This window comes from Leptinotarsa decemlineata, unplaced genomic scaffold (genome assembly GCF_025532065.1).
Source record: "Leptinotarsa decemlineata unplaced genomic scaffold, Ldec_3_MD MMD2_tig00002974_RagTag_RagTag, whole genome shotgun sequence".
NCBI classification, from domain to species: domain Eukaryota; kingdom Metazoa; phylum Arthropoda; class Insecta; order Coleoptera; family Chrysomelidae; genus Leptinotarsa; species Leptinotarsa decemlineata.
Window position 1 is genome coordinate 9,623,082 of NW_027412578.1, and position 144,179 is coordinate 9,767,260.

General features: G+C 35.8%; 1 protein-coding gene across 1 annotated transcript; it reads right to left on the reverse strand.

Annotated features, from left to right (window-relative positions):
• Positions 1–5,240: 5,240 nt before the first annotated feature.
• Positions 5,241–89,654, reverse strand: LOC111502325 (uncharacterized). Its single transcript, XM_074177421.1, has 4 exons — positions 89,339–89,654; positions 18,208–19,898; positions 11,676–11,890; positions 5,241–9,161 (listed from the first exon to the last, which is right to left on the reverse strand). The coding sequence occupies exons 1-4, from the start codon at positions 89,373–89,375 to the stop codon at positions 8,963–8,965; spliced, it is 2,142 nt and encodes a 713-aa protein (XP_074033522.1). The 5' UTR covers positions 89,376–89,654; the 3' UTR covers positions 5,241–8,962.
• Between the last annotated feature and the right edge of the window lie 54,525 nt (positions 89,655–144,179).

Here is a 144,179-nt window from a genome sequence, read left to right on the forward strand (position 1 = left end):
TGATTATCGGTTGTCTTCTTGCGGTTAAGACCAAAAATCAGCCTTGAACTGCAGTTGTAGCGCGTCCTCGCCCTGGATGTTGTTCGGCTGGACTGCCAGTTTCACGGAAACGCCGCCACAATCGACTGATAACACTTTGGGAGACCCCCAAACGAAGAGCTACATCATTTTGTCGCATGCCACCTTGAAGAAGCCCTACAGCTCTATTCATCTCAGCCAATGGTAAGTGATGGCGTTCCATGTTAAAGCACAATATTTCCAGTTTAATTGCTGAGCAAGAATTGCATAGAATGTACAGACCCGACACTTTCAGATTATTCATTTTAACCGAAAACCTACAGTTTGTAAAAAACTTGATAAAAAATTAGTTACCGTTTTTGCAGGCTTTGTTCAACCCATAGAAATCTACAGGGTGGTCGAGTGTACCAATTTAATCGAAATTAAACGACCTCATGCATTTATTTTTATGATATTTAGTATGTTATAAAAATATCCCTAGACTTTTCCGATATGTGTATATCCGCGCATGGATAGGTATAGTTCTGGCTATAACTCCTAGTGACATATGTAACAACCGCAGGACAAATAAAAAAAAATAAAGCGCTATATTTTTTTTATAAACGGTAAAAGTTTATTCATTTAAGTGTCTAATGAGTGTAATTCTCTGATTTTTAGAGTGGAAGGGAAATAACGTTTTGGCACATGAACTACTTAAATTATAGTATACTTAGATAAATATAGGCAGTAAGGGTACTCCCGTAATATTGACGATGCTGTGGCAGTTATAAAGAAAGGAATTGATCGTTACATAGAAATAAATGATATTTTTTTATAACTTTACACATATATGTACACTCGGTTATCCACACATACACATATATATATATATATATATGCATATACATACATGCACATATACACATATATGCACACATACAAAAACTGACTCATACACAAGCAAAATACCCTAATTACACTGGTCAACAGAATTTCAACTGTTTTTGTCACATGAAAACTTATATAAAACTTTGAACCTACTAGGGTCACTAACCAATATTGTATCAATGAAAAAAAATTGACACAACAAGTCTTGACATCAAAGCATATATTTTGGTGAAAATTACAAAAATCAACTATACTCAGAGAAATTATTACTCAATGTACGATATATTTTTGAGATTTTTGTGAATATTTGTCTTCTGGTAGGTCCCCCTACCTATTAAGTAAATGTCCTGATAGAATATCTTCCCTTGTTCGTCACTCACAGCACCCAAATCTAGATGAGAGTCAAACATACGTATTTTTTAGGACACATTACGCCCCAAAGTTTTATCTAACATTATTAGTTCCTCTATTAAGTCTTTGTGTTTTCCCCTTTATGATTTCCTGGTAAATTTTGGACAAGACTCACAAAACAATTCCAGACGATTTTTTCCTTGTCATTAAGTTCTTCAGAGCTCTTATTCTTCATAAGTTGTCGTATTCGTTAGCCTACAAATATTCTCCCTTCAATTTTCACGCCGTTGAGTTTGGGAAATTTCTCTTTCAGATATAAACATCCACTGACATTTTTGCGCATAGCTTTTACAAATTTTTTCATCAGACCGAGTGCAACGGTGGTAAAAGTATGTCATCAGGGTTCACTAAAGGCTTATTTTTAACATTACGGCCTGGAGTAAGTGACTCACGCTTGAGCCACATTTCATTTTAATAATGACTTTTTCTGTCTCTGCTGTCCCATTCGCAAATAAAACAGCAACATTTTGTGTAATCAACATGTAGTCCAAGCAAATAATAAATAACTTTCAAATCGCCACAAATTTTCCAAGCGTGTTCACTGTATTTAATTTTTTCAAGAAGAAATCTCATATTTTCGTCTCTTTCATATCAGAACCAAGAGCAGCAACACTGCTTTCAAACTAGTTTTTGAGGAGTCAATGAACAGTAGCTAGTGACTTGGATCATATTCAAAATTCAATAAATTCATCACAACACAAATATCATTACAATGGACTTTAGGAAAATAAGAAATTTTTCTATCAGGAGAAAGTAAATTCCAGTCCGTTAATCTAAACCCCAAAAGCTCAGCCTGTTTATTTAGACAAATTCAAATTACGTACTAAATCATTTAAATCACTTTGTGATTTTGCACTTTGGCACTATGTAGGATGGATCTGTTGGTCGAAGATAAGTTTGGATACTGGATAGTATGTTTGGACTTCGTTGTAATGCCTTTTATTTTTGTTTGACTCAAATAAAAGCCCAACCTAATAGGAGTCTCACACACGTTACACAACATTTATCTGGGACCCAGAATTTATCTTGATGCTGCACAGTAAATCCAAAATATTCTCAAAAGTACTGTTCAATTAATGGGGTGAAATTTCGACGCTGAAATGTAAAAGATGATTCTTCAAACACATAAAAAAACTGTCAGGGCTAGTAGAACACTTTCGTTGCATATTTGCGATGTACTTAACGAAAATAAAATGTATGTTAGCTGATGCTATAGCTATACAGCCGCCTAAATAACGTATATTAGGTCAGAAATGAATATATAGCTGTCACAAAAAAACTGGATGTGATTGAAACAAAATTATTATATATTTATAATGGGGGTAGGCCAACAAAAACAAAACACATCACAAAGTTTATGTGACAAAAACACTGTTAACCTGTGTTATTTTTGAGGTCGATGATCTGGTGGATACAATTGCGACTTTGACTGCCTATCCATTTTTTAACTTTTGATTTATATAGCCTGAAAGAATTCATTGCTTTGAACTGAGGAGAAAAAATATTGAAATTTCTTGGCCCCAGATAAACATGGCTTCTTTGTCCCAAACTTTTATACATTCTAGGGACCAACACAATTTTATTATTTACACGTGTTGTTGAATGCTATCTCCGTCCATGGTGATTTGGCAAAACACACTGAGACAGAAGTAGCTTCAACAAGATGGCAGTTATCAATTGTCAAAGTTCGGGAGTTCCTGTTGCAAGGTATTTTACAAGTGACTAAGGAAGAAAAAACCGTTAACATCTGCGTTTGATGAAAGAGAGCTTTCGTTCAGATGATGGGTTGAACCAAGATATCCATACATGGCTGAATGCTGGGGTCCGCTTTCGATTTAAAAGTTGTTGAAAACCAAGTGGGATAGTTCTGACATTGCCCTCAATATTTCTGTTGATTATAGTTGTTTCTTCATAAAGGAAATCGCCAATACTATTATTTTTGGGCAACCTTCTTGGGAGTACCCACTTCCCAGTTGCTTTTTCTTTGAGGAAATAGCATTTTTTCGGTCTAGTCCGGAAAGTATGAACTTCCGGACATTTTTTCTCTTCTTCTGTTTAGGAGCCCAAACAACAGCTACCAATGCAAATCTTCAGCGAAAGTTTCATTTTGAAGTTGGAAGAATATTCAGCATATAGTGACAATAATGAAATAAAATTTATTGCTTCGAAAACGCAAGCAAACAACTTGCCAATTTCATATAGTTACTGTTCTCGATTCGCTCTAAATAAGTGTCATATCAACTAATCGGATGCCAATCAGTGTGTTTCAAAATAATAAAAATAATAATATTTATTCAAATTGTTGAACAGTTGAACAGTAAAGCATTACAATAAACATATACATGCAGTAACAAGGAATGCGTCTATGTATAACTAAACATGACAGATACCAATCTGGGCATATAAAGGTGATTAACAATTATTTATCGAGAGTAATCATTGAAACTCGTCATCGGTGTAGCAGTTTCTTTCAATGAGATATTTTTTCAATTGCTTTTTTATTATGCAGATATTCATTGAGTCCTTAATAGAAACAGCTAGCTTATATAGTTTGGGTCCAAGGTATAGGATAGAGAGAGATTCGGTGGGGATTCGCTATCGCCTCTAGCTCTACTTGCGTATGGGTGGTCTTGTTGGTTTGCCCTAAATTTTTCTCTATTTTTATAAACGTAGAGACACATCTGATGTATACAGGGTGTAACATAGGTACGTTAAAATATTCAAATGACATATTCCTGAGACAATTTCAAGAAAAAAAGTCTATATGAACTTGTGTCCGAAAATGCTTCGTTTCGGAGATACGGGGTGTTGAAATTGAATTTTTGGTTCGCTTTTTGAAAATAACTTTTGCAAAAATAAGTTATTTGCACCAAATTCGGTATCCGGGGTTTTTTTGACGTGGGAAATCATAATTTCGTATTAATTTTCATGTAACATCTAGAGGGCGCTGCGTACGCTGTCATTATTAATTTCAAATTGCCATAACTTTTTTGACAGTAAACTTTTGGTACTTTTCATGAAAAAACCTAATTTCCACACCTTTTCCAAGTAAAAAAGGTACACTTCCTCATTAACGCTGGAGGTTATCGTTTTCGAGATATTTACAATTTTCTATATCAATGCATTTTACTTAGCTCCTAGGGAGCTAAGTGAAGTTGCTGAGAACATTACAAAAACTAAGTATGTGATGGATTTCGTTAAAATAAAGAACTTTCTTCTATAATATGTTTAACGAAGAATGATTCGTTTTCGAAATACATATTGTTGAAATCTGCTGAAATCAACAAGACATTTGGCAATGATAGTGGTAATGAACGCATTGTTCGACGTTGTTTTGCGAAATTTCATTCGTGAGATTTTAGTCTGGAAGATGAGCCCCGAAATAGTCGACCTACAGTAATACAGAACGATGATTTGAGTACCTTGATGAAGACTGACCCATCACAAACGGTACGTGGGATGGCGGAAGAGCTAAGTGTCAGCTCCCTTTCGATTTTTGATGGTTCAAAACGTATTGGAAAGGTCAAAAAGCTTGCGAAGGGGGTGCCCCATGATTTGAGTGATCGACAGAAATTGACACGTTTCCAGTTCTGTTCTTTTTTGCTTTTGCGCAACCAAAGTGTATTATCTACAACAGGGGACGCCAAGCAAGCAAGAAAAGCAAGAAAAGACCATGGTTGATGTATGGTGGTCAGCGATTGTTGTAATTCACTATAATTTCTGCAATCGGGCCAAAAAATCACAACAGAGTGTGTAAATTGACGAAATCTACCGAAAATTGCATCAGCAGCATCCATCAGTGGTCAACAGTAGAGGTCCAATCCTGTTTCACGACAATTCCCGTCCGCATGTTTCACAAATCACCGACCAAAAAGTTAACAAATTGAGCGCCGACCATAGCAACCTCTACATTCGCAGGAACAACAACAATAAAAAACGATTCGTTCTATTATAATATGTATAATTTCTGGATGAAGCTCGTCCTCGTCAGAACAATAACTTAATATGACATACATGAATAACAAATATGGTTCAAGTGTCAAGTAAATTCGTTGCTTAACAGGTGAAAATGATAATAAATTACAATAACAACAATTATTTCAATCCTAACACTAACTAATTCTAACAAAATACTCGATATTCCACATCGCAAATTATAGACTGAATAACATTAACTCTTGATTCATTTGTCGAAATAATAGGGATCAAACTGAACATTGGAAGAAAATTTGTGTAGAATTATATCATGAGTTGTTATCCAATTCATTGGAATATATAACAATCGAATCGAAATTTTTATTAAGTACTCATATATGGCAAATATTTTCATACCAGGTGACTGAGAAATGCATTAAATATATTGAAGGTGAAATAATGAAACTGTTTTCTGGATTTTCAAGACAATTGACAGTTGACTTAGATATGACCTTCAGAAAAAGTCTAAAAAATATTTTTTTTTCAATTGGAAACAGTTTTTTATAATTTTATTCGAGTCATCCCCCATTTCCACTATGTACAGTTGTTTTCATGTATTTAAACTTTACGGCTGTTCTTATATCCTTCAGATTTAATAAGTCACTCAGAAAAAGGTGAGGTGGAAAGTTCATTTCAAGTTGCAAGAGTCCATGAAAGATGTCTCTAGCCTATTTAATATATTATTACTAAACGAATTGAATAACTGTTGATTCATGGCATGATGCTCCTTCATAGCTGAAGGTGTTTTCAATTTTTTCTCAAGTGGATTGTTAATAGAAAAGTGAAATATTGTTTTTCAACGATTGTTTTTATCGATTACGTTTAATATTCATACATTTCAATTATCAGGCTTTCAAAGCTTCAATTCAACTTTTACTACATAAATCACAACAAAGTCCAACAAAATCGTTAAGATTGTAATGACTTTGAAATGACTTTGTCTCAAATCCTATATAAATTCATTGTGATTTTTCATCTGTAGCAAAACAATGCAACAATGTTTGAAATATCATATCTATGCAATTTTTTCAAATTCATATTAGATACTACCTACAAGACTAATAATTCTCATCCATGTGAGATCAGTGGAATATGCATAAACATAATTTGGTTTTCTAAAAACTCCTCAAAGGACGCCATACCTCTCGAAATCATAGTTCTGGATTACGTTAGGAAAATTATAGAAGCATTCTTTGAGTATTCAACAGAAAATAAACTGAATGAAAATGTAACCCAACATTTAATTTAGTACACAGCAGTTTTGAGTTGATTTAAAATGACATGTGAATTTCATTAGTTCCATTGCCTAATATAATATAAAATGATTTGCAATAATTTTTTTTATAAAATCAAAAGCTGAAAATAACAATTATATTAAGCAAAAAACGAAATAATCAATGAAATTGAAATGAACAGCTGAAAATAACAATTATATTGAGCAAAAAACCCTGAATGAAATTACAATAAAATAAAATACAAGCAACAATTGGAAATTGAACGATAAAAGATCGTACGAGACCCTACTGCATCAATTGAAAGGAAATCTCACCAGAATTTAAAAAACCACCACCACCTTTTTTCGAAAAAGGAAAGACCATCGCTAACACCGCACCACAGTAAGCCCCCTCACTTGTACAGATTACCCTAAATCCACGAGAAGGGTGTTCCACTCAGATCGATCATTAGCTCCTCCACAGATTCAGCTACTTGAAACTTGTCCAGATGTTTACTGCGAATAATAAACCATTCCAGGAAAAACTTCATCTTTCATGAAGGATTCAAAACATTTTGTCAAACTACTAGGGGCAATCGAAGTCACAGAGCAAGATCAACTGATCAGTTTCGACGTGGAAAGCCTCTACGCCAACGGTTCTGTTGAAGAACCACTTCCCATAATACAAAGAAAGCTATCCAAAGACGGGCACCTGGAAGATATAACGAACTTAACCATAGAAGTAATCATGGAATTACTAGGATTCTATGTACGAAACTGCTATTTTTCACTGAAGGACGAATTCTTTACGCAAAATGAGGGACTGCCAATGGGATCGCCACTTTCACCAGTTATAGCCAACATATATATATATATATATATATATATATATATATATATATATATATATATATATATATATATATATATATGGGTTGGTTTGAAACTCTGGCCGTAGAAAAAGCCCACAAGAAGCACCTGGTTCTTAATAGGGAACCATGGGAATACAGAACTAGAATACATCAACAGCGTACGATCTTCCAGTCACAATGGGGAAGGAATACCGAACACCCACTCACACGGGACAGTATCTGAACCACGAATCCAAACACCATCAACCGACTAAAAGAGAAATCATCAAGACTCTAGTAGACCGTGCTTTCGGGCTCTGTAATACGGAAGAAGGTATCGAGAAAGAAGTGAGCATCATCAAATATGATCTTAAATGAAATGGTTACTTCAAAGTGATGGTGTAACAGGCTTTAGCTAGAAGACAGCAAGAGCTCCACAAGGAAGAGAAGCCGCCACAACCAGTACTTGTACTCCCCTACATCGAAGGATTATCGGAAAGGATAAGAAGGATTGGGTCCAAGTATAACATCATAACGGTCAACTGCCACCAAACGGTCAGCTCCTGCTAAACCGGAGAAGCTAAGGAGAAAAGAGGGGATAGGTGAAAGCACTCGTATGACCTATAAATAGTCATCTCCTGGAGGAATAAGTCCAGTCATCATCCGAAAACGCTTGCAGATACTAACAATCGGAACGAGGTGAAGTAACTTGTCTTGAAATTATTTGATATTCATTTCTTTCTTACTGTTCAATTTTCAATTGTTGCTTGTATTTTATTTTATTGTAATTTCATTCTAGCGTTTGTTTGCTCAATATAATTGTTGTTTTCAGCTATTCATTTTAATTTTATTGACTCTCTCGGGGATTTCAAATCATTTTATATCGTATGAGACAATGGAAGTTCGAACTGATGAAATTCACTGTGAGACATTATCAACCACCTTTAAATAAAATGCTGTGTTGAATGTTGGAAAACAGCAAAGCAAAGAAAATCTTCGACAGAACATGTCGAAAAAATGATAAAATGAGAGGAAAGTGTCAGCGAATTAGTTGACAGGAATATACAGTACTACACAAATTAATCAGTGAGCGAGTGAGAAAGCAATTTCTGATTTGCGTGTACAAAAGTCGACATTTCATTAGGTAGTCCTGAAGCACTAGAATTACTTGCCATCCAGTCTGTGTATCAGTTGGTGAATCAGTTCAAAGGGAAAAGTTGGCGATTTGGTTATAAGTGCTACGTATATCAATTAACTCTGGTACTAGAATATGGAAGTACTTCAGGAAAACCTGTAATTTGAGCAAAAAAAGTGATATATTACAAAAATTATCTTGGCAAATCTTCTCTCACCAAAATTAACAACAAAAGAAAACCAATTGAATAATAATACTCGTATACTGTTGGTTTACAACTGACTGGTTAACTTTCATTCGGAACTATGATTGGAATGGGTCGTGACAGAACGAATGGTTTCCGTTCCAATTTTTGGCATTCACTGAATTTTGTGGGGGTTTCACTTTTGAGGACTTTGATACATTTTTATTCTGGACCACCGTTGTCCTAGGTATAAATAAAACTCAGCGTTGTATTCACAGCATTATCACAATCCCACAAGTTCACTCTATCTAGTTTTCATTGGCATCTTCGATTGTCTCCAGAGTTTCTTTTTGGTATGGATTTTTCGTAGACGAATCAACTTTTTCCGTATCTTCACTCTCGACATCCTGTGATTCTTCTGAATCGCTTTCTTCGCTAGAGTTTCCTTTGCCTTTCTTCTCTTTCCTCATTTTCTCCTCCATTTGTTGAAACTTGAGGGCTAGATACCTGCAAAAGAAAGTGAATTATAGTACGAAAACAAGCAAGGCAAAAGGGATATGTATGATATGTATGAATCACTAATTTGTTTTCTGACCCAATTCTTGTGATTTTTTTCAAACAGAACACAAGCAGTACAGGAAAATACTCAAGACGCTTAAATTCGTTCTCAAGAAGTTCATTCCACATACACACAGTTCTCCAAATGAAAAAGTTCGAGGTGTACTGAGTTTAACCTCAAAACGATGAGCAGCCAGAGTCGGTCGCGTATTTCTGATATGTACCGCTCTTGGTGGAATCAAATGTGCCAAGTGACTTGAATACCTCCGGTGAAAGTATCTATGAAAGAGAGACATATCTCCAACCTTTCTTCGATGTTCCAGTCTATCAAGTTTGCAAGTGATGTTTGAGTCCCCATTCAGGCGAATGGCTCTTTTCTGGATGGAATGCAGCAGCTTCAGGCTATGCTTAGGAGTAGCTCCAAAGAAGGTCTGATCTGAGCTTTATAAAGCATCAAAAGTTGCTGAGGTGTGTACTGTTTTCTGGTTCGGGACAGTGCTCCAAGCTTTTGAGAAGCAGCCTTTGCAATTCCAGCGACATGATTGTGCCAAGACATATTGGTATCCAGTTTAACCCCCAACAAACTTCATCGAAGCAGAAAGCTTCGGTGAAAACTGATGCCTGGGTTTTCGTGGCATCGAATTGAACCTTGGTACTTACACCCCAATTCGAAATCACCTCTAGATCCTCATTGTATTTAAAATATTCTCTCACTTCCCGCTGAGTTTTTCCATAACAGAAGACGATGAGGTAAACAAGGATAAAACTCGCTATAAGAATGTTTTTGACACATCCTGCATTTATTAGATTATATCTTTAACTTTGAAATTCAACATAATATTGTTGTGTAGTCTGAATATAGTATAACTGAAACATGGGTCTCAGAATGGATCTTTGTGGAATGCCAATTATTATCACGGAAATCTCTGAATGTTCATCTGGTAGAACAACCTGTTGATGACCATCCAAATAGGAGGCAATCAATGAGCCTGTTTCCTGAGAATAGTACAGCAAACGTGTCATGAGAGGCAGCACTAGTAGTAGAGACAAACAATAAACTATTCACATGTAAAACAGTGTTATTTACGTAATATTAACTTATTATTTAAAAATATAAATCTGATATAAAAATTATTTTGTGCTAGTATAATGCCAACAAAGCATTGCTGTTTTGCGAATTGTACGTCGGATAATCGATACCCGGAAGAAAACGTATTTTTTATACCATTTATAAAACCTCACAATAATGAGGTTAGATGTAAGAAATGGATACATGCTTCGAGGAGAGTGGATTTAACAGTGCAAAAAATAAATAAACATTCATATGTATGCTCTAAACATGAAATGAATAGTAAATTTTTCAAAGTTAATTACCATTGATTAGAATGAGATATAACCTCAATCGTTTATTAAATTATATTCATTATATTTAATTAAATTTATTTCATTACCATCTATATTTGATTCATATTTCACTCGGAAATAAGTCTGAAATTCATAATTATTTTAAATTTCTTTTAATACAGTTTGAATCTACCGCTACCCTTTTACTAGAGTCTGTATACTAACCTGTCTATCAATTCATTTTTTTTCCAGTTACTTTTAAATTACAGCATGCAAGCCAACGTTTTAATGTTACAACATTGTTTTCCTTTACAGTTGCAAATTTTAGTTTTGCTCCAGGAATATTTTCTTCTGTTGAAAACATTCTTTTTCAATTGTACTTTACCATATATTTATATGAGGATTAGGCAGTGTTTATCCCTACCGAACTACTAGCGCTGCTAGTGAGTGATTTTTTGTACTTCAGGAAAAGGTTCATTGAAGTTGTATGCCTCTTACTCCATAAAATTATAAGTTATTCAAAAGATTGTTATGCATGATGTAATCGAATGCTTTTCAGAGGTCCAACACAGAAGCAGATGGCTTCAGACTTTTGTCGAAAAATTTTATGATTTCCTCAAAGTTATTCGTGAGGAAATGACTAGATGGCCGCTTGAAGTTTGAAATCAATAGGTACTAGGATTTTTCAGTACTTGTTGATCTTCTATCTGAAGAAAAATACTTCGTGTAGTTGAAGTAAACGGTATTATTCACACTAAAAGTTGTCGGCACTCTCAAAGGCTAGAAAACCAATACATAGAAATTAATCGGCTGCGAAATAGTCCACTTGGACTGAAGAATTCGTGGTTTGTATTGGAAGAGTCATAAAATTGAATTTGAAGGGAATGCGGGAATGCGGTGATGGTTATCGCCGTCGTGTTCAATTCAGTTCAATGTTGTACAAATATAAATTTAATCAGAAATGATTATTGAATAACGAATTTAGTTAGCTCCCTAACTATATTATTAAAGGGGAGCTGTGGGAAGGTAGGTTGCACTATACCGTTTACTTGAACTATACCATATCGTAGCTATTGATATAAAATTGAAAAAAAAAGAACGTTATATCTAAGAACTTACTTGTCAACTAGTGGTCCAGAGTAATCTTCTGGGAATTTTGGCGATAAGGGAATGATGTACTTGTAGAGCCTCTCGTTGAGTACGTATAGTTGAGCTGTACTAGAACATTTGACGTTGTACCACCAATCACAAGTGAGCGCCACCTGGCTGAATATCGTTCCATTTGGACATAGGAATGATGACTGACCTCCATTCAAGTCACAATAGTGCCAAACCTGGAAATATCAATTTCGTTATACATTTGGTGTAACTCTTGAATAAACACTAGTATTACTGCTGGGCTCGCGAGTAAAAGGTACAGATTTCAAACGACAACCTACATTTCAAATGAATCTATTGAAAATAGTTTTTCCACACTAGAACAAATATACTGTCTCTCGACAGTTCCTAATGTTATTCACTACTTGTTTTGATATCTGGTATTCCCCTGTTTTCTATCTGTATTTAATAAACTACTCAAAATGAATAACAGAGATACATCCTTAAAATCCAAGAAGTAAAAAATAATATGTATTATTTCATGATAAAAACTTCTGGTGTGTACTCCATACTAATTCTTATCATGTTCCATTCGGTTGTTGTTTACTTTTTTACTTTTTTTTGTACTTTTACCTACAAAATCATTAATAGCGATTCCAGAGCTTGGAATCGCTACCAAATTTACGGCCTAGTAAAAAGAGCCCTTTATCCCAATCGACAAAGGGCAACAACCCGCAGAGAAGATCGTTTCTTACGACTTTGGGCAATTAGGGGTCGCACCGATTCTGCTATAACTCTGCAAAATCGCCTTATAGAAGCTACGGGAACGCAAATTTCGAACCAAACGATACGAAATCGACTTCGCGAAATACAACTCCATGCAAGACGACCTGTTAGAGCCCCTAGATTAACTCCAGCTCATCGAGGAAATCGTAGAAACTTTTGTCAAGAGCATCGTAGTTGGAATTTAGAGCAGTGGGCCAATGTGATATTTACAGATGAAAAAAAATCATGACGGACGTGTTCGGGTATGAAAATGTCCCGGTGAACGCTATTTGGATGATTGTGTGCAAGAAATTGTTCCATTTGGAGGTGGATCGATAATGGTATGGGCTGATATAACTTTGACAGGACACACGAACCTTTTGGTATTTCGGGAATTGACTTTAACGGCTGTCCGTTACATAGAGGAGATATTGGAACCTCATGTCGTCCCATTTGCCCAAAATATGGGCGCTGGTTTTACAACAAGATAATGCTAGGCCACACGTAGCCAGGGTCGTGAGAAATTTCCTTCAGGAGCACAATATTAATGTCAAGAGATGGCCAGCTAATAGTCCGGATCTAAATCCTATTGATCAGCTCTGAAATGAACTGGAAAGACGTTTGAAGGATCATCAACCCTTCCAAAATCTGAACCAACTTGCAGATGCTCTTTTGGCGATTTACGAGCAGTTACCACAAAAAATAATTAGAAATTTGGTGGAACTGCCTCGTCGTTGTGCCGAACTTCTTAGAGCCAGGGGTGGACGTACTCACTATTATTGTACATTTTTCTTCAAGGACATGTCTCTATATTCATTTTGAGTAGTTTATTTAAACGAGCAAATAACGAGCTGTTTGGAATGGAAGGGGTTATTGTGACTCTGGTAGAGAGGGCAAGACGTATCTGCTAACCAAAGGACTACAAGAGAAAAAGTGTCATCTGAATAATGTGTTTCTGGGTAACAAATATAACAACTCCGAAATCAACCGAGTCTCATGACCGATTCAGAAACACTCCACGGTGACACAGAAGCGAACGGCCATTGGAAGAACTTTTCTGTCCTACACAAGCGGCGTGACGGACCGAATTCGAATGATTCTCGAGAAACATGGAGTTAGGACCACAAGCCCACATGATCAGCAGAAGATCCCAGGGATTCATTGAATACACCAGGAGTATACCGAATACTGTATGGTTGTGGTCCGTTTTACATTGAAATCACGAATGGAAGCGTTAAAACGCACTTGATTGAGCATAAAAGAAGTTGCTGCTATGGCCACACAGATGAATCGGCAGTTGCAAGTTACAGAACACGCTCTCTCAGAGGGCAACCATGACATGGCTTTCGAACGCACGCATGTTTTTGATAAAACCGACGAATTTTTGAGATCGTACATATCAACAGGTTTCTAGATACATTTGGAGGTTTTGACATCGAAAAATGTGGAACATCTATGAACAGCCACAAAAGTAGAAAACAGGTGAGTATTGGATATCACAATTGGTTTACAATATAACACAATAAGAGACCACTATCTTGTTGGTTCATCATGCTTGGAAGATAACACGGAGAAAGTCCCACAGAAAATAGAAACTGTCCCACCTCGTCTACATGGCTTAGCAAAAGTCCATAAAAAATGTTCCACTAACACCATGTCATGAATGAGATAAGTTCACCAACTGATGAGCTGGCCAAATTCCATCGCAACCACTCACTGAAAAAAACAGGGTTATTCTTTCAATGATTTGGGACATCTCATTGAAAAAACTATAGATATGAGGTTAGGTTTAGAAGAAATACTAGTGAGTGGCCCCCTAGTACATTATGGTTCCGGTTAAAGACACTATACGGCTAATTGGTGCTGTATTCCCAGAAGACATAACAGCTCTGTTCGCTCATTATTTGTCATCACCAGGAAGGTCTCACAGAAATCTGAAGCTATCCCACCAGGTCTATATGGCTCAGCAAAAATTCATAAAGGAAATGTGTTATCAAAACCATGTCGCAAATGCGATAAGTTCACCAAGTTATGAGCTAGTTGAATCCCTAAACGTCTCTTCTGAAGCCGCTCTCAGAAAAACAGTTATCCATCAATGACTTGATACATTTCATTGAAAGGTCCAGGAGACCTATCAGTGAACTTCCACTTGGTCTCCTTGTATACGATGATTCCTACCAAAAACATAGGCTTTTGTATTCCCAGCAGACATAACCCCCTTGTTCTGTAACTGTTAGCTAAGCCCAAAGAGTCTATAGTCTGTATCTTCAGCCTAACCTTCAGGTGCGGGTTGACCTACATTCAAACTACGAAAAGAAGTGTAAGTTTCCTGTTATATTAACACCACAGAAGTGCTGGAATGGCTGGCCAAGACTGGTTTCATCGCTTCATGCAAAGGAATAAACAAATAACTATTCGGAAGCCGGAGGGTCTGTCAAGGGCAAGGATTTATGGTATGTAAAAAAAAGAGTGGCAGAATTCTTCAATACTTTGGAAAAAGTAGTAGATAACAACAATTTAAGAGGAAGACCTGAATGTATATACAATGTAGATGAAACGGGGATTCTGCTTAGTACGCGCCCACCAAACATTATAGCCCAAAAAGGTGCTAAGATGTTGTCAGCATGACCAGTGTTGAACGAGGTGGAAATGTAACCGCTTGGAATCAAGCTGCCACTGTTGACAATGCTACGAAATACTTTGAAAAGACTGGAATATTTCTACGAAACGCGAATGCAATTCATGACCACAAGTTCATCGGTGATCAAGAGTCGGATATTATGGAGTCCCAAGTCCAGTCCACAAGTTCCCAACAACTGCAGTTGTAAGTAGATTATACCAGTAGCTGATACAGTATCAGCTGCAAGTTCACGACAGTCTGAGAAACCTCAGTCTTCCACGTGAGAAGATGAAGAAAGAAAGAAAAAGAATATGAAGAATAAAGCAACACCTGGGATAAAAACAAAACAGAGAGACTGTCAAGTACCCCAAGTCCAATCCACGAGTTCCCTACAAGTGCATCCACAAGACCAATCCTCAAGAGTAGAACAAGTACAATCAAAAATAAATGTACTAGTCAAAGTCACAAATACGAAACCACTTGATATAGTACTATCTACAAGTTCGTAACAGTTTGACGAAGTCCAGCCTCTCACCTGTTCAGAAATGATTAAAGAAACGCTTCCATCACCTTTGAAGTCACCAATTGCTTCTGAGAGAATTCGTGAAGGTTCAAAACCGGTTTTGCATTTGACATCACCTCAGAGTAAGACTACTCTTCTCGAAAAAAAAAAACAAAGAAGAAATTTAAAGAAGCCAATAAAACCAAAGAAAATAAGGAAAAGGCTATGGGTGAAGAAAATACTATGAAGAAGATGAAGAATGAAGCAACGAAATATTTGTTCATCCACCATTAGAGGATTGGATTCAGTGCAGTGCTTGCGAAGAATGGTGCCTTGAAAAATGTGGTGACATGGGGGGGGAGGGGGGAAAGGACGAGGATTAAAATTGATCTCATTATTAATTTTCTACTGATTCTAAGTGTTGAGTAACTGAAAAATTTGTGTGTACGATCAGATTTACCCCGAAAATTGGGACGATTCAGATATCTTTCTTTTTTTATTTTTTTAATAGCTAATTGAGAGAATTTATGGATGATTTAGGCTTTCAAATGTTTATTTCATAGCTGATTCATCAGCCATGAAACAATACTCAATACTCAAAACAATACTCAAAAATTCACATCGTGCACTTATGTTTTTTATTTCAATTCATTTGTATCAATTACGATCAATGATGTTCCATTGTCACTTCAGATAGATTTTCAATGAAATACAATTTAAATTCGGCGAATATTTCGATAAAGCACATATTTTATCGAGTGTTCATTGCAAAATGGTTGAAAATTATTTTGCACTGGGAAAATATTTTCGTTTTCAAACACAACCCCAATGTTTAGTTTCATTAAATGTTTCATATTTTCAAGTATCTCCAATATTCGAATGCATGGAGTAATTTTAGTTCTGATTGAACTAAGTGAATAACATTATTGAGAATTTTAGCAAAGTAACAAACTGTACCAGAAAATCTAGAATGTTCGAGGTTCAAGAAATAACAAATGTTACAATCAGTTTCCAAGTTGAATGATCACATAATAAACATTTTCTACATTCACTTTCACTTCAATTAATATAACGAAAATAGTTTATGAATAATAATATTGCACTGAAAACTGAGAAGAAAACTGAAGGAAAGTCCACCTTGTCACTGAATTACCGAAGGTAAGCAATATCTGAACACCCAAAACTGAATCTACTTTGGTTAATCAATTAGTTCTGATGACATCAACTTGTTTGAGGAAACCCACGTTTAGAAGACTGTTACATTTTTGGTGAAAGGGGGAAGCTCTTTGTTTTGGTTTTAACGATAGGTTACCTTTTATGTTTCGGGTTTTGGCAACCCTAGTGTTGCAATCTGGTAACTGACAGATCTATCGTAGAGTTGGACATTTTTGAGCTTATACGTATTCAGATCGTTTTGACATACGCACGCTATTTGTGTTGTTTAAAGTAACTTAAAAGATTTATCTCGGCCCAAAAATGGAATTAAATCGAGAACATTTTCATGCGATTATTTTTTACAACTTTCGACGTGGATTAACTCAGCAACAGTGCATGGAATAACTCAATTCAATTATTGGCGATGAAGCTCCATCAAGGACCAGTGTTTATCGATGGTATGGTGAATTCAATCGTGGTCGTACTTCATTCTAAGACGAATTTCGTGAAGGTCGTCCAAAATCAGTTGTTTTTCCAAAAACCATTGATGCTGTGCCGAACTGATATTGCAAGATCGTCATGTGACCTATTATGAGCTTGAGACAACCTTAGGCGTTAATGGGACCAGCATACATTCAATATTGCCTAAACATTTGACTGTGGAAAAAATTGTTCGCGTTGGATACCACACAATTTGTCAATCGCTCAAAAAAGGCTCGTGTCGATTAGTCGAAAGAAATGCTCAAAAAATACGATCGCGGTGCTTTGAAACACGTTTATGGCATCGTGACAGGTGATGAATAGTGGATTTACGCGTATGAGCCCGAAAGTAAACAGCAGTCGACTGTGTGGATGTTTCAAGATGAGCCAAATCCAACAAAAGTTGTTCGAGCATGAAGCACTTCCAAGCAAATGGTCGCCTGTTTTTTCGGAAAAACTGGACATGTCGCAACCGAACCACTAGAACAACGCAGAACAGTCAATTCTGAGTGGTACACAACCATTTGTTTGCCAGTTGTCTTCCAAGAAATCAGGAAAACCAACTGCCGAAGACGGATCACTCTTCACCACGACAATGCGAGGTCTCACACATCGGCTCAAACAACTGCATTTTTGAGCATCCAAAACATGGATTTGATGAATCATCTGCCGTATAGTCCTGACTTGGCACCGAATGACTTCTTTTTATTCCCGCACGTAAAAAACAAACTGAGAGGTCAACGTCTTTCGACACCTGAAGAAGCGGTTGCTGAATTCAGAATGCATGTTTTGGAGATACCTCAATCAGAGTGGCAAAAGTGCTTCGACAATTGGTTCAAACGCATGCGAAAGTGTATAGATCCTCATAGGGAATATTTTGAAAAACAATAAAGTGATTTTTGATGATTAATATTTGTTTTTGTTTCTCTAATCCCGAAATATAAAAGGTAACCATCTATAAAGTATGTCAATTTCATCTTCGAATAAATACAACTAGTAGTTAATAATATCAATAAAAACTGTGCTCTCACCTGACAATTAGTATCTGGATCACCAAAGAACCCCTTATATCTCTGCGTCTTACAATTGAAAGTAGTCTTTGGTATGGTCGATAGAGCAGGATAATCAACTCCAGGCTTCCCAGGAGTCCCACCATCAGGAGTGTCTTCCGGAAAATGCTGCCCTACTGCTATAGGCAAATGAGCTAGGTCCCCACCAACACCAACCCCTGCCTCGTTGCTTATACCATCATCATATTCGGATGAACTACTATCTTGAACAATAATTGGTTTCGAAAGCTTCTGCTGCTTCTTAAGAGCGTCAAGGATCCTCACTAGGGTCTTTATACTGTTGTCGATGTTATCCGCTGTGAGAGTTTTGGGTAGAGTGTTAGTTGACTGGAGATGACTTAGAATCTCTGCCAAGCCTGGAGAGGTTTTTGTTGGAGGTGGTGCTCCGTCATATTCTTCGTATTGGACGGATACTAGTTGCTTCTGAGGAGCGTCATGGTAGTCGCCATATTTTGGAACATCGGGGTATCTAGATGACTCTGGATATTTATTAGAGGTTTCTGCAGTTGGTGGAAGAACATGATACTCTTTATATTTCGGTTTTGAAGGGGTAATATCTTGGTATTTTGCAGGAGCTTGCAATGGTGGTAGAGCAGCTTGGAACTCTTTCAATTTTGGAGGAGAGCCTAGTTCATATTTGAGTGGATTTTCTGATGAAGGAGTGTCTTGGTAGTCGTCGCTGTTAGAAATAACGTGGTACTTTGGAAACTGCTCGTACTTTGGTGTTACATACCTTAGCGGTTCATTATATTGCTCGCTTGGTGGTGCTACTTGAATGTACTGCGGAACTTTTTGTGTATTATACCTCTGCTTCTCTCTGAACACTGGTTTTCTCTGAATAACAATTAAAGGGCGCGGTTCTCGATCCTGAGGAGGCACTGGCACAATGATGAATGGTTTTCTTGTAACTTCTTGGTATGGCTCCAACACTGGATATTCCTTCTGACCGTAGTTCTGTTTCGAAGCCAAATGCTTTGTTCCCTCCCGCAAACTCTCGAAGTTCTTCGCGTGCTCGTACTGGTTTTTCCCCTCTGCACTTGGTATGTCAATACTTGTGGCTGTGAACGTCTCAATTGTAGTTTTCGACGGTCGGAATATTTTGAACCTATTATAATTGACTTGCGGTTTCAGGACGTATCGTTGTGGCTGAATGGGGCGGTTGACTTGAACATAACTAGGCTCCCTATAGTTTTGCCTCAGCTTTAATTGTGCCAACTTGTCGTATATTTCACTATAATTCGGAACTTTGTTTTGCGGTACGTATTGAACTTCGACTCTTGCGGGCGAGGGGTTTTGGACCATCGGGCGAAACGGGCCGGGAATGGCGTTACTTTCCAGGAAAGGGGTGAATTTGTGCTGCGATTGATACAGGGCGTCTTGGCTGTTGTGGTAGTCATCGTAGTTGTTCACTTTTTTCTGGACGAAGCGGTATTTATCCATAGGGGGTTGGTAAGGTGGGCTGTTGAACGACTGGGTTTGATAGAAGTTGGTGTATGGGAGCAATCTTTTATGTCTTTCTGATGCGGTCAGCGTAATGTTGGCTAGTTCAAGTTTTTTGGTGTCGCTCATTTTTGTTGCCATGACGGATATGCTGGAGTCTTCAGGTTTATCATGGTGGATTGTTGTTATTCCTGTTGATCGAGATGGATACCCTGAAAGTGGAAATTAAGTTACAGTGGTAATATATACCTATTGGAAATAACGTTTGAAATCAATTCTTTATTTTTCATTCATCACTAAGTGATGGGTTAATTATTTTAACAGAAAAACAAATTCGAGTGTACAAGATATAGAAATTGAAACTTTCCTCTGATCAGGTGTACTGATCAGGATCTCTGATTAGGATTAGTTTGCAAAAATTGAAGAAATCATTGAAACCATATCAAGAGGTTTCATTTACTATAGAATCGTTTCGGAAGAATGCTCATGAGTAGGGTTAAGTTGAAAAACAGCTTTAGCTGATACTTCTACCTTACGTCATGAGGTCTTTTTCAATTAATGTGAATACACGTAAAATATTCTGTATCTCTTGTGACGAATGAAGTCGATAACTATTATATTATTATAACACATGGACTGAAAAGTCTCGGATCCAAGAAAGAAAACTGTTTTTTTTTGTTCAAAATTGGCTTAATTCATCAACGTAATCTTCACCAAGAGTCACACAATCATTCTAGCGCCGTTGTAACATCTCAATACGTCTTCTGTAGAAAGATTTATCTTTTGCCTCGAAATAGGCCTCACTTTCAGCAATAACCTCTTCTTTCGAGCGAAATTTCTTATAGATGAGCATTTTTTCAAAGTCAGCGAACAGCCAGTAGTCGCTGGGAGCCAAATCTGGCGAATACGGTGGATTTGGGAGCAATTAGAAGTTCAATTCATGTAGTTTTGACATAATAGTAGTCATGAAAAATTAAAACTTCCATGTTTTTCACCACTTTTATCGGTAACTATCGTTATTGCAGTTTCGTCCTATATTGACATATCCAAACTAATACAATAAAACTTTTTGTATAAGTTTTAAATTGGAAAGTTACATCGGAATGTGATATAACCAAGTTCACCAAATTGCATAGTTATTGAAAGTATATCAAGTTTTGATTCTTATTACACAACTAAAATGTTGTTCACTTCCTTGCTCATACGTGGGAGTACTTTTTAGCTCCATTGCAGCGTCACACTACGTATTTTCTCGTAAATGGAACAGATTCCTCGATTGAACTGTATTTGATTGTGAAATGTAAACGAACATTTAACGTTCTCAGGAACAGATGAAAGGCGATATTCAATATAGTGTTTCATATTCATGAACTTAATTTTCACAAATGTGAATGTTATGTATCGGAAAACGGTTGACTTTCTGTTCGAATGATATGATAATTATTTGTATATACAGTGTCACACATAAAGTTCTCAACATGTGGTAGGTTTTTTAATCAAAAATTCATTTAAAATTTGATTCCGCAGTAAATTTGAATTTGAGAAATGATGAAAAAACACCTCCTTTCCTTTTGTCATGTGATACTTCAAATTTGACGTTTTCTTCGAAAATCTTCAAAAAACTATGATTTTTTTGGTAACTTTCGAAAAATGACATAGAAAAATATAATGTTCATCAGTAACTTGAACATGATAATGCCTATCAAGAGCATCGAATTTTATAGATACTCACCCAAACTTTTCGAAAGCCAAAATCTGCCTTCTTTTTCACAAAAAATGATCTATTTCAATACTGAACTGAACACGTTTTCATAGACGTTCAACAGCAAGCCGTCTCTCAAAATTTCCTTTCGAAAGCAGCAAGTTATTCCTCAATGATATTTCAGGATTTCCCCGAATGTTTCAGACTATTCCAGAATGTTCCAGACTATTTCCGAATATTCCACCACACGTCAGTGGTGGAATATTCTGGTATGTTGTGCTAAGTGGTCAGAAAAATTCGTAGGCTAACACATAGATGGCACAAATAGTATCGAATCTATATGATTTTTAGTCAACCCTAACTTTCAATTGACACGTGTACAAATTTCACAGCTATCGGATTATTACATTTCATCAGTTCGGACTTCCATTGTCTAATATAATATAAATTGATTTGAAATCCCTGAAAAAATGAAAGATTGATCGAAAATAACAATTTTATTGAAACAAAAAACTGAAATTACAAGGAAATAACACAAGCTATAACCAGAAAATAAAAAATTGAAATATTAATAAAAGCTAAAAATTAAAAAATATTATTAATAAAAATGAAAAATAAAAATTAATAGATTCCAAACCAAGTTACTTCACGATATTTCGATTGTTAGTATCCACAATCGTCTTCGGGTGATAACTGGACTTACTCCTCTGAAATATGACTATCTATAGATCATTCGTGTGCTTTCACCTTTCACCTATCCCCTCTTTCCTCTTTCGGCTTCATTGGTTTTAGCGGGAGATGACCGTTTGGATGGAGTTGGTCGTTTTTCGCTTGATAAGAGGTTTCCATATGTTACGTATCTCTACGCTAGCTTGACTAAATGCGTTGTTGGACAACATATACGCGGCTTCTTTGAATTTTCTCCTGAACCAATGTTCCTCCTTGTGGATGATTTCAGCTTGAGCCCACTTGATATTATGTTGATGAGTCCAAACATGCTCTGCTATTCCGGATTTGCCGGTTTCTCGTCGTTGTGTGTATTTCTTGTGCTCAGCAATGCGAACTTTCAATGGCCTCTTAGTTTCATTGATGTATGATTCTCCGCACCCGCAGGGTATCCGGTGAATGCAATTCTTGGAATCGCAGTCTGCGTTTGGTGGCCTGGTTTTCGTGAGGCTGCTACGGATAGTGTTCCCAGATCTGAAGCAGGTCGTGATGTTATACTTGGACCAAATCCTTCTTATCCTTTCCGATAATCCTCTGATGTAGGGGAGTACAAGTACTGGTTGTGGCGGCTTCTCTGTTAATTACTATTTTGAATAAAATATAAAACTGATTTAATAACATTCAACATTTAATAACAAGTATTTTTATATATGTTTTTTAATTTTCAATACTTGAAAACAACGCAACCGTAGAAAAAGTACAATGTGCAATGCGGGAGAAAATTACATATTTCTCAACAAACTTCTGCGCTCGTGAGAAATATGTCGTTTTTCTCACTTATTGTATAATAATACTATTATGCGTCAATATGTGATAATGGATCAAACATGGCACCATCATTTTACACCAGAATCAAAACAATCGTTATTTGAGTGGATTGCACGTGGTGAATCGACTCCAAAGCGTGCAAAGATCTGACAGTTGGCTGGCAGGTTATGGTATCAGTATTTTGGTAAGCACATAATATTCATCGACTATCTTGAAAAGGGGAAAAACATCAGCGACGATCGATTGAACACGTTTATTTTCTATTAATGCTGGTAAGTTAGTATTACATGTGGATTTATGTGGTGCCCTGCTGTAAGCTAGTGCCTCTTTAGGGGTTGTGTTGAGTCACAAAAAACTAATAATTGTTTTTATGTGTAGCTCAATCAAGGTTAGTGGTTAATGTGTTCATGCTGCTGGGTGTATACGTTTGGTTTTCGTAGGTACAATGCTTTTATCCTGTGTTGGTCGGATCAGTGGGTCTCCTCTCACTCCTTGGGCATTGCTGTTATTGTACATGGGTAGAGTTATCCTTAGTGGAGTTGTAGCGAGTGGTTCGGGTACAGTTGCAGGTGGTTCGTTGGCTTTTTCAGGTTACGGCGGGACTTGGGGGATAGGTGGAACTATTTATTTCTGGTCTTTTCTGGCAGTGGTCTGTCCTTCACCTGATTGCTAGCGGGAACTCGTCTAGGATGTCTTGGAACCTCTCCGGGATATCCTCTAGGTCTTCTAGGAGACTGAATTGTAATCAAGTTCACTAGTTTCCTCTGTTCATCTCTTCTGAATGGAAAGGTTGATGAGGAGACGTGTTCGTGCGTTTTGTCTGTTCCAATTTGTTTTGAGTGCGGAGTCTCTGGTTCGTACGTAGGTTCCGTATAACTTTCGTTTATTGCGTATTAGGTTTACTAACTAGGATCAGAGTGGTCTCTTTGTTGTCGTAGTCTATGATAAGTGTTTGTATTTTGTCGACTTGTTTGTTTACTTGTTTGATGTTGTTGAGGGAAGGTCTGTAAATTTGGGGTAGTGTCTGGTTGATGAGTTGTTGGAATTGTTTGATGTCGGTGAGTTTGTGGTTTTCGTGTGTGATTGGGATTTGGGTGTCTAGGGGTGTTTTGATGAGGAAAGGGGAGGGGGTCCGACGTGATTTTGTCTTCAGTGTAGGCTCGGTCGTCCACTGTTTCCATTAGGTTCTCTGAACACAGGACATGGTTGATGACTGAGGCCCCCTGATGACTAAAGAACGTCGGATCCTGGCACGGAAATCTGTATATGTTGTATTCGAGTTAGTAGTTCATGGGTAGTCTTCTGTTAGGGTTGGTGTTGATGTCTCCGAACTGGGTGACTCTGAATCAATAGCGAGTATTACATGGCGGGCACGTTTGTAGAAATGAAGCGCTGTTTCATCAAGGCAATGCACCGTGTCACAAATCAATAAAACGATGACCAAATTGTATTAATTGGGCTTCGAGTTGCTTCTTCATCCACCATATTCTTCAGATTTGATCCCCAGCGACTTGTTCCTGTTATCAGTTCCCGAATGAATGCTCGCTGGAAAGGAATTCAGCGCCGAAAAAGAAACAATCGTCGGAACTGAGGCCTATTTTGTGGCTGAAGATAAATCGTACTAGAAAAATGGTACAAAAAAATTGTATGACCGTTATAATCGTTGTATCGCCAGTGAGTATGTCTACTACCTGAGCAAAGTTAGTACAGAGCTTTTCTTTATTGCCCCCCCTTTAATTTTTTGAACAGGTCAACTCAAAAAATTGAAATTTGGGATGATGAAATTAATGCATGAATACTTCATTTTGACGTGAAATTGACAGATGAAACTTCCAAGATAGAGACGGCGCTATCTGAGAAAAAATTTAAATGGAACAGGGGTCTTGTGACACATCTTCCTGAAGCTCCTGACAAATGCTTCACAACCCTAGAATACAATGTCAATATCTTCACCTACTACAAAATGGCGGAACATTCAATAATTTCCTGAAGAAAAACACATCAATATCGATATTTCTGGAAATATTCCTCTTTATCTGCCATATGGCAATTCCAACAACCCGATAAGGTCTGCTGAGTTATTTTTTGTTTATGAAAACGACAAAAAATGTCAGTACGACAATGAACATCATTGTTCAATTAGAATATTCTCATTCTCATTCAATATTCTCTTGTATAGAAATTCACAAAAAGCCCCAGGCCATCCGTCCATTCCGGAAGAACAGCAAGTGCAAATAATTGGTGAGATGGTAGTAAATCCTAAACAGTCTACTTATTCCGTCGCGAATGTTTGTGAGGTGTCACCTTCTACTGTGTGGAAACATTTGAAGAGGAATAGGTATCTGTCTATCTGTTTTTGTTTAAAATCTGTTTTTCTGTTAGTCAGCTGTCCTCCATATAAAACTAAAATGGTACAGCAATTAACTAAAGATGACTCTGATCGAAGAACAGAATTTTGCGAAATCATGATAGAAACCATTGCAAGGCATCCTACCTGTCTCCACAACATTTTTTTAAACGGCAATGTTCACAGACAAAATTGCCGTTATTGGAGTGACACCAACCCAAACGTTTTCCGGGAAACGCATACCAATATCCAGAAAAAACAACTTTCGGGCAGGAATATTGGGAAACCATATTGTAGGACGTCTATTCATTGATCGAAATCAAACAGGGAAACTGTATTTGAATAAGATGGAAACTACTGTTGACCCTCTCATCACTGAAATCGTCGAAGCGAATCCTAATTAATTCGATATGAATATTGTATTCCAACAAGATGTAGCACCGCCACATTACTCCAGACAAATAGGAAACTATTTGGTTACTACTTTTCCCGGTCGTTGGATTGGCCCTCGAGGTCTTACAGAATGGCCAGCCCGCTCGCCAGGTTTCACACCTTTGAAAGGATTTGGAAAAGCTGAATACACTTATTTGAATTAATGAATCGAAGAGGTTTTGTATTAAAGTGTATAATATTTTAAAATTCTTGCAAAGCGCTTTCGACTTTCGTCATCATCAGTGCTCACCTGAAAGTAAGTGATCTAGTTGAAAAGGGAATTTAGTGAAATTGAAGTAAAATTGAAGTAAAATTTTTTTAAGGTTAAGAAATTTGGAAAAATTGTTTGAGATTACTTACTTGTCAGGCAACAGGAAGTATCAAGATAAGTGAATTGTACATTGTAATGTTTGAATTATATAAAACAAAATAGGCTTATAGCCAAGAAAATACATTTTTGGATTGAGGCCATGTGGTTCAGTCAAAGTATCTCATGAAGGACAACTTGAGACAGAATGTGTCAAGTGTCATGTTAAAATAATGTACAAACTTGAGGAGTGATCCATTATGGGTTTGATTGAATATGTAGAGGAAAAATATTGAATAAATTATATTAATAAACTGTGATTAATTAATAATTCATAATCCCCTTATGAAGGGGAAGGAAATCTCTGTTTAAGTTTACTTGAGTATTCAAACAATGATCATTGTTGGAAAATTCTTTAGAAATCTCCAACTCTTCAAACAAGTCAAGTTTAAGGAAATTTTTATTATCTATTTTATGTAATATTTTGGAATTTATATTGGGACTAAAGTTGTGATTGTGAAATTTTATGTGGTGGCCAAAAGCAGATTTATCAGGTTTTTTTATATGTTCATTAATACGAGTGAAAAGAGGTCTACAGGTTCTACCAATATAAGATGCTGAACAATCAGAACAGTTAAGCTTGTAGACTCCACTTCTGTTTAATTTGTTGATTTTGTCTTTAGAATTTACTAAAAAGTTACTTAAGTTGTTTTGAGATTTAAAGGAAATTTTTGTACCAGGTATGGTATTTTCTATAAATTTGGAAATAACAGTACACATGTTTTGATCAAAATAAGGTAAGGAAAAATATCTCACAGAAGGTGAATTAACTAAGGTGGTGGAGTTAAAGGCCAATCTTTTATCTTCCAAGGCCAACTTCAATTTCACTAAATTCCCTTTTCAACTAGATCACTTACTTTCAGGTGAGCACTGATGATGACGAAAGTCGAAAGCGCTTTGCAAGAATTTTAAAATATTATACACTTTAATACAAAACCTCTTCGATTCATTAATTCACACCTTTGGACTTTTTTATGAATTTGAAGCAAAAGGTGTACGAAACTGAACCTGCTTCAATATTGGATATATGGCAGAGAAAAATAAATATTTGTAGAGATATTGACGTTACTGTATTCGATAATGTTCGGCGTAAAATATCGGATATTAATGTGTTTGTCTTCAGGAAATTATTAAATGTTCCGCCATTTTGTAGTAGGTGAAGATATTGACTTCATATTCTAGGGTTGCGAAGTATTCATCAGGAGCTTCAAAAAGATGTATCAAAAGACCCCTCTTTCTATTTGATTTGTTTTCCCAGATGGCGCCCAGTCGCCATTTTGAAAGTTTAATCTGTCAATTTCACTTCAAAATAAAGTATTCATGCATTAATTTCACTATCCCAAATTTCAATTTTTTGAGTTGATCCATTCAAAAAATGAAAAGAGGAACATTAAAGAAATGCACTGTAATCTTCCATTTATTTACATCCTTATATTTTTCCAACAAAATTCATCACAGGACAATGTATTGACAAGTATCTTTTGAATTCAATTGAATCATAGTATCGTTGTGCTAGTTTAATGATGTATTCTTCATTTTCCAACATCAAGATTGCTCTGCTGGCGGCCAAATGGTTCAGTATTACATTATAACTTTGAAATTACTGTACCGACTTTATTAAAACAAGCCATTCGCCAATTTATTCGAAAGTATCGTAAACTTTTCGTTATTAGATGCATTACAAAACTGTCTGGAAGCTCATAAAAATCCATTCAGTCCTTTCACATAGTTATAATTTTTATAGATACTTTAATGCTGCACTAAATCTGCAGAATATTGTAGAATAAGGGTAATTATAATAAAATTTCAGAATGATGGAAAGCAATCACATATAGCAGGGGAGCCCACGATGCAAAATAGGGATTTACTCGAGCGACATTGAGACATATTAGGTTGCAAAGCTTAGATGATAAGAAGAAAAAAATGTTATATAAATACCTTTTCATCGGTGGGGGAAGCGGCCCTAGAATTTTAAATATGTAAAAAAATACTGTTGCATGGACAAACTCGAGCGCGTCAGATATTGATAGCATCAATGTTCTACGTATAAAAATGGATGTTTGTTGGTTGGTTGGTAAGTGATAAACTTCTACATCGCTCAGCCGATCGTGATGAAACTTACATGTATAAGTCATTTTTCATAGAGAAGGTTTTTAGGCTATCGATTTTTCTGTAACTCGCCACAAGATGGCGCTTTAGAACAATTTTATGAAAGCACTGTTCCATAACGCTGCGCACGCCTAAGTTCGTTGATTCTGATTCTGTCAAAACATTAGAACAGCAGCGATACAGCAACATAGTACTAGTTTTTAATAATGTTGGTATTTAAATCTGATCGCTTGCATGATGTGGGTGGTTGTACGTAAGGGTTAAAAGTGAAAAGAAAAAAATGTAATCAAGCGCATCAGATATTCTAAAGGGGTGTTGACTGCAACAAAAAAAGCTCTCGCGGCCATTATTATAATGTTCAAAAAAAATGTTTTAGACATGCTGTTTCATAATCTGACGATTATCTGTAGAGATTCGCTTAATCTGACAAAAACAATATTTTTTTAATTTTTTTTTAATTCTTCGAACTCAATTAATTGAAAAGCTCAAGAAATAGCATGCAAATAAATAAGTGCATGTTTTTTAAGTAGAATACTTGTATTTATAGGAAAATAAATAAAAAAAAATGCTCAAAAAAATTCAATTTATTATAATCAATTGATTAATTAATGAAGAAAGAAGAAATGAAACGTTCTATGTTTTTTACTACTTTTATTTGTAACTTACGTTACAAATAAAAGTGGTAAAAAACATAGAAAGTTTAATTTCTCTTTTCTTCATTATGATTTCCTACCATGTAGTTACGGCTACATCCATCAATTAATTGATTAATTAATTATCTTCATCTTCATCACGAACGAGTCTCTGTGATCAGCTGTGATGGCGTCATGGCAACAGAATTCAGAGTGGGGACGGAGTGAGAGAGTAATAGATAGAGAAAAAGTGAATAGAGAATAGAGGAATAGAAACTCGGAGAGGGAAATATAGGTATCACACAGCTGCACGCATCAAACTCTATCGACGAATTTTTGTTATTTCGGCTTGGGAAAATTGTCAGTTTATATATTTTACGTTATCTTTAAATATTTTCTTCAAAATAAAAAAAAATTAGCTACGCTCGAAAATGTCGAAATGAAGTTATTTTTTTACAACTTTGCTGCCCTCCCCTTTCTTTACGTCACTCTCAAATTGTCAGACTACTGGAATATACACATTTTAGCAGGTGATTAACTCACCCTTCCTTAATCTGACGCGCTCGAGAATTTTTGATGATCAATTTTTTTTTACTAATTTGAGCCTTTATCCCTCACAGGCGGCCTTATATATGAGGCTCATATTTGGTGGAGGTACTTGACCGGGTACAAGGTATCTTGTATATTAATCTGCCGCGCTTTAGTAAATCTCGAAATCCCCGCTTGGGCTCCCCTATGAATAGTGATGTAAGCAATGCTAGTTAATTTTACGCCAATTGTTTGAATGACGTAAATCAGGACTTCAGCGATAAATATAAAAACTGAAAGAATGAGAAGGTTTTAAAATTCCGTTATATATTTCCTGAATATATGAGACATTTGATACCTATAATGGATCATGGATTTTTCAAACTAGATATCTGCTGTGCATTCTATTTTGTTCGTGATAGACTATTTTAGTTGTGCTACAGTAATGAAGGAACAAACCATTGATTTATTTCGTTTTAGACAAATTGAAATGAATATTATCTGACCATTCTCTTCTTCTTGAAATTCGAATACCCCATAAATTATTATAAAATGGGGGTGGTAATTTTCGTCGTCGAAAAAATAGAGACAAACATTATTTTCTTCATAACTTGCTTATTATTGGTGAGAAATTTTCTAAAAAAAGAAATGAAGGTTTTTGTAAGTACTTCATTAAAAGCTCCATGAGTTTCTCCCAAAAATGAATTTTTTTCAATTACATCACGGTGAAACTTTTCAATTTTTGACATTGTGAATTGTCAATTTTCAAAATTGCTCAAGTAGTTTTTGAGTTTATCCACCATGAATAACGCATCTTTTCTCTTTATAATATCAATTCGGACTAATTTTTCCTAAAACGCCTGATTGCGTAAAAAATAAAAGATATTCCTTTCCAACGTTCTTGGTGTTTTTTTATTCAGTGAAAATTCTGAAGCAATTCTGAATCCATCCTAATTCATTACCATTTGGATATCTTATTATACTTTCCGAAATCTCTTTAATCAAGGAATTACTCCAGAATGATTCCTCTGGGATATTTTCAGACATGCATACATTTCCATACCTATGAGCCATGTATAGATATCTGTAATAAACTTGAGAGGTTTCAAATTGAGTGCTGGACCTTTAATTAAAACCCAAGATAATTTTTTTTGGTGGAATTTGCATTGGAGATTTCTGTGAATTTCGTTGAAGATGAACAAAGCTCTGGGATCAGCCCTCATTTGAGATGAATTCAATCATACATTTTTTGGTAGACGACTAAGTATTACGGAACTCGTTACATATTTGTTTGACATGATACTTTCATAATTTTCCCAGTCATAATCAGAAAAAGAAGTAATAGATAGATGGTACTTTATTTCCAACAGGTGTACACCCAGTTACAAGAAATGTTGAAGAAAATATACTGAAAAAATAACATTCAATTCAATTAAATTCACGTATTACATATTGACAAATCACAAATGATATTAATAATATGAATGAAATAATATAATCAGATTCAATTGACATATTATAAATGAATTAGCCTTCACAAGGTTGACATAAAACAATTGAAAATTATATATATATAAAAAAAAAACAGAAAACAGTACAATAACATATTAGTATATTATGCAACGATCATGTAATGATGGTTACTAAGACACGAGCATTAACCGGGATACGAAATGAGCCGAAGGCGAGTTTTGTATGGTATATGCGAGTGTATTAATAACCATTACATGAGAGTTGCATACGCTATTTTTTCTAAACCCGATAAATAATGAAAAACTATAAATATTATATTTGTATTGAACACATTTACAGTAATTAACTCATAAGAAAACTATAAAGATTCTAATTACATTTATATTGAATATAACAATTGTAATTAATCTAATCTTTTAAAAATATTGGAGTCGATGGTGTTCCTTCTATATCGCTGTTTTCAGACATTTTGATAATATAGGTAGGTAATATGAAAACTGATTTTGACAAATAAAGCAATTAGTTACTTAGGTTAGAATCTAGGACAAACAAAGGAACAGGATTCTTGATTGAAAAATTATGGGTTTCTATTGGTTGATAATCTATATCGTTATGAAAAATCTGTATCATAATGGATATCATTATGAAACGGATTATAGTCATATAAGTGTATTGTTAGAGTACGGGTGTAGAAAAAATTCATTATAACATTAATGTTGAATTTCTTATATGATACGCCCCTGTCGTGTTTTATGACAACTGTCATGATGACAGAAGGAAAGATTGTCAAACAACGACAGTTAGAAATATTGGTTTTTGTAACTCCGTAAAATAAACATCCATTAATAATATGCAACAGCATTTTCAATTACCAGAACCAGCACAGTGGTAGCGAGTGGTAGCGATAGGAGTACATAATTAACGATACAAATACAGTCCACTTCAACAGCAAGGCACTCCAGCACTACAAGATTATACAAGTAAAATCAACCGTTCAATAATAACTGTTCAAACGCTCAAAGGTGCGAGTTCGTTTCCTCCTTTTCATAAAAGAGGATGTATGCATCTCCACTCACAAGCTATTTTGGTGAAATTGGTGACACTTGTCAATCATTGTATTCGTGCCACGTGCCGGTATAAGGATGTCTGCAGGATGCTGTATAATGTCCGCTGTAGGTAGACCCACTGTGATTCAAAAGTGCATATAGATTATAACGACAAGAAGTCATATTGCTGCATAATTGTTCATATCTAATTCATCTACAGGAAATCCATGGCAACATTCAACTTGCCTTTAAATCTTTCTGTTAGAGAGAATCTTTCAAAATGAGATCTCCCCTACCCAAAAAATCAAACCACAATCACGTGTTTCGGGCTAATTGACCCTCATCCACGTCCCATCCGGTAAATGAATCCTACAAATTCATATCAATGAAAAATCTTAACCTCAACTTCAATATTTGCGTTGTATTCTGCTGACAAATAGAACTTTTCCAGTTATAAATCAAACAATAACACGTGACATTCATTAGAACTATGCCAAACAATCAGAGCTAGCGGTGAGAGGCGTAATCCCTTCCAACATAATTAGTGCGCGTCCGGTGGATGCAACTGAATCCAAACAAATCCGACGATCATGACTTGCGGCACATCTCAATCGTAGTTTACACCTTTGATGATCAATGTTTACATGCATCAGGCGCTGGGTGGCAATCCAAAATGTGCCAAAATGAAGATTTATCGGGAGACCCACAGTTGTATTTTCTAACGATCGTATAGATAGATAGATATTTATTTACCACTTTACATACCTTATGATGCACTGTTTGGAACCTTGGGTGTAGTAATGAATATTACACCAAACCGTTGTTTTAACACCTCGACACGTGTTTCGATCACCAAGTAATCATCTTCAAGAGGAAGATCAAACATCTTTTTCTTGAAGACGATCACTTTGTGATAAAAACACGTGTCGAGGTGTTAAAATAACGGTTTGGTGAAAAAACTCCAGTAACATTCATATACTTTACATACCTTTGGTACATTTGTAGCAAGTCAAAAATTATAATTGAAGTGAATTAAAATTATTTAAAATTTCTGAATTGTGGTATATTAGAACGCACTCTAGCGACAAGTGTTAATTGAGACAGTGCGGGAGAAGGAAATATTAAGAGTTGTTGGTTCACAGATGGATCAAAAACACTTTCCGGTTCTGGTGCAGGTGTTTTCAGTCGCAGAACCAGGACAGAGTTATCTACCTGGCTAGGAACTTATGCGACTGTATTTCAAGCGGAACTTTACGCTATTGAATTGTGTGCGGAGAGATTGGATAAATCCAACCTCACTCACAAGTCAATAAAAATATTCTCGGATAGTCAAGCGGCGTTGGAAGCTCTTGGCTCCCACCGAGCAACGTTTAAATTGGTAGAAAACTGCCAAAAAAGACTCTCCTCGATAGGAAGACTAAACAGATTGTCTCTGGTCTGGATTCCTGGCCATACTGGCCTGGAAGGCAATGAAGCTTCTGTATCTCTTGCAAAGGAGGGTGCTGCAAGCGTCTTCATTGGACCAGAACCTGTCAGTGGTATCGCTTTGGGCTTTGTCAAACAAACACTTAACACCTGGATAGCAAGAAGAGTTATGAGGTTCGTTCCAACCAGCGCCAGAAACAGTTTCTGACAGTCAGGATTCTGCGCAGTAATGTGATTGCGTTCCAACGTGAGTTTCCAACCATTAATAAACTATCAGTTTTCTGTTCCATCCAAGATTCAAACCTGTTCGAAATCTATCAGAATGGTTTGAGGATTATCTTCTAACCATCAATCTGACGCATGCGTATTCCGTATTACTGTTTCTGTTTTATGTTCATGCAACTTACAAACAACATAACCTGCAAAAATTGTTATAAAATAAATTATGTATTTGCTGGCGCAGGAAAAATTGGGAATTCTTTAAGTGAACCTATAATATGAACATCTTCAATTACAGAAATTAATTATTGTGGTGACCTCCCAGTTCTATGTTGATAAGTAAATAAAATAGAGATATAAAATACTGCAACCTTCTTTTACTCTCCAGAAATACACTTGATTAGATTTATTTTTAAAGAATTGAAGGGGTTATATTTTTAGGAGTGACATTCGTTGTGGAATGTTTGAAATACAAACTGAGTAGAGAAAAGTATCTTCTGTATAATTCAGTGTTCATATAGAAGTATTTGTTTCGAAAAAAATATTTTTTCTTTCGTGTAATTCAATGTTTATATGAAAGTAGCTGTTTCAGGAGGACATTCTTTCAGTTTGTGTCTGAAAGTTACTTCTTTGCATGATCTACACATCTATGTATAGAGTTACTTATTTTCAAATTGATTACTTCCTTCCTTTCTTTGGAAGATTCCCTCATCCCCTTTTTTGTATTAAGATGGAGTAGTAGAAAGCCAAAAACTTTCTTTCCCAAATTATTTTTAAAGTTTATGTTGAAATTCCATGCCAAACTTCAGTTGAACTATCAGCTGTTCCAATCAGAAATTTCAAATTAATCAGAAACCAATATTTACCAGACATGCGCGTTGACAACGATTTACAAACAGTTGAAAATCTGTTTGTGACTCAAGGTTGGAACGAACCTATGGACTTCTGGCAGAATCTTCCAGGATTGGTTCTTTCCCAGGCGTTTATTCACCCTTCGAAGCTTGATTCCAAACAGTTGTTGGACTACAGGGATGAACTACGACGTCTAACAGGCCTTCTTACAGGTCACTGTCATTTGAATCATCACATGCAGAGACTTGGACTGTCGGAAGACAGTGTGTGTCGTCTCTGTCTGGAAAATGATGCAACTGCAGAGCATATACTTTGTGCCTGCCCCGCTGGGGACCGAATCAGGTTCTTTGAGTTCGGCAGATCCGTACTCTCACCATCTGACCTGGAAGATCACCCACCATACAAACTAATCGGCTTCGTTAAGAAGCTGGGTTTATTTGGCCGAGTGTGAATAGGTGTGAGCCACAATAAACCCTTGTGGGTTGCGGTGGAGGGTCGAATAGACCAACTCACTTTAGACCTACCTTTCTACCTAATTGAGACAGTTGACACTTGATAAAGGAAATAAAATGGTGTACGGGACCACATGTTCAAGTATTATGTGAAAGGTAAAATTCAATAATAAACACTGCTTCCTAATAGTCGATATTTCACTGAATGAATCACGAAGCATTCCAATTAGGCTAGAACCTACGGACAACACATTAATTGTAACTTATAAATTCCATATGAGGTATGGCGCCATGCCCTCAAGTCGCTCGTGCTAAATATCCAATGTGGCACGTGATATGTGGCACGTAGCGACATCCTGTTGGAACCACATGTCGTTGGTGTCCAGATAATCTAAGAGCGCTGTGTGTTTGTGGGACTTAATAAAACCCCACAAGAAAAAGTCTAACGGAAGGCCAGTTCACATCATCTACACATGAGATGACCATGCCCTCAAATCGCTCGTGATGAATATCCAATGTGGCACAAGATGTGTGGCACGTAGCCACACAGTCCTGTTGAAACCACATGTCGTTGGTGTTCAGATCATTCGATTCTGGCCAAAATAAGTTGTAATCATCGACCTACAGTGCTCGCCGTTGACAGTGATGGCCTGGTCAACATCGTTCTCATAGAAATATGGACCGATGACGTCGCCAGTCCAAAATCTACACCAAACAGTGACTTTTTCGAAATGCATTAAACGCTCTTGGATCTCATATTGATTGATATCGTCCCAAATTCGACAATTTTGTTTGTTTCCATACTCATTCATCCAGAAATGGGCTGGTATCTCAATCGCGACAAAAGAAATAACCAGGAAAAGAATTTCTGGTAAAAACATAACAATCTGCACTGATAGCAGATAAGCCCTATTAGCCTTGAACAGACAACGTGTTACCTCAGGGCTAGTACTAGAGTGCCACCAAGATTTAGCCAAAGCCTCGGTAGATAATAACATGATCCTGAGGTGGATTAAAGGGCACGACAGGAGTAAAGGTAATCGCATTGCCGACACTTTAGCCAAGGAAGCGGCTGGACTAAGAATTTCAGGACCCAGTGGCACCTACGGCTTGATTCCCTCGACAATTGCGGAACTAGCCAAACTTCACACCCATGCCCAATCCCTAAAGAGATGGGATGAAATCAAAGGATGCAATCTTGCCAGGATCATCCTGGGGGACCCTGGGAAGCTGGCGCCGAAGAAATATCTGGCGATGATCAGGAAAAATTTACGCTCAACAGTAGGATTTCTGACTAGCCACTGTCAACTAAGGAAGCACCTCCACAATATGGGGCTAGTGGACACACCTCTATGCAGAATGTGTGAACAGGAAGATGGAACTGTCAGGCATGTCTTATGCGAATGCCCAGAGTTATCGTCAATAAGAGAGTGTGTGTTCGGCGAGTCTTGGCCTACACCTGCCGATATAAAGGAGATGTCTCCCTATCCACCTTCCTGGACAGGACAGGATGGACGATGACCTAGAAGGACAACTCCTTGGAAGGATGTACAATGGGTCACATGTGGCCTAAGTGCTGTGAGCCTACACTATCCCCCCTACTTCACAGATGGACCCTATTCCTGATATTGTTCGTCATTGTCTATGGTCGTTTACCTTCTATTCCTGGGTCAGTTGGATTTTGTACGGGTGCAGGCCCAAGCCGCCATGCAAAATACGCCAAGTTGTGATCTGCAAAAGGCCGAACTCTTGTGATCGCCGCAAAATCGACTGTCTCGGATTCTCCTGTACACTCTCACAGACAGCAGCGATGCTTTTGGCAGATCTTGCGTTTCGTCGACGTACGGGTGTTGGACGAGCATTCACTGAACGATTATATAACAATGGTGAAAAGGGCGAAGTGCGCGGTACGTTGCCTAAACAAAACATCCATTTTGACAAAACAATTTAATTATTTGCACGTGTTGAATGCTTCATCCGTCCATGGACTGAATAAAGGACCAAAAATTTGATAGATGTAACTTCAACAAAATTTCCGTTATCAATTGTCAATGTTCGGAAGTGTCTATTGGAAGACCCGTTATCAGGAACTGCACACCGCCGATATACTTTTGAATTCATATCCAATAATAGTTATCACCAAATTTATGGAACAGTTTTCAGTGTTTACATGTAGTCTACTCGAACGTGACGTCACACTTTGATGTGTTTTGGTGCGACCAACTTATAAGTCAGTGTGTATATATTTTATCCCAAACTTCTATTTTTCGCAGAAATATGATATACGTTGTAATCTAATATATAAAAATGGATGTTTGTTGGTTGGTTGGTTGGTTGGCAAGTGATAAACTTCTACATCGCTCAACCGATCGTGATGAAACTTGACATGTATAAGTAATTTTTCATAGAGAAGGTTTTTAGGCTATCAATTTTTCTGTAACTCGCCACTAGATGGCGCTGTAGACAATTTTTTGAAAACACTGTTCTATAACGCTGCGCACGCTCAAGTTCGTTGATTCTGATTATGTCAAAACATTGGAACAGCAGCGATACAGCAACATAGTACTAGTTATAATATATTTTCCAACATTAAAGTGCAGTATATCAAAATCTACCACGTCTAGTGTATATAGGTTGGCGAACAAAATATCCAGCTTATACTCGACTTTTGAAGCAAATTTCGTAGGATTGAATAATGATACTAATAATTTACATACACGAAATTAGTATCATCATTTCTAGTATTATGTAATTGCTGGTTGGATTTTTATAATAATGTCAACACTACATGTCTAACGCACACTAAATACCGATCGTCTGTCTGACACGAGAGGAGGAGCTTGCCTTCCGCTGACGTATGCGCGAGAGAAAGGGAAGCCAGACAAACTGGCGCCGTTACACGTCAGGTAACGAAGAGGTTTATACTCCCATAACAAATTATCACTCCAAAAATTCGAAATGTTTTTGGATTTTTGCGAAAAATTATTTCTCTGGAATTCATACCTTGGAGAACATTTTAGAATGCTAACCCTGTGTCAAATTACAGCGTCTAAACGTCTCCTTGTAAGTATCGCCACAGTTGAATAAATTACAATACGTTGTCACATTTACAGTTTCTGTAGCAGACGTACGAAAATATTCCTGGCCTATAGTCTTCAAGCGGACAATCTTGTGAGCAGTGAATTGTAACAAGAGTTACGTTTATCGTTTTTTCTTCGGTTCACGGAGTATGGCTGTAATAAAGCAGTGCGTTTCAGATTGCATGTGTGTCCATTCACCTTGAGTACCATACTCGATTGGTACTTTCTTTCCTGGTGCCCTATATTGTATCAGATTTCATTAGAATGCTATTGAAACACGTATACTATACGCAACGAAAATCTTTTGTAAGTACCTCAACACAGACTGTTCAACGTTCAGATTGATCACAATATAAATACATTGTTTGTTTGAAGGTGATTGACAATGTTTCATGATGAATTTCATTAGTTCGGACTTCCATTGTCTGATATTATATAAAACGATTTGAAATCCCATTACGTCTTTTGTGAAGAATTCAAGGCATTTTGTCGAACTACTAGGGGCAATTGAAGTTATACAGCAACATCAACTAATCAGTTTCGACATGAAAAGTCTTTACACCAAAGTTCCGGTCGAAGAAGCAGTCCAAATCATACAGAGGAAGCTATCCGAAGACGGGGGCCTGGAAGATAGAACGAATTTACCTGTAGAAGTAATTATGGAATTACTAGGATGATGTGTACGAAACTGTTATTTCCAACTGAAGGACGTATTCTTTACACAAGATGGGGGAGTACCAATCGCTACTTCTACCAGTTATATAAAAATATGAAGTGGTTCAAACTCTGGCCATTGTAGAAGCCCACAATAAACCTCGTGTCTGGTTAAGATACGTTGACGACACCTTCATAATATGGAACCATGGGAATACTGAACTAGACGCCTTTTTGAAACACGTCAACAGCGTAAGACCTTCCATCACTCTCACAATGGAGAAGGAAGTCCACAACGAATTGTCATTCTTAGAGGTATTGGTGAAGAGAACCAACACTAAGTGGGACACATCTGTATACCGAAAACCCATCCGTACGTGACAGTATCTGAACCACGAATTCAACCACTATCAATCAACTAAAAGAGGAATTATCAAGACTCTATTAGACCGTGCTTTCAGGCTCTGTTATACGAAGGAAGGCATTGAGAAGGAACTAGACATCATCAAAAATGATCTTCAATGGAATGGCTACTCCAGAGCGATGGTGGAACAGACTTTGGCTGGAAGACAGCAGGAGCCTCGCAAGGAAGAGAAGCCATCTCAACCATTACTTGCACTTTTCTACATCAGATATCATCGGAAAGGATAGGAAGAATTGGGTCCAAGTACCATTACCAAATTCCAAGTACCATTAACGTAACATCGAGTGGTCCCAAGCTGAGATCATACACAGAAAGGAACATTGGTTTAGGAGGAAATTCAAAGAAACCGCATACATGTTGTCCAACAATGCTTTCAGCCAAGCTAGTAAAGAGATACGCAACATATGGAAACCCATAATCAAGCGAAAAATGGCCAACTTCCGCGAAACGTCGTGAAATAACTTGGCCTGGAATCTCTCAACTTTTTATTTTTAATTTTTGTTCAATTGCTTTATTTTTACTTGTTATTTCATTTCAGGTTTGCTCAGGTTTTGCTCAATATAATTGTTATTTACAACACTTGACAACACTTGACAATAGAAATGGCACTTCTCTACCGGATATATGCTAGTAATATACGCGAAGCCAACTAATTCCTAACAAGATGAATACGACAAGGGACTCGCAGGACTTTCAACAACAAAACAAACTATACGCATTGGAGCTCCTAGTTGAGCATTCCGTTATAATTGACGAAGCAGTGCGAGTAGGGTATATAATTGCTAATTAACGGAGTGTTTCTGACAAGTTTCGTGATTCCACACTAAGCATACTCCCCACAACAATATTTATGTCTTCCAGATTTCATGATTGTTTGTAAAAAAAATAAGTTCAGTTCACGTTGTCAGTCAGTTTGATATAGTTGTATGGTTAATAGAAAGTACCGAAAGTTCGTAAGATGAAAGTTTATATGACAATTTCCTTATTTTGTTTGAAACAAATAAAAAGCAAACGTAGCTTTTTTTACTTCTTGAGCAGTCTGTTATTTTTTATTTTATGAACGAATCTTTCAACTACCTACACCGTAGGTTTTGGTAATTCCGTATCCAGCATGTTATTACCCGGGAAAGTAGTTGTTTTCCATCAACCAGAACCTACGGTGTAGGTATTTAGAGATGGCTATTTCAAACTTTCATTCTGAAATATTCATTTTCTAGGACTTACGTATCTCTCAACAGGCACATTCAACAGGCACATAAACTCCACGAAAATTACACAAAAAAATGACTACAAACTCGGCTTGAATTAGACGAATAACAAAACCCCGATTTTTTTTATTGTAAATGGGGTTTAATAATGATGTTGAACATTTTCAACATTCAAAACAAATTACACAGGCTTTTCTTGAGCTGTTGCTTCACCTTTCCCAGATTTACGGTTCACTGCACCTCTCGGCTTATCTACGTCATTTCTTCCACCAGTATCTCCATCCAATCCCACATCGATATCTATTTTGTCTTCCACGGTAGCGTTGGTAGAGCTATTAGCAACGTTTTTTCGATTTAACGTCTGCAACCGCTGCAATACGTTTCTGCACATCCATTCACAGGTGTTTACTCTTTGGGAATATATTTTCTCAAGGTTCATGTTTCAATATCTCTCTGATAATTTCAACACTGACAGACGTGTAGCAGCTTGGACGCAAGATGTTGGGAGTTTCAAGGGTCTCATACCTTTTCTTGTGAGCTTGTGGTGCACAAGCGTGCTCTTCTCAACCTTCTGTGTGTATGTGAGAACAGTTCTCTGGCGTCTCCGATCTTATTTATTTGTTTCATTAGCACCCGTGGCAGGTCTACCTCTATTCCGAAGAAAGCTAAATTTATCTTTCTCGACCAACGCTTCATCTAGCTTGGGTGTTTCTTCGGATTCGTCTCATATATTCTCCAGAAGCAATTTTTCACTAACACTGAAAGTATGCAGTCCGTAATTGACACAAATTCTAGCCCGGCACTCAAAAAATGCCCGGTTAGGCATCAGTCCCATTTTCAAAGAATCAAGCACATCTTTTGCTGCTATCAAATGATATTGCACATTATCCCATTCATACGGAAGACAGAGGAACGCCAGCTCAGAGCACCTCGTAACCCACTAGATGGGTTCTCCATCGTTCAAATCGAGCTCTATTTGTAAACTCCTATGGATGATATCGGCGTATTTCCTATAACAATAACCAATAGGTTATTGTTATAGTCCAAGAGTCCTCTGTGAAAAATAGAATTCATTGTTCTTGCAAGGTTAGTTCGTGGGACAACCAAGTCATCTCTTTCTTTTGTATCGTATTTGTGTATCTGATGGTTATATGTAATAAACTCATTGAAGTAATGTGGTGCTTTTCCAGTGAGTATTTTGAATATGAATATCATAGAAAAATATTGTAATCTATCTTTTACTGTCATCCAATTCAGAATATCAATCATTGATAATATAGGAGTATATTTATGGCATTTTAATAAAAGGGCATTCCTCTGTTTTGTAATTTTTGTAGAGTAGAGATAGAATTACCGTCTAGTAATGATATCAAAGTAGATTATTGTTTTATAAACAGTCAAATTAGATTGGAATGTTAATTGTCTACTAATTCTAGTAAAGAAAAACAATTTTTCAGAAATTTCATCACACATATACTGGAAGTGTTTTTTTAAGTTCAAAGTATTATCAACGATGAAGCCTTGGTATTTGAATTCTTTCACAATTTCTATAGTTTCGCCGTAGATCTCAATATTAATGAAGTTGATATCAATTAAGTTATATTTATATTGTGTTGTCAATATCATAGCTTTCGTTTTAGTGGTATGCAGTTTGAGTTTGTTTATGTTCAAAAACTTCGCCACGTTTTCAAAAGTCAAATTAAATTTGCGTACAGCATTATGAATATCAGAGTCGTTTGCTGCAATCACAGTATCATCTGCAAAGAGGTTGATGAATGCACAGTCACTAATAAAATTTATGTCATTCAAATAAAGAATGAATAAAACAGGGCCAAATATACTCCCTTGGGGGACCTCGGTATCAATTGCTTTTTGGCTCGATAGGACGTTGTTTATTTTAGTACATTGAGATTTGTTGATTGAATAACTTCTGAACCATAGCAATACCCTACCAGTTATTCCATAGTACTCTAATTTTGATAGCAAAATAGATATATCTATAGTTTCGAACGCTCTTTTGAAATCCAAGAATGCTGCTACTACATATTTATTGTCATCAATTGACAGTTTTCATTCAGACAAAGTGAGTTGAAGAGCAGTTTCACATGAGTGTTGCGATCTAAAACCTGATTGATCCTCCATCAAAAGGTTGTTGTCTTCGATATATGTGCATATTTGGTTATGAGCAGCTAACTCTAATACTTTTTCTAAAGAAGGCAGAGTGTTTATGGGACGAAAGTTGAAGGCTTCATTTGCGTTGTAAATTTTAGGCACAGAAACAACTGTACTAATTTTGAGTTTATCTGGAAAGTGCCCATTTATCAAAGAAGTATTGACAAAATCAAGAAGAACGTGACCTAGTACCGAGAAGTTACTCTTGAAAACCTTGTTATTCATTATATCAGTGTTACACTCATCATCCATACATGAAATAATTGACTTCAATTCCTTTAGTGACTAACGTTTGAAATCGGACAAATTGCATCCAATCACTTCAATATTTCCACATGACCATTGTACAGAAGCCGAAATTGTTGCTTTGGTATCAATAAAAAAATTATTAAAGCTTTCAGCTTTGTCTTGGTCTAACATCACTCTCTGTGTGTCAAATACAATTACATCAGGAAGGGGACTATATGCCTCTACGCCGATGACACGGCTCTCCTCTCATCTTTCATGGGTCGGAAGCTCGAGATCGTCTACATGCAACGTGCATTGGATGACCTCGAGCGCTGGTACCTCGAATGGAAGATCCGAGTGAACCCGGAAAAGACTAAGGCGATAACCATGGGAAGAACAATATCTTCTCCGGCCAGAAAAGTGATAATCTCTGACAAGCGCGGGTAAAGGACCTTGGTCTTCTGACAGACCGTAGGATCACCTGGAACCCGCAGCTAGTCTGTAACGCTCTGATCAACAGAAGATCTAAAATGAGCCGTAAAAACAAAATTACCATCTACAACACGATGTTCAAGCCTGTCATCATGTATATTTCAGGTGTCTGGAGACAAGCGGCTCCGTCTAACATCTACATTCTGGAGAGATTACAAACTAAGCTAATACGGATGATTGTGAATGCTCCATGGTTCGTGCGGAATGAAGCCATCCGCAGAGATTTGCAGCTGCTTTTCATTAAGCAGTCTATTCCGTCGAGGAATCGACGAGTTTTTGATTGCGCAGAAACTCACGAAAACCCGTTAGTTATATTGATTATAATACTGTAGACGACCCCTCCCCATATAGAAGGCCCCGACACTCTGTCGAATGAGGCTCTCATGTCCTCCGTTAATGGGTGAACAATTTTTTTCATCCAACCCACTCCAGCCAGGTAGGGGTAGACCGTGAAGGGCGATACTGATGTCTTAGGATTCTCATACCGCCACCACCTCTCAGTCATGAATCCATTTGTCCTTCTGACAAAAATCAGCCGCAAGAGTAATGGAGCTAGGCTTCAACCTGTCTAAACTGAAAATGACTTTGAACTATTGACGTATACATCTCCCAAAGCTTGTCTGCCGTATATCTAACCTGACGTCTGCATGTTGTTGATCATCAGTTTCTGGATTTTGACCTTGCTAGTCCTTGGATCAGATTTTTTTAACGGTGAAAAGAATTTTGGTACTGTACGCTATAGATTCAGACAAAAGTTATTCATTCACGACTGCTTCTAGAAGAATCCCGGATCTCTCCAAGTTCCCCATCCTAGAAACAACGTAGGAAAGTTGATGATTCTTGAATAGACGAAAGTAATCTGACGGTTGTCAAAGTCTTTTTTAATTTCTCGGCAGATTTTTCGTGTAGAGCCAGTTTTCCTCTTCCGTACAGAATAAAAAAGACCATGGCCAGTATCTTGGTATAATCAGGTGAATCCTTCTTGAGTTGCGATAGAATATCGTCTAGCTTTGGCGCTGAATCTTGATTAGATTTTGCTTTTACTTCATTTTTGTCACGTTGGGGATGTTTCAATCTTAATAACTCCTCCTTCAACACGTCAAATATCTCTTTCGATAAAGAGTCCATTATGCCAGGAATTTGACACTGTGATTAATCATTTGATTATTCATGAATAATAAAATAAGATCGATTCACTGATTAGTTCTTGTCTGAGTTTATGTTTGAAGTTACAATATTACAGAAAACATCAAGAGTAAAAGTACTCAGTCATAATCTGACTCAAAAAAAAGAGATCAAAATCGTGACTGTTCTAATTCTATAAAATGGAAAGGAACGTATCAAGGAAGTTTATTGAATACAATTACTTAATACACAAGTAGTAATCCACAAGAAGTGATTATATAAATTGAAAGCAAATTTAATACCGGTGAAGGCTTAAGAGAAGCGAAATAAAAATTTCAGGATTATCTGACCGTCTTGTACAATATATGAGTGATCTTGGCTCGAAAAATCTAAGAAATATGCAACTTCCCGCGATTCTGACCTTGACGCTTATTATTGAAAAATCACCGACACATTAATATTACCCGAGTCTTAATTGCGAACTCCAATCGGTATTGGTTAATTGATATTTCGTAACGTGCGGTTTATTTCAGCCACGAAATTGCATCAGCGCGATTTATTCAATTCCGCCTAATTATATATGACGCTAATTAAGTTGAAGACTTCCTGAATTCGATCGCTATATAGTTACAGCTTGGCAAATCTAGCTGTGACTCTAAATTTCCTTCACTGGGTCCTGTTGTCGGTTGGAATTCGTCTTCAGAGATGCGGCGGACTCTCTCAAGTGATGTTTTCATTAGTCTTCTTTTTGTCGTTGGTGGTGGTTGAAGCTTTTACTCAGATGACTCAGGTTAGCCTCAGGACCCCAGAAGGTCTTCAGCAACTCAGGAGGTATATCGGATTCCTTTTAACTGTGGATCATTCTCCATTGGTACCACGCAAAGGAATGTGAGTACCTGACTGAGAAGACACTCACGTTAAAGCTTCTAGAAAGACCTGAGTGGTATAGTCTATTCCCAATTGATATGGCACTACGAGGGGTGTTCATAATCACTGCCCGGCAAATGAGAAATGTATATACTACCAGTGCTTTTATGTTCAAAGCGTCCCTGGTACAGTCATACACATTTCTTGCCTGTGGCCCCTAGTCGCTCGAATATAGTAGAGGAATAAAGGCTTGGCTAGCTGGACTGGCTGAATACTAATTTTTTGTCCGTTTCACAATATTTCTCTATCAGTGCCTTGAGTTCGTGGGGTTAAGTGAGGTAGTGAGTGGTTTTGCAAACCGATTTTTGAAAACTTTTTCTAGAGATCAATTACCCTAATACCAAACTAATATTTTTGCACTCGACGCCCGTTTCGCTAACAAGGTTAGCATCTTCAGGAGAAGCAAATTGATACTGAATCTAAAGACAAGGATTAGCTGTTTATATGCCTAAAGTTTTTTGGTCCGATATAGACTTTGTTTAAATGATGATTATCCTAATTGATTTTTCGGTAATTAACTAGTGGAAGTACTACCTGCAATTTAATTTGTCAACATTAGATTAAAAAGCGGACAAATTAATTTGCAAGTAGTAGTTCCTTTAGTTAATTACCGAAAAATCAATTTGGATAATCATCATTTAACAAATAAAGTTCACATCGTACCAAAAAACTTTAGGTATATAAACAGCTAACCCTTGTCTTTAGAGTCAGTAACAATTTGCTTCTCGTGAAGATGCTAACTTTGTTAGCGAAACGCGCGTCGAGTGCAAAAATATCAGTTTGGTGTTAGGGTAATTGATCTCTAGAAAAAGTTTTCAACTTCTACACCAAAGGTTCCAATATCATCTTTTATACCGATTTTTGTGAAAATCTTAATGTTTTTGGGAACTTTCATCAATATGGCTTTATGGAGACCTTTTGAAACAAATGATGTGAGGAATCTGTGTCAATCGACAGGGATGAAAATAAGAACTTACATGTTCAAGTTCAGCGAGTAATTTCAAATATTCATGAATGCTTGAAGGAGGAAAACTGTCACACTTCACAAAATGCTATTGTGAATAGATTATGCGAGTTAACGAAACTATCTCGTTCGACAGTTCTTCGAGTCATTAAACTAGGGGATGTCATTGAACATGCAATGAAACGAAAACAAAGGGATAAAAAATTCGCAAACGTTGATGGTGCTACGAAAGATGTGATTCGGCGAACAATCTATGGTAAATACCAAAAAAATGAAGTACCAACCTTGGAAATGATTTGGTATAAATTACTCGACTATCCCGATTACAATTACAAATTTTTAGAAACTCTGCGAGGTGTCTTATTGTCTTGTGGTTTTAAATATAAAAAATTGAACAATCGGATGGTCATAATGGAATCGACACGCATTGATCTCCGACAAGAATATTTGAGGTAAATGAAAAGCTACCGAGAATCCAGCAGACATATAATCTACCTCGATGAAACTTGGTTGTTAGACACCCATGATGTTGTCAAATATGGCTGGGTATACGAAACCAAGTATTGTGCTTTGAACACACCTTCTTCAACGGAAAAACGTGTTATAATTTTGCATGCCGGGAATGAAAGTGGTTTCGTACCTAACGTTTTGCTTCTGTCGGCCAGAAATATAAAATATATGACTGCGGCTTTATTCGAAACCTGGTTCAGTGAGCAGCTTCTCCCAAATATTTCTCCAAACTCGGTTATTCTTATGCATAACGCTTCGTATCATTCTCGGTTATTGACTACAATACCAAACAATGACACAAAAAAAGCAGATATTGTTGATTTCATGCGGAATCATGACATGGAAATACCCGAAAAGATTCCAACGAAAAAGGTATTACTGGCGACCATAAAACAACGTAATTTCAAAAAAGAGTATATTATTGATTCGATGTGTGAAACACGTGGTCATATTCTCTTACGTTTGCCTCTATACTATTGTGTGTTCAATCCAATTGAAATGCTTTGGGCTACAATGAAAGAAAGCTTGCGGAAATTTAATCAGTCACCGACTTTGAATGCTGTGGTGCTTGACAATATAAGGCGAGTGGTGAATGAAGAAGGTAATAGTGATGTGTGGAAGAACTCTGTGGCCCACGTTATGAAAGAAGAGAACAAATATTATGTACAAAGTTCCATAAATTCGATCGTTATTCAACCCGATGATGATTCCACCTCATCCGAATATAGCGAAGAAGAATTTTGATGTTTCTAGCAATTTTGTTGGTCTCTATTATTTTGTAAATATATGTTTGACGAAAATTCGGTGTGATTATTAGTGTTTTCATAATATTTTGGAGTTTTCGACTCGGAAATCAACTATCTTGAATTTCAAAGTTTTTCATAATTACCCACGGTGGAAAAGTTTAGTTGAGATAACTTTTTCATGGGGTGATCAATTGCTATGATTGTAAGAATAAGTAACTGAAAAACCACCACTGAAAAATAATATGCCTACGCCTATGTCGAGGCCGGAATTCCTTCTCTGTGCTGTTCCAATTGGTATTGGAAATACTATACTATGGAAAACTATATAGGAAGGCGATGAATGCAGAAATATATGAACAATTCCAACTGAAATGAAGAGGAATGTGAGATAAATAAATTTTGTCTACCTGCACTAAGCTACATACGTATTAGGCCAATTATTGTATCCAATAGGGACGAAGCTTAACTACACCTCCTCTATCACCTCATTGCCTGCAGCTGTAGACGACACGTCGAGCATGAATACTTGCAGACCTCAAACCTGGAAATAGCTTGGACACATATGAATTATTGTTTGTGAAGAATGAATATAATAGTTATATCAGTATGTGAGTAAGAATGAAAGTAGACGTTTTTTATTGGAAATCTGTGTGGAGCAATGTATTTTTCAAAGTATATCAATCAACTCCAATCATCGATCATGATTTCAATGTACAGTTACAATGATTTTGATGTGTTATTAAGACCGTGATAACCATTGTTAAGTAGGAATGAGTTGGTTGGTTTGTTCTACCAACCAACATCCAAATTTCGTCCGTTGTTAATACGGACTATTCTATATGAGAGAAAATCGAGTATTCAGTTAGGTATAAATATCCATGGACAATAATTACTGAGGATTCTTCCAACGGGGACTTGTAAACTTTGACAACTGATGATGGCCGTCTTTTTGAAGCTACATCTATCAAAGGTCTTTCAATCGAAAAAAAAATGATGATATCTCACACACACTTTCTTTTATTTAAATTTAATGATAGCGTTCAATCAAAGACCCCAAATATGTATTTTTGAATGAAATCTCCGGTCATTTTAATAGGTGTAGATGTAATTCAAGACTCAGATTATATTCGTAACCGACACTTGGAATAAAAAATGGTATCCACACAAACTCCATTACGGAATATAAGAGTTTGTTGAAGACATTAAATCGATATCAGTCGGTTGAAACTTCCATTAAGTGTTATCGAATTCCATTTGGTTTTGTGGTAATTGATCAATTTCTAAACCCCTAGCTATGCCCACAAATAATTAAAGATGTCATCTCGTGTACCAGAGCGTGTTACGGACTGATTCAAATTAATTCACATTCTACCTACATAACCGATCTTGCGGTTTCGATTTGTAATTTGATTACAAATTACCAATCGAAGTATGTCGAAAGATATAGAGTACGCAAAATGATATTATAAACTTTGTTTTCTCGAGTCAGTTCTCAAATATCACTACGAAGGCGGTAGAAGGACCACAACTTTTTTCAAGAATAAAATTCAATAGAATTTCAAATTGTAGATTGAATTTGTATGAAATTTCTAGTTTATTGTACCAGTCGGCTATGGTAGCCCTGGTTGGTGGCAACGAGTTTCGTGTTTTCAAACTGAATGCTGTGGTTTCCTTCACTGAGTGCGGGCTCCGCCACAGCCAACTTGACCATTTGATCTAGTCTGCAGTTTGTTACATGCTCTTTCAGCTTTGTTCCCATGGATCTATTGGTGGTTCCGATGTATTCCATCCCACAAGTGCACGGTATGCGATAGATCCCTGCTGCTGATAGTGGGTCTCTTTTGTCTTCGGCCAACCTGAGACTTTGTTGTATCTTCTTTGTGGGTTAGAAAAAACCGGTTTGATGTTATGTTTCTTAAGTTGTCCATTTATGTCTGGTACTCAAGAAATATTTGGTAGATACGCACTTGACATAAATAACTGGGTGAAGGTAATCGCATTGCCGACTCTTTAGCCAAGGAAGCGACTGGACTAAGAATTTTAGGACACATTAGCACCTACGGCCTGATGACTTCGACAATTGCAGAACTAGCCAAATGTTACACCCATGCTCAATCCCTAAAGAAATGGGATGGAATCAAAGGATGCAGCCTTTCCAGGATCACCCTGGGTGACCCTGGGAAGCTGGCGCCGAAGAAATATCTGGCGATGACCAGGAAAAATCTACGCTTAATAGTAGGATTTCTGACTGGCCACTGTCAACTAAGGAAACACCTCCACAATATGGGGCTAGTGGACACACTTCTATGCAGGATGTGGGAACAGGAAGATGAAACTGTCAGGCATGTCCTATGCGAGTGCCCGGAGTTATCGTCAATAAGAGAGTGTGTGTTCGGCGAGTCTTGGCCTACACCTGCCGATATAAAGTAGATGTCTCCCAGCGACCTGTCCACCTTCCTGGAAAGGACAGGATGGACGATGACCTAGGAGGACAACTACTCGGGAGGATGTACAATAGGTCACATGTGGCCTAAGTGCTGTGTGCTTACACTCACCCTCCCTACTCTACAGATACAGAACTGGACAGACAACTGTTGAAACTATAAATATGGAATGAGAAGCTGTGGCAGGGAGTCTGCAGGTATGCCCATTTGTACGAAAATCGAAACACAAAATTAGCTCAAAAATATGAGAATTTTCAACTTGAAAAAATCATCGTAGATCCGAATTACTAGAAAGTATTTAACTTCTTCAATGATATATATCTCTGCTTAACCTTGTTTTAGTTACGACCTAATTCCCCTCTGATCATGCCTCCAATTAAACGACTCGAAGGTATTGGTTTTTTATACCATAAATCCTTGAAATGGAAAATATAGGTAGATTTTTAAATTGATTACATTGCATGACAATATTCAACTGCTGTCTACCAATATAGTTAAGGAAATCATTATATCCTTAGATGTGAAAGGATTTCTATTGCCAATGCTTGGATGGATATAATTTATGATAATAACATATTTTTTGAATTTTCTTCTCAATTTCAAATGGAACATGTCACTGAACATACAAATCATCTGCAAAGTATAACCAAGATGAATTCTCACGTCTGTCATTCAGTCCTTGCTTAGCTTACGACGTACTTTCACAAAAAAAAACTCTTTGATAGCTCTAGTTCGTGATCTGTTCCCAGATACACTTTCAGTAGTGATATCACTCAATAAAATCTGATCGAAGCAAGTACTCCGGTCACGAATTGTTAGTTTTATATTGCGCCAGCATAAGTTTGTGTCATTATAAAATACTCCAACGTTTGCAAAAAGAAAAGTTATACTGGAGGAAATGCTTCGACAAATTGAATGCATCTCGGGATTGTCATGTTTGTTTCAAAAGTTTGTTTGCACTTGGTTTCGTCTACCCAGCCATATTTGACAACATCATGGGTGTCAAACCAAGTTTCGTCGAAGTAGATTATATGTCTGCTGGATTCTCGGTAGCTTTTCATTCGCCTCAAATATTCTTGTCGGAGTTGAACAATGCGTGTCGATTCCATTATGACCATCCGATTGTTCAATTTTTTATATTTGAAACCACGAGACAATAAGACACCTCTAAAGATTTGAAATTGTAATCGGTATAGTCGAGTAATTTATACCTAATCATTTCCAAGGTTGATACTTCATTTTTTGGTATATACCATACATTGTTCGCCGAATCACATCTTTTGTAGCACCATCAACGTTTGCGAATTTTTTATTCTTTTGTTTTCGTTTCATTGATGGTCAAATCCCCTATTTTAATGACTCAAAGAACTGTCGAATGAGATAGTTTCGTTAACTCGCATATTCTATTCACAATAGCATTCTGTGAAGTGTGACAGTTTTCGTAATGTTATCATTTGTTTCGAAAGGTCTCCAGAAAGACATATTGATGAAAGTACCCAAAAACACTAAGATTTTCACAAAAATCTGTTTAAACGAAGAGATTGGAACCTTTGGTGTGAAAGTTGAAAACGTTTTCTAGAGATCAATTACCTTAACACCAAACTGATATTTTTGCACTCGACGCGCGTTTCGCTAACAAGGTTAGCATCTTCAGGAGAAGCAAATTGATACTGAATCTGAAGACAAGGGTTAGCTGTTTATATACCTGAAGTTTTTTGGCTCGATGTGGGCTTTGTTTGTTAAATGGTGATTATTCTAATTGGTTTTTCGGTAATTAACTAGTGGAACCACTACCTGTAAATTAATTTGTCCGCTTTTTCATCTATTGTTGACAAATTAATTTGCAGGTAGTTGTTCCACTAGTTAATTACCAAAAAATCAATTAGGATAATAATCATTTAACAAACAAAGTCCACAGCGGACCAAAAAACTTTGAGTCCACAGCGGACCAAAAAACTTTGGGTATATAAACAGCTAAGCCTTGTCTTTAGATTCAGTATCAATTTGCTTCTCCTGAAGATGCTTACCTTGTTAGCGAAACGCGCGTCGAGTGCAAACATATCAGTTTGGTGTTAGGGTAATTGATCTCTAGAAAAAGTTTTCAAAAATCGGTTTGCAAAACCACTCACTACCTCACCTAACCCCACGAACACACGACACTGATAAAGAAATATTGTGAAACGACAAAAAATTAGTATTCAGCCAGTCCAGCTAGCCGAGCATTTACTCCTCAATTACATACTAACTATCTGGGCGACTAGGGGCCACAGACAAGAAATGTTTATGACTGTACTCTTATTTTTATTGCCGTTCCAATTGGAAATGGATAGACTATACTCTATACATTGATGCTGTTTATTATTTTCAAAATTATAAATTTCTGTCTCCCTTCAACTCATTTTTATATGATGTCGTTGAGCGTTTTGGCCAATCTTTCTCTACGAATTCAAGTTGAACCGAAGCGCCGCCGAAACAGCCCGAAACATGAACCAGGCATTTGGCAACGATAATGTTTGCAACATTTCGTTCCGGAGATTTCAGCCTCGAAGATGAGCCCCGAAGTGGTCGACCTACAGAAAGCCAGGACGAGGATTTGATGACCCTGGTGGAGACTGACCCATTACAAACAGTGCGTGGGATGGCGCAGAAACAAGGCGTCAGCTCTCATGCGGGTTTTGATGGTTTGAATCTTTTTGGAAAGGTCAAAAAGGTCGAAAGTGGGTGTTCCATGATTTGAACGATCGACAGAAATTGTCAAGTTGCGAAGTCTGTTCTTGTTTGCTTTTGCGCAACCAAAAGGATCCTTTTTTGGATCTTCTCCAACATTCAGGACAGTGGTTGGACACCGATGAGCTACTCAGGCACTTCACAAAGGCGAAAACCCACCAAACATGACCGTTCCTGTTGGTGGTCAGCTGTGGTGTAATCCACTTCCATTTTGTTTAAAATTATTACTATTGTATATATTGTTATTTTTTAAGGTGGTTGACAATGTTTCGTGGTGTATTTTATCAGTTCGGACTTCCATTGTCTGATATAATATAAATTGATTTGGAATTCCTGAAAAAAATTAAAAATATTAACCGAAAATAACAATTTTATTAAACATAAAACTGAAATTACAAAGAAATAACATACAAGCAACGACCAAAAAAAAAATGAAATATGTAAAAGCTGAAAATTAAAAAATATTATTAACAGAAAATGAAAAATAAATATTAAGAGATTCCAAACCAAGTTACGTCACGACGTTTCGATTGTCGTATACACAATCGTCTTCGGGTGATAACTGGTTGTTGCTTGTACGTTATTTCTTTGCAATTTCGGTTTTCTGTTTAATAAAATTGTTATTTTCGATTAATCTTTTTAATTTTTTATCAGGGATTTCAAATCAATTTATATTATATCAGACAATGGAAGTCCGAACTGATGAAATATTGTTTTCACTCGCACTATTTCTGCCATTATGCCGTTTTGAAGTCGAATCGTGGGATACAATGAAAATACAGATATTTTTGTTTCAAAAACTCAAAAGACTGAATTCCAAAGCTACACTTTTAATTCTCTTCTGGGTTTTCATTTCTATAACGTGCAATCAATTTAACTCTGATTTTCATGAAAAAAATAGCGCATATCAATGTTACTCCTCAAATATGTAGCCTTGAAATGAAATAACGGAATCAATGGAGCGGTAACGAAAGTATAAGATTTGTTGGAAAATTACGATTCATTAGATGTTGCCCAACTATAATTCCATATCGGAGCAAACCAGAGTACTTAAACCCATTTGGTACCATTACGCGTGCCAATTATGTTCTTTGACCAATAATTTATTATACCCGTGCAATCGTATACTTCAATTTCACAAAAAGGCACATTCATACGTATCGCGCTTGGCTGACATAAGATTAATGGGTGGAAGAATGCGATTGATTTCAGATACAGTTCATTATTCCTCTCACCGTACAGAAGTGTTCATCTGTATAACTTCACTTTCATCTCATTAACGCCTCTAATTTGCATTATGGACTGTATTTCAGTATCAAAAAAATAAATTGTACTCACTATATTTTATTTTAAACTATATTTTATGAATAAATAAATTTCATGCTACATACAGGCTGATTCACGGTGGATGGCACATTAGACGTTTCTGGTGAACCAGACAACGGATCACTTTGAAAATTTAATGGAGGGCATATTCGGACATTCTCTAGCCAACTAAAATATTTTCGACAATGCGGTGTTGCCGCTTCTATTAGAAAGCAGTAGCAACTTTGTTTTTCAAATGGAACACTCTGTATATAATATTATTTTTGGAATCTCCAACAATTGCCCGACAACTTTTCTTGATATTTCCCTATACCTATCTGTTACCGTTTTCGAAATAAAAATTAATTTCAATTTTTTTCTTCGAAAATCATGACTTCTAAAAATGCCGATATCTTTTAGTTAAGAAGTACTATGATATCGAAATTTGGTTTGGAGTTAGGTGATACTTGGACACTTCCCACACGTCAGCCTAATCTCCGTTACTTCAATACAGGATGGTAAAAAAATACAGTTTTTTCGTTTGCTTGAAAAAGTTGCTGAAATTTGATTATTTTAAATGGAAAACCCTGTATATTATTGAAAATTCGGAAAGCTGCTGAAATTTGCTTTCTTTCTATGTATATCATACCTATACCTAACTAGTCAAGTTTCGGACTTATTTTGGACAATTTCACTTTATTTGTGAAAATGTCCCTTCAGAATGGTATTTCCATTCGGTATTTGGTAAGCAGGCCATGATTACTATTTGACAGTAGCGTTGTGACATTCTCCTAATAATATCGACATTTTCGTCACTTCAGAAGTTGCAAATACCTTCAAAACGATGAAACAAAACTATTCAAACGAAGTTCTTATGAATTTGTTTATTATTTTTGGACAGTGTGACAAAATTATCAGCAGAACATGTAGAAAGTTCAATGAAATGTATCCGAATCTACCGCCAATGAACCTCAAGAAATTTATACGAATTCAGAACAATTTCAATATGTTTGGATAAACTTTAAAAAAGCACCAAGAAACTTGAAATTGGAAATATTGATATGAATAATTATAAAAAAGTAAAACAATCATGTGGAATATTTCAAAATATGTTCGAATCGCTGGCCGTTCACTTCCAAGCACTTTAAAATGCGGGTGTTGACCGCTTTCGTGGTGGCAGATCTGATTTCATTGGGATCCAAATCTTCAAATGTTTGGGAAATTCTTTCTAACAATTCATCTCTCGAACGCACGGGTATTTTGTAAACTTTTTCTTTAAACATTCCCCACAAATAAAAATCGAATGGATTAAGATCGGGTGATCTCGCTGGCCAATTCCATGGTCCCAAGCGCCTCATCCACCGGTCGTCAAATAGTCTATCCAGTTCTGCGCTCACTTCTCTTGTGCAATGTGCAGGAGCTCCGTCTAGTTGGTACCAACAGTTTCGATAATCTTCGAGTGGCAGATTATCCACGAAACTGTCAACAGTATTCTCCAAAATATTCAGGTAGCTTCTGGATGTTAATGACTCCTCGTATATCACGTACCTCAATTTGTTGTCCATCAACATGCAGAAGACATTAAAACTAAATTTTTCTTGAAATCCGGCTTCTTTTGTGACGTGAGGATTTTCACTGGACCAATAATGACGATTTTTTCTATTGAAAATCCCTTCTCTCGAAAATTTCGATTCATCAGTCCAAATAATTTTATTTAAAAAAAGTGGATCTTCTTGAATGCGTGTCAACAACATTTCATAAAATTCTACTCTCTGTTGAGGATCTTGAGGCTTCATTGCTTGAATTTTGGTGAATTTATAATCATGCATTTTATGTCTTCGCAAGATTCTTTGAACCGATGAATATTTTATACCCAAATCTTCTTCAGCACTTCTTATCGATGACTCGGGAAATGCGTGAAAATATGCTAAGACATTAATCTGGTTGTCTTCGAAAGTTACGGGTCGAGGCAAGTTTCTTGGTGCTTTAAAAGTTGATCCAAATGCATTGAAATTGTTCTGAATTCGTATAAATTTCTTGAGGTTCATTGGCGGTAGATTCGGATATATTTCATTGAAGTAACGGAGATTAGGCTGACGTGTGGGAAGTGTCCAAGTATTACCTAACTCCAAACCAAATTTCGATATCATAGTACTTCATAACTAAAAGATATCGGCATTTTTAGAAGTCATGATTTTCGAAGAAAAAAATTGAAATTAATTTTTATTTCGAAAACGGTAACAGATAGGTAAAGAGAAATATCAAGAAAAGTTGTCGGGCAATTCTTGGAGATTCCAAAAATAATATTATATACACAGTGTTCCATTTGAAAAATCAAAGTTGCTACTGCTTTCTAATAGAAGCGGCAACACCGCATTGTCGAAAATATTTTAGTTGGCTAGAGAATGTCCGAATATGCCCTCCATTAAATTTTCAAAGTGATCCGTTGTCTGGTTCACCAGAAACGTCTAATGTGCCATCCACCGTGAATCAGCCTGTATATTGATTTATCATACCGATATCTAATCCATAAGACCCGTGGTTGGTGTCCAGAATTTCATAACGGACAAACGGGGAAAACTCTTTCCCTTAGAATCAAAGAGCAGATTGGTAGTTTCTTAAATGTTAAGACCAATTTCACATTTGCAAAACAATAATCCACTGAACGATCAAATAGAATTGAATTATTTTCCTTTGTTGAATCTGTTTCTAATGTGAAAATTGATAGTTTATCACATGTCTGTCTAATAAGTTAGTAAAACTTTGTGAAATTATAAAACAACGATAAAAATGAAAACATCAATAAACATTAATTGGCGCTCCGGGGCGACTTCATTGATTCCAGTGGCGCATTTGCTTTTTCAGTTGCAAAAAAACCCGGAAAAACCTGCAGCACCACATAATCTGAAGACCTTGATCTGTCAATGTCCTCTCTCTCAAAAAACAAAATGTAGGGTGTCTCCAGAGGCTCCAATAGATTCGAAACAACGCCACAACACTATATAAAAATTAATTTAATGAACTGATACATCAAACTGAAAAAATATGCTAAAAAAAAGCAAATATAAACAAAAAATTACCAATCAAAAAGGTAGTCAAAAGCATGTATGAGATCATCGATCTCATTACAGTTGAAAATAATGGCTCGTGAATTTGATATTTCTGGGGAAACTGAGGAATCTTCTGAAATTCGTGATAACATTTCTACTTCAAGTCACACAATGTATTTTTTCCACCAAGCAGTAAAGTGATAATAGATACAATAAATAACCCCAATCATAAAAACTTCCAGATGAGATTAAATTGGGGACGAAACCCTCAAAAAAATGTCCTTGAAACAACTGATTGATAAAGTCCTTGTTTCTGCTCATTTTCAGAAGTTCTAGAGAAAGGCTTTCATCAATCTACTACATAAACGACGAAGTAAATCAGATTTCAATAATATAAGTATTAATAATAAAAATAATAATATAAATATATCATATCATATCATATCATATCGTATAACATGAATATTACTGAAGTTCCGTTATTTCAACACCAAGACAAGTGTTTCGATCACCAAGAACCTACCTGCATCATATCCATCATATGCAGGTAGGTTCTTTGTATAACGTAAATAAGCATCAAGAAAGGAAATCAGGAATTTCTACCCCAAGTAGGAAAAATAGGGGTTCAAAGGTTGTATTGAATTTCGTCAGTTTTGAAGTTGGAAACCTGAAGTTTTGTGTTAATGAGAAAATGTAACTATTTGTTTAAAATGGTATGTCACGAAACCAAATTCTACGTGGACGAAGCCGCAGGCAACAACTAGTCATTGATATTTGTCTCCTCAAGTCTTCACGATTTTACAGCTTGCGCCGCCTTTTCCTACTCATGATGAGAATTGTTTGGAAGGATGAATCATTGGAATAGAGATTAACGAACAATAATAAAAATGTGAAACATAGTTTCTACGAGCCAAACTGATATAATCTCGGGGAGAAAAATATCAGTATATCCTTGTTTACTGGTCAGTTACTCGGAAAACTTTATCAAATCGACTGATAATCATTTCGATAGACGACAAATACTATCCTAGTGATACTGTTGAGAGATTTCCAGTTCACTTGTCGTTTGCGGCAGAACGTCAATACTCTTGTTTTCGTAAACTCTGATGTGAAGCTCAGCCAGAGTAAAACTAATTATTTAATAGGATGGGAATTGTTTGAAGCATGAATCGTTTTGATGTAGATTAACGAACAAATATAAAGCAACACTGAATCATAACTTTTATGGAGTATGTTTTGATTATTCTACTATGTTTTGGATTAATATTATGTGCGAAGTTTCAGAGTCCCTTGTTTACAAAACAAATGATTTAATATTCACAATTTTAAGCTTGCTATTCTATGAAAAATATTAAAAACAACGGCTGTTCGATTCAATATGAATTCATTTCAGTATTATCTGGATGGGTTCGAGTTTTCTTTAACACCGTTCATATATATATATATATATATATATATATATATATATATATATATATATATATATATATATATATATAGTTATTATTTTTTTTATTTTTTTAATTTTTTATTTTTTTATTTTTTTTCCCCAATATTTCGATAAAATTTATTATCATCTTCAGGGAAAAGCTACAAATTTTGTATGATGGTAATACACTATAAAAACTTATTGATATGAAAGGTCACACTTACTGTGAGGTGAGGTTGGCCGTGTCGAAAAAAATGTTATATTTAAACAATTGAAACATGTCAATATAATAAACAAGTCACTAAATAAAAGAGGTTGACTCCTCACAGGATACAAAGAAGAATATTACATTAAAATTTTATTAAAAATTGTTGATTGTTTCAAAATTATGGATTACCAGAAAAAGCCATGAGGTTGAAGAACAAAGAGAGAGACACAAAACAATTGACACTGTCAGCTGTCATGTGATTCAGTTTTGAAAGGTGTGTTTGTTTGTAGATGATAAGCCATGGAACAAAAGAGAACTGATTATGGTGCAAGTGTGATCAGAGACATCTGCTGTTCTGTAAGTAACTCAAGGAGAAAACCCCAAAATCAAATATGTTAATTGATTGAACAACATCCTCATTAGTCTTTAGGAGAAAACAAGTTAAACCCTGCCTTAGGGAGGTTGGATTTTTTTGTTGAAGAGAAAATGTCTGAAATTTATGAAAATTATATTAATGAAAAACCAGAATTATTATTGGTTTGGAATTCATGTAGATTTTTGTCAATGTCTAATAAAAAAACATAGATTTCACTGAGGTGATCAATGTCTGATCTTTTGTTGAGGCAATTATCAGATTGTAAAATAAATGACATTTCCAAAAACAATCTTTTAGATGTGTTTCTTTCAGTTGATAAAATTTTTGTTGAATTATAGTCCATTTTATGACCTTCTTAGGACACATGGTTACTGAGAGTACATCTCTCAGGATGTAATCTACTATCACTTTTATGTGAACTAATTCTGTCTTTGAGCAATCTTTGAGAGTAACTTGTGTTATAAGAGTACACTTCCGTTCTGTTGATCGCCCAAAGAAAATTCCTAAGTTTTGTTCTTAACTAGTCAGCAAATACCGGCCTTCGACTTCATAACAACCTAGAGAAAATCCAACACAAAGAATATTACCTGACGTAACCCAAATACAGGCAAATTTACCTAAAGTACCTGCAGTACCTGCATTAAGGCATTCGAACCGCATAAAAGGACAAACAAGAGGATAACAAGTTCAGTTTGAGTATAGCCTTGAAGATGATAGCACGACCAGCTGTCGAAAGAGCTCGCATATAACAAATAGGAGTTATAAAGCTTCAAATCCAAGATGGCTTTCAGGGAGGAAGACTTTTTCCGACTTACTTGATACTTATCTTATCTTATAAGACCAAAATTTTACAAATCCTTTATAAGTTGTAGCATAAATGTTATTCCGATGTATGAGCTGTATTTATGTGAAGTTTCATCTAAATCCGTTCAATCGTTTAGGTGTAAAAGAGTCACAAACATACATACATACATACATTTATCAATCCTTACAAACATTTACATTTACAATATCAGTATAGATATAGAGTTACTAAGAGTGTCATTCATATTGCCTTACGAATATTTCGTTAACACTGTTTTGAGTGATAGATGATTTTTGTAGCCCATGTGGTTACTTGTTTATAGACTAGATCAATTCAGTTATTTCTGAAAGTACAATGGAAATGTTTGCTTCAATCATGAGGTTAGTGTCGTCTGTATGTACCAACTATATGTGAGGCCATGAAGATACTTCATTAGATCGTTAGCATAAATTAAAAAGAAAAGTGGTCCCAGTATAGATCTTTGAGGAACACCCTGTTTTATTGTTATTGATTGACTTTTCACACCTTGTACAATGACTTGTTGTTTCCAATTTTTTCAGAGCTCTGCATAAGGTGCATTGCGTTAATAACTATGATTCTTTGAAGCGTACAATGAAGGACATGCGGTTTTCAGTAGGGCGTGCATCGAATTCAACAAAAACCTCGTTTCGGCCGTTTTCACTTTTTCCTTAATAATGGATTATGTGTTGCAAAGGATACCAATTACTTCGCGGAACGTCCTTGCCGCATTACACGATCGCATTGTAGGCCGTCGCACTGAAGACTTCCGATGAGCTCCTCGGAGAAAGTGATGACCTCTTGATGGGTCTTTCTGGTTCGAAAAATGTACGGTGTAGAGCTCACACGCGAGAAGAACTCGTTGCGGATTGGATGAATTTTTTGTCACAGCGTTCTGATGGGAAATTTCAGATACAAAAAACATTTCTGCGCTTTCAATAATAATAATAATGATAATAATTTATTCATCGATCGAACAAATTACAGGATTTGACGATGAAAGGCGAAGTTGAGATTACGGTGTTTGAAAAATGATGCAAATTGATGCAAGCGTATACAGGGTGAGTCAACAAGATCCATTGCTATCGGAGGAAACAATTTTTCGAACTGCTTAAATTTTTTTTCAGATATATCGATGAATACCATCTTTTGAAACTATTTTCTCGCATAGTGGGTGATTCAGCCGAGTGTGGTCAACCAAAGTTATATATTTTTATATAGAACAGCCAGTATATGACTACGTCTTCGGATTCCATATTTTTTTATTTTTGTTTTCGAATTTCCATTGCAGCATTGCCAAGTATTTTGCAGTCAACATTTTTTCAATTCACCACCCGCATGTCTACAACAATTAAGTGGATTTCTTAAGGAATAGTTAGTCAACATCACTATGATAATTTCTAGATCCTCAACTTCCGGAAACAAGATGAAGGGTGCTCGGTAAAACCGGTCAAGTTTCATTCATTTTCAAACAGACATAATTCCCACTTTTTCAAATGAAACACCCTGTAGTTTTTTATTTGCATGAAATGTTTCAACATTTTACTAAATTTTTGATCAAAAGTATACTATACGAAAAACAAATATTTTATAAATTATACCCAGTTTTAATCATTGTTGTAACCACAAAAAATAATTTATTTATGTTCAATTACTCAAAAATGTTTCAATTTGAACAATAACACCTAAATATTTTATTGAATAGGGCACTCCAAAGAGTCCAAAATATGTTTAAAATTGCGACCATTTTCTGTAACACATAATGTCAGTATTTTTTTATGAATTCTCTACACGTTCCAGCATATCCTCTGGGATTTCCTGAAAACTCTAGTGATTCTTTGTTTCATGTCTTCTATAGATGTTGGAGGAGTTTGGTAGACAATCTATTTGATAAAAATCCATTTTGGTCAGGTCATGTGATCTGGGTGTCCACGCCACAGGCACACCCCTACCTATCCATTTTTTATTGAAATGATTGTTGAGGTATTCCCGTTCCTCAGTTTTGAAATGTGGTGGTGCACCGTTCTGTTGTAGCCACATTCTAAGTCTTGTTCTATATGGAACCCCGTCCAAAAATTTGAAAACTCATGCCGAAGAAATCTTACATATTTTCTTCCAATTAGATGCCCATCCAAAAAATACGGACTGACAACTCCTTTTCCGAGAATTCCACCCTATGACCAACGCTACATTGTACATCCTCCCAAGGAGTTGTCCTTCTAGGTCATCGTCCATCCTGTCCTTTTCAGGAAGATGGGCAGGTCTCTGGGACACATCTCCTTTATATCGGCAGGTGTAGGCCAAGACTCGTCGAACACACACTCACTTATTTACGATAACTCCGGAGCCTTCTTTGCCGTCTGTGTTGCCTCTTTATATTTTGCGAGTCTGAGTTAACAATCATAATCTGAAGTGGATATTAATGTCATAGAAGTTGATTGAGATTATTGACCATTCCCAAAAGAGCAATCTACGATTATTAAGTGTTATAATTGAGAGAAAGCTCCTAAACATGATTTTTCAAAATCAGGATTGCTGCGTGATGTTTTCTCCTACGAATCCACCATAAATCAGCGAGTCTCCTCCTTCTCGCTATCTCTTGAAATATTTCCAAGCGAAATCGTTCGCAAAATCATCAAAACAAAATTAATACATTTCAATTCGTTGGACACCTGTTGTTGATATTTTATGCCTTCAGCGACTGGTTTCCCGCTATTTGCTATCAGAAGTGAATTTCTCCTGGGTATTGAAAAATGTGGACCACATTTTCACTGTCGCATTCATTGCCGGTTACCTGCAATTATTATTTCAATAGGTCTCTGTCACGAACATTCAAGTTTATCGGTCTGAACTTGATTTCTGTTGAGCGGGTTTGATTTTATCTTTTTGAAAAAAAAATGTGTTATTGAGAATAATACTTTCCAGACTGGTCCGTTTTTTTGCGATTATCGCAATAAATTATGTGGCCATCAACACTGGTATTCCCCAGGGATCCATATTGTCTCCAACCACCCTCTTTTTCTTGTATATCAACGACTTATTGGAAAAACGAAGAATCCAATATATTGCTTTGCTAACGACAGCACACTTGTCTTGTCATTTCATTTGGATCCCAGAACACCGATTGCGGATGCACATCTTCACCATCAGCAGAAGATTGCATATCTCAATGAGGATCTAGAGGTGATTCCGAGTTGGGGCATCGTTTTTTTTCCCAAAGAGATAAATGTCTCCGAACCTATGTCATGACAGACAATTCCGCTTTCTGCTTCGTTCTGTTTGTTGGGGATTGAAATGGACACCAATTTTCTTGGCACAATCATGTTGCTGGAATGGCAAAGGCTGTTTTTCGAAAGCCTAAAACACTGTTACGAACCAAAAAACTGTATACACCACAGCAACTTTTGATCTGTAAAGCTCAGATCAGACCTTCTTTGGAGTATTGTTTTGATTTACAGAGCTCTGCTCCTGAAGCTGTTACATTCCACCAACATGACTTGCAACGATTCTCAGATCATTCAGGAGTCCATCAAAAGAACTGGATAATACAATAAGATCATCCAAGTAACATAATTTCAGCACATTACTGATACCGCGACGAAAGCGATCCATGAGACGCTGAAAAGTCATTGGAGCTCCTTTGAGACCAAATGGCGTCCACAAATAACGAAAAGTTCCGAAGGGGGTAACGAAAGCAGTCTTGTCACGGTCCAAATCGGCAACGATGATAACCTGATCTCAAGTTAATAGTTGACATGAAAAATGGTTTTTTAGCCGCGTGCGATAGATCGTCCATCCGAGGTAACGGGTAGGAGTCTGTAGTTGTGATCACGCTCAATTTGCGATAATCCACGCAAAGCCGCGTATCACCGTCTTTTTTTGGCACTAACACAACAGGTGCTGCCCATGCGCTCGCATTCTTCAATGACACTTTCTCCTATGAGTTTATCCAGCTCAGTTCATAATGTTTCCTTCTTGGCTGGAGACATTCGGTAAGGAGGTAAGGTAATTGGTGTGTGATTTCCAGTATCTATATGATATTCCGCGTAAGGAGTTGGGTTTCCCCTCAGTCGGAAGCTACTCTCTCTTATTTTCAAAAATGCATTGAGGCGGGTTCTTTCATTTCCAGGAAGCGTTAACCCCTCGTCGGCTCTCGAATTCTCACAGGTCGAAATTTCCACATGTGATCGGATAGCTTCTTCATAAAATAATCTGTTTCGAGTACCCACGTCTGCAAAATACCAGACCTGGTTGTTATACATCCAGAATTATTTTGGCAGCTGTTAGAAAGTCGATACCCAAGAGTGTTTCGATAGGTGCATTAGGGAAAATAATGAACTTAGAAGGTACAGTTGACAATATCCTGACGGCTCTCACCTTTGACGTGGGAGATGCCGGAGTTATAGATCTTTGCATCTTGGATCATTTAGGGCAATACATAGATATTGCGTGTGGGAGAGATAACCAGGATTCCCCTCAAGTTACTAGACCAATAACTAAAAGTGGTATTTGTTTTTCCGGAGAAAAACGAAAAATAGTGAATAAACCACCTAGACAATTTTTCAATGACCATCTCAGGGAGCTAAAGAGACAAGTTCAGGCCGTGGAAGTTGTCTCAGATTGCACAGGCACTGATGTAGACAAGCTTGCTCATAGGAAAATTAAAAATCACTACCTATCTTTCAGAAATTACTGCAGCAAAAAGAAATGCGTATGGCAATTTTGTTGCTATTTCAAATGATAAGAGTAGAGTCTGCTGAACGAAATAAAACAAAATCTCATGTTTCTCCCAATGACAATACAATAACGGCAAATGAGTTCAATAAATTTTTCTCTATGGTTGCAAAATACATCATTGAGAGTTTACCTCAAAGTCATCATGAAGCGATTGATTTTTTAGATCCCAACTTGAAACCTCAGCATTCATTTTTTCTTGAGCCAGTCACAACCAACGAAGTGTTGTCCGTAATCAAAAATCTAAAAAATTCCTCTAGCTTTGATGTATATTTTTTAAATAGCAAAATACTGAAGGAGATAATGGAAGTGATGATAAATCCATTGATGGAACTGATTAACATTTGTTTTACTGATGGTGTATTTACCGATGCCTTTAAAATATCCAAAGTTATTTCTATTTTCAAAAAAAGTGACAGATATCTTTCTGACTACTACAGACCTATCTCCATAATACCAATTGTAGGAAAAATCTTTGAGATCATTCTGAAAAATCGGCTGTATTGTTTTTTTGGTAAATACAACACAATTCACTGTTGTCAATATGGATTTCGGACTAACTGTTCCACGGTCCAGGCGGTAAACAGAGTCGTGAGAGGAATAGTTGAGGGCCTTGAGACTGGGAAGTTAACAGGTCTCACACTCTGTGACTTATCTAAGGCGTTTGACTGTGTCTCACATGAGCTGCTGCTGGCAAAGCTCGAGCACTATGAGGCAAGAGGAACCCCACTGAATCTCTTGAAGTCCTATTTAACCAACCGTCAACAAGTGGTATCTGTCAACGGAACTACTTCGCTACGACCATGGCGTGCCACAGGGATCCGTACTTGGACCATTGTTGTTCACCATTTATGTCAATGATATATTTCATTACTTGTTTCCGGATATGTGTATTGCATTTGCTGACGATACTTTATTAATAAATTCGCTTTATAGTCGACTTGTATTCAATGAACTTATGACGACCACTACCTCTGGAGCAAGACTGTGGTTTACGATAAATAAACTCAAAATGAACAATGATAAGACCCAGCACATCATATTCTCCTCTAATAAAAACATTTCGAATGGATCCACTGCTAAACTTCTGGGGATAACTCTCGATGATGAATTAAAGTGGAATAGCCACATAAACCATCTATGCAATAAACTGTCTAGCCAACTATTTTTGCTGCGTAAACTGAAAAATATTGTGAACAAAGATGTGCTATTGACTACATACCACTCCCTCTTCCATTCGCATATGAGATATGGTACCATTTTATGTGGAAATTCTAGTCATTCAAGTTGCAAAAAAGGGCATTGAGAATAATTGAAGGTACGCGCTACGACCAACCTTGTAGGCCACTTTTCATCGAAAATCGAATAATGTCACTTCCTTGCATCTATCTATATCAAACCCTTATTGAATTGCACAGAAATAGGGAAAATCTAAAGTTGAACTCAGACTTCCACAACTATCCCACCCGATATAATAGTTAAGGTGAGTCCAAACAGGTTTAGACTAAAACTGTCTTCTTCCAACTCTCCCAACTTGAATTTGTACAATACACTTAATGAAGGCCTAACAAAGATCGGCATTTATCTTTTTAAGAAAAAAATTAAAGAAACATTGAGTGAACATTGCTTTTATTCAATAGATGAATACATGACCTACACAATTCACTAGTCCATTGCTATACATTCACTTTCTTTTTTTATATATTTATTTTTTCTATTTATACATGTATATGTGTACTGTTACTGACCTGCTACTCGTGTAAGTTATTCACAGTGTAGTCAATAAAGTTTACTTTACTTTACTTTCCTCCACTTTACTTTACATCCTACTTTCACATACACCAAATTAGTCAATACATTTTCGTTTCTGTCATTTCCATCAGCAAGTTTGACAAAAATTTGTTTCTCGATGAAGAGTTGACCTTTGCTTTTTTTTATTGTATATCAACGACTTAGTGAAAAAAATCAAGGACCCAATAAATTGCTTTGCTGACAATAGCACACTTGGATGGATGTATGGATTTTATGAAAATGAAAACTATTACAGATGACTTATTTGGCGCAAAAATCTGAAAAATCCTCTACCTTGTAAAGAAAGTACTCTATGTTGAAAAGTACCATTTCATTGAAGAGAAATGTGAATATAGCCACTTTTCTAGAAGTGGCTTATTTCTCTAAAGGAAGATTGTTGATTATGGAGTAAAGATATCAGAAGTCTTCAACAGCGAGCAGATCAATAAATTCATTAGGGTAACAAATAATGTAGACGGAAAGAACTAACAGAAATGTCAATTCATCTAATGAACGACAAGAAATATTGCATGTGAAAATATCAGATTCTAAAACACATATTGAGAAAGCTTTTGTTGTAATTGAGCAAGGAAACCTGCTACAATGTTTATCTTTTTGGCCATTTCATATTCCACATAACAGATTATTCGGAAATCTCGAATTAGAAATTGCAGAATTGCCAATACCATTCAGAACTTATCAGATGAAAACAATTAATATGTCCTGACTTCAACAAAAAGCATTTAAATATACCAAGCATTTCAAACAAATTGAAACTCTTCAGTATCAGCTGTTGCTCAAATTTTCTTATGAATATCAATAATAATAGCCAGTTGAAGCTCCTGGCGAGACAAATATCGTCAGAAAAGAGGAGGAAAAACGGATAAAATATCGAGATTTTCTCTTCGAACTCCGCAGACTCTATCCAGATCACTCTGTCAAGATGGTTGTTCTGATTATCGGAGTCCTTGGGGGAATGATGCCCTCTCTACTCTCGAATCTTGAAATCATACCGGCAGAAACATTAGCCGCACAGATGCAGAAGGCTGTCATTCTTGTCTCACTGCGCTTGCTCAGGGCACATGATTCTCGGACCCAATGATCACTTACCTCACCTCACCTATAAACACCCTGTTGAAATCCGAACCGCACCCCCAGGACATGATGTTCAAGGAAATATATGAGAAAGCCATTGCATAATAGATGCTCATCAGACTTTTCTGATCTACACAGTTTTTCATCTGCTTTATTGCAAAAAATGCTCTATTGAGTTTCTTGCAGACACCATTAATATGAGAGTTCCAATTCAAGGCTTCATCCACAATTGTTCCTAAAAATTTTACTGCTTGTGACATATCTATTTCATCAATAGAGAACACTGCAGCTTGAGTATTATTATTTCTGTTATACAATTTCATTGTCACTGATTTTGAGGTGTTCAATACTAGTCGGTTACGTTCACACCAAGAAGTGAATTCATCGATAATGTTACTAATTTTGGTTACCACGTCGTCCATAGTATGTCCAGTGACTGTAACAGTGGTATCATCTGCAAACATCGTTATGTGGCAGTCCCTCACATATTCAGGCAAATCATTGATGAATATAATAAATAATATTGGTCCTAAAACTGAGCCCTGAGGAACGCCCAGTTCAACAGCATACTCATTTGACATGGTGCCTCCATATTTGACTGACATACAGCGCCCCTCCATATAGGAGCCCAACCATCTAAATACATTGTTTGGAAGAGCAAGTCCAATAAACTTATAAGACAGAAAATTCCATGACACAGAGTCGAATGCCTTTGACAAGTCAAAGAATTATTTAATTATTACAAGGTTCATCAGTGGTTGAATAAAACACAATTAATAGGAGAACACTAGAGTATATTTCAGTGCTTCTACTTTAGACACATAAGAACGACTGACTAGTTATATTCCTATCATATTTTTATCTTCACACCCCAGACCTATTCGAGGGCATTGTTAAAATCCATTAATATAAGATTACGGCGAACGTAGGAATGCACAATCATTATCCTAAATGAACATGGTCATAAGTAAGTAAGACCCCTCAGTTTTATTCGTTTCCCTTGACACTTATCAGGTCAGCTTTCTGGGAACGTAGATTCGTTTTTGTACATCATCTGTTTAGATACATATTTTAACAAGAATAAACTTATAACAAAGTTACCAGCGTCCAAGTTGGAATATATGTTGCTGAGAAATTGATAAGAGGCTGTTTCTATGGAATGAGTTTTCCTGAAACCATGCTGGTTGTTACATAATATGTTGTTGATATTTCTACATACTCCCTTATTCTGGAGGCTACAATTTTTTCATACAATTTTGAGAGCGAGCATAGTAGAGATTTCCCTTTTTAAAAAGGGGAATTACTAAAGCCTTCTTAAATTCCTTTGGGAAGTACCCTTGTATGAAAGACTGGTTCATCAAATAGGTAAGTGGATCAATTATATCACTGATTATATCTTTAACTGTAATTATTGATATTTCATCAATACCTGCCGACGTCTTATTTTTCATTAATGAGAGTGTCATACATTTCAGATTCTAATATAGGGTCAAAAGGGTGTTGGATACTGATATTCGTACTACTGGTGCAGAGTAAGTTTAAATTCTGTCCAAAGTTGGTGGCTATGATAGATGTAGCAGTGTTTGAAAAGTACTGAGCAAATAATTCAGATGTATTTTGCGCATTCCCAACTGAGTTTGAATTATAGTTTCAAGTAATGCCCTCCTCCCCAGGATCAAAATGCAATGGTTTCCCTAGTTCTCTATTTATTATTTTCCATATCTCCTTCGCTTTGTTGGCTGCATTCCCAATTTTTTTAGAAAAATAGTTAGTTTTATTCTGTTTGATTGATATAAATGAGAACTAGAATATTTCTGCTGATATCTGTTTGAATTTCAATATTCAATACAAGTAAAAATTGAAATGTTTGAAATTTTGTTCAAGAAAGAGATATAGTAAAGAAATATGTCTTTGTGATTTGTCATTTCAATAGTGTACGCAACATATCCGAATTTTGTCTACTCGTCCATGAAACAGTATTTCCGGACTTGTTATTCAAATTACTATTATGCGACTTTCACAGTATCAACTACACTTTATTAATCTCGAAAACATCCGATACCATTGATTATTGTTTATTCAGCTGAAAACATATTATTAACGTCAATATAATTTCCAACGTCCGTCAAGTGATAAATCTTTATTGATCACCACACGTGACAAGCTGTTGAAGAAAAAACGAGCCATCTATTTCGCTCACCTTTCAGTAAGTGTGTCAGCATGGCAATGCCAATCGATTAAGAAAAAAAAATACCAAATTAGGTGCGAATTCATTTTGATGTACCTCCATTCTCGTAGTTGCCATATGTCGATTTGAGGAAAGTTGTTGATCAAGCTACATTATCATGTATGCTGAAATTAATTCAGTAATTATTTTCCATAGATATGGATTTCAGTGTCTATTCAATTCATTAGTTGGTATTAATTGCGGCTGATGAGCTCAAGTAATGAAGATGAATCTATACTTATCAATGGAAATTTGTTGGATTGATTTCAAAGGATATGGTATATGTTTGAAACTGGCTGACAATGTGTTTCGACGAATGTTTGGACTTCTATCGTCTGAAATAGAGTTTGTTATAATGGAAAAATGAATGAAATCGAATTGAAAACTAAAAATATTGAAAGTATCGAAAATAATTGGACCAAATTATTTCAAAACACAAGTAATGTAGAAATTAGCAGAAATGGATAGCAAATAATTGTAATAATTTGGCAAATCATTGAAGTGAATTGTTTACAACATTCAATCGATATTATACGTATTGTTATTATTTTTTTCATTGAGAAAGGAAGGTTTTGTCTTTCTACTTCTCCATCTCCATACAAAAAAAAATGTATGAATCTTCGGAAGAAAGGAAGAAAGCGATCAATTCCAAAAGAATCTCTACAAAATAACTACACACCTTTGTATAGAGTTGACTTTAAAATTGATTGTTTTTTTCCTTCCTTTGGAAGATTTCTATATTTTTGTATGAAGTTGGAGAGTAAGAAAACCAAAAACATTCCTTCCCAAAAATTATTTTCCGCTGAAAGTATACCACTTTCAATTCACTCAACATTCCTATGGCTGGGATAAAATCAAATGAGCGAATGAATGTCATTATGATGAGTAGATATAACTCATTCGTGACATATAGTTGTGATTTTATGAATTAAACGAGTGCTTCATCTTGTAATGTTATTCAGATTGATGCTGAAGAGACAATAAGGAAAGTTTCTCATTCCGAAATAACGGATGTGAACCCTTGAGGATGACAGCAACTCAAGTATATGGGATAAGAGAGAATCGTGGCGTATTCCCTAGGGACGTCGCTACGTTAGTGAGTGGGAAAGATACCTGTGCGACGTGATCGATGCATAGAAGGATGGAATGAGTATCGGAGAGATTCAGTTGAAAGATAGCAACGCGGTTGAATCATGGTATAATAATGATACTGAACGAAAAATCCCACTAAAGAAAAAACATGGCGGTATTCAGGGCAGCGTTAAAGAAAAAAAGCATGGCTGCCAACGTAAAAGAAAAAAACATGGTTGCTATTAAGATGTACAGGGTGTGGCAAAAAACATGGTAGTTTAAAGGGGCTCTATCGTTTCAAGGTGTGCTTCTTCAATGCATACAAGGTGTCTAAAAATACGCCATTTAAAAAACATGACAGTTTATCGGGGTCTATCGTTTTAACGTGCGATTCTTCAATGTGTACAGGGTGTTTCAAAATACGTCATTTAAAAAACATGGCAGTTTAATGAGGGCCTAACGTTTTAACTTTCGATTCCAACGAGAAGCTCTTGAAAATGGGGCAATGGGGGTAACCTTTGATGCTTCATAAAGCTCAGGTCAGACCTTCTTTGGAGTATTGTTCTCATGTATAGAGCTCCGCCCTCAAGCGTAGCCTGAAGCTGCTGATTTCCATCCAGATAAGAACCTGATTGGACACACGAACATCACTTGCAACCTTGATAGTCTGGAACATCGGAGAAAGATTGGAGATTCGTCTCCCTTCTTGAGATACTTTCAAGGAAAGTGTTCATGTGATTTGGCACATTTGATTCCACCAACAGCGTTACACATCAGAAATACGCGATGGACTGTGGCTGATTATCGTTTTGAGATTCAACTCAGTACACCTCGAACTTCAGTGTTCGAGAACTCTTCCATTTGGAGAACTGCGTTCATGTGGAATAAACTTTTTGAGAAGGTTTTTCCAAATGGATATAATCTCCAGCGATTACAAATGAATAGGAAAACGTGTTTTTTGTATAAGTCAATGTTCGTACAGAAGTAGTTGTCCATAAAGTATTTTATTTTTCGTGTTATTCGATATTTGTATGAAAGTGATTGTTTCGAGAATACTTTTTATTCCGGTTTGTATCTGAAAGTCATTTCTTTGTAGGAACTACACATCTTTGTATATATTTTACTTCAAAATTACTTGCTCTCTTTCTTTTTTTGGAAAGTTCTTATTTTTTTCGAGAAGTAAAAAGCCAAAACATTTCTTTCCCAAAAAATGAATCCCTCTTCTATTTATCCCTAACTGATTGACAAAATGCAATATCAATTGGTTAGAAGGTTATATTATTTTTGAAAAATTGATTAGTTATCGAATATGAATTATTATTCTAGCTCTTAACGAAACATATCATGAATCATATATCAACATTTCTTCCTATAGTATTCCTTTACACTCTATCCTTCGAAAACCCCAAAAACCCCAAATAAAAGAGCGGTACCCGATGAGCTACCTCAAAAACTGTGCTGAATATATTGCATTACCACTTCACATGATCTTTAATAAATCCCTCAAAGTGTATTTCCTTCAGGATGGAGAAAACTCATATAATCCCAATACTAAAATCTTTCTTTGTGCAATACGTGTTACGAATCACACGTTAGAAGGTAAGACCTCGTTAGTCCTTAGCTCGCACAAGTTTCTCAACTTCTGAGAGTAGTCGTTCGTATGGGGGCGACAGTTGAATAACGGAAAAACAGATTTAAAACAGATTTTTTTAATTATTATTTATTTGTTGTCAAGTTCAAAGAAAATAGATATCTTTGTTATCATAGCAAAAACTTTTGAATCCATTATATTTGGAAACCTGTTCTTCGTTAAGCGGTCGGTAGCCAAGCGAATCGACGTGGGTATTTTGTTCACTCACTCGAATTGACTGCCGGTATGGCCGGTGGTTCAAGCCCTAGTCTGAACCATCGATTTTCACTGGCTATCGTTCAACTCGTGTTAGCAATCACACGTTGAAAGGTGATACCTCGGTAATCTTTAGCTCGCACAAGTTTCGACTTCTGAGGGTTGTCGTTCGTAGGGGTGCGACAACTGGTTAACAAAAAAGAGATTTTAAACAGAAACAGAACATGGCTTCATGAAGAAACGATCAGGTGACTTCAAACTTATTCACCTACACTGAATATATCCCGCATAGCCTCCATGACAAACACCAAGTTGACGCTATTCACAACGACTCCAACAAGGTATTTGACAAAATCGATCACTCAGTTTTGCTACAGAAGCTCGCTGGAGTCATGGTAAATGGCCAGCTGCTGAACTGGCACAAATCAGAATATCACCTAGTCACCTCCGGGGTGTCTCAAGGATCCTGTCTAGGGCCACTCCTATTTAATATTTATATAAATGATATTGTGTGCGGATGATCTAAAAATATACCATTTACTTTGGACGCGGAAAAAACAATCTAAATCACTCATATCAAATATCTTCTTGTCCCTCACAAACTGTCACGGAAATAAAGGACTTAGGAATGATTTTGATTTTGAAATGCTTCGCTAAAAAGTCCCACAAAATGTTTGGTTTCATATGGGAACTTGTTGAGAATTTATAAATATTCATACTCTCCGTAGTCATACGTCAATAGTGTTCTAAATTATGGCTCTGTGATATGGAACCCTGGATAAAATATTTACATAAATGAACTTGAAAGGGTACAGAATATATTCATAAACTATATCAATAAAAACATTTTTCACTCCACTCCAATAACCGTATCTACGTTCTGAATGAACTAAACAACATGTATGCAAGCTGGTCCCAAGCTGAGATCTTGCACAGAGAGGAACATTGGTTTAGGAGAAAATTCAAGGAAGTCGCATACATGTTGTCCAACAACGTATTCAGCCAAGCAAGCGAAAAATACGCAACATATGAAAACCCATCATCAAGCGAAAAATGGCCATCTCCCGCCAAAACGGTCATCTCCCACGGAACCAGTGAAGCGGCAAATGGAAAGTACTCGAACAACCTACAAATAGTCATCTCTCGGAGGAATCAGTCCAGTCATCACCTGAAGACGATTGTAGATACTAACAATCGAAACGTCGTGAACTAACGTGACTTGGAATCTCTCCACTTTTTATTTTTCTTTCCTTTTTTCTTTTCTTTATTTTTATTTATTCAATTGTTCTATTTTTACTTGTATTTTATTTCACTATTATTTCATTTCAGGTTTATTTTGGTTGATATAATTCTGATTTTCAGCTATTCATTTTTAATTCTTCTTTTTTAGTTGTTTCATGGATTTCAAATCATTTTATATAGTAGACAATGGAAGTCCGAACTAGTGAAATTGATATTTTCTCTTACTCATTTTTAAAGTTTTCCTACACTTTGAGAAATAATTTTCTTGCTACACAGACTTGATTAGTATTTGTGTGTGTATATGTATTATTATGTAAATATATTTTTTATATCATTTTCATTCACTCCATGCACTCAACTTCATAACAATTTTAAAAGCTATTTATAGATACAGATTATAATATTGAAAAGTAACATATCTGTGAATACTGTTTTGGGTCAGTCCCGTTTGTAAATAAATGTATGAATGAATAAATATAAAAATGTAAGTAGTTAGCAAATCCTAGTTCTGAAAATTGTAAGGTTAATTTCGTTGCAATCAATTGTTTTTTTATTGATTCATTTGACTTGTGATTTTTTTATTTTTGCTTGAGGAAAAATTGCAGTTCCATAGATTGGGCAATAATTACATTGTATTGAATGTTCTTCCAACTAGTTGAATCAATCTCAGTCATAGCGGAATTCCTATGGCTAAGATTTCCTTTTATTTTTTGAAAAAAGCATGCAGTTTTTTTGCGAGAGAGAGTTTAAAAGACAAATTACTTTTGACTTTCCATTCCATCATCATTATATACAAAGTGGAAAACTTCTGAAGACATGGAAATCAGACAGGTATGTTTGACCTTCATCGTTAACCATTCAATAAAGTTTTCAATAATTTTTTACTTCGACGCGTAGTTTCATCACTCAATCCAGGATTATCCCTCTAGTTTCTACGGAGTTCAGAGAAATAAGAAGAGACATTCAACTTGCAACTTTCAGTGAACTTTTGTCGTTAGCACAAGTTCATGAAACTGGGTTCCAGGAAACTGTATAATTAGTTTTTGATGAGGAATGTGAAAAGGAAATCTCAATGAAATAAACTAACTGAAGAGCTTATTGAACACTTCTGTATTCAGTTGAGTTTCACTTCCGGTGTAGTAAGTTCTTGGATCTGCTTGGATAACGGGTAAGACTTTCATATTTTCTGATATACATTTTCCTGACCTGGGAATCATCATGATTTCTGACAATATTATTCCGACAAACGAAAATGCAGAAGCAAATTTCCCATGAATTGAATATTCATTGTTTGTAAATTCTATAATAGAATGGTGTGTTTTGTACAATGTATTTCTCTGGTGAAAGAGACACAATAATTTGGAATAAGAGTACCACAAAAGTAACAACTTGAATATAATGGAGGTATTTAGTAAATTACACCACTAGTATTGTTTAACCTGTTAATAGAGAACAATGGAGCCACTTAAGAATAATTGTGGAATTTTTCGTTCACTAATTGTTTCATCACCGCCTTGTCATTATTCGATACAAGTGATATTGTTACATAAAATGTGACTCTACATTCAAGAGTAAGTTATGTAACGTATTGATTTAAGAAATAATGAGTTACAATTTGATATTGGACAAAAGTCAATTTTTGTGAAGTGAATGAGTTTTCATGGACCTTTCTGGAGATGATCACCTTCTACGATTTGAATAAAGTGAAAATTTCAATGAAGAACTCTATGAAGATGCGGAAAAGGCTAACTTTTAGTCCACCTTGGTCAGTTACTGCGCAAATTCAATGTATTTTTTCTATCAAAGAAGAGCTAACAATTCCATTATGTCAATGTCACTTATGTCAATGTCCTCAGAACTATAAATTTTTCTTCTTTGATTTGATTAATCTCTCAACTTTCTTGATGGATGTCATAAGAGTTTTGCAATGTGAAATAGTTGATTGACTTTTGAAACATTCGATGTGATGCAAAGTGTGTTCTGATAATAGTCTGTTGCAATTTTGTTAATGTCCAAATTTTTCTTCGAAACTGATAACCAAGAACGATCCATCTCTAAAACCTGTTTGAAATACATTTGTCTTCAGATATAAGAATGTATGATTCTTTGTTATGTCGGTTGTTGTTCATTTGGGTAATTTAATAAAAATATTTCGATCTTTATGACTTTTATTTCATATAGCAATAACAAAAACAGAAAATTCTTAAAAAAATTCTATATACTATAGCAATTTTCAATTGAAGGTGATTCATTAGCAACGTCGCACTTGAAGTGACCAATGGATAATCCTCTTACCAACTCTGCAGAGTTATTCAAGCACATAGGTAATTACGTAAAAATTGTTATAGTAGGTGGCGCTACCTGGTGTCAACGGTAAAACTGATTACATTTTCTTATTATGCCTAATACAGTACTTCAAAAAAACAGAAAAATTTACAAAATATTCATTATGTTCCTTTTATATAGAAAGATAACTACAAAGCAAAGAAATAATTACCTATGTTATGCTTATGAAGTTTCAGAATCCATTGACTCGTCCGAAGAGAAATCTCCAGTCACACTTAAATCTATTATTATTTGGTCGAAAACAGCGTCTACCATCCCGTCCAATCTCCACATTTTCTCTTCTTCCTTGATCACATGGGCTACAGCATTAGCCCAATCTTCTTTCCGTATCCGTTCCATTGCGAGTTCTAATAAACGTTGGACATAAGAAATTTTATATGTCTCGTTTTCACGAGCTATGTAACCCTTAATTTGAGCCCAGATTATTTCTATCGGGTTCAACTCGCAGTGGTAAGGAGGAAGTCTCAAAATGGTGATGCCTTCAGCACGAGCTATTGTATCCACCACATGCTGGCGATATCTGTCACGATGTTGTTTAATGACACTCATAAGCTTGACCTTAACCATGTCCTCGGAAAATGGAATTCCTTTTTGTCCTAACCAACTCTGCGTGTCTGCTTTTCTGGTGGTCATAGTTGGCAGCTGTTCTACTAATCGGCTGTGATAAGAAGCGTTATCCATTACTATCACCGAATTTGGCTCGACTCGTGAAAGAAGGGATTCAAACCACCCTTCAAAGCGTTGGCCGTCCATGTCTTCGTGATAATTCCCTGTTTTTTGGATGAAAAAATTGATGCACTATCCTCTAAAAAGCCACTCTCGCTACCTATATGGGCGACAAGTAGTCGTTGCCCTTTACGCATTGGTCCGCGTAACCCTGTTGATAAACCGTCCACAAATGCTTGACGATAACTAGTTACAGTAGTATCTTGCCAGATCTTAGATACTGTGTGACCAGCATTCACCCACGTTTCGTCCAGATAATAAATCTTTTTGCGAGCAGAACGCATTTCTCTAATAGAGCGAAGATATCTCCGTCGCCATGAGACTATATCTTCTCTTTCTATTAAGACAGATTTTCCTTAACTTCTCTTTGCTCATTTTTGGAATGAGATCATTGTCCATTACCTTTGTCCTGATGGATTTGAGGTTTGGCGCTTTATTATCAAAAAAGAAGGAATGAACGGTATAGCGTACAAAATTTTTCTGGTACTCGTCCAATTCAATTTTTTTTCTACCACGACAATGTACTTTTGGAGCTTGCACAATCCCAGTCACCTTTTTTTCACGTACAATGCGTTCAATTGTCGACACGGATATTCCCGTTAAAAATGAACACTGGGCTACAGCTTCTGTTTTTCTTCTAACGACATAAACTTCCGCTTTCTTTGTACATTACTTGAACCTGCTACGGCATCCATCTTGATACTATAAAAATAATGAAATTCGATCATATTATTCAGCTATTTGTCAGTTGTTTACTTACCTAAAAAACTATTTTAAAGTTGATTAATTTTGAAAAACACTTTATTGTGAGATGTTCAATAGAACAGATTAACAAAACCGCAACACGTGTTTCGCTGCACAGTAGATTTTTTAATCGTGTTCACTAACAAACTGAATTCTACATACATTGTGATTTATATATACCTAGAAACTAGGAACTATTTAATGACAGTTATACCTGAGTTTGACGAACATATATACCTGAGTTTAATGACTAGGTCAACTAATTATCTCATAATAAAGTGTGAATGTGATGAAAATCTATGGTAATGTATTTTGAAAAACAAGTATCGACCAACTCTATCTTATATTTTAAAGTTAATAAATATAATAAAATATATTTAATAAATACAAAACAAAGTCACCTTCATAAGAAACAGAACATACTACGCCTATACAGATAAGGACGCTTGATAATGAAGAAACCGAATGACTAGTTATGGCATTTTGAGGACGCAAATATAATAGACCTGCGAAGTGTTGATCAGTTTACCGATGTTTCAAAGTATTTAACGAACTGGTTCACCTATTCGCTCGTACATACTATCGATATGCAGACGCTATCTTGTTGCGGGGGCAAAATTTTATGGAACCATCTTATTTTTCAATTATTTACAATGGCGATGCATAGACAATAAAAATGAACCCGGTAAGAATGCAGTTCTAACATTTAACATTGTTGCCGTTAGCTCTCAGTTCAATTTGTTTATTAGTTACCTTCATTTGAAAATTGTTATACTATAGGATCTTTCATGTAGGACTCCCTATTTATCTCTCTCTCTCTCTTTCATGTGGATTGAGAGTATGAAACAATGTAGAGTATATAACACAAATGTTAGTGATAGTTTTCCTATTTCACAACTTTGAAACACATTTTTCAAAACATACTTTCATTATCACTAGCAATGAAGTTCGTATATTTCAAAGTTGTTAAATGCCACTAATGTTAAACAATGTTTATTCATACATTCCCCGTCCGGCATTATTTCCGATCGACATCCTCTGCCAGATGAATAAATTCCCGAATTGATGTGATTATTACACGTAGTTTGTATTCATTTTGAGTAATACAGCGTGAAAAATTATTTAGTTTCACCGATGTGGCTTTATTTTTTATGCATAATTCAATTCGCACTTGCTCCAGGTCTGAATTACTAATGCGATACATACAGTAAATTAATTCTGTGATGTTTTTCTCTACTGTTAGTCGGTGGGATTGCAGTTGAAATTATCCAACTCCGATGAAAACAATGACAGTAGTGCAAGTAAGAACGGAACAAATATTTATTCGCAGTAAAAATATCAATCTTTGAAGCAAAAACAATGTCTTTAACAGTTTTGTAAGAACAAAAGTGAAATTATTAAAATGGCTTCAACCTCTATATTCATTAGTTTTCAGTTGATGACATATAAATTATATTTTTCTATCTAGAGTAGGGCCTAGAGCAGTGGTCGCCAACCTGTCGATCGCGAGCTACCGGTAGCTCGCGGAGGCAATTCTGGTAGCTCTCAAAACGATTTTAATTTAAAAAATACAAACTGCAAAAATCAGAGAAGCTTCCGAAAATTCCACAAAAAATCTAATATTATAATATTAAACACAAACAGCGGCAACTTTGCGGTGAGCGATCTGCCGCTGACGCCATCAAGCTAGAATCGGCTAAAACCGACCAGCCGGACCAGCGCGTTAGTGTTCGAGAACGATCTGGATTGCTTTGAACGGGATAAATACGCACGGCGCGGCGACATTGCGCTTAGTTTAAAACTGAACGCGTAACCAACGTCCAGCGGTTGGGTTAGTAGAGAACAACAAAAATGATATTATGGCAAGCAGTTGTAAGAAGGTAAAGACATACCACTTTCATTCGGAATGGGAAGAACAATAATTTTTTACGGAAGTTAAAGATAAAAATGTGTGTTTGTTATGTAATACTTCGGTCTCCGTTGCTAAAAAAGGAAATATTGAGAGACATCATAAAACTGTACATTCTAATTTTGAAAAATCATTCCCACTACATTCTGCCGCCAGAAAGGAGAAACTGAAACAGTTAAAAAAGCAGATAATTGGACAACAATCAATATTTTTTAAGAACAGTCGACAAAAATAAGGCTGCAACTGAAACATCTTACCGTGTGTCCCAGATAATTGCACAAAAAAAGAAACCTTATGAAGACGGGGAAATGATAAAACAGGCGTTTTTAGAAGCTGCTGATTCGTTATTTGACAACTTTAGAAATAAACACGAGATAGTTTCAGCTATAAAATCTATGCAACTTTCTGCCAATACAGTGATGAGACGTGTAGAAGTAATGAGCAATGATATTTTTTTACAGTTAAGAACTGACTTAGATAACTGTGTTTATTTTTCACTTCAACTAGATGAATCAACAGATGTCGTTGACACTGCCCAGATGGCCGTGTTCGTCAGGATGGTTTTTAGTGATTTTACGATTAAAGAAGATCTTTTGAAGTTCATTCCACTGAAAGGACACACTACTGGACATGAGTTGTTTTCTCATTTAAAAAATATTATTTATTCCTAGAAAATTCCAGTATCGAAAATGGTAGGCTTGACAACCGATGGCGCTCCAGCTATGGTGGGTTGTGATAAGGGTCTGGTGGCGTTATGTCGTAAAGATGAAACTTTTCCGCAATTTCTCTGTTACCACTGCATTATCCATCAGCAAGCATTATGTGGAAATTTGCTGAAACTAAACAACGTTATGAAACTGGTGGTAAAAATTGTGAACAAGATTAGAGCTCAAGCGTTACAAAGAAGATTATTCAGAACCTTGGCCGATGAAGTTGACTGTCAATACGGGGACCTACTCCTTCATTCTGAAGTCCGATGGTTAAGTAGAGGACGGGTGCTGAAACGTTTCAATGATGTCCTATCTGTCATAGTTGAATTTTTCAAACAACGCGATGAACCGACTCCGGAACTAGAAAATCCAATCTGGCTTAGATATTTTGGTTTTCTCGTGGACATTACAAAGAAATTAAACGAACTTAATTTGCAGCTTCAGGGGAGAGACAAAGAACTAGCGGAAATGATTTATGATATAAAAGCATTTATCAAAAAGCTGGAGTTTTGGGAACAAAACCTAATTAACAGCGATGCCAAGCATTTTCCTATTCTTCTAGAAAAAATATCTCAAAATCCATTAGAACCCTATGACAACAAATATCATGTAGAAATAATTTCTACCCTGAAGAATAACTTCAAAAATCGTTTTAAGGATTTCAATGAAATGGCTTTAGTAGCGCAGTTTGTTGTTTCACCCTTTATGGAAATTGATATCCAACAGTTTGCAACTTGTGTTATGCAGAATTTCGGCGAAGACATCGCTACAACAGAAATGGAAATCATTGAGTTTCAAAATAATTTAGCCTTACAATCGTTAGTCTAAAGTACTGAATGTATCTGGCCTATTGTAAAGACAAATATTCAGTTCTATGCCGTGTTGCCTTGAAAGTGAAAGCATTATTTAGTTCAACCTATTTGTTTGAATCTTCTTTTTCCAATATGAAGTTTATTAAGAACAAATATCGCAATCGACTTACAGATGAACATTTGGATAATTGTATTCGAATGGCTGCATCAAATTATACTGCAAACATTAAAAAAATTATCGATGAGTCTGAGTGCCAGCCTTCTCATTGAACGTGCTTTTTTATTTTTCAATGTTTATGTTCATCATAGTGCGTTACTTTTTTGTTGTTATTATTAACTATTTTTAAATCATACGTGACATGCCGTTGTGGCTAGATAAAAGTTTGTGTTTATTTTTCAAACACCTTCGTTTGATAGGTAGGAATGTAGCTATGAACAAGTACGTACTAGTAATATTAGTTATTTTGTTATTAGTTTATTATTAGTACCTATGTATTATGTATTACCAGTTAAATATTAAAATAATTACATATAATGATAAATTAACTGTGGATTATTTCATTTACGTTGCGTTACGTGGCTTCCGTGTGGGTAGCTCGCTGTTTATTCCAAAATTAGCTCAACACATTGAAGAGGTTGGCGACCACTGGCCTAGAGGATGACAGCACGATCAGCTGTCGAAATCGCTCGCAGATAATTAAACAGAAGTTATAGAGCTTCAAATCCATTTTGTAACTTACATTAATAGTAAAATCAAAAAAATGTATGAGTATCTTTACAAAACTTCTTTTTAGGATTGCTAGAAAAAATGTATAGTAACTGCCGAAATGTTTATAAAACTGTTTTTTGGTGTTTATAAAAGGCTTTGCTACTGTTTTATATTTCTGGGAGAAATATAGTTTTATAATTTGTTTCTACGAACTGTTTTTCCAACTATTATAAAATATAAAATTGCTGGTTGCAAAGGTAAGCTAAGACCTTCAGAAGGCTATAAGAAACGCGAACTGTGGATCGGTCTACATTGGATCCACAGAGAGAAATGTTAGTACAAGGCTTTCTGAACACAAAAGATATGGTCGCCTGGAAAACCAGCAGTGGTGGATAATAACACTGTGAAAAGGTACCCATACTGAAGTAATTTGAATAAAATGGAAACTAACTTTAATACAATCTGGCCACCTGCACTGGATTGCACACACGTACAGGTCATTTAATTCAAACAATGGGAACAATGCCATACGCACCATCAATGGACTGAAACCAGCTATGAAAGTTTACAAGAATTAATGAATGTTTCCCGTACTCATTTTTTTAATTGGAGTTTGGACTTCGCCTTCTAGGGTATGTGTCTTGCGATGACAAACAATTTTGACTCGCCTGTTTTCCTGTTTTCTGTAAATTTTAGTGAAAAACTGGTTTCTTTACGTTCATCATGAATTTTCTTCAAATATCATCCAAGTTTTTCCAAAGTTAATGGACATTTATCAGTCTATACACGATTCGATTGAAGAGCCTCCACACTAGGACTACTTGTGCCTCTATTTTTCAAGTAGGCATATGTTTCATAAAGAGCTCACGACTGCTTCTGACTGTATACGAAAAAAATATTGAGTACTGAATGGTTTCTCGTAAGGAAAGCATTCACAATTATTTTGGATAGAGAAACAAACTGAAAGAATATGATGAGGAATGGAAAGTAATGTATATTGAATCCATCCTTCCATAGAGAGGAGTTCTGTTTGCCATGTAGAAATCCAGATACGTTTTGTCCGGTAGCCATGATTTCGAGTTTAAATAGGTTGAACAGTCAGATGGTATAGTGTATTGACAGTTCCAAGATGGATAATGGGGTTGGCATAGGATTGATACGGTCAAAACTGAAGCTCTCCAAATTCCCTAAAGCCTAAGCACCCCCTTTCTGGTAGATTTGGCGCAAGAATCTAAATTTCATTGAACAGCTAAACAGCACTGAAAGCTCTGAAACCATTGACTTCTAAGTCTTAACTGATTTGGGGTATGCAAAACATCCCTAAGACAACAAATAGAAAGTAAGCGAATACTCTTGATGTGAGGGACCTAAAACACCACCTTTCAGGTAGAATTGGAACAAGGATCTATATTTTATTGGACAGCCAAACAGCACTGCGAGCTGTTTGGCTCGCAGTGCGTATGCCTCACCATTCAATCAAGAAGGTAGAAAATGAGGCCCACACGTTAAGAGAAAACTGTTCTTGATGATTAGTTTCGACAATAGCATGAGGGTTTTCATCAGCCCATATGTGGTAATTATGAAAATTAATAATCTTGTCCCGAGAAAAACTACATTCGTCTGTGAATTCTGAAGTCTTCAGAAAGTCACAATTTCTTCTAATCATTTCCAGCATCCAATTGCGAAATTCAAGACGGTTCGGAAAGTCTCGCGGTAACACTGCCTGTACTCGTTGCAGATGGCAAGGGGAATAAGAATTGTTCCTTTAAAATTCGAAATACCGTCATATGATCAACATTTAGCTGGAAAGCAATCTTTCTAGTACTGGTAGTAGGTTGTTCTTCAATCAAATTAAGTACTGCTTCCTCAAGCTGTGGTGTTCGTACTTCTTGATGGCGACCACAAACCTGCGTTCTTTTGTCGAATGAACCATATTCTCGTAATCGTTGATGAAGTCGAGCAGATATTCTATGTGAAGGATGCTGCCGTTGAGGATACATTTCAGCATATCTTCTAGAAGCTTCTAACCCATTCCCCTGCGACAGACCGTAAACGTAATGCATATCAGACATTTCCTCATTTGTGTATGCCATTTTAATAACAAGTGAATCATTAAAGTAACAAATTAGGAACAGAACAACAACACACAATTGGTATTAATTCAATTTCGAAAATTCACAAACTGACAAGGTCATACCATAGATTAGTTTCATTGGAAATAAATTTTAGAGGTTGAGGTTTCCACCCCTTACAACCATGGGGTAAACCAAATAAATTACTGGCTAAGTGTCTTTTTGGTAGTACAAAACGTCAGGTTAATTTCAATATTGTAACTTTTTTGGTGCTTGTGAAAAAAATTGTTATACAAATTTTATGTACCCCCTTTAAGGGGCTGTATCTTAACAAGGGATGCTCCAATGAAATTTCTTTATATGAAAGATCCCATCTTTTTTTCGATGAGGAATCACCTCCTTGAATGTTTTACAATTATGTTTGATAGAAGCACTGTTGAAGAATCAAAGGTGTTAGTGAAGCATGTCGTGATATATTTTTCAAATGAAGTTTGTGAAGATCAAATCGTGAGTTGTAGTTTATGAAAAAAAAAATGTTATCGTTTTAATGCAAAGATATTTTAGAGCCTACTATTATAAAACTATGCTTTAGTTTGAAAGAACATTAGTGGTAACATCGATATGTTTATTTTGTCGGAATAGAAGCAAAAATAACCTCTCTTAACATCAGCGTGTTATAAGGAAACGCCGTGTGTTGTTCCCCTCTACCCTCTAGCTTCAAAATCACTCTTCAGCCCATGGACTTATGGCTGTGCCAAATTTATATGTACAGAATAATCGCATGTTTATTAGCAACAATTCCAATTCATAAACATGTAATCCAGTCGAATAGTCAACAGAGATTTTGTTGCTCAGATCTAACAAACCACAAATTTGTTTGAATATATAAACTTTTCGAATGGGAATCATTCAAACAGAACTAATTTTAAATAAATTCATTCGTAATCGAATTATCTCTTCGGCAGGTACGTGCAAATTGTTCTAGATTGAATTTCAGCTTCGTGTTGAATGGGGAGAATGTGAGAATGGAGGTGAAATTATTTCGTAGATACACTTAAATGAAATGGAAATGTTCAAGTTCAAAACAGTGTTGATTTTTGCTGAATTAAAATACATGTGATCGGTCATGTACCATTGGAAGAGAAATTTCCAAAAAGGGATTTACATGTTCGTAAATTACTCAAAAACTATTGCCATTACAAAAAAAATATTCACAGAAAAAGAAGAATATCCATATTTCGTGAAGGCAGATCATTCTGATGTCAAAGGGTCCTGTTATTTGCGATAAGATCCAACAATAGGCGTCATCTATTAGGGCGTCGCGACACCGACGCCATGCGTATTTCTGTACGAATTGAAATAAATGTTTCAAATTACCAAAAAATATGTTACTTTGACCATAACTCGGCTAACATGATGATAACGAAATCAATTAGTGACAGCAAGAATCATTTTAGTGAGTGTTCGAACTGCCTCCCTTCACGTAGAATACACATATTGCATTTTTTTAGTAATTGCCGATTCGTGACAGCTAAAAGCATCTCTCGCGTTATGGAAGCACAAATATTTGTGATACTATTTTTCAAACCCTCTACATTTTCTGGACGTCGCATATAAACTAAGTTTTTGATATATCTCCACAAGAAGAAATCTAGTGGCGTAATATCTGGACTTCGAGCTGGCCATGGTATTGGACGATTAATTCCAAACCATTTCTCATTAAAAGTATCATCCAAATATTGGGTAACAATTCTATTATTATGTGGAGGTGCACCACATATCCAGTCGAGTTTGTATTGGTAAATTCTCCAAGAAATTCGGCAACACATGTTGTAGAAAAACCAACCAAAAACCCATTGAGAATTCCTTCGAAAAAAATGAGGTCCTATCAAATAACCATCAATGATTCCGCACCAAACATTAACCCCCCACACAGACTGAAATCTCGTTCCTTACACCCAATGAGGGTTCATGTCAGACCAATAGTAACACTTATGTTTGTTTATCATACCGTTGTTATGGAAACGGCTTTCATCACTCCATAATATTTTTTTCAGAAACTTATCATTATCACGAATAGGGTGGACAACGATGCAATGAAATTCAATCTTCTATCAGCATATCCTGAAGATGGGAATATATTTAGGTGTAGTCCTTGAACCAAATGTATTTTGTATGGATGGAATTTATTTTTTGAGAAAATACGTTGTATTGACGATTTCGAAAAGTTACAATGCATTGCTACTTGTCTGGTAGAATTTTATGGTTCCAAACCATTTGATCTAGCACTGCAACACTGTGATTCTCATCAGTATCCGTTTTTGGTTTTTTTCGCTTCCGTTCATTAAAACACCCATTTCGTGCCAAAGATTTGGCTAAGCCAGCGAATGTTTTGTCTGTCTGGATACCGATTAGCGTAATTTCCCACTGCTTCTTTTGAATTCCTTCTTGCTTCGCCATAAATACATATCATATCCAACTTTTTTGCATTTGAAAATGGAACTATTTTTAAATTTTACGAAAAACCAACACAAAACTGAATTCACTTTCGTCAAATCTGGCAGGTCTTCTGACAGATCGATATATATATTATTGCAATCATTTTGACTTATTCATGGCCCTCTTTACAATACGCAATAAAATTGCCTTTTTTCATCAGTATTTAAGGAAAAATACAAGTGGCTATGTGGCTGAATTCAGAATATAGATCACCTTGGACCTTTTCTTAAAAGTACCACAGGCAAGATGTATATATTAGTTTGACATTTCTCATTAGTTTTTTATTTTAATTTCAAAATGGGGGAGAATGTTAGATTTAGAATGTATGTTTTCATCATTTCCCCTGTATATAGATTTTCTATTTAGTTTAGTTAATGTCTGATAATATTTTTATTTGAATCAAGTTTGTTAGTAAAAAGATTTTTGAATAGAGTTGTCAAATAAATAGAATTTAAAATACGTCAGTAAGACTTTATTTGATGATAAAATTATATCCATCGCATATTTAAGATCATTCGAATCACAAGCTTCAATCCATTTAGAAAAAAATACATTATTTTCAGAATAGCTGTTGCAAAAAATATGTATGTCGTTATAAAATTAATATGAGAACAGTTGCAGTTCATTACTCATTGTTTTGGTAATTGTTATAATATTATGTGAACGATATTGAACAACAATGTCAGGTCTGTTTCAGTCTTTTGTATTTATTACAGCAACTGTCATGCAAGGTCAAAATGTTTGAACTTTATTTTATTTTTTTCATAAATGAATGACTAACGTAATATCCTGTTATATCACGTCAACGTGAAAATAAAATGAAACCTTGTATATCCCAGATGATATGAAGAAAATTAAATTTTGAACAACTGACAACTAATTTTATGCTTTTTATTAGGTAGTTTCACAAGTTTTTTCCATGTTAATGTCAAGTGTTTTTGTAACTCCATATCTCGATAAATATTTATTCTACTGTGTGGTGCGGTGTAAACTATTGATATAGATTTTTTTAAGGACAAACAGGAGCGATCCACATTAGATTTGAATCGTTGGAGATTGAATCTAGTGAAGTTCGAGATGTAATGGGTTGAACCTCAAAACGATTAGCAGCCACAGTCCCACGCGTATTTCTGATATGTACCGCTCTTGGTGAAGTCAAATGTGCCAAGTCACTTGAACACCTCTCGTGACAAATCTGCTTCTTTGATGTTCCAGACTGTCAAGGTTGCATGTTCGCGTCTCCAATCAGGCGGATGGCTTTCATCTGAATGGAATCCAGCAACTTTAGGGTATGTTTGGGGGCAGAGCTCCATACATGAGAACAATACTTCAAAGAAATTCTGATCTGAGCTTTATGAAGCATTAACAGTGCCAAGACATATTGCTATCCATTTTAACCCCCACCAAACATATAGTAGCAGGAAGAGGAATAGTCTGACCTGACATTATTATATCCGGTTCGGAGACTTTCATCTTCTTAGAGAAAATTGATGCCTGTGTTTTTGTGGCATTGAATTGAATCTGGTTACGTTTACCCCAATTCGTAATAACCTCTAGTTCCTCATTGAGTTATGCAACCTCCTGCTGCCGGTGAAGATCTGCCTTTGTAGCCGATGTTCTGGAATCCAAATAGAATGACAAGAGAGAATATTGTACTCTATACATTGACGTTGTTCATTCTTTTCCAAATTTATTTATCGTGTCTTTCCAATGACGTCGTTAAGCGAATTTCTCTCTACGAATTCACTACTCCAAAAATTAACCATTCATTTGGCACTAATAGTGTTAATGAACGCACTGTTCTACTTTGCTTTGCGAAATTTCATTCCGTAGACTTCAGCCTCAAAGAAGACTGGTGAAGACTGACCCATCACAGACTGCATGGGATGGTGAAAGAGCTGGACGTCAGCTCCCATGCGGTTTTTGATGGTTCAAAACGTATTGGAAAGGTCAGAAAACTCGAAAATTGGATGCCCCACGATTTGAACTATCGACAGAAATTGTCACTTTTCGAGATCTGTTCTTCTTCGCTTTCGTGTAACCAAAACAATCTTGTTTTGCAGCAGATAGTCACTTGTGATGAAAAGTGGATCCTCCACGACATTAGGAGAAGTTCAGGACTGTGGTTGGATACCAATGAGTCACACAGGCACTTCCCAAAGGTGAAAACTCACTAATGTATAGTGGTCAGTGACTGGTTCGATCCACTATAACTTCTTGCAATCGGGCCTAATATCTAAGCAGAGTCCTATTGTGAGAAAATCGACGAAATGTACCGAAAGTTGCGTCAGCAGCAGTCGGCACTAGTCAACAGAAGAAGTCCGATCCTGCTTTACAACAACGCCCGTCTGCACATTTCTCAAATCATCGTTCGGGAATTTAACGATTTGAGCGTCGAAGTATTTGCTTTACCCACCATACTCCCCATACCTTTCGCCAATTGGGTGCCTACCACTTTTTTAACCACTTCGCCCTCTTCGTCGACTTCATCGAATCCAGAACAAAAAATGTATGCTGACTGAATTAATCGATCTGTGTTACGTTGGCGGAAGCAAAAGTTGCTTATTTCAATTATATTATTTAAGTATTCACTGTTATATTACAGTTTGAACTAGAATCATAAAAACGGACAAAACCTGCGAAACAACACAATATAATTGAGCTCTGTTTCATTGAGAGAACATCAACCAAAACCGAATAGTTGTTTTCTGAATGAAATTGTGTTGCATATTCCGGATTGAAACTCGCAATCTTTGAACAAAAAATATTCTGAAAGCTGTTGAAATTTATAAAGAAGTGTAAATGAATGAATCTTCTGAAGGATTACCTTTGTAGAGAAACCATCACAAGCGGATGGTTTCTTGCATATTCTCTATGGTATTTCGAATTACTTTTTTCATTTGTGTACAGAAATGGAACTTTCTTTCTTTCAAAATTCATGGGGAATTTTGTATTATCAACTGATCTGTTGAATTATGTATAAACGAATAATTGAAACAACGGAATGTTGACATTGAATAACTCAATTTTGGTTCATGTCGTTGCTGAGCGACTTTACATTACACTATCTTCGGAATGATTTGCAACCAGTAACAATTTTTTCCCTACAAACCAATATTTGAATATGTACTCAACAATAATTCACTCACCTATGAAAATCAGTAAAAACGATAGAGTGAAATCCATTTCGAATCCAAGCCTTCAGATGCCGTAAATTTTTCAAAGCACCTCCTCAATCACTAGCCATCAGAGTTCTCATAGTTTATTTACTGAGTTCCCATAGTTCATTATTCGATTTAACTGAAGGAACCGCGACAACACGTTCTTTTGTAAAATTCGTCTCACTGCAAGTTCTTCGCTCGTCCACTGCCGCGGTACTACTTCAAGATATTACGCGGTACCACTGAGAAAGAAAAAAAAGCATATTCTCGCTACCGTTTCTCCACGTACTTGGAAAGTGGTGATACCCTGAAAGACGATGTGACGAGAATGGAAATTAACGAGTATCCGAGTCGTACGACGTTTATTGTAACTTGCTGCAGGGTACCGGACAAGATGGGTGATTTTTTAAGAGGTATAGGATTTGATTTTCAAAACAACACAAACAAATTGAAAAAATTTATGAAATCTTTATTGGAATGGATAGAACGATCAATATAATTTGATGTTTGAAGATGATTTCATGCAAATGTTGTCCGCGGCTCCGCTTTAGTACATCCTCCCGAGGAGTTGTCCTCCTAGGTCATCGTCCATCCTGTCCTTTCCAGGAAGGTGGACAGGTCCTAAATTTCTTAGTCCAGCCGCTTCCTTGGCTAAAGAGTCGGCAATGCGATTACCTTTACTCGTGTCGTGCCCTTCAACCCACCTCAGGATAATGTTATTATCTACCAAGGTTTTGGCTAAATCTTGGTGACAGTCTGGTACTAGCCCTGAGGTAACACGCTGTCTGTTAAAGGCTAATAGTGCTTGTCTGCTATCAGTGCAGATTTTTATGTTTTTGCCAGAAATTCCTTTCTTGGTTATTTCTTTTGTGGCGATTGAGATACCAGCCAGTTTTGTTTGGACCACGCTGGTATTTTTTCCCATTCCCCACTTAATCTTTAGGCTTGGTGATCTGGAGTACACTCCACATCCTGAGCCTTCTTTGGTCTTTGAGCCGTCTGTATAAATCCTTATTGCATTTGTAGCATCTGACTCTGTGTTCTGCTTGATTTTGTTATTATCTACCGAGGTTTTGGCTAAATCTTGATGACACTCTGGTACTAGCCCTGAGATAACACGCTGTCTGTTAAAGGCTAATAGTGCTTGCCTGCTATCAGTGCAGATTTTTATGTTTTTGCCAGAAATTCCTTTCATGTTTATTTTTTTTGTGGCGATTGAGATACCAGCCAGTTCTGTTTGGACCACGCTGGTATTTTTTCCCATTCCCCACTTAATCCTTAGGCTTGGTGATCTGGAGTACACTCCACATCCTGAGCCTTCTTTGGTCTTTGAGCCGTCTGTATAAATCCTTATTGCATTTGTAGCATCTGACTCTGTGTTCTGCTTGATTTGTATTTTGTAGGGTTTATTAAACACAAACCTGGGTTCAATTGCATCACTTGTTGCCTGCAGCAGAGGTTGCGCAGTGAGCGCTTCCCGCCATAGGCCCAGCCTCAATTGACCCATTCCTACTTCCAGGTTTACACCAGCCGTGCGTGTTCTGATTATTGGAGTCCTTGGTGGAATGATGTCATCTCCACTCTCGAATCTTAAAATCATACCGGCTTGCCGCACTAAGGCAGAAATCTTAGCCGCACAGATGCAGAAGGCTGTCATTCTTGGCTCACTGCGCTTGCTCAGGGCACATGATTCTCGAACCCACTGATCACTTACCCCACGGTGTGGGGAGTGATCATTGGTTGATAATGCTGGCGCGCCCTCCCGAATGTATGGGGGCTTCGGGGGATAGGGTCCGACCAGCGCACACTACGGGAAATAAATAATTATAATAATAAAAATAATAAATTGGCTTTATTGATAATACAAGAAAACAATAAAAATATATATTTTGAAATGAAAATAAGTTACAGGAGATTCTGTACCACAGAGACCTTGGCAGTATCTTTTGAATTATCCTATATCTCTGACCAGAAGTTGACCCAGAGTACAATTCCTCATTTCTTCCTGAAAACTCTCAAAACTTTCATGAGATCCGTGTATGGTATTTTGATATTAGAAATATTGTTCCCACCCGCTTTCTCCGCCATTTTATCCACAATTTCTTCACCTGAATTCCTGCATGCACCTACTGAAAAAATACACGACTACAATCGATTTGTCATTGGTTTCTTATGACATTGCAATTGCCAATTATTTGATTCCTCAATGCATTTACATCTAGTACACGAGTTTTATAAATAGGAGCCCTCAGATGACCTCATAGATAGAAATCTAGAGGATTCATGTCGGGATTTCGAGCTGAACAACTTTGAGACCCTGCACGTCCAATCCACTGATAAGGATAGGTTATGTCGAGATGCTGACGAACAAGGCCACTAAAATGATCTGTGGCCCCATCGTGTTGAACCACATTTTGATTTTCACTCATACTAAGATATGTAATGTGTAAGTTACATCACTAGACCAAACAGTTCAAGTACCACCAAAAAAAAAAACGAAGTTTCGTTCGATTTGTTTTAAGTTTCTATAATTTGATTACTTTCAAGGACACTGTGACGTATTTGAATTTTCTCTATTCATGAATGTGAATCTGATGAATAATTATTTATTTGGTGATTTTGTTGCTATCATTGTTCATTGCAATTTTCTCAATGATAAAAACGAGTCGAAGCATTAAATTTTTTGATAATATATGGACCAAATTTGATACCGCCTGTATAAAATTTTTTCTCAGGCAATTAATGTCTCAGAATGAATGGGAACTGATCAAATGTGTGATTTGGATTTACTCAAAAAAAATAATGCTATACAAACGTATCTCGTCGAGATTCAATTTTAGCAAGTCATAGATGGAATTTGGGAAACAATTATATATTCAAATGAAGCTTATAATATTTAATTTCACGTTATTCAAAGATTCATAAAAACTTCGAAGAGTCTCATCGTGAAAGTAATCCAAACACTTCTACATTAGAATTATAACCAGATTAATGAATGGCGATGTCCATCAAACCGGGTTGAATAAAAGTCGTGACTTTTAAATGTGCAATTCATATGCTAATCTGAAACCGTTGCCATTCTAATGAACTGACTGTCATATTTTATCGAAATCCTTAGGTGTATAATAATAATTATAATAATGACAAAATGAGGCTTTCGTGGCCAAGGTTTTCAGTGTCACTATTTTTCTGGTTTGAAGGCAAGAGTGGCTAGCTTCCTCAGAGGTTTATACATCCTGAGTTATCTCCGATGGCTGGATATTATAGTACGAGAGCTAGCAACGTTTGGAAAACAGGAATTTCAGAACAGTTGGTTTTTTAATATACTGTCTTTCTTGCTCTTTCGGTCAGAGTCCGGGCTACCTGGCTGGCAGTAGTGATTGCATTTATTAATGCGCATTTTTCTGCACAGGTAAAAATCCTTACTTTGAAAGAATTGTTTAAAGCGTAATTTTCAATGTTTTGCCTTTAGATAGATCCACCTGACATTTTTTATTGCCAGGCATTTTTATTGTTGTTAATTATGTGCCATACGCGATTTTTTATTTTATTCAAATTAAAAATTCAAAGTATCTTTGAATGTCTGTAATTTTTCTATTATGTTCTTTAAACATAAAATAATCTATAATTAATTTGCCAGACGTTAATTCGATTGTTAAGAATTAAATATAAATAAAAAAGTAATGAAGAGTATTGCGGTATAATGCTTGTGGTTAGAGAGAGAGACAATTTAAAGTGAAAATTTCAAGGATGAAAATTTTAAGAATGAGACAGGAAATAATTGCAAAAATACTTTACTTATACTTGTTCTTGTAATGAAAAAAATATAACATAAAAATGAAAATATAACTAAAATAAGCATACATTGAAAAGAATGGAATAAAAACTATATCAAGGAAGGTTCATAAATTACATTTTTCAATTAAAGAAGTACTGGTTATTACAGGTGAATTACAAAATATAATGCAAAGTTTCAGATTTTTTTTAAATTAAAATATCTTCAGTCTATAATAGTGTCATAATAAAATGAGGCATCTTCATAATCATCATCATCATCTTCACTCTCACTGTCAGAATTATTTATATCATCGTCTTGGGAATTGTCATTGTCTTACAATATTCCATCATCTGTAACAAAAAAATTAAAATTCCTGTAATTTTTTTCGTTCGTTAAATAATAATTCGGTTTTTATTGATTAATGTTCTATTCAATACTTACTTTGAATAATATCTGCAACTGTGGAAGGTAATTGCTCTCCCACAAACTAGACAAAATCATATTTATCATCGGATCTTGTGTGATGAATTAAACTCGAAGCACTAACCTCACTTACGATTTCACTGTTTATGGTTCCCGCAATAGTTTCAGTAACATTTGCTGGTGTATTTGATGGCAGAGTATATGAAGTAGATTTACTGATACTATCTATTTCAGTCGATGGATCACGGTATTTTGCCATGTTGTCCATTTGCCGATGCGCTGCCGTCGCTTTCTATCTGCCTTGCACTTTAAACTGTCTCTCTCTAACCACAAGCATTATACCGCAATACTTTTCATTATTATTTTTATTTATATTCAATACTCAACAATCGAATTAACGTCTGGCTTATTAATTTCAGGTTATTTTATGTTTAAAGAGCATAATATAAAAATTACAGAATTTCAAAAATACTGTGACAGGTAGCACGGACTTTAACCGAGAGTGCAAGAGAGACAGCAAATCAAAAAACCAACTGTTCTGAAATTCTTTCTCGAAAACGTTGCTAGCTCCTATACCATTACGGTTGCGTAAAGCGTATTTATGTTGACTCAGGTAGTTTGATGTGCTAACATCTGTACCTGAATTAGGTACATTATCAATAACATTCGTGGACCCGTTTCTACCTGTCGTCATGCTGTTTGTTATTCTTGAACTACTCATTATGGGATTCCATGTTTGGTTGAAGATCAAAGCTTCTTCGTCTCTGTTGAAATTATCCATGTATTTATGGATCTCTCTTGCCTCTCTCACCAGTCGGCTATGGGATCCCTGCTTGGGGGCAATGTGTTTTCGAACCAAATCCTGTTGTTTCCATCACTGAGTACGTGCTCCGCTACAGCCGACTTATCCGTTTGGCTCAGTCGGCAGTTCCTTTCACGTTCTTTTAGCCTTGTTCCCATGGATCTTTTGGTGATTCAGATATATACCGTTCCACAAATGCATGGTATGCAACATACCCCTGCTGCTGAAAATGGAGTTCTTTTGTCTTCACCCGACCTGGCACTTTGTCGTATCTTTTTGGTGGATTTATAAACCGTTTCAATGTTGTGTTTCCCCAAGGATTCTTCAATTCTGTCTGTGACCCTAGGGATATATGGTGGACAAGCACGTGCAACGATCTGAGTCTCACCCCGTTTTGAACCGTGGAACTCTTAAGTTCCCGGTTACACTGTATCCATTCAATATCAAGGTCACTTGAGAGTTCTTTCTCTAGTTGCTCTGGTTCATATTTTTTTAGAGGTCGTGTAGTTAGAATAGAGGTGCATCCCCTCTTTTGACTAAGATGATGGTTTGATAGAGCAATCGGCACCTTTGAATTAAAACCTATCTTTTGGCTACGTTACGTTAATGAGACTTGCGTCATCTGGAAACATGGAGGGGGCGCTCTGAAACCTTTTCCTAGACTACTTGAACACCCACCACCATGGAAACTGAACTGGACCATCGTATAGCATTCCTAGATGTACCCATCAAAAGATGTGGCGCTTAGAATAACCCACAGGTATCAGATAAATACCCGTACCCACCAGCAAATGACTATTCTAGTCAATAGACGGAAGTCATCTCTACTCTAACTGAACGGTCTCGAAGAATATGTGAATCAGATCATCTCGTGGAAGAACTGCTGCGTCTTCAAGTGATCTTGAGATCGAATGGATACAGTGTAGGTACTCGAGATCAACAAGATCATGAAACTGGGAATTTCCACAGTTCAAAACGAGGGGAAGGCTCAGATGGTTGCACGTGCCTATCTACCATATATCTGTCGTGTGTTCTGTATCACAATAAATAAAGTAGCTTGAATAACCCGTTCATTAAATAATAAAACATATATGAAACTCAACTGTCTTGATACAAAATCAAACGCCACTCGTTCCATGTCCGAGTATGAAAACTCCCACTTAACCAATACATGCGCATGACATTCATATAGGAATATATACAGGGTATATACATATATATTACAAAATCTCTAGGTTCACAGAACAGAATTGAAGAACTCTTGGAGAAACACAACATTAAAACGGTTTTCAAACCCACCAAGAAGATACAACAATGTCTCAGGTCGGCTAAAGACAGAAGAGACCGATTATTATCAGCAGCAAAGGTATATCGCATACCATGCACTTGTGGGAAGGTATTGTTGGAATTGTTTATTATATTATTTTATATCTATTGTATCTAGGTGGGGTAAGTTGTTAATATAACCCAACCTATTTTTAAAACGATGAAATAATAAAAATCCACCCCATTTACATTATTTGGTGACCGTGACAGGATATAAAAGATGGACAGTTTGAAGAAAAATAGGCAGCAGTTGAGAAGACATTTCAAAAAATCTGTCGAAGCGCTTGATGGAGCTTTGAAGCTGAAAGATTCAACTACAGGGGATTTACTTTTTCTACTCAGAAAATTGGAGGATAATAGTAGCAGATTATTCGAGGTAGATGAAGGAGTTGAAGAAAAAATATCATTAGAAGCCAGTGATGATATTGAATCAGAAGAGGAGTATGATGAGGTAAAATATTATAGAGACGAGCTGATAAATATGGATCCAAAGGCGAATTCCGGTTGAACGAGATTACGAAGACCCAAGAAGATCGTTCGAGCTGTTCCAATTTCTCTATAACGGAGAAAATTCGGAGTAAATTTCATTTACCAAGATTAGAAGCGAAGAAATTCGATGGGAACGTGAAGAACTGGTTTGGGTTCTGGGGACAATTCAAGAAGATTTACAACGCCTTTACAAGTTTTTACAAGCGACGGAAAGTGGTTCAGTTGCCCAAGATTCAGTAGAAAGTTACCGCCATCTGGAATCATTCTCTAGTAAGCTGCTCATTCATGTTATAATAATAATATTTATTTTCCTTTTGAAATCTAAATTGTATAGGAATACTTATTAATGAAATACAATAAAATAAAGTGGTTATAAAACGAAACAAAATACTACAAAAACTGGGTATCACAATAAAAGTGCATGAAAATACATTAAACAAGCACAAGTTAATATAAAAAATTTTCTTTGAAATACTCATCTTGTGAGTGAAAACATTTCTCCAATAGGAAGTCATTTAAAGCTTTTTCGAAGCAAAATACTGTCTTTGTTGCTTTTATAATTTCATATAATTTCATGCTTCTATAATGTTGCTGTGAGTGAATAGAATCGTTGTTCATAGTTGTGTCTGTTTGGGTTGGTTTGTGGTAAATCGTGTTCGTTATTAATTTATTCAATTGTGGGGTCTTAAAAGTTCTTCTGGTTCTATTGTGAATTAAATGTTCACATAAATAGAGTTGATGTAATGGAGAAATAACTGTAATTGTCCAAGTGTTCCTGTGAAACTGGTAACTATCCGGGTAGACATACAAAAAATAACAAGTCACACATAGACAAGGATAACAGATCAGGTGTCTCCAAACTAACATGCGGATCATGACCAAAAGTGAAAGGTATTGATCATCTGCCTCAAAAAACGAATTGAAAACCAAAAGAGTTGAAGAAATACTGACTCCTCCACAAAAATTAAAAAAATAGAGAGGATATTTCGCAATATCCTGAATCTTCAGCGCTAGAAACACGTTATATGATACATTGAATCTGAACCTACTTTCAATTATTTTCTGGAATGGAAACTTCCATTAACTGTAATATTATACGAAGGATCTCCAAGAATTCTGATAGCCTGACACCAAATACCCTTTAGAATAAATAAATTAGTTTTGATGCAAATACTCGTATTTCGACTCATTCCAGTAGTGAAAAAACTTGAAGGACTTTTGGTTTTCTTGATGGACTGTGCAATAACCCCGTCTAAGACATGCATGGTGCACTCGAAGAATGCATTCAGTTGGCAACGAAAATGATTTCCTGCCGTTTTCAACTTTCAGTACCCGTTGATCATAATTACTCAAATTATATGATCTGAATAACGAACGTAATGTGCCTCGATGCAATTGGTCGGAGTTTCATAATAATGGTTGCTAACAGTTTTCGTTTGTCGATACAGATCGGAGGAATTTCCAACTCAATGTTCATTATCAACGTTGGATAATTGGATGAAGAGAAAATTAAAGGAATGATAGTTATTTCATACAAGGTCGATACTTCAGTTAGCTGAGTTTGGTACAGACAGTTCATCGTTTGTATATATTAGTATAAATTTAGGTAACTTTTAGTACCCGTTGATCATAATCACACAGACTATATGATCAGAATAACGAACGTACTGTGCCTCGATGGAATTGGTCGGAGTTTCATAATAATGGTTGCTAACAGTTTTCGTTTGCTGATAGAGATCGGAGGAAATTCCAATTCAATGTTCTTCCTAACCTCAACAGTTACAAACAGAATTTGATATGTCTCTGATGCAGAGGATACTTTGAAGATTTTTGGACAACATTTCTCGTGTATATGTTATGGGCATTTTGATAAGTCGGGCACTATTAATAATGACCGGTCTGTATTCGTAATGCCCGACTCAATTAGGCAATGTAATTAAAACAGCATGATTAATCACTTTTCCTAGCCATTATGAATAATGCCCACCCTATCTTGGGCAAAGTAATAAAATAGGTAAACTGTAGTGTTTTCGTTTATTAAATGAAAAAACAGTTACAAAATTTTCATTAAAAGTTAACAAAAAATAAACTATTGGACATAGTAGTTGAAAAATAAATAGTTAAAAATGTAATACCATCAGTAGCTACCTACTTTTATGTTGATAAAAATATTACTTAAAAACAATAGTTTGAAAATTAGTAAACTGAGAAAAATTAACAGAAATATCTAATAATTAAGGACTGCACAAGAAAGTTATTAGGTTAAGAATTATTTATTCTTGCAAGATACGCTTTTGTGACATTTGAAATTGCAAAGAATGTTTGATTTCTTGTATTTACAACGTTTTGAATTGCAGTCATCACTACAGTTACAATGCTGGAAGCCTTGTCCATCAAAATGAGAGTCTCTTCGAGCATATTCTCGAAGAGTAATATAAACTTTCGGAACATTGTCGATCGAAATGAACTTTTCTTTACACACAGTAAACTCATTTCTGGAGTACAGTTAGTTCAAAATACCGTGTTTAGTAACAGAAATAGAACCAGTAACAGCGGATGTTATCGATGTCTTCGTTTATGGCATCATCCGCTCTGTTCACAATTACGTTTTGACCTCCACCTTTCAAGATTGCCTCAAGGTCATCTTCACTTACTATCTCCGTTAACCCGTCAAATGATGGATAGCCTGATTTTAAACCTACCTTGAGATTGGCTATGACAAGGTTTGCCGTGTACTAATTCATCACATTGCCCGGCTACAAGTAGAGAATTATTCATACTGCCCGGTCCAAGTCCACTAACTTATCACATGGACCACGGGCCGTCGAGCATTATTGATAAAGGTAGGTCAAAGTGATAAATTAATCACTTTGCCCATCGCTCTTGGGCAGTATTAATAATGGTCGGTCTTCATTAATAATGCCCAGTTAATCACGTTGCCCGTAACATATATTCTATACTCAGCTCAGATTTATTGAAAACATTTGCATCAAAAACTATGCTTTCTAACTGTGTAGAAAAATTACACGGCTTCAAAAATAAAGACCTACATTAAAACAGATCCAGCAGGGTTCACTCAATGTGTAAGTGAGGCAGTGAAAAATCACTTACCAGTTGAATCACAGAAATTTTTCAAAAGTTTGGAACAGAGAGGATTATTCTGGCATCTTAGATCCTTGTTCGAATCCTACTTGTTCAATTGCACATCATCCTTGAAACGTGAAGGTCATGAATTAAAAGCTTCAATAGTTTCTAGCGGAGTATCTCAATAATGCAACCTATGACCACTTGTATTTTCATAATTTATAATTACTTGATGTACGTTATGAGCAATAACCCCACGATAAGATTGCAACCAATATCAAAACTATGTGAAAAAACTTGCTGGTTCAACCCGCAAGGGTTGAATGGTGTAGATACTCAAACAACTTTTTCTAAGATATTTAAAAAAATGTAAATTTTTTTCATTTACTTTATACAACGTGCTTGTTGAATGATGAACATGAAAACTGTCTCAAAATCTGTAAGGACCAGGAATGTTACCCACGCTTCTTTGATGTTCCTTATACAATATGAGTGTATATCAGCCTGAATTTGTTCAGACATACTTTAAAAAATACATGACATTCAAGATTGACAATGATTTTGTCAAATATCGCCAAAATCAAATATCGCCATACCAATGAACTCTTATTTGAGAAATAGATGGCAGTATTTATTATGAGGGAACATACAGGGGTGCGCAAAAGTCCGGAATGAAATGAATATCTTTTTAACCAGTAATTTAGGAGAAAAATGCTGAAACACGTCAGTTGATTTCACGTTGTACGCTTTTTTTGGCAATAAAATGAATTTTTTTTTCAACCCCTTAGCCGCAACCCTCCCCAACTTTTTTTTCAAATGCAAACCTATGTCATGTATGGGCTCATTGAAGAGCTCGTGAAAAATGGATTCTGACCATACCCTTTATTTATTTTTTTTGGTTACAACAAAATGAGAAAAAACTCTTTTGGAAAGTTACAAATACCTAACTTAGTGCTATCTACGGGTGAATTAACGTAACAGATGCTGAAATTGGCCTCCACCCTCTACTTGGCAGGCTCCTAGGCGATGGTAAAACCCGTCTACGGAATTCAGAATGGCCTTAGCCGGTATGTTATGTCATTTCACTCTAATTCTGCTTTTCAGATCTTCAATATTAGCCGGCCTATTTTGATAAACCTTGTCTTTCATATATCCCCAATAAAAATAATCTAATAGTGTTGAGTCTGTGGATCTTGGCGGCCATTCAATTGTACCACGTCGTCCAATCCAGCGTCCTGCAAAAATGTCATCGAGATATTCTGTGACATAAATACCAAAATGTGGGGGAGCGCCGTCCTGTTGAAACCAAAGTGTTTCATTGGGGATATCTGGATCTGCTTCATTGGGAAACATAACATCTGAAGCAGGGACTAATTCAAAGCGTAAAAAGTCTAAGTAGCGTGCAGCTGTGAGGTTTCCCTCGAAAAAGTATGGCCCTAATATTCTGTTGTTGATGATTCCTGTCCATACATTTACTTTCTGAGGACGCTGCGTACGAGCTTCGCATATCCAGTGTGGGTTTTCCTGACTGCAGAATCGATAGTTGTGCCTGTTAACTACTCCATGTAGATGAAAAGTAGCTTCGTCCGAAAAGAGGATGTTGAGTGGAAACCCATTACTCTCGTCACATCGCCTCATTATTTCCTCACAAAATTGCAAACGCCTGTCAAAGTCACCTTCCAAGAGTTCTTGGACAAGACATACCTTGGACATTATATGGGTGGTATTTTTCTGTTTTCAAAAACCTCCCAATCGTACGTCTAGACACAGAATTGTTTTGGGCTAATGAAACCGTAGACAAATGTGGATATTCCTGCAGAGATATGGCAATGTCCAATTTTTGATCATCGTCTAAAACATGTGGGCGGCCACTTCTGGGCAAGTCCTTCACTGAACTATGTTCTTCAAATTGGTGTAAGATCTTACTCACAGTAGCCTGGGAAATGTGATTTTCTGGATATTTTGCATTGAATAAAGTACACACCTCACTTTGACTCCGCATTCTATCCCCACATCACAACAATATCAAGACTTGTGGTGCCTGGCCTGGTTGGTCTGTTCTTGAAATTTGTAAACTTTTAGAAAGTAGGTAGGTACTGGTAATCCTTAGCAATTGTTGAGCAATTTACATCATCACCACTATTTGTTTTTTGCAACGTTAATTCACCTGTAGATAGCACTAAGTAGGTAAGTAGGTACTAAGTAGGTATTTCTAACTTTTTTGGTTTTAAAAGAGTTTTTCTCATTTCGTGGTAACCGCATGAGTAGAAGAAAATAAAGGGTATGGTCAGATTCCATTTTTCACGAGCTTTTCAATGAGCCCTTACACGACATAGGTTTGCATTTGAAAAAAAAAGTTGGGGAGGGTTGCAGCTAAGGAGTTGAAAAAGAAATATTTCATTTCATTGCCAAAAAATGCGTACAACGTGAAATCAACTGACGTGTTTCAGCGTTTTTTTCCTAAAATACTGGTTAGAAAGATATTAATTTCATTCCAAGTCAGTGGGCTATGTCAATGAAACATTTCTTATGAAGCATTAAAAACTGCTGCGGTGAGTAAAACTCTCCGCTTCGAGGTAGTGTTTCCACTTCTTTCTGAGAGCTACATCAAACCACCAGCATCATCATGTTCAGTTCTGATTGATTTTCTTCCGAGCAAAATAATGGTATATGTAATAGAGATATCGTTATTGTCAAATCAGTTTTTACAACTTTGATCATTTCTAGTTTCTCTGTTTAATTTTCATCAAACACTATGTTTAATTCGGAATATAAATGTTTCAATACACTTTGAATGACCGTACGTTCTACATATATAGAATACTGGAGCAATCATGAACTTCGGAGTACCTTTGCATCGTTTTTTTGTTAACAAAAAGACCTTGTACGTTGTAAAAAAAAAAGTTAAACGTCTCTAGACAAACCTTCAACATTGATTCATATAGATAATTGATAGGCAACTGCAAGGTGACACGTTCAATGTAATCAAATAGACATATTAGTTTACAATGAATTGGTGGTGTTAATTACTAGCATCATTAATTGGTTTCACATATATATATATATATATATATATATATATATATATATATATATATATATATATATACAGCCAACAATTTATTCATAGATGAAATATTGTGACATCGATAGCTGAAGCGCACGTGTTTCAAACGACTGGCTCTCAGCCCAATGATTATAGAGAACGCTAATTCCTCTCACAGAAAAAAAGGTTTTGATAATACGATTTTGCATTGTGTAGTTACCACCCTTTTCAAATTGCATATTGCATGAAAAACTGTTCAACAAGCTATATTTCGACGTGGTGTGGTGTAAAACATACACGGAGTACAAGAGTGAAAGCCATATCAACTTGTCATTATCACAGTAGAATAATATGGGTATCCCCCAGGGGTCTGTTCTGGCACCCTTCTACCACGTTTATCTAGGCGAGACCTAGACTGAAATGTTCTTCCACTCAACCCCACAAATGCTGTCCTAACTTTATCAACCTCATCGAAATATCTGCATCATTACATTATCTTCCAGGAATGAAAGTTTCAAGCTTATATAAAGAAAAAAACAACGAAAGAAGTAATAAAGTTAGGATTGGCCAAAAATATATTTCTTGTATTCTAATTTGAATTGTGTTTACGACAGATATTCAAGTTCCAGAGGTGAAGAGCTGTATATAATAACAATAATATCGTTTATTATGCATAAAAATACATTTATACATGAAAGAAAAAGGATTAGCTAAAGACTATCTTTCACCCTTTCCAAAATGTATACAATGGGTGTAGGAAAATAATAATGAACATACTTATTCACTATCATAGCATAGCTGTATATAATAACAATAATATCGTTTATTATGCATAAAAATACATTCATACATGGAAGGAAAAGGGTTAGCCAAAGACTATCTTCCACCCTTTCCAAAATGTATACAATGGGTGTAGGAAAATAATAATGAACATACTTATTCACTATCACAGCATAGCTGTATATAATAACAATAATATCGTTAATTATGCATAAAAATACATTCATACATGAAAGGAAAAGGCTTAGCCAAAGACTATCTTCCACCCTTTCCAAAATGTATACAATGGGTGTAGGAAAATAATAATGAACATACTTATTCACTATCATAGCATAGCTGTATATAATAACAATAATATCGTTTATTATGCATAAAAATACATTCATACATGAAAGGAAAAGGGTTAGCCAAAGACTATCTTCCGCCCTTTCCAAAATGTATACAATGGGTGTAGAAAAATAATAATGAACATACTTATTTACTATCATAACAATGATAGAAAAGAGAAAAAAAATAATAGATCATATAGTTGCTAATAACTCTTAATATTCTTAACATTATTTTGGTCAATTTAACAATTTCATTACACTACCATACATTGAATTTTAAATTAGCACTGAGCAGTAAGCATCTGTGATTTCAAATTTTTTTACAGGCCAATTATTTATACCTTTCATCCCATTATTTATGCCAACGGAGATTGGAAAAAAATTGTTAGTTAAAAATTAAATGACTTTTTGAAAAATGGTGATGAAACTTTTTTTACGGGACTTGATTCATTCAAGTGTTAAGAAGATACTAGAATTTTTTTTAATTTTCAAAATGACATTCTATATTTTGAAAAAATCATTTCTTTTGATAAACTCTCTTTAGCGGCAGCGCGCGCATGCCGTAACAGCCGCGCGGAACCCTATTTTTAGAGTCGAATTAAAATTGTAAATAATGGAGATAAAGTTCCGGAAGTCAGGACTGTTTTATCGAGAATCTCCTCATCTTCAACGAGCTTTTTTCAAAATTGTCTAAATATTAATATTTTTTGAGTTATTAACAAAAAACTAAATACCATTTTTTTATCTTATTTTGTTAATAAAAATTGTAATTTTTCACCTGCACCAAAATCCTTCGAAATAATTTTTCTAGAGTTGATTCCGAATCGAATGAGCTATCGCTCATATTTTTGGGACATTTATCTCTATTTTTCATGTTTTTGAACTTGTTGATTAGACTATTAGAGCTCTTAAGAAAAAGTTGTGAGACCTTATTATTGCTTAGCATAATTCTACGATGATAATTTTAATTGAGAAGACTAACTGTAATATCTACGGTATTTTATTGATTTGATTCAATTTAGTTTTAATTGATTTATTCAATTTTATTGACCATATTCTTATATCCTGAACGTTTCTATCAGGTTATTATTATTTACATGTCTCTTTTCAGTTCATGTTATCACTTACTTTTAGTGATTTTACTTTTGTGATACTTTTGTGATTTCACGTATATGTTATTTATATTTCGCACAAGGCTTTGTCAATAAGAATTAATTCTTCAGACAATAAAGGATATTTTGAATTGAATTGAATTATTCAAATGCCGCCTATTTCGATTGAATTGAATAAGTATTCATCAAGATATATTACAGTTCAAAGTTAACTCATAAAAACGGAAAAAACATTTGGAACAACCTAATAATACTCACCAGAACACAATGAACAGGTACGAGAGATCCAAATGAAAAATGAACTGCTACACTACACTGATACATAACCTTAAGAAAATAAAACTACAAACATTCAATTCAAACTCCACCTCGAATAGACATAATGTATAAATGATAGTTATGAATTTCAATATTTCAATCGAAACATTCAACAACAATTTCGTTGAAATGAAAAAAAAACGCGTTAATGAATCTAGCCACGTCAAGTAAGTCGTGTGGCTTGGGTGCCGGCTCTACAGTCTCATGTCACGATACGATAAATTTCAACAATGAAGTGTTATTGTTGATAAACGGGAGTTTAGTCATTCACGTACTCTGTTCACATGTTCCAACATTGTGTCTTTAATAATTGAGCATTCGAACTAATGTTCTTGTTGAAAATTTTTGTTATTCAGTTGATAAAATTATTTCAATTCAAAAATTGATATTTTATTCTTGATTCATTCAGTTGAGAATCATTCAGAAAATGACCTTTACGGAAATTTCATCAGATAATTATCCCTTTTTGTAAACTCAAACTTTGTTATTTTTAAACAATACCAATCGAGCTACCAGCAATAGATAAAATCACTAGTCCTAAAACCACTTCCATGATATTGCTGAATGACAATGTTTTCGTTGAAAAATAGAAACTTTCCTCTGAAAATTTCTTCAATTTTCATCTATTGCTTATTTTATTTTAATTTTCTTGATACGAACTGAAAACCGTATTCAATTTGGAAATCTATGTTAGTTTATATCCTTGGTTTTCATTGAATATATATTGGAATTAAAACTAATAATAAACTCTTCACCGAAGCCAATTTTTTCTTTTACATAATATGTTTTTCAAGCAGGTCAACGCATTCACAAAAATAATTACATACTTTCTACATACTTAAAACCAAAAGAAGCCAATAATGCGAACCGTTTTTCAAACACTTCTGAACAAATGACTTCATTGAACTTGAATCTATAGAAAAGAGGTCCTTTTATCGTAACATTACGATTTTGGTGATTACGTGCTAGATTTTTTACGAACATAATGATCATAATGATGATTCGGTTGAAAAATCGTGCACGATTCATCATAATTATAATCCACACCTGTACGGGAGATGAGGCGTTGAATTCAATGGAACGCTAATGTGGTTTAACGGCAAAAAAAGTTGATGCTGTCTTTATAATGAAAAGTGTGTTACGAGGTCCAATAAAAAATTAATGAATCCCAAATATAACAATGTTGATTTTGTTTCACACGTAATGTTTGGCTACCACATATTCTTCGACTGTCGTGTACCGAGTGTGGCAGGTTTATGATATTTTTATCCACGTTTTCCATAATAAAGTTCCTGTTGAAAATTATTCAATGGTTATTGAACAAGTTTCACCAAAAACTTCATTCAAGAAGCGTTTTATTGAAAATTGTGTGAAAAATGTGCTCAAAAACACTTGAAATGTTGACAGTGACATACGGTGATTGTACCCTGAGTCAGAAAAATGTTTACAAGTGGTACAAGTCTTTCACAGAAGGCCGAGAAGATGTGAAAGACGACGTAAATTATCACTATTTTGTAAATTTTGGGCAGCGAAATTGCTGAATTTTTATCAAAAAACCGTCGCATGAGCATCGTCCAGGAATTGTTGAATGACGTCAACAGCGTTAAAGGGTCATAACTGGTGACGAATCTTGGGTATATGGTTATGACATCGGAATCAAAGTCCAATCATACCAACTGAAGAGCCCAGGAGAGCCAAGACCAAAAAAACACGTCAACTTTGATCAATTGTCAAGGTTTTGCTCAATGTTTTTACGATTACCGTGTCGTAGTGCATCAGGGTTTTTGCCACATAGTCGTACGGTCAGTGATTGAAGTTATGCGCTGCTTGCAAGAAGCAATACGAAGAAAACGACTTGTTCCTGTTAGTCCGGTCAAATTAGACCAAAAAATAAGAGTAAATCTACCCAAATTTCCACCAAGCTGATAATTTGTAAGATTGTTTGAATATGATTGAAAATAAAATTTGAAAGTTCCCCATCTTTCCCCTGTATGGAAAAAATGTTATTCAAGGTCAGAGGTAAAAAAAATGTTTTTCACGATTTTCAGCAAAACGGTGAGTTTTATGATAAAAATACAACAGACAAAAATTGTACAGACAAAACAAACCGTTTTTGAGATATAACGATTCAAAAAGTTGTAAAAGTCATAATATGCATGAGTATGCCACGTATATACATCTCTGAAGATTTAATATATGTTGAAATATTTTTTTATCGGTCACTGTATATTAATTATCTCCTTGCCCTTTATCGTTGTTTGATGACATCGGGATGCGTAAAACACAGAAATCTGCCATTTACTATTGTTTCGAAAAGGTAGATTTAGATATTAACCCATCAAGGACTGGTGTTGCCATACGGCAACAGAAATGAACAGTTTTCTGTTGCTCTGTTGCTCAGAAAACTGTTCATTTCACGGCGGTGTTCACGCCAATAGTTTGTTGCAGTGTCAGTTGAAAGAATCGTGTGTTGTGTTTGTCTGTTCACTCCAGTGATATAAAAACACGATTTCGTTAGGGAATATCAAGAAGACTTCTCAAAAATTGATATCAAGTTTACGTAAGTATAAATACAAAGAGATTGTTACAGTTTTCGAAAATAAATTCATTACGTAACGGCAGCTGAAATTACGGGAGTTTGCGAAAACTTTCGAAATCGTGAAGCTTTGGAACTCGATGTTGCCATGTGGCAACACGAGTCCTTTCGGTGGACTACTTTTTTACATTTTGCTTTTTTTTCTAGCGATGGGCTAACTCTCGAAGAAACTCTTCAAATTGCGTATTATAATGATTTAGATGTCGACAAAATTTATATTGAGCCTCCGAATGAGGGTGCGATCACAGATGAGGATTCCGGTGGGGAGGATGAAGGCGGACTCGTTGATAATTTATCTTGGAATCAATTGAATGCTCCAGTTCAACTTGTTTTACATGGTGAAGATGATGAATTGGTTGAACCAGAAACGGAACATATAGAAAAAGTTACTTATGAGGACATTGAATGGATCAAAGGCGATCTGGTAGAAAGTTCAGAAAATTATTGTCGTTCAGATTATGAATTTTTTAACCCCAATAGAAATGTTCGAGTTATTCATAGACCATGACGTACTTTCTTTACTGGTAGAAGAATCAAACAAGTACGCGCAATTTAAAAACTTGCCTTCTCCTCAAATTACTTTGGATGAAATGAAATGTTTCATTGCTATTCTGATTTTATCGGGATATTGTCAATTACCTGCAAAAAAAATACTGGAATACTGGTGGCGAGCTTGGTAACCAACTAGTGATGGATGCAATGAGAAGAGACCGATTTTTAACAATTTGGCGGTATCTACACTGCGCAGATAATAATGCACTAGATCCAAATGACAAATTCTATGAGCTGCGACCTCTAAGTGCGGTAAAAATTTCTGAATTTTTTTGTTCCAGAAGAAGATTTAAATTACGATGAGTGTATGGTCAAATACTTTGGAAAGCACTCATGCAAGCAATTCATCTGAGGTAAACCAATCAGATTTGGATACAAGATATGGTCGCTGAACAGCAAATACGGATATCTTGTGAATTTTTCCTTATATCAAGGCAAAGGCGCGTGAACGAGAATACCAAACTATGTTTGGAAAATCTACTGCTCCTTTGCTGATGCCACTGGATGAGTTACCAGAAGAAAAAAAACAGCTATACAACCTATTCACAGACAATTCATTTACAAGCTTGCACCTTCTTAGTCATCTGAAATAAAGAAGTTTCTCATCCACAGGAACCATTCGCGACAACCGAATCCCTAAAAATTGCCCGTTAGTATCCAAAAAGGATATGAGTAAGAAAGAACGTGGTGACTTCGATTCTTGTTTGGATAGAACTAACGGAATTTTACTAACGCGTTGGACTGACAATAATGTAGTTTCAGCAGCTTCGACCAAATATGAGGTAGCTCCACTTGCTAGTGTAAAACGATATTCAGCGAAGGAGAAAAAATTGTTCAAGTAACAAGACCGAACTTGATTTCCAAATATAATGCATCCATGGGTGGCAAGGATCTGATGGATGAAAATATTGCACGCTGGAGGATAAGTCTACGTGGAAAAAAATTGTGGTGGTGTCTTTTCGCATGGCTACTTGATGCCGCAATTCATAATGCCTGGATCCTGTACAAACAGTCTGGCAACAAAATAACTCAACTAAACTTTCGTCAAGAAATTGTCAAAACATACCTCAACAAGTATAATAATCCACCGAGAGGAAAAGGTAGACCATCTGCAAGTAAATCGACCAGATCGTACAGCCGTGTTGGTGATGATGTACGATATGATAATATAGGGCACCTGTTCACACCAGTAGAAAAAAAATTAGATGCAATGGCGACAATTGAAAATCAATTATGCGCACAAAATGCATCAAATGTAATGTAGGAATTTGTTTGTCATGCAATGTTGAATACCATACACGAATGTAGTTTTTTTTTATCAATAAAAATATTTTTTTTATGAAACAAAGCAGTGTAAGTTACTCGCGTTGCCATATGGCAACACTAATTTTTGAAGAAAGTAAGAAAAATTTCACCATTATTTTTGGGCAAGTCTATTTGTTTTATTCTGAAAATACAATATGGAAGTATACCTTTGCAAAATTCTAAAATAAATTAATTCCGTCCTTAATGGGTTAACAACACAAATGCGACATACATCATTGACGGAGGATACTTACTATATCGCGTTGTGTGGCATAGCGAAAAAACATTTAACGTTATCTTAGATAAATACTTATAGTATGTACGTCGACATTTTGGTTCCAGAGTTACTGTCGTATTTGACGGCTATAATAATTGCACGAGAAATATCAAAGCTGCAGAACAACGTCGTCGAATTTTAACAACATCTACATCAATTGATATTTTATTTGACGGAAATATGACAGTTCCAACCAGTCAACATAAATTTCTTACAAATACTCACAAGTCTCGGTTCATTTTGATGTTGAAAGAAAAATCTACTGCTGAAAATATATTGGTAAAACAAGCTAATAATGATGCTGATGTATTGATAATAGAAACAGCAATAGAGCAATTCAATTTGACGAATACAACTATTGTTTTTGGTGACACGTAAAGGTAGTATTCATATTTGCACTGTATTTTCGTATTGAAATTCATTATACACCATTGAAGACATATCTACCAATCAACAGGAACAAAGGGTATGGGCTCCTTGTTAATTCATGGAAAAGTCCGGCAAATTAGTAGAGAATCAACTGACTTAGTTAGGAACTCCCGGATCAGGTTTTCCCTGGGGACAGGGAAGGACATTATAGGAAATGGGGAACGAGCAATCCCGAACAGCTTTCTCTTTGTGTCCAGGAGTCAGCGGCAAATTGCTAAATGCTGGATATGATTATTGCTCGAACTCCAACTGAAAAAACTATTTTCTTTATAAAACCAGAAAAAGCTCAATATCAATCGGAAATATATTCATCAAAAAGTTTATCTACTTTTGCAAAGTGTCAAAATCATGTACCATTTTTACATGCAATAACAGGCTGTGATACGACATGTGAATTTTACAGGAAGGGTAAAATAACAGTTTTCAAAATGTTTGAAAAACAAAATTCAGTTCAATGTGCTGAAATTTTGAAATATAGTAATTCAACTCGACAAGAAATTATCACTAACGGCATTCGCTTTCTTCTTTCTATGAACGAAGCTCCTAAGAAAACTACCTGCTTAGATAAGTACAGATATACATGTTTCGTTGAAAATACCAAAAGTAAAAAACGAGTACAATTACTTTGTCTTCCTCCAACCTCAGTTGCTTCTCATCAACATCTTTTTCGGGTATATTACCAAGTTCAAGTGTGGCTTGGTTATCAGCTAGACCCTACAGACTGGGGTTGGAAGTTTGTCAACAATTCATTAGGACCAGCCAAACTTTACTTCCACCTACACCGAAAAAACTGTTGAACACAATTTTTTGCAACTGCAAAAAGGGTGCAGTGCTAAATGTAGTTGCAAAAAAGCCAAACTGTTTCGTTCTCTGGCATGTACAAGTACACATTGTCAAAGCCGATCGTGATCTAATATTGAATCACCAACAGTGGAGGATCCGTTTGACTCCAACGAGGCGACATGCGATACATACAGTGGAAAGATGGGGAACTTTCAAATTTTATTTTAACAATATTTTAAACAATCTAACTAATTTTCAGCTTGGTGGGAATTTAGGTAGCTTCAAATGTCTTAATTGACCGGACTATGTTCCCAAGGTTGTAGACACCCATGAAAGGAGGGCGTTTTCGATGATTGAGGAGATGGAAACCGAATCGCTGAGAGACCTCAAGGTCATACCAAGAAGAGCATATCAGGACTGCTTCGAAGATCGGAAAAAATGCTGACACAAGTGTATTATATCTGAGGGAAATTACTCTGAAGGGGGCATGATAGAAAACGATGAGTAAATTATATTTTTGGAGACAAACTAAAATTCATTTAATTTTTTGAACAGACTTCGTATACTCGATCCGAACTCAACGAATGAACCTCGTATATAATGAATGATAATTCTGCCTGTATAATGAATATACATATATTTTGTAACGAAAATGATGAATTGAATTCAATGAAATATGCTCAATGGCCTGTCAGCTCCAAATCTCAGCTACAATCTTCCCTAATATGGAAACTGTTACATATCACACAATACTTTATAATTCGTGAAATGTATATGTGAATCATGTAAATATAAATTAAATCCGCCCAGGCATTCACTTTCATCGGCGTTTGTGCTTTGAAACTAATTTTTCATTATAATGTAGGAGAACGTGCAGAGAGCAAAGTGAATGTTGGAGATTTTATCTGGCTGACCTGAGAACTATTCTGAATTAACATATTCTGCGGGGTCAATTAATTTATGTCGCAGCCCAGTAATCTTTGAATTAGTTAGAAGTTCTTCTTGACTGAAGTGTTTCTGCATTCCGAAATTTGTATACATATAAATTGCCTCTGTCACCTCTCTCTTCGAATAAACAATGGACAAAGTAACACACATACAAAACTGTTAGTACATAACTGATCTGTCATAAATAAATCCACACTATAAGATTTTTTGAGTTCATTTCTTTATTGTAGTGTTTTCCATTTATTTTTAAATTTTCTTTGCTTCTATAGTAGGCTAAACATTTTTCAATACATCCGACGTGACTTCATTATTTATTTATTAGGGCAATATTGTGAAATTGATTTTATATAACATGATATTTTAATTATTTTTGAATTGAAATATATAATGATACAACAACGATAAAAATAAAATAAAAGCAACAATAAAAATTAATTGGCGCTCCGGGGCGACTTCATTGATTCCAGTGGCGCATTTTTTTTTCAGCTGCAGGAAAACCCGGAAAAACCTGCAGCACCACATCATCTGAAGATCTTGATCTAAAAATGTCCTCTCTCTTATAAAACAAAATGTAGGGTGTCTCCAGATGCTCCAATAAATTCAATGTATCGCTAGAACACTTCGTGACACGACTATCGTCAAACTTAAACCAGTCCGTTCCTTCTTTGACCAAGGCGTAATAATGACCAAATTTCAACGCCAGAACTACAGTGAGCAATGACTGCATGAATATTATAATAGTGGTCTGCTAGGTTGAAATGTTCATCTATTTCGAACCATCCAAAGAGTTTCTTGCTTCCGTTAGAGGTTGAGTCTTGTTTGAAAATCATCAGTGTTATTATTAGATTGACTGGTGCCTCAGCTATACTTGTTTCCTTATAACAGTCAGTTAGTTTGGCGCATGTTTGACAATACAGTCGATAATCACCTGTTAAAAATTCCATTTTCAGATGATTTAACAATAAGCTTTGCACGGACTGGTTATTAGTCATATTAGGAAAAGCTAGATGAAGTTCCAGAAATTCACGTAAGTTTTCGGTACTTCTTGAACAATTACCACAAAGTAAACAAGTGAGGATTTTTCCAGCAAAAGATTTACAAACACAAGACGAGATGTGCTGTATGGAATCATTCAGTCCAGAGCGGTCAGGAGTATTGATTTTGCTATTGTTTTGCTCACGAAGAGTATTCAACAAGAACCCCAAGAATTCAGAACAATCCTCTTGTTGTCCTAACGAGTATCTAGTGGACTTCAAAGACTCCAGGAAATCGGTTGGAGGGAAAGATGATACCTTCTTACGAAACTGCAGCTGCATGAACAGGTGTTTGAGTTTGATGAATGAGTAGGAAACATTCCCGTTCTCGTTCATCATTAAAACTTCGTTCTTGAAATTCTTCGTCATGAACAACACTTGTAAAATGCTATTCATGTAGCAAGTGTTTCCTAAATTATCCAATCCAATTTTCTTCTCTAGATTTTCAGGACAACTATCTACTGATTCGTAAGGAAGAACATGTTTCACAGAATCTCCATAAGAACCATTTCTCAAGCTGCGATCAATCCTTCCAAGTGAAGAAGGGTTTCGTAGAGGGATCGATTCGGCTCTTGCTTCATGAAGCTCTTCCACTGAAAGGGAACCAGTTCTACGAGGACTGCAACTCATTTTTTGGGGGCAAGAATGAACTGAGTCCACTGACCGCACTGAAAAAGAAGAAGGTGGATCAATCACTTGTGAATTAACCTTGATAGGAGACTGATGAATATCCACATATCTCGGCTTGTTTCGAAGAGGTTTCAGTTCCATACTGAAATTAGGGCAATGCATGATCTCATCAAAATTATGTGAAGGAGGAATAGTTCTAAGTACTGAAGCAGCATTGCCACGTTGAATAGCAATCCTAATTCTTTCTATCAAAAAAGAGGTAGAACGGTGATCTTTCGTTGCTTTATTTTATTCATTTATTTATTTCATACACTATTCTATAGGATGAACCCAATTATATAATAGGGAGTAACAGTGACATTTACAAATATATACTTACATAATATAATTTGTGAATCTATATAAAAAAAAATAAAAACAGAACTGTCAGTTAGCTAAGAAATGTCTTTTGATTTGTATAATCTGGCAGTTGAATATATCTAGAACATGACTAACAGAATTAGAGGTATCGCACATTGTATGATTTGGAGATTTTTTTCATTATATTTGTACGCGGAGTGTTGAGATAAAATGTGACACTATTCCTAGATGACCGTCTAGGAACCCAAAAATTCAATATATATAACAGTTGAGAGCAGGTGATGATATTGTTTATGACCTTGAATAAAAAAATGAATGTATAATATTTACGCCTCACCTCGATACTATAAAAATTGTGAGTTACAAACAATTCATAATAGGGTATTCCTAAAGTTTAAAAGACATATATTTTAGGAAGCGCCTCTGTAGGGCTTCTAGTTGATTTATATGAATCTGATAGTAGGGACTCCACACGACAGATGCATATTCCAGCCTAGATCGAACAAAAGTGAAATAAAGTACTTTCAATATTGAAGCTTTCTCGAAGTCTTTTGCATTTCCAACTAAGAATCTAAACATGCGATAAGCTGCTGTTAGAGTAGTGTCAATATGTTTATTGAAAGAAAGGGATGAATCAAAAGTAACACCTAGATCAATGAGTGTGTCAAGACGCTCCAGAATTTGATTGTTTATGACGTAGTTGTGTAAATTCAAGTTCGTTTTCAGTGACTAAGACATTACATTACATTTGGATATGTTGAGAGCTAGATTATTCTCCCGACACCATGTAGCAACGCGATTTAAATTCAGGGCGAGACGTTCCCAATCATTAAAACATGTTGTTTCAAGTCATCTGCGTATAAAAGGAAATTGACGTCAATTCCAACTCCGACATTAATAATGGGCATATTGAACAATAAGGGTCCTAGATTTGATCCTTGTGGTAGACCAGATGTGGCTATATATTCGATAGAATTGGAGCCATTGAGTTTAAAGTGCTGCTGACGGTTGTAAAAATACGATTTGAAAAGGGTAATTACTTCATTTGATGAGCTTGTTGAGCAGGATACTGTGGTCAAGTCTGTCGAACGCTTTAGAAAAGTCAGTGTAGATCAGTCTGAGACTGAGAATCAATACCCTCTGCAATACATTGAGTGATTGTTACAAGATTGGTGGTGGTTGAACGTCCTTTCATGAAACCTTGTTGATTGGGGCTAATAATGTTGCTGACATGACAATAAATTGTCTTCTCAAGAAGCATATCAAACACTTTACAGAAGTTGCATACGATAGATTTATGTAACTAAATGACCCAAACTAAATTGGCGTAATTCCAAACTAAAAACATCAATTCTCTCAACATTCAAAAATGATTGGGCGGAATCTTCATCAAAAATGTTACGTGCAACAAGTAATATCAGTAATGTTCCGATTAAATTATTTCAGACACAGTATGTCAGGACAATGGTTTCTTCGCACGACAATTGGAGAAATTTCCAGCTACACATTTGCTTTAGAAAATTATCAATTAACGCGTACCGACTATTTCCTAATTGAAATGTAAAACTTCACAAGAGCCTAATTAATGGCATATAGTTACCGTCATTACACAATTTTGGTTTGTACAGCGCTAAATACAAAGCTACTAGTGCGTGGCTATTTTCAAGTTGTCTTCGAGAATGTGACTATTGTTTGATAAACTAATTTCTGTGCGAATAGGAATGTTTTTAATGTATCTAACTTGGTCAATTATGAAAAAACGATTCATGTTGGGTGTCGAGTCGAAAGATACCTTGGAATTTATTCTTACTCTGACCTATATTTGAAAAATGTATCATTCTTATATGATTATATTTATATATTTTAACATTTCTAACATTTAAGATTCCACATTTTCGCATTTTCATTACCTGAATTGTCAAATCCATTTCACTGTCACTGTTCTGATTCATAATGTGAATATTGTGAATGAAACAGTAATACCCGTCGTTTGTGGGTTTTCTGAATTTGTTCAGATTGTTCATATTGATATTGAATGATCCTTGTACTGAAAAATATTATTATTATTATTAATTTGCTCAAAGTGATGAACATACAAATCAATGCAAAAAGATGTGGAACACTGAGAACATTATATATTCCTCGTTTGTTTGAAAGCAGGTGACAATTTTACTAGTTCGGAAGTCCATATAAATGAAATCAAAATAAAATGCAAAAAATATCAATTATATTAAAAAATAAAACGTGAATTGAAATAACAATACAATGACATTAGGCAAAACATTAAAAAAATTGAACAATTAAAAACAAATCAACAAAAAATTTTAAAAATAAAAAATAACAATAAAAAAAATTCTAACCAAGTTACTTCATGACGTTTCGATTGTTAGGATCTACAATTGTCTTTGGGTGATGACTGGACTATTCCTTCAAGAGATGACTATTCATTTTTCCTCTTTACACTTCAACCAGTTTAGCGGGAGTTGATCGTTTTTTCGCTTGATTACATGTTTCCATATGTTGCGTATCTCTACGCTAGCTCGGCTGAATGCGTCGTTGGACAACATATATGCAGCTTCTTTTAACTTCTTCTTAAAGCAGTGTTCCTTCCTGTGGATGATCTCAGCTTGGGACCACTTGATTTTAAGTTGATGAGTTCATACATGCTCTGCTATTCCCGCTGCTATTCCTCGCTCTGTGTTTCTTTTGTTTCAATAGTCTCCTAGTTTCACCGATATAGGATTTGCCGCACTCAGGGTATCCGGTAAATGCAATTCTTGGAATCGCAGTCCGCGCTTGGCGGCCTGGTTTTCGTGAAATTGCTACGGATGGTGTTTCCGGATCTTATTATTCTTTCCGACAATCCTCTGATGTAGGGAAGGGCAAGCACTGATTATGGCGGCTTCTCTTCCTTGTGGGACTCTTGCCGTCTTTTAGTCAAAATATGTTCCAACATCACTTTGGAGTATCGATTCCGTTGAAGATCTTTTTTGATGTCTAGTTGCTTCTCAAGATCTTCCTTTGTATTACAGAGCTCAGAAGCACGATTCACTAGAACCTCGATGATTCCTCTCTTAGTAGATTGGCGGTGGTTGGATCTGTGATTCAGATATTGTTCCGTGTGGGTGGGTTTTCGGTATACATCTAAGAATGGCAATTCGTTGTCGACTTCTTTCTCCATTATGGAGGTGATGGATGATCCTACGCTGTTGATGTGCTTCAGAAAGGTGTCTAGTTCTGTATTACCATGGTTGCATATTATGAAGGTGTCGTCAACGTGCCTCAACCAGACTCGAGACTCCTTTTGGGCTTCAATGGCCAGAGTTTCAAACCACTCTATATAACTATGGCTATAAATAGTGAAAGTGGCGATTTTTTTGGCACTTCCTCATCCTGCGTAAAGAATTCTTCCTTCAATTGGGAATAGCAGTTCCTATTCCTCAATCTGCGTCCCTTCTGAAATATATCAATTAATATAAGTGATTAACCCCATCAACTCAAAATAGTTTCTAATTCTCAGATACCTACAGATACAGATAATTCATTCATCATTGAAGTTTTTTACACAATGGTACAAAACTTATCAGACTAGTCAAAACATATTATAGTATTACAACTTATAAAAACATTATAGAGCTCACAAGAAAATATGAAAAACTCACAGACAGTGCATCAAACAGTGAGGTACCTACTTCTCTATTGTTAATTGAATAATGTTGATTTGAAGGTATTAAAATTTTTTATCCCACCAAAGATCCTATTGAAACGGTTATAACATAGAATTCCTTGGTATTTTGGAGAATTCTGTCCCACACTAAGCCTAGAGAATGGTGAGCGAATGTAATTTTTATTCCGTGTTTGGTGTAGGTGAATTTCACTACTTTTCATGTAGGTATCTTGCTCTTTTTTAATATTCATAACTAGAAGATAAATATAAAGTGATGGTGAAGTTAGAATTGACAGTGACTTGAAATAAGCTTTTCAAGATACATTATTTCGAACTCCCATCATGCATCTTATGATTTTCTTCTGAGCAATGAATACTTCATCAATATGTGTTGAATTACCCCAGAAGATCAAGCCATATGTAAGTGCCGACGACACTAGACCATGATATGCCATTCTGAGAATCTCTATAGATATAGTGTCCTTCAGTTGTCTGATAATAAAATTGATACTACTCAATTTCCCTACCAGATTTTCGATATGAGTTCTCCATGTCAGTTTCTCATCAATTGTTACACCCAGAAATTTTATGTTCGATACTTGCTCAATTGACTTATGATTTATTTTAACAAGAGGGATTGCGTCACTGCTGATTTTTTTTTGTCGAAAAACCATGAAGAATGTTTTGGAAGCATTTGAAATCATTCCATTATTTAGGCACCATTGAAAGAATTCCTCACCGCATACATTGCTCAGATAAATGCTTTTGTCCAGATTATCTTGGGATATCATATGATTTGTATCATCGGCATAAATTATGATTTTTGCGGGGAACCACATGATAAAATCATGTCATTAAAAATATGATAAAAAGCAGAGGACCAAGTATTGAGCCTTGTGGTACACCCATAGAAACATTGGTTGACTTTGATTTGAATGAATTCATCATGACAGTCTGACTTCTATTTTGTAAATAGGAAGAAACCCATCTATTCGCTACTCCACGAACTCCAATACGGTTTAATTTTTGAAATAGAAGCTCATGATTAACAGTATCGAATGATCTACTGAGATCAAAATATAGTGCAATAGGATATTCCTTAGTATTCAAGCTAGAATAAATCATATTAGATAATTCGTTCAAAGCTGATTCTGTAGATTTTCCAGCCCGAAATCCATATTGACATCCTTTCAATAAATTATTATTTTCCAAGAAATTTCCTAGACGGAAATTTCTTATATATCGGTACTGACTTTGAAACTTTCAGTTTTTCAGGATATTTTCCTGTACTGAATGATTCATTCATTATATGACACAAAGGATAACATACTGCGTCACTAACAGCTCTCAAGCACTTACCATTTATCTCATCAATTCCAGCGGCTTCTTTAGAACACACTTTATGTATTGTCTCTTTTATCTCAAGTGGAGTTGTTGGAGTCATGAAGAAAGTAATGCTTGAGAAATGTTCTAATTTTACTTTATAACTACGTATAACTCTTCGCCATTTTCACTGTAATGTGTATTTCTCGATAATTGTTGGGATCTCTTCTGTTCCCTTCTTTGTGAAGAGGCATTGATTTTGTTAGATTCAGTATAAGTTTACGTTTTTTTAACCTACTTCTGTCTTGATTTTTCAATTTCAATTTTTCTTCAACGTTGTCAAAAGTACAGAATCATCGAATAAAAATTGAGTAACTTTGGAAATGCCAATCTGATTATAGAGCTTTTCCACTGATTCTAGATCTTCTCTGTTGTTACATATTACGTAACTGTGGTAAGACCCGATATTGAAGTGACAACATGAATCTCCATAATTAATCACCTCATTCGAAAAAGTAAAAGTTTATTGAGAGAACAACTATCAAATAATTCAATCAATAAATTCTGATTCCTTGTGAGAAAATCAATGAATCTTTTCTAATAAATCATTTCCACCGCTTTTTATGGTGTAGTTTATTATATCGTACGTATATTTTCAAGAATTTTATTGTAGCCAAAAGCAACCAGTAAATCATTTTGAAGATGTGATGGGTATGGTTCCGGATTACATAAAGGCGGTCGGTCTTGAGAAAGGATGGGATTGTTTCTAATAAACTTCACAGTATCATTTTATCATTCAGAAAGGTGTAGCAGTTGCTGAATTCCCTTGTTGAGAATTCAATATAGGCTTCAGTTTCGACGGTTACCTCTTCATTGGCGTTAAATTTTTACTAGCGAGCATTCTCTTGAGGTACGAGATTAGGAAAAAGTCAATGTGGGCCAGATCTGGAAAAAACAGTGGATGCGAAAGCAATTTGCAGCCCAATTCATGCAATTTTGCCATCATTCTCATTTGTTCGTGACATGGTGTATCGTCTTGATGGAACAGAACTTGTTTTCTTCAAATGGTAATGTTTATTTGCGATTGCATCCTTCAAACGCTCCAATGGTGCTATGTTACAGTCGCTGTTGATGGTTTGACCCTTTAGGGAAATATTTCACCATGCGGCACATCCCAAAACACTGTTACTATAACCTTGCCATTCAACTGTTGCGGCTTCGCAAGATTTGGAGTAGGTTCACCACGTCCAGTCCACTCAGATGAAGATTGTTTTCATTCTGCTGTAAGATGATGGAGTCATGTTTTCATACACTGTCACATATCGGTTTTTTATGGTGGAACAGCTTCCAACACTTGGTCGATTATGAGCTGGCACGGCACCCACTTTGAAAAGAGTATTCACATACCCAAATAATAACGCACGATATATTTAGAGTCTCATCTATCTCGATGAACTTCACTTTGCGCCCATCCATTATTATTTTGTGGACTTCGGCAACAGCCTCTTTGGGACATCCACTGCGTTCATAGTCCTCGGTGCTCATTTCGCGTCGTTAAACCACTTCTCAACGGTTGATTTTCCTGGTACAAAGCCCAAATAATGTTTATCAAGCCAAGTCAATTTCATAGTTTCTTTGTTACCCGGTATATTTTTCCATAGCACAGTTGCACAAAACGGATACTTCGGTTTAAGACACCCTATTAGCATGAACAAGATGTTCAAGATGATCTCACAGGAAATAATCCAAACGATTCAAGTCTGGCGACCTTGGTAGCCATTGTTGAAGTGCCTCATATATTCGATGAATATAGTAAATATCATTGAGATATTGATGAAATGTATGAGCCATATGCTCTATCAAGCTCGTAGAGGTACATCCTTCAACATAACTGGAGGAGTTTCTTCCAGAAGTTTCGACATGTCACATCAACAAGTCATAGAGGAAGAAAGTATGATTGTTGAGTTGCTTATAAGTAATTATATTGGAAGTTACTGCTGAAAACGACTCTCCACAATGATAATTCCTGATTCATGGTGTCATATGAACAGCACCTCTGATACATTGACATTTTTTTAGTTAGTAAGGAAAATTACTGATAAATTTATAAAGTTTGAATAAAATCAGTTGTTTGATGCGGGGAGTTTAGTTGATTCAAAACTCTCTGAATAATCGAATAACTGAAATCTTCCTGGTATTTATAAAAAAATTCCCACAATTTTTATGTGAAATTACTTCCCCTAACTGTGGTGAAGCTACCACTGATCTTTATGAGAATTATAGAGGAATAAGCTTGCTTCCAAGCATTTCAAAGATTTTCGAGGTGCATATTGAAAAGCAATTACTATCATTTTTATGCTAATGAACATTTTTCACCAAATCAGCATGGTTTCACCCAGAACAAAAGTACTGAAACGACACTGTATGAATTCCACGAACATGTCATAAACGCTCTTGATGGCAAACCAAGTATCTGTGGTTTATTTATTGACTTCTCCAGAGCCTTCGATAATGTAAATCACATACTTCTACTTCAGAAAATGGAACGATATGGCGAGAGGGGAACCGCATTGAAATTAATGAAGTCTTATTTGGATGGCAGGACCCAAAAAGGAAAACTGTAAGTCAGTCAGCAACCATTGAACAGGGTGTTCCACAAGGCTCAATTCTTGGTCCCTTACTGTTTCTTATATATGCGAATGACTTGTTGCAGTTCATGAATATTCTCACGGAAATACATGTGATTGCTTATGTAGACGACACCAATTTCCTCATAAAGGAGAGCAATGCAATAGCGCTTGCAGAGAAAACAGAGAATGTCTTGCTCAACAACAAAGATGCTTGGCCTTACACTGGACTACAAGCTCACCTGGATCCCTCACATTGAAACTCTCTGCGACAAACTTCGCAGAAATTGCTATGCGCTAAGATTTATGTCAAACCATTGCAGTAAACAAGTTTTGTTGAATCTGTACTATTGATCAATACACTGTCATATACGATATGGAATACTGAAGTAGAGCACTGGATCGTCTGCAGTGAGGGTTTTTACACTACAGAAATATGCCATCAGAACTATTGCTCGTATAGGATGGAGGCAATCGTGTAGAAACATTTTCAAAGAACTCAAAATACTCACCGTTGCGGGTATTTATATTTATGAATTATGCATATACTTGTACATGAATGGTCATAATTTTATATCTAATTAGCATAAATACCATACCCGCTCTAAAAACTTATTAATACCCCGTATGCATCGAACCACCATATACCAAAATAGCCACCTTTTTCTTGGACCAAAATATTACAATAAGCTTGATGATTCGGTAAAGAATGCGCCAAATATCAATATTTTCAAATCAAGACTGAAAGCTGCTCTCATAAAAAAATTGCTACACCCTTGAGGAGTTTTAGATTAGGTGTTTTTTTGTCTTCTTTAACGTTCTTGTCACTATTTGACATTACCATTATTTTAAACTTTTTAATTATAATCATGACCCTCAATTTTACAGTTGTAGTATTTCGCCAATTTTTGTGTGTCTACATATATTTTTCATCTTTTATGAATTATATGGCCTGGTTTTGATCATATGGAATTTTCATTCTCAGTAGTTTTTGATTCAGAAGTGACTACAAACACGTCGATATTCAAAAGCCCATATCGGAATTTCAGAAAGACTCTGTATGCTTGAGAATAGAAACATGAAATCCCTACCTAATGCTGAATGGAGGATACAGAAAAAATCCAAAATCGTTCCAAACACATTTAACTGCTGCAAAGGTGCCTTCATTCACTAGATTCAGATTTCAGAGTTATCCGGAACTGAGATTCGATTCTGTTGAAGACAGAAATTCACGTCAGAAACACTAAGTTTGTAATGATAACTATCGTTAGAATTGTTAAGTAGTAGTTGGAAGTAGGAAGGGATTTGGTCTGGTTTCTCGAATTTCAAGATTAATTCAGTGTAGTTGTAGTTCAGATTCAAATCGAATGCTGAATACTTGAGAGATTCAATCAAAACTTGATAACAGTGTCCTATTCTGTTGATGCTTTCTCTGTAAACTTGTTACAAAAAGTATATAATGATAAATATAGTTTAAAAAACACGCTTCTAAAGAACATCGAACTAAAAAGTTAAAAAATATATTTTTTTTCTTATTAGTCAGTGGGCTACGCTTGTTGAATGGACTAACGCCTATCAGAAAACAACTAATACCACGAACGGATTGACGCAGTTAATACTTGGTTCTCGGAAAATCGTCTTTTTCTGAATATTGATAAAGTAAAATGCGTTAGATTTCATATCCCGCAAAGAACCTGTGAATATATATCATTTGGTTTTCCTATGATCTCCACTAATATCACAAGAATGAAATTTCTGGGATTAAATGTTGATAACCATCTCAATTGAAAATCTCACTGTGAGGATCTTGTTTCCAAACTCCACACAGTTGCCTTTCAATTTAGAAATATAAAAGATATTCTGAATCCTGATCAGTTGTTGCAGCTCTATTATGCACAGGTAGGAAGTAGTATGGCTTGACCTTCCGGGCAACATGAACTACATCGTCTTGTGTTTTTATAGCACAAAAACCTCCTGCAGAAGTGCGTTCAAGACCCGGAGATATTAACCTTACCCTCACTTTATATTTTAGAATTGTGTATATATATATATATATATATATATATATATATATAATATATACATATATATATATATATATATATATATATATATATATTATATTATATATATATATATATATATGTATATATATATATATATATATATATATATAATATATATATATATATATATATATATATATATATATTATATATATATATATATATATATATGTATATATATATATATATATATATATATATATATATATATATAATATATACATATATATATATATATATATTATATATATATATATATATATATATATATATATATATATATTCCCCCAGATTGATTCTCTAAACATGGAATAACTCAAAATGCTCCAAATTTCAGGGCGCCAGAAATATTTAATTCGATCCCGGAAAACATAAGAAATAATAGCTCAATGTTCATTTTCAAACGAACTCTGAAAGATTTTCTAGTGCAAAATTGCTTTTACTCCATAGAACAGTTTTTAGAACATCACTTCTGAGGGAATATTTTTTTCTCATCTATTTATGTAGTTATTTGCTTTTGATTATCTGTTATATATTACCGTTTGTATGTTTTTTATGCCGTGTTTGTTGATGATATATGCACTTTGTATGAAACCCTTCCTTTGATTTTTTCCATACAGCCTGTACTGTCTCAAGGAAATGAAATCATATTATTATTATTATTATATCCGACAGGCGTCAGTGCAGAAATCTTCATAGAAAATTTCCTGCATATGCAATTGGCGACCCTTTCAGTTGTATTGCCAATTGCATATGCAGGAAATTTTCTGTGAAGATTCTTGCACTGACGCCTGTCAGATATAATCCAACGCCGTTCGTGGTATTAGCCAGTGGAGTAGTTGTGTTCTGATAGGCGTCAGTTCATTTAGCCTACTGTGTAGGGCTTGAACATTTAAAGTTCATTCTTTCAAATGAAATTGTTTAATAAGCTTAAAACAGTAACGAACGAAAAATACTAGTATTATTGTGAAAAAAGCGACGGGCGCTTGATATATAAAAACGCCCACGCCGTATATTGTTCAGAAATGACTGATAATATTTTCCAATTCCGGAGAGAATAATAAAAAAAATATTTTTTTCAAATGAAAAATTACATGTAAAATGAGTTCGAATTGTATCAAGGAGCTTACGTACAGCGCCATCTGCCCGCGAATAGATCAAGCAATAATGTCTGTAATTCTATCAAATACAGATCCCGAGCTTGAGAGTTACAAATAAACAAACATACATACATACATACAGGTGAAGATAATATAAAGCGTGTAAAAATAGAAACGGCTACATGAATTGTACAGTTTCCTCATATGTTCCTTGATCTGGTATAAGAAAGCGATACTTGTTCCCAGTTGAAATGACTAGCTCTTGCTATGCGGAGGCAAGAAATTTGATTATAAGTGCTGAAGAGGGTTACCAAACTGAAAGCTCTTATTCGGACGCCATCTACAAAAATTTCCAGAAATACTGTGCCTTTTTTCAACACTTGTCACACTAGACCAACTTATTTACACCAGGATAGGAGACACCTCAAGAATACCAATTGAACGAGGAATAAAGTTTACTTGATAGTTTTGATGAGGTTTTGCATCCCTTCCCTTTGAATGAATGAAATTAATGAATTATCCCTATTGAACATACATTGTTACTGGATGAAAAAATACATCCAGGTTCTGGAATTTTTCACTCTTTTCAATAGTTCCTTCAATATAAAAAAAATACGGGGTATTTCCCTAGGGTGCAATGTACTAAACCCCATACTTCTGATCGAAATCCTATTTCCAAAAACCATAAAAAAACTCAAGGCTTCTGTTCTACACTCCTCCAAATAAACTGTGGCTGCTCATAGGTTTGAGTTTCAACTCAGTACACCTCGAACTTCACTGTTTAAGAACTCTTTCATCTGGAGAATTACATTTATGTGGAATAAACTGAGAACGTTTTTCTAAACGAATTCAATCTCCAGCGAATCAAATCCAATGTGAATTGCTAGTTTCGCACAGGCAACGCTCTGAGAGTGCCTTAAAATTCTTCTTGTAGTGCTTGTGTTCTGTCCTTGAAAATATTTTTGGAGCCCCTTTTATATAGAGGCCCCGGGGCAGTAGCCCCGCCTGTCTTCTCCTAAATCCGGCCCTGAATATACCCCTTTCAATTTACAACTATTTTATATTATAACTATTCATATTTAATAACTGTTTGTTTCCATTCACTGAGATATGACTCAATCCATATAAATTCATTACCACCAATAGAAAAAATTCTTGAACTAGCTGTTTATAAGCAGGTACTTGATCATGTTGAAAAAAATTGAATTTTAATAAATAATCAATCTGGATTTCGTAAAAAGTATTCATGTGAATCCGCATTACAACTCACTTTATCCAATTTCAAAAAAGAAGTTGATAACAATAAATTTGTTTGAAACAATTGATCGTAATATTCTTCTAATGAAATTAAGAGGTTATGGCATTGATGGTGATGTTTATCAATGGTTAATTATCTGACTATTTATCCCATAGAAAGCAAAAAGTCAGAGTTCAAGATTAACCGAAAATAACAATTTTATTAAAACAAAAAACTGAAATTACAAGGAAATAACATTCAAGCTACAACCAGGAAAAAAAATGAAATATTATTAAAAGCTGATAATTAAAAAATATTATTAATAAAAATGAAAAATTAAAATTAAAATTTAAAGATTCCAAACCAAGTTACGTCACGACGTTTCGATTGTTAGTATCCACAATCGTCTTCGGGTGATAACTGGACTTATTCCTCCGAAATCTGACTATTTATAGGTCATTCGGGTGCTTTCACCTTCCACCTATCCCCTCTTTCCTATTTCCGCTTCATTGGTTTTAGCGGGAGATGACCGTTTGGCGGGAGTTGATCGTTTTTCGCTTGATAAGAGGTTTCCATATGTTACGTATCTCTACGCTAGCTTGACTAAATGCGTTGTTGGACAACATATACGCGGCTTCTTTGAATTTTCTCCTAAACCAGTGTTCCTCTTTGTGCATGATTTCAGCTTGAGCCCACTTGATATTATGTTGATGAGTCCAAACATGCTATGCTATTGCAGAGCATGTTTGGACTCATGAGATGGACTCATGAGATGGACTCATGAGATGAACTCATGAGATGGACACATGAGATGGATTCATCTGCTATTGCAGAGCGGATTTGCTGGTTTCTCCTCGCTGTGTGTGTTTCTTGTGTTCAGCAATGCGAACTTTCAATGGCCTCTTAGTTTCACCGATGTATGATTCTCCGCACTCGCAGGGTATCCGGTAAATGCAATTCTTGCAAACGAGGACTGCGATTCCAAGAATTGCGGACACCCTGCGAGTGTGGAGAATCATATATAGGTAAGAGTAAGAGGCCATTGAGAGTTCGCATTGCTGAGCACAAGAAACACACACAGCGATGAGAAACAGCAAATCCGGAATAGCAGAGCATGTTTGGACTCATCAACATAATATCAAGTGGGCTCAAGCTGAAATCATCCACAAAAAGGAACACTGGTTTAGGAGAAAATTCAAGAAAGCCGCGTATATGTTGTCCAACAACGCATTTAGTCAAGGTAGCGTAGAGATACGTAACATATGGAAACCTCTTATCAAGCGAAAAACGACCAAGCCCCGCCAAACGGTCATCTCCCGCTAATGACCTATAAATAGTCAGATCTCGAAGGAATAAGTCCAGTTATCACCCGAAGACGATTGTGGATACTAACAATCGAAACGTCGTGACGTAACTTGGTTTGGAATCTTTTAATTTTTATTTATTTTATTTTTTGTTAATAATATTTTTTAATTTTCAGCTTTTATTAATATTTCAATTTTTTATTTTTGGTTGTAGCTTGTATGTTATTTCCTTGTAATTTCAGTTTTTTGTTTTAATAAAATTGTCATTTTCGGTTAATTTTTAATTTTTTTCAGGGATTTCAAATAAATTTATATTATATTGGACAACGGAAGCCCGAATTGATGAAATACACATTTTAATAACTGAGCTTCTATTATTTTCTCAATTACAAAAACTTCAAAATCGCGATATGCGAATTATTCCAAAACTGAATAGATTCTCTGAAATCGGAATTATGTTACAAACTTTGCGGTGGCTACCAGTTTCCTTACGGTTGTATTACTTAAATATGACATTTATGTATAAAATTCTGAATAACTTATCACGTTCATATTTTTCTGAATTTGTTAGTTTGAATTCAGAAGTGCACAAATATGCCACAAGAAATCATACTGATTTGCATTTATGCAGAACAAATAGAAGAAGTGCCATGAATTCTTTATTTTTCAAAGGGTTTGATGCATACAATAAATTACCACATTGAATTAAATCTAGTCCATCATTAAGTATTTTTAAAAAACAGTTATTAAAATCCATCCATAATGCTAGATAGAATTGGTAACATAATATTGATGAATATGGTATTTGATGTTGTATTCTGCTTTTTATCATTGTATTGAAGCTGCACCAATATTGCAATGTACGTTTAATAGCATATATCGTTATTTTTCGAAATAAAAATTTTTATTTCAATTTTGAACTATATCTTCATTTGAAGTTTTTTTGTTATATAATTATTTTCAATTTCTATGTAGTAATATGTTTTATATAATATTGTGTATTAGGATTACCTTTTTCAATAAATATATTTTTCTTCTTCTTCATCCACCTCGAATACCCAACAATCAACTGCGATATTCGTGGAATTTTTGAAGAACATCAAGTAATGACTCAAACCGAATTGTGTAACGCAAGTCCTCGTTCTGTTTGAAAAGGCAACTAGTTGTACATAAAAGAGTAGTAGGTATACAGGGAAATGTAAGCATCACATTTGAATGGTTCTTTAATTTGTATATGCATATGAAAATATGATCGCTTACGTTGCCTGAGGAAATATTGCGGGAAACACAAAATAATTTGCGGATCGTTGGAAGAACAGGCGAAATCGTATATGCAGAAAACATTTGTGATCTACTTCTACATCCTAGAACAAAAATTCGTATAGGTTAAGTACTTGAATGCGTTATGGATTTTCATCAAGTATCATCCAATTCTATAACAAATTCTCAAATGTGAACGGCTGAAGTAGTAACCTTGATATATCCTCAATGATTATTTAATGGTATTATAATGATATGCGTTTCAAACTGTTGAGTCGTGTTTATATTGTCATGCCAGTTACCGTCTACTGAAGTAAAAGGCATGCATATGTAGGTACGTCGTGACAAATTTTTCCAATCTTGCAAATTATCGATCGAAAACCCACACCACGCCCCCAATGGAAAATCATAAATTGAGTAAATGGAAAAAGTAAGACAAAATATGACGATTATAATTTCAGCTAGATGATAAGTAGGTATATATTATACAGCTATGAACAGTTTTACTGCCTTAGAAATCTAGTGGGCTTGTTTCATGCTATGGAAAATGATACTGGTTTGCTAATTGACTGATCGAGTTAGGGGTATATTATACTTATCAAGCCTAATCGGTCCCCAAATCTATTTATATTTGCAGAAAAAAGAATAATTCTAAGAGCAAGAATTTAAATTGGCCGCGTGTCTGTTGACCAATAAAATTGATCGTGTCTAGAGCGGAGTTGCCAAGTGTATTGGTTTTTATTATCCAATCACAGATCTTATGATCCAATTTGACAGACGCCATTTTTGTTATTATTGTTGTCAACTCGGTGTGAATACAACTGTTACAATTATATAATTACAGATCGTTTTTTTGTAAAAGGTAGATCTCGGCGGGTACCTATTTTCCTGCACATTCCGTGTCATTAGTTTACATTCCGAAAAATATTTTTCAGGTTATTTTTAGATTGATATGTTCTGGAGTAGTTCTACATTTCACTGTACATATTTTTGCTTCTCTTTTCAGTCACTGTACTGCTTCTTGGCCGAGACAAAATAAAAATTTAATCAAAACTTTCCATCCTTCGATAAAAGACAAAGTCTGAAATGAATGTCATATAAATAAATAAATAAATACAATTTTTCATTCTTCATTTCGGTACCAAAGTTATGCAAATTTTCAAACCAAGTTATGTCACGACGTTTCGATTGTTAGTATCCACAATTGGACTTATTTCTCCGAGATCTGACTGTTTATAGGTCATTCGAGTGCTTTCACCTATCCCCTCTTCCCTTTCTCCGCTTCATTGATTTTAGCAAGAGATGACCGTTTGGCGAAAGTCGGTCATTTTTCGCTTGATTAGAGGTTTCCATATGTTACGTATCTCTGCGTATCTATGCGTTGTTGGACAACATGTACGCGGCTTCTTTAAATTTTCTCCTAAACCAGTGTTCCTCTTTGTGGATGATTTCAGTTTGAGCCAACTTGATGTTATGTTGATGAGTCCAAACATGCTCTGCTATTCCGGATTTGCTGGTTTCTCCTCGCTGTGTGTGTTTTTTGTGCTCAGCAATGCGAACTTTCAATGGCCTCTTAGTTTTAACGATGTATGATTCTCCGCACACGCAAGGTATCCGGTAAATGAATTCTTGGAACCGCACTCTGCGTTTGGTGGCCTGGTTTTCGTGAGGCTGCTACGGATAGTGTTCCCAGATCTGAAGCAGGTCCTGATGTTATACTTGGATCCAATATTTCTTATCCTTTTCGATAATCCTCTGATGTAGGGAAGTGCAAGTACTGGTTGTAACGGCTTTTCTTCCTTGTGGAGTTCTTGCTGTCTTCTACCATCACTCTGGAGTAACCATTCCGTTGAAGCTCATTTTTGATGATGCCTAGTTCCTTTCCGAGACCTTCCTTTGTATTACAGAGCCCAAAAGCACGGTCCAGTAGAGTCTTGATGATTCCTCTCTTAGTCAATTGATAGTGGTTGGATTTCTGGTTCAGATACTGTCCTGTGTGAGTGATGTTTCCCATTTAGTGTCGGTCCTCTTCACCAATACGTCCAAGAAAGGCAATTCGTTGTGGACTCCCTTCTCCATTGTGAAAATTATGGAAAGACTCACATTATTGATGTGCTTCAGGAAAATGTCTAGTTCTGCATTCCCGTGGTTCCATATTATGAATGTGTCGTGTACGTATCTCAACCAGACTCGGGATTTCAAATCAATTTATATTATATAAGACAATGGAAGTCCGAACTGATGAAATACGCCAAATACAGATTCACCTGGATCGGTTGATGTACCGTACATGGAGAGGAATAAGATAAGGCTGAAAGAGTGAATTTGTCAATTTCAGGAAGACATTCAACGACGTGAAGATCTTCAGGAAATCGACGCTTCAAGGAAAGTGTGTGGTAGAACAGAAAAGTGCGAAGTATCTGGGAGTGATCCTGGACAAGCGCTTGAGTTTTCATGAGCACTTGAGTCTGGCAATTCGGAGAGCGGGAGCGACGATTAAACACAACTACCCTCTTATTGCACGAAATTCCAAACTGAGGGTTGAAAACAAGCTCCTGATATATTAACAAATTATCAGGCCAGCTTTGTTGTACGCTTTCCAGTGTTCTGCAGCTTTAAGAGGACTCCGTTGCGGAGACTTGAGACGATACAGAATAAGGTGCTTCTTATCGTGACTGATAATGATCGATACATTTCATTGGAGCGTTTACGAGACATAGCGAAGGTCGAGCCGATTACGGATTTGACCCGAAGGCTTGCTTACAAACACTTCGTGGTTCCTTCCAAAAAGTCCGCTGACTAGTAATATCACGGCAGTTAGAGTTTATCATATTCAAACCCGCCGTCACGGTGGGTTGATTTATGAAGCCCTCGATATTTTCCATGGGCGACGTGTAAATGACCGTTTGTAAGTTCATTGAAAAACTGGCATAGAAAACTTCCTGTAGACATTCTGTCCTGATTTTTTCATGAACTTTTTCCAGGAATATCTAGCTAACAAACACATCGACAGCTGTGTTTTCATTTGAATGACCTGAATATCAAAACCATGTAATGATGTGCATAAGCCTTGGGGGCAAGAGGCATATTACCTAGTCGTTTTTCAATGAAGTCTATGTTTCTGGGTAGCGTCAACCCGCTAACATCGCATGGGGGCGTTCCCCACCGCTTTCTCTCTGCGGGGACGCAAGGGCGCGTCTGTCTGGAGTCACTTTGCTACTCTACCCTTAAGGTAGAGGTACTCATGAAATGTAGGCATGTGAATGAATAAATAAAAAAGATTTTTGCTATTGCTTTTTGACTCAAGATCGAAAAGTCGTTATTTCGATCCCCACCTCAACCAGGTTTTTTTCTAAAGAGAATTCATCTAGTTGGAGTTAGATGGTAGATGGACTGCGAATAGTTATGATGTTTCCTAGGTGGCTTGGTGAATTATTACCATTTGCCCATCCAGCATACGAGGGTAAATTATCGTTTTGTGGACACCCGGCGATTTTGAAAAAATGTTTGACTGTACTTACGTATTTTAATGCGTAGATTACGGATCCAAAAGAAAAAAACGGCGCTCTCTTTTATTTGAAAAGTTACGGCCCTCCAAAGTTAAGAAAAGGGCAACTTTTCAGCCTTCTTTTTCACCAAATAAACTATTTAAAAACACAAGCATTTATTCACTAGGTCACCTTTACACCTTATTCCTCCTTCTTTGACACTTTTCACTTCAATAATCAACGTTTTTCTTATAAAAAACTTAATTTAAAAACGAATGCTTCTCCTGGTGACACTCTTATATTTGTAGGTTAGATACTAGTGACATTTCAGAAAAAAGCGGTTGGTATTTGTCGTCACCTTCTATTTTAAATTCGTAGATTTGAATTTTTAGTTTGACGTGAGAGAAAAATACATACGGAATTTATTTCTTGGAAATTACGACTTTGAATCTCGAAATTTGACTTTTATCTCGAAATTTTGACTTTAATCTCGAAATTTCGACTTTTATCTCGAAATTTCGACTTTAATCTCGTAATTTCGACTTTAATCTCGTAATTTCGAAATAACGACTTCAAACTCGAAATTTCGAGATTAAAGTCGAAACTTCCAGATTAAAGTCAAAATTGGAGATTAAAGTCGAAATTTCGAGATTAAAGTCGAAATTTCAAGATGAAAGTCGTAATTTCGAAATTACGAGAATAAAGTCAAAATTTCGAGATAAAAGTCGAAATTTTGAGATTAAAGTCGAAATTTCGAGATAAAAGTTGAAATTTCGAGATAAAACTCGAAATTTCGAGATTCAAAGTCGTTATTTCCCAGAAACAAATAATAAAAATATGTGGCCCTTCTGCGCTTCCGTAAATACAAAATGAATTTGAACGAAATTCATAATTTTGTGAAAGTAAGAAATAATTTAATTCTATATTTGGTTCAAGTAGGAGTGTTTGCAGCAACAATACGTTGTACTGATTGCAATGAAGAGTGCAAATTAAATTATGACACTTTATGGTACAGATGCAATAGAAAGCGGATTATGAAAATACCGAAGAATAAAGCTCAGTATATTTGTTGTAATTTTAAGAAAAGTGCCAGAAGGGGAACCTTCTTCGAATGCAAATTGGAGTTGGAAAAAATTGTATTGTTCATAGCATACTTTTTGTTTATTCCACACCCTAGATTTAAATTTATTAAGAACGAACTGAAAATGAGCTCTGAAGCTATAATCGATTGGAGTAATTATTGCAGAGAAGTAAAACATTTGGTTTTTGTTGAAGTATTCTGTATTATTACGTTCACTATCATTTTAGATTTGTTTGGAATGGTGCAGTTTATTTCTTAAATCCATCTTACCTCAATAGACTACCAAAAACCAATTTACGAGCTAAAGAATGAAGGAAAAAAAAATTTGAATTACTTTAGGAATATTGATTGCATCAGTCGTACCAACCATATCATTAACTTTAAAAACGTAAAATACAGTGATATGTAACTTAAAAGTAGCTCCGTAGATTTTTTAACATTTTTATAAGAAAAATGTTGATTATTGAAGTGAAAAGTGTTAAAGAAGGAGGAATAAGGTGTAAAGGTGACCTAGTGAATAAATTCTTGTGTTTTAAATTGTTTATTTGGTGAAAAAGAAGGCTGAAAAGTTGCCCTTTTGTGAACTTTGAAGGGCCGTAACTTTTTACATAAGAGAGAGCACCGCTTTTTTCTTTCGGATTCGTAATCTATGTATCAAAATACGTAAGTAAGTACAGTCAAAATTTTTTTCAAAATCACCGGGTGTCCGCGAAATGAAAATTTACCATTTGAAATTCATTTTTTCAATCTCAAGTTTTTCATTAATAGTCCAGTCATTGTAGTAAGTTCACCTCGGAATTCGAGATACCCAGCTGTAAGTCTGTAAATACTTGTATATTGACACCCTACAATTTGTCTCAAAACCTACATATGGTAGGGTGTAAGCAACTATTAAATTTCAAGGTCAAAGGTCACAAAAATCGGTTTTTTGCGCTTTTTTTGGAAATATCTCATTTCCTATGGGTTTTTTGCTATTTGTATTCATTATCAATATTGTAGAATACAAAATTCTCTACAAATTTTGTTTGAACAAATTTTTATACGGTGAACCGTTTTCGAGATAGAGGGCGGAGAGCACGCGGTCACAGCATCACTTCAGGTCAACCGGTGCCTCCGGTCGAGAACGCGCCATATATAGTTGATGAACTATCGATAAATCAATGATTATAAATATTTGTCAATTTTTATTAACTATTATATTATATTTTATCATTGTTTTCCTAACTTATCCACTTTTTATTCAGTATTAATTTATTTAACAACACTTACCTGCCCATGTAATTGCAGAATTGTTAATGAAAATATAGGAATTATATTTGAATTTTAACCTGATTAATATTTATAACTTCTTACATGATGAAAAAAAAACAAATAAATTATGAATTAATCTTTTTATTAAAAAATATCATTGAATACATTTATTTTTATTGAAAGTAAAGAAATGGAATAAAGGGTACAAAAACTACAATTTATAATTTTAATCATCTTCTTCCTCTTCATCGTCGTCTTCTGGCTGCTGGTAAATTTCAAACTGGTCTTCATTATCGTCTTCAACGACATTTGTCTCAAGTTCTTCCATGATTTCGGGGTCAAAGGTTCCATCTTCGTTAATGTCGCTCTGATATGGTAGAGCATTGAGACAAGCTTGCCCATTACATTGGCCACAAGCTAAAGAGCATTGCAAGCCCGCTTTCCTGCATTCGCATTGCGAACCACAACCACTCTTGCAGTTGCAGAAAATTGTATTTAGCAAATCTTCTGGAGCAGGTGGTAAAATTGTCATGATCGGCTCCAGAAAATCGTTTCGCTTTGCCCAACCCCATACCTGGGGTTCCAAATCATGTCCTAACCAAGTTTGAACTTGATAATATACACGGTTGAAATGTTGATGAGCAGCTGCACTTGTTGGTGGAATATTTGAAAGCTGCACAGGTTTATTAAGTTTTGAAGACTTGACATAATGCATATAACGAAGATGATCGAGACTTTTCACAGATTTCGGAGCATTATAGACTGCCAATAAGGTTCGAGTTCCACTCTCTAATAATCTTTGGGCCGAACAATTTTCTTCCTCAAATGCTGCAGCTAGTTCATCCAAATTCATCCAAAAAAGAATTTTAAAATTTACAGATTTTAAAGAGGCACTATATTATTTTCTATTTAAAATGTCATTAGTGTAAATGGGAATGTAATTATATTATGATTTAAGTTTTTCTCTTAATTATTTTTTAATTTTAGTAAACGGTTATCAGTATTATTGAATAGATATAGATTTAATGCATGAAGAAAATGATAAAATATAATATAATAGTTAATAAAAATTGACAAATATTTATAATCATTGATTTATCGATAGTTCATCAACTATAGATGGCGCGTTTTCGACCGGAGGCACCGGTTGACCTGAAGTGATGCTGTGACCGCGCGCTCTCCGGCCTCTATTTCGAAAACGGTTCACCGTATAAAAAAATTTTTTAAACAAAATTTGTAGAGAATTTTGTATTCTACAATATTGATAATAAATACAAATAGGAAAAAACCCATAGGAAATGAGATATTTCCAAAAAAAGCGCAAAAAACCGATTTTTGTGACCTTTGACCTTGAAATTTAATAGTTGCTTACACCCTACCATATGTAGGTTTTGAGACAACTTTTAGGGTGTCAATATACAAGTATTTACAGACTTACAGCTGGGTATCTCGAATTCCGAGATTCTTACCTAATTTGAGCTTAAATGACTGGATTATAAGGAAATCATTATAAAAATATTGAAAATTGAATTTTCTTCTAAACAAAATTCGCGTACCTTGCGATATATTCATTACAAATCCTTCTGAATCCCGATGCCGGTCGTCCTTTCGGTTTTTATCGCAGTGCGCACAACTGAAAAGTAATTACTAAACTAATTTATTTCGCACCTTTTCCGGGTCCAGTGCTGTAATTCAATTACGTACTGTAATGAGCAATTGCACGTTTAAATTACTTGTTACTCGCTGATTGAGTACGAGATGCAAATACATTCAAAAACACTCTTTTTTCTCCTAATACTTTCAATCTGGTCACACGTGGCGATAAAGTAATTTAATCCGTCAGTGTGACACGAAACGAGAACGGGTCTGAACAAAAGAGTTAATCCTCCAACTGGTGTTGTCAGTATAGATGGAGGATGCTCGTTTTGATAATCTTTTTTTACAAACAGCTGATGAGCTGCGTATTTGTTTCACTGGAAAGTGCCATAAAATATCTATCCAAAGTTAAAACATGAAATTTTCACCCTATATTCAACATCGATACAGTCTTCCTAATGAAAGACAAAATCAAATATGACAGTTGAAAGACCTTTGACCTTCATTTAAGGGCAAAACACAAGAACTACAGGAAAATCCTTGAGGCGCTCTCAGAGTTCTTAAACAGTGAAGTTCGAGGTGTACTTAGTTGAATCTCAAAACGATAATAGATAGATAGATTTTTATTCAGATGGATATCACTATTAAAAAGTTAATATAAATACATATTAAGTAAAAGATATAGAATATTGCCACAGTCCGTCGCGTATTCCTGTTATGTACCGCTCTTGTTGGAGTCAAATGTGCCAAGTCACTTGAACAATTCCCGTAAACGTATCTATAGAAGAGAGGCAAATCTCAACTCAAACCTTTCTTCGATATTCCAGGCTATCAAAGTTGCATGTGACGTTCGCGTCTCTAATCAGGCGGATGACTCTTTTCTGGATGGAATCCAGCAACTTCAGGGTGTTTGGGGGCAGAGCTCTACACATGTGAACAATACTCCAAAGAAGGGGTCTGACTTGAGCTTTATAAAGCATCAAAAGTTGCTGGGGTGTGCACAGTTTTCTGGTTCGGGACAGTGTTCAAAGCTTTTGAGAAGCAGCCTTTGCAATTCCAGCGACATGATTGTGCCAAGATATATCGGTGTCCATTTTAACCCCCAACAAACTTATCGAAGCAGAAAGCGGAAATCTCTGACCTGACATTATTATATCCGGTTCGGAGACATTTATCTTCTTGGAGAAAACCGATGCCTGAGTTTTTGTGGCATTAAATTGAACCTAGTTACTTTCACCGCAATTCGAAATCACTTCTAGATCCTCATTAAGATATGCAATCTCCTCAACCTCAAGGAGGTGATTCCTCATCGAACAGGGTTACGATAAACCAAATGCTGTAAATGGCCCCAAATAGAGAAATCGAGAGGATTGAGATCCGGCCAGTTCTGTGGTCCTCCTAGATCTATCCATTGATTGGCATATGTTTCAGTTAAATGCTCACGTGCTACTTGGCTGAAATGGGCGGGAGCCCCAACATGCATAAAAAGCATATCCTTTCTGACGCCCAAAGGAACTTCCTCCAGCAGTACTGGATGCACTTCTCGTGAAAATTGAACGTATGCCTCACCATTTATTCGAGGAGGTAGAAAATGGGGCCCAATTGAATCATCCCCAATAACTTCAAGCCACACGTTAAGAGAAAACTGTTCTTGATGGTTCGACAATAGCGTGAGGGTTTTCATCAGCCCATATGTGGTAATTATGAAAATTAATAATCTTGTCCCGAGAAAAACTACATTCGTCTGTGAATCCTATCGTCTTCAGAAAGTCACAATTTCTTCTAATCATTTCCACCATCCAATTGCAAAATTCAAGACGGTTCGGAAAGTCTCGCGGTAACAGTGCCTGTACTTGTTGCAGATGGTAAGGGTATGAGAGTTGTTTCTTTAAAATTCGAAATACCGTCATAGGATCAACATTTAGTTGGAAAGGAATCTTTTTAGTATTGGTATTAGGTTGTTCTTCATTCGAATTGAGTACTGCTTCCTCAAGCTGTGGTGTTTGTACTTCTTCATGGCGACCACAATCCTGCGTTCTTTTGTCGAATGAACCATATTCTCGTAATCGTTGATGAAGTCTAGCAAATATTCTATGTGAAGGATGCTGCCGTTGAGGATACATTTCAGCATACTTTCTAGAAGCTTCTAACCCATTCCCCTGCGACAGATCGTAAACGTAATGCATATCAGCCATTTCCTCATTTGTGTGTGCCATTTTAATAACGAGTGAATTATCAAAGTAACAAATTAAGAACAGAACAACAACACACAATTAGTATTTATTCAATTTCAAAAATTCACAAACTGACAGCGTCATACCAATTCAATTGTCACTATCGCTAATAGCGACCTACTAGATAGATAAGTTTCGTATTTTCGCATTTATGACGATGTATCTCTGTAGTTGTTCCTAAAATAATTTTTTGCTGCGAACTGGTTTATTTTGTGCAGAAAACCTAAGAAATATTTTTTGTTTAGAATGAAACAGGTTATCGTAAATAAATTTTCAAATGGTAAACAAATAATGAGACAAAAATTACATTGGAAATAAATTTTATGGGTTGCGTTTTCCACCCCTCACAACCATGGGGTAAACCAAATGAATTTCTGGCTAAATGTCTTTTTGGTAGTACAGAAAGTCAGGTTAATTTCAGTATTGTAATTTCTTTAGTGCTTGTGAAAAAAATTGTTATACAAATTTTATGTACCCCCTTTAAGGGGCTGTATCTTGACAAGGGATGCTCCAATGAAATTTCTTTGTATGAAAGATCCTACCTTCTTTTCGATGAGCAATCACCACCTCGAATGTTTTACACTTATTCAGTTACACCCTGTATATTGGATTCTTCGTTTTTTCCAATAAGTCGTTGATATACAATAAAAACCGAATTGGAGAAAATATGGATCCCTGGGGAACACCAGCGTTGATGATGAAAGTATTCGAGAGAACCACAAGGTTCAATACTGGGACCGATACTTTTCCTGTTATACATAAACGATTTAGCATCTATCGATATAAAAGGAAAATTCACCCTATTTGCTGATGACACCACAATATTGTGGCGTGATAAAACTTTATGTAATCTCCACGAGAATATAAGTGCAGATATAAAAAAAAGTGGTGCGACTCTAATCTGTTGTGTTTCAATGTTTCCAAAACAAATTTAATATCATTCCGCTGCTTTATTGACAGCATTCTTTTACCAACACAGGACGTGCACAGGATAATTGAAAACAGACCTAGTACTAAATTTTTGGGCGTAATAATTGACAAACTCAAATTCGCCGATCACATTGTAACCCTCAATAAAAAGCTAGCTTCAGGGTGGTTTGCAATGAGAATAACATATAAGGATATTGGTTTGTCTGCCGCTAAATCGGCTTATTTCTCACTTGTTGAATCACATTTAAGGTATGGAATTCCTTTCTGGGGAATATGTTGCAAAACTCAAATACAGACGGTGTTCATTATTCAGGAAAGGGCTATAAGATTCATGTGTAATGCCAAAATTCGAGACTCCTGCAAACCCCTATTTGAATTACATAAAATCGTGACAGCTTTTGGAATCTTCATTTTAGAAACAGTATGTTTATTTAACAAACATAAATTGATATTTAGCAGTTACTCCAATTATTATGCCCTTCGTCAATCTAACGACCTAAGATTAGACATACCAGCCTCTACTCTAGTCAAAAACTCTATATATTATAATGTTCTCAAGATGTTTAATCATTTACCTGACCATTGACCATATTAAAATTTTAGAGAATAGCTGTGTATTTCGAAAATCAGTAAAAGGAATTTTATGTGGTAGAGCCTATTATAGTTTAGAAGAGTTCTATAAGGACTGCTTTCTGTAATTTATTTTATCAACTGTATTTTTTATTTAACAAAGTATGGTATACTGCATTTGAACATTTTAAACTTTTTTGGTATTTTTTTATTGTATGATATCTTTAATCAATTATATAGGTGTTTGAGTATTTTAACATTATTTGTACCCTATGTATGTATGTGTGTGTATATAGATATGTATTTGTGTATCTGTATATGTGTGTATATGTATATTATATGTGTATATATCACTCACTCACTCACTCACTCACTCACTAGGCACTCCTCAAACTGCAGTTTGAGGAGTGCCTAGAAGATGACAGTACTACCAACTGTCGAAAGCGCTCGCAGATAATTAATAGAAAATATAAAGCTTCAGATTCTTTTTGAGAAAATTATTATTGAAATACTGAAAATGAAGGAAAATTTGTTGCTTATACGAGTTTATAGCTGGGTATCTCAAACTCCAAGGTGAACTTACTAAGATTACTGGATCAACACCCCATGCTGAGTTCGACGGTGATAAAGACGAACCAGATCAAATTGCACTTTGCTGGATAGGCTGACAATGCGTCATTTCACCACAATACCCTCTGGTTTGTGATTCCGGTTGTGGATGTAGTGGATAAAGCGAATTCGATCCAAGGTTTTCTGTAATTTCCCCGGAGTCGACAAGTTTAATTCTGAAACGAATCGTCGGAGAATATGCATTAGAAATCAGGTATTGTTTCGGATTACCTTCGGATGAAATGCATGAATTGCGTTCGTGTTAAAATTATAGGAGGCAGTGGTCTCGTGATCCCGGTAATAAGGTAATCAGAAATATCATTATGTTGTAGGTGGAACACGTTCGTCATATCGGTTTCATTTTCATGGGAATGCGATTAAAATAGCTGGAACAAACAGGTTGGCCGAACGAAAAAGAAAGAGGAGAAAAAGAAGAGAGAACGAAACAAAAAAATTATCGATATCGTAGATTTAGGGATTTCAGACTATGAATCAAAGAATATAAACTTTCACGGCCGGAGGTTACTGTGTCAAACCTATTTTCCGGGTTTTCTGGCCATGATCTGCAGGTTTTCATGCATCACGTTCCGTCTGCTACTGCTCTCAAAGAAGGCACTCACACCATTTCATTCGAAGATACAGAAATACTCGATAAAACTCGAAATTACTATCTAATAATATATAGATAGGCAATATAAATTCAAAAACATAGGGACATTTTCAATAGAAGGAAGGATGCAATGAACAATAATGAAATCTGGCTACCTGTCCTCAATTATATACAAACAAGGTCATAAAATTCAATTGAGATAAACGAAGCCACGCCCATAAATGATATGTCACCCATATTTGGAATAACGCAATCAAGAAACATGGAGAGTCAAGAGCTGTTGATATTTCTAAGGCCTTTGACCGTGTGTGGCATGATGATTTGCTGGCCAAACTTCGATGCTATGAGAGCGGAGACGCGAACATCACTTGCAGCCTTGATAGCCTGGAACATCTAGAAAGGTTGGGGATTTGTCTCTCTTCTATAGATACTGCAGACCACGGTCAAAAACCCAGGAAAAAGCTTTAAAACTACAAAAGCCGAAATGTTGATAATATTACTATGACGGTTTTTAAAATAGTAATATTATCAACACGACAAAACTACATTTCGATGAGTAAATGGACTTTTCGAATAACAAAAAATTCCGAGAGAGCTGAATTTTGGAAAAGACCTATTTTACACAAGTGAAAATGAAGTCCCAAAAGTCCCTATTGATTCTATGTCTGCTAAAAAAGTTATTAAAGGTCAAAGGTTGAATATTCGTTTTGAAGGTTTGAAACATAATCTTTTGGAGCGCTCAGAAATGATTAGTAAGAATTTTGAAAAATTTTGTGGAAGACCAAATAGAAATGAATCCCTCTCTTCTGAATCTGTTTTCTGATGAGTACGTGAATTTTTTTCATTAAGTTTGAATATTCATTTAGTTTTTTCTGTTCTCAGATTTCGCTCTAAAGAAATTCAATGCCAATGAAGAAGTAATCTTCGAAACTGAGGCCTATTTTGAAGCTAAAAACGAATCGTACTATTGAACATGGTATCGAAAAATTGTAATACCGCTATAATCGTTGTATCGCACTCAAAGGCGAATGATAAAAATCTAATTTTATGGAAAAACATTTTTGTCTATGTTAGCCTACTATTTTTTCAGTCCTACTTAATGAATTGATCTTCATTGAGTACAATTATCTAATCCATGTTAACTTTTTTTCCAGTTCCACTAGATATCAGAATGCCGAATGCCCCCAAGAAGACTAAAAAGTTGATAGGTAATCTTATTTCATTCATCAAATAATCATCAATCAAATATTTATATTATTTACTGACATGTCAGATGTAAAGGATCAATGCAAAAATTATAGACAATAAATTGCAATCTCCTTGTCGATTGCTATGTTCAAATTGTGTATATTTCACTATCACACTATTTCCATTCAAAATTCCATTACCATTCAAGCATGACATTTCAAAAACTGAACTAAGAAAACGCAACTATCAATATTGGAATACGTAAATTTGACATCTCCCCTTTCGAATACGTCATCTATGAATTCGAACTCAATCCTCGGATATCAAAGACAAATGAGGCTCCCCGAAGCGGTCAGTTGCAAGCCTTGTAATTTCAGTTTTTTCGCTTAATATAATTGTTATTTTCTCAACAAATCTTTTTATTTTATTGATTCTATCAGGTATGTCAAATCATTTTATATCATATTGGACAATGGAAATCCGAACTAATAAACTGATGAAGATTTCTACCCCACACCTGACACCATGTTATATTCTCTAGGGATCCTCGGTCAATAAGACACAAGTTTTCATAAGTCCGAACTAATAAACTGTTGAAGATTCTGACCCCACACCTGACACCATATTATATTCTCTAGGGAACCTCGGTCAATAAGACACACTAGTTTTCATGATGTTTAATGATTCAATCAGGACACAACTTTACATAGGAATCAAGATTGTCGAGCGGGATGGACCCTCAGTCAAAAAATGACAATCTACTGTCATAGAACATGAAGCACGAAATACATGATACAACATACAACAGTACCATGAAACATTGTCAACCACCTTTCAACAAATATAACTGAAATGTTACAGAGAGCCCCATTTATCTTTCATTTCCGATGATTGAGTTTTCTGTCGATCCAGTTCGGCTCTAGATGGCGTCTTCGTCAAGGGAGACGTTATCGACTTCACTCACTCAGGATCTTCGAGGACACTAGAGTCCAGCAACGCATTTGAAGTTCAGCCTAGCACAACTAATGAGACATGTGACGGTTTGAAATAGCGCTGTCTGTTATTGAATCACAAATACGTTGTGTTTGGGCTCTAGTTTTCATATATTGAATTGTTTTTTTTTTTGTTTCAGATGAACCATTACTCCTGTCGCTTTTTCCTGTTAGCTTTCTTTTAAAACTGGATCATGAAAGATTCAGAATTTTTTATTGGATCATGGGTATTATGGCACAATCATATTGTTTGTATTGCGTATATGACTTAACAAAACATCTTGATATGTTTTCGAAGTATATCACTTCGGTTGGTGTTATTCAAGTGGTGAGTATTTTGTAAGAGAGCAGCGCTTATACAAGAGGAGGGTCTACAGATTTTCAATTATAAATTGTAATACTTCGTGTGAATTCTGGCTAGACCCTTCATTTTTAGTATTTGGCTTCGACTCTAAATATTCCCAGAAAACGTAGTCTTGAAAATATTTAATTTTTTATGAGGATGTTCGTCTCCAATATAAAATACTCGAGTGCAAACTGTTGGAACGCGACGATATATTAGGAGGTAGGTCTGTGAATCCATTGCAACAAATTCATACGACAAGTTGCGTTCGACATCAGTGTAGAGGTCTTTAGGTATGTAGGTTTGTCTTTCAAGGAAACTCGAGTCCAGAAATGCATTCGTGATGGAAACAGCGCCGTCTGGTGTTCAATCACGAATGCTTTGTTTTTGGGATCTGATTTCATTTATTTGGCTCGCAGTGAAAACTGCAAAAGAAGTTACTGATCAATGTTGAAGCATGGATTTGCAACAGATCACCTCAAGAACCCTCATTCATCTTGGATAAATGGTATCTTGGTATTTTGGTATGAGTATCGTGCGGGCGACTTCTGACGTGTCGCGCTTTAGTTTGGGGGGAATTCTTGGACGAAGCACTCAAAAAATAATAAGCAAACGGCAGACACGTGCTTCCAGCTCATTAGCTGTCCTCAGTAAGGTATAGCCAAGTGCAAGGTTAGGTAACACTTGGTTGCAGAAACAAGACATATACACAGAGTCATCAACAGAAGCCAGCCGCACTTTGTGGTTCCGTCCAGGCTGTGTTTCATCAGGCCTTTATTGAGTTCATTGAAGGAATTTGAGTTGGGAGAGTTGGAAAAAGATATGTTCAGTCTGAACCTGTTTGGCTTCACCTGTCTATTATTTCAAGTGGGATAGTTGTGAAAGTCTGAGTTCAACTTCAGATTTTACCTAGTTCTGTGCAATTCAATGAGGGTTCGATGTATATAGAAGC

What these genes read in the sequence shown, in the direction of transcription:
- LOC111502325 (XM_074177421.1), bottom strand. Translation starts at nt 89,375, where the DNA reads ATGGATTTCACTCTATCGTTTTTACTGATTTTCATAG. An exon ending in GTTTTTACTGATTTTCATAG is followed by an intron (nt 19,899 to 89,338) that starts GTGAGTGAATTA and finishes TTCCACTTTCAG; the next exon opens with GGTATCCATCTCGATCAACA. An exon ending in ATCCAGATACTAATTGTCAG is followed by an intron (nt 11,891 to 18,207) that starts GTGAGAGCACAG and finishes TGATATTTCCAG; the next exon opens with GTTTGGCACTATTGTGACTT.